Below are 144,179 nucleotides of genomic sequence, written 5' to 3'. Positions count from 1 at the left end.
CAATGCAAGAAGCATCAGGATCAAAGGTGATGAACTGAGAAGCTTGGATACATACATGGAATTATGATGTAGTGGCCAATATAGAGACTTGGCTGGCACCAGGGCAGGAATGGATTCTCAGTATTCCTGGATTTCAGTGCTTTAAAAGGGATAAAGAGGGGGGAAAGGGTAGGAGGGGTGGCATTACTGGTCAGGGATACTAGTACAGCTACAGAAAGGGTGGGTAATGTAGCAGGATCCTCTTTTGAGTCAGTATGGGTGGAAGTCAGGAACAGGAAGGGAGCAGTTACTCTATTGGGGATATTCTATAGGCCCCCTGGTAGCAGCAGAGATACCGAGGAGCAGATTGGGAGGCAGATTTTGGAAAGGTGCAAAAATAACAGGGTTGTTATCATGGGTGACTTTAACTTCCCTAATATTGATTGGCACCTGATTAGTTTCAAGGGTTTAGGTGGGGCAGAGTTTGTTAAGTGTGTCCAGGACGGATTCCTGTCACAGTATGTTGACAGGCCGACTAGGGGGAATGCTATACTAGATCTAGTACTAGGTAATGAACCGGGTCAGGTCACAGATCTCTCAGTGGGTGAGCATCTGGGGGACAGTGACCACCACTCCCTGGTCTTTAGCATTATCATGGAAAAGGATAGAATCAGAGAGATAGGAAAATTTTTAATTGGGGAAGGGCAAATTATGAGGCTATAAGGCTAGAACCTGTGGGTGTGAATTGGGATGATGTTTTTGAAGGGAAATGTACTATGGACATGGTCGATGTTTAGAAATCTCTTGCAGGATGTTAGGGATGAATTTGTCCCGGTGAGGAAGATAAAGAATGGTAGGGTGAAGGAACCATGGGTGACAAGTGAGATGGAAAATCTAGGCAGGTGGAAGAAGGCAGCATACATGAGGTTTAGGAAGCAAGGATCAGCTGGGTCTATTGAGGAATATAGGGAAGCAAGAAAGGAGCTTAAGAAGGGGCTGAGAAGAGCAAGAAGGGGGCATGAGAAGGCCTTGGCGAGTAGGGTAAAGGAAAACCCCAAGGCATTCTTCAATTATGTGAAGAACAAAAGGATGACAGGAGTGAAGGTAGGACCGATTAGTGATAAAGGTGGAAAGATGTGCCTGGAGGCTGTGGAAGTGAGCGAGGTCCTCAATGAATACTTCTCTTCGGTATTCACCAATGAGAGGGAACTTGATGATGGTGAGGACAATATGAGTGAGGTTGATGTTCTGGAGCATGTTGATATTAAGGGAGAGGAGGTGTTGGAGTTGTTAAAATACATTAGGACGGCTAAGTCCCTGGGGCCTGACAGAATATTCTCCAGGCTGCTCCATGAGGCGAGGGAAGAGATTTCTGAGCCTCTGGCTAGGATCTTTATGTCCTTGTCCATGGGAATGGTACCGGAGGATTGGAGGGAGGCGAATGTTGTCCCCTTGTTCAAAAAAGGTAGTAGGGATAGTCCGGGTAATTATAGACCAGTGAGCCTTACGTCTGTGGTGGGAAAGCTGTTGGAAAAGATTCTTAGAGATAGGATCTCTGGGCATTTAGAGAATCATGGTCTGATCAGGGACAGTCAGCATGGCTTTGTTAAGGGCAGATCGTGTCTAACAAGCCTGATAGAGTTCTTTGAGGAGCTGACCAGGCATATAGATGAGGGTAGTGCGGTGGATGTGATCTACATGGATTTTAGTAAGGCATTTGACAAGGTTCCACACGGTAGGCTTATTCAGGAAGTCAGAAGGCATGGGATCCAGGGAAATTTGGCCAGGTGAATTCAGAATTGGCTTGCCTGCAGAAGGCAGAGGGTCGTGGTGGAGGGAGTACATTCAGATTGGAGGGTTGTGACTAGTGGTGTCCAACAAGGATCTGTTCTGGGACCTCTACTTTTTGTGATTTTTATTAACAACTTGGATGTGGGGGTAGAAGGGAGGGTTGGCAAGTTTGCAGACAACACAAAGGTTGGTGGTGTTGCAGATAGTGTAGAGGATTGTCGAAGATTGCAGAGAGACATTGCTAGGATGCAGAAGTGGGCTGAGAAGTGGCAGATGGAGTTCAACCTGGAGAAGTGTGAGGTGGTACACTTTGGAAGGACAAACTCCAAGGCAGAGTACAAAGTAAACGGCAGGATACTTGGTAGTGTGGAGGAGCAGAGGGATCTGGGGGTACATGTCCACAGATCCTTGAAAGTTGCCTCACAGTTAAGAAAGCTTATGGGGTGTTAGCTTTCATAAGTCGAGGGACAGAGTTTAGGAGTCGCGATGTAATGATGCAGCTGTATAAAACTCTGTTTAGGCCACACTTGGAGTACTGTGTCCAGTTCTGGGTCGCCTCACTATAGGAAGGATGTGGAAGCATTGGAAAGGGTACAGAGGAGATTTACCAGGATGCTGCCTGGTTTAGAGAGTATGCATTATGATCAGAGATTAAGGGAGCTAGGGCTTTACTCTTTGGAGAGAAGGAGGATGAGAGGAGACATGACAGAGGTGTACAAGATAATAAGAGGAATAGATAGAGTGGATAGCCAGCGCCTCTTCCCCAGGGCACCACTGCTCAATACAAGAGGACATGGCTTTAAGGTAAGGGGTGGGAAGTTCAAGGGGGATATTAGAGGAAGGTTTTTTACTCAGAGAGTGGTTGGTGCGTGGAATACACTGCCTGAGTCAGTGGTGGAGGCAGATACACTAGTGAAGTTTAAGAGACTACTAGACAGGTATATGGAGGAATTTAAGGTGGGGGGTTATATAAGAGGCAGGGTTTGAGGGTCGGCACAACATTGTGGGCTGAAGGCCCTGTAATGTGCTGAACTATTTTATGTCCTATGTTCTTTCAAGCTTCCCTTAATTGAATTGTGTTTTCAGAGCGCAACTGGCACATCTTCTATGTATTACTATCAGATGGGTGGGAGCAAGAACAAGTAGGCACAGGCTCTCAGTTGTAAGGAAGCAAATGGAATTAGTCATGGAGTGACAAAGCACTTCACAAGTACAAGCTAACTGGAGAGAGCTACTATGACATTGTTCATGCACAAGTCATGCTTGACTAATCTAATTTGTTTAGATAATCACTAATAAGATAGATAACTGTTGTGTGTACATATTTCAGGTCAGAAAAGCATTTCTTCTGATGAGGGAGGGAAGCGAGCAATGAGGTATAATCTTGCATTCAGAAGCAAACAATTCGGGAGAGAGATTCGAGTAGCAGCAATCTGAACATTGAACATAGAGCAGTACAGCACAGCATCCAGCCCACAATGTTTTGCTGCCTTTTTATTCTACTTTAAGATCAATCTAACCTTTCCTTCTTACATAGCCCTACACTGGATGCTCTTCATTGACTACTGCTAAGCATTCAACACTATCATCCCCTGAAAGTAAAGAAAAAGCTCAAAAACCTCGGCTTCAATACCTCCTTGTGGAACTGGATCCGCGATTTGCTCACTTGCTGGTCAGTTCAGATTGACAACGCTGACACAATCTCTATCAGCGTAGGTGAACCATGGGGCTGTGTGCTTAGCCTGCTGCTCTACAGGTATTTGCTTCATACACATGATGACTGTGTGGCTAAGTACAGCTATACTTACGTTTGCTGACAACACCACTGTTGTTGGCCAAATGAGAGTTGTTGATGAATCTGCGTTCAGGAGGGAGATTGAAAATCTGGTTGAATGGTGCCACAACAACAACCTCTCACTCAACATCTGCAGAAGGTTATAAATCTAGTCGGCTCCATCTTGGGTACTTGCCTACAAAGTACGCAGGACATCTTCAAGGAGCGGTGTCTCAGAAAGGCAGTGTCCATTATTAAGGACCTCCAGCACCCAGGGTATGCCCTTTTCTCACTGTTACCATCAGGTAGGAGGGTCAGAAGCCTGAAGGCACACACTCAGTGATTCAGGAACAGCTTCCTCCCCTCTGCCACCCGATTCCTAAATGAACTTTGAACTCTTGGACACTACCTCATTTTTTTAATACGCAATATTTCTGGTTTTTGCACATTTTTTAATCTATTCAATATACATATACTGTAATTGATTACTTAATTATTACTATTTGTTATTTATTTTTTGCTCTTCTGTATTATGAATTGCATTGAACTGCCATACCACCACCCCAGCAGGACGTTCCATGTACCCACCACTCTGTAAAGAACTTGCCTCTGACATCCTCCCTATACGTTCTTCCAATCACATTAAAATTGTTATCTCAACCTATCTTCATAAGATATGCCCTGTAGACCAGGCAGCATCCTTGTAAATCTACTCTACACCCTCTTCAATGCTTCCACATTTTTCCAATAATGAGGCTATCAGATTGAAGCATCACACATCAAAGTTGCTGGTGAACGCAGCAGGCCAGGCAGCATCCCTAGGAAGAGGTACAGTCGACGTTTCGGGCCGAGATTCTTGGTGGCCTGCTGCGTTCACCAGCAACTTTGATGTGTGTTGCTTGAATTTCCAGCATCTGCAGATTTCCTCGTGTTTGCACTATCAGATTGAACATGCTTTTCCAAGTGTGGTATAACCATGGTTTTACAGAACTGCAACATTACCTCATATCTCTTGAATTCAGTCCCCCAGCTAATGAAGGTCAATACACCATATGCCTTCTTATCAACCCTATCAACCTACGCAGCAGCTTTGAAGGATCTACGGACATGTACCAGAAAATCCCTCTGTTCCTCCACACTGTCGAGATCCTGCCATTAATCCTGTATTCTGTCTTCAAATTTTACCTTCCAAAATTCCTTCTGCCACCTCTTAGCCCAGCTATGCATCCTGTTAATGTCTTGTTGTAATCTATCACAACCTTCTACACTATCCACAATAATACACACAAAATGCTGGAGGAACTCAGCAGGCCAGGCAGCATCTAGGGGAAAGAATAAACAGTCAACGTTCTGACCGAGATCCTTCATCAGGATTGATGAGTAGTCCTGATGAAGAGTCTCGCTCTGAAACATTGATGGATGCTGCTTTCCTGTGACAATGCTCCATGTAGATGTGTTCAATGGTAGGCAAGGATTTACCTGTGAGGTCCTGACAAATCTTATTGAGATACAACGTGGAATAAGTCCTTCTGGCCTTCGCTCCATCCCGCCCAGCAATCTCCCTGACTGAATCCTAGCCTAATCACCTACCAACTGTGGGAGGAAACCAGAGCACCCAGAGGAAACCCACGTAGTCACAGGGAGAACGTACAAGCTCCTTGCAGGCAGTGATGAGAATTGAACCCGGGTCACTGGTACTGTAAAGTGCTGTGCTACTATACTACCGTGCCACCCAATGTTCAGAAACTCCTAAGGAAATAGAGGTGCTACTGTGCTTTCTTCGAAGTTGCACTTACATGCCGGGCTCAGGCCAGGTACAGTACTCTGAAATGATAACATGGTGCAATTTAAAGTTGCTGACCCTCTGCATCTCAGAGTCCCTGATGCAGACAGGCTTATAGACCCTCAGTTTCCTCCAGCTGAACTCAATAACCAGTTCCTTGGTCTTGCTCATCTTGAGTAAGAGGTTGACGTTGTTGCACCACTCAGACAGACTTTCAATCTCCTGCCTACATGCTGATTCATCACCACCTTTGATTCAACCTGCGGCAGTGCTGTCATCAGCAAACCTAAATATGGCATTGGAGCTGTGCTTAGCCAGACGGTCATAAGAGTAAAGCAAGTAGAGCAGGGGACTAAGCACAGAGCTTGAGGTGTACCTGTGCACATGAAGATTGAGGAGATGTTGTTGTCAGTCCGAACTGACCGGGGTCTGCAAGTGAGGAAATCAAGAATTCAATTGCACAAGGAGGTATTGAGGCCAAGGTCTTGAAGCTTATTGATTAGTTTTGAGGGGATGATGGTGTTAAATGCCAAGCTTTAGTTGATAAAGAGCATCTGTCCAGATGTTCCAGGGTTGAGTGAAGAACCAATGAAATGGCATCTGCTGTGGACCTGTTATGCCAATAGGCAAATTGGAGTGGATCCAAATTGCTTTTCACACAGGAGTTGATATGTTTCATCATAAATCTCTCAAAAACCATCATCGACGTGGCCAAACCTGACTGATGAAGGATCTCGGCCCCAAACTTAGATTGTTTACCTTTTCCATGGATGCTTCCTGACCTGCTGAGTTCCTCCAGCATTTTGTGTGTGTTGCTTTGCATTTCCAGCATCTGCAGATTTTCTCGTGTTTGTCAGCAGAGGTGGTGGACCCAGGTTAAATTTCAACATTTAGGAGAAGTTTGGAAGGTACATGGATGGGAGCAGTGTGATCCAGGTGCAGGCTGATGGGACGAAGGAGAATAGTGTGGCATTGGCTGACTAGATGGGCTGAAGTGCCAGTTTCTGTGCTGTAGTACTTACTCTATGACTTTATAAATAGCCCAGAACTAGACTTACATGATCTGTGGCAGTGACATAATTGAATTAGTCAGACTCATATAATTATTTTGGCTGTTTTCTCTTAAGCTTATAACCTACCTTTTGTATCGATGTAGAATGCAAGGATGGAATGTCTTGTAGCATGCCTGCAGTTGTGGTGGCCATGAAGTAAGCCTGTCATCTGCTGTATGTGCAGTTACTCAAAGCTTGCTCTGCTGAGCTGAAGTACTTGTGCTGTGCAGGGAGAATATGCAGATTGAACATTCGACTTAACTGATTTGTGGTCTGCCTTACATTCTTCGTCACACATTATCCTGATAATTCTGATGCCAAGTATGTGTCATTATTGAGTGATGATGTGGTTAATCAGATACCATTTTTTGGTCTGTGTGTGTTTCCAAGTTGTTTTGTACTTGTCTTCTTTCTATGATTGATATGAACATACTGTGTTCTCTGCTATCACACAGGAGGAATGCTTTGATTTCAACCCCCTTTGATAAGGGGCTTGCTGTTCCTTGATTATGCGTGAAAGTGGTACTGAGATAAAGCATGTTCTGACTGAATGGTAGAGAAGGCCTAAGAGTTAGCTGGCCCACTCCTGCTTCTATGTCTTTTGTCACTGAGAGATGGTGGTGGTGTAACAGTTAAGGTGGGTAAAGGAAATGTTTCAAAGTTAACATTAAAATCAGCCTGAAGAAATTCAACATTACATCTTAAAACTGGGAAGAATTGCACTCAATAGATACTCCTGGAGGAAAGTTATTCAAGAGGGAGCTGTGCTACATGAGAGCAAACCCTGCTGTGCCCCAGAGAACAGGCAGCAGCTGCTAAAGAATAGACTGAACAAGCAAAAGACCCAATTATTAACCACAGCCACTACTTACTCGTGTCCACACTGCACCAGAATATGTGGATCCCTGATCGGCCTCTACAGCCACCAACAGACAACCCCGAAGGAGAACATCAGGCTCGACTCGAATGATGGCACTCGAGTAAATAATTCAAAGGCCTGGAACCTGAGTTCAAAATATAGCAACTGTGGAATTTAAATTCCGATATAGCATAGTGGTTAGTGCAATCGCTTTATAGTAATCACCGACTGGGGTCTGATTCCCAATGCTGTCTGTAAGGAGTGTACGGGGTCTTGCTTTTTTTTGTATGTTAACTTTAAGATGGCTTCTTTGTTATGTTAAACGCTGAGAAAGCTTTGCGCTAGCAGCTTGTTGTGGGTTAGGGGGTGATAAGAGGATGTTATGAACCAATTGGGATAGTTGTTATGACTTTGGTGTATCTGGAAGATACTGTATGCACGGGGTTTTGAGGCAGAAGGCGGGAGAGAGAGAGACAGAGGATGGACCAGCTGCTGTGATGTCCGCTAACGGGGTCGGACCCCGAGTGGGACGTTTGGAGAGGAGAGGAGACGGAGACGGACTCGTGTGGAGCGTCTGGTCGACCACCGTTGGTGGTCCCAGGTGGCCGGTCAAGGTGGTCCGAGGGGGTTGCAGGGTGAAGAAGAAGGTCCTTGAGCTCCAACTGTTGTGTGCACGAAGAGATTGAACTTTGATAAGTGTGGCGCCTTTTATTTTCCTTTTATATTTTGTTCTCTATTAATTATATAGTTCCAGTAATATCTATAAACTGTAAATCATTTAATCGTATCTGGTGTATTGTCTGTTATTTGGGCGGGGTGGGGTACATCACACAGCATCCACACAAACTATTACCCAGTTTGCCAGGGCTGAGGGTTGTTTCCCCAGATGACAGCGAGCCGAGCGACCCTGAGGGTGGCCGGGGGGGCTACAGGAGTTTCTTCATTCTCCCCATGACTGGGTACTCTGGTTTATTCTCACACTCTAATGGTTTAGGGTTAATAAGTTGTGGACATGGTACCATGGTGACACTTGCAGGCTGCCTCAAATCAATCCGTGCTGATTTGATTTGACTCAAACGACACAATTCATTGTATGTTTCAGTGTGCGTGTGACAAATATAGCTGAATTATTTTTAAATACAGACTTACTGAGTCAGTGAGGTCAGGGCTGCCAGCCACTATTCACACATCTGCTTGGTTAGCTGTTTCTGTAATCCTCTCACATACACTGCTTTTGTTTATTTCCTGCTTATAATGAGCTTGGATTATGAACAGCTCTCAAAAACAGAGCCCTGTCATAACCTGGGCCTACTTATAGTAATTTGGAATTTGAAAAAACCTAGTCATGATCACAAATGAACCACATTGATTCATAAATACCCTTTCTTAGAAGTTTGTGAAGATTCAGCATGTTCTCTAAAACTTTGACAAACTTCTGTAAATGTGTGGTGGATAGTATAGTGACAGGTTGTTTCACAGTCTGGTATGGAAACGCCAATGCCCTGAATGGGAAAACCTGCAAAAGTCAGCGGATACAGCCCAGTCTATCATGGGTAAAGCCCTCCACACCACTGAGCACATCAACGTGGAGTGCTATGGCAGGAAAGCAGCATCCACCATCAAGTACCTCCACCATCCAGGCCATGCTCTCTTCTCACTGCTGCCATCAGGAAGGAGGTACAGGAGCCTCAGGAACCCCACCACCAGGTTCGGGAACAGATATTACCCCTCAGCAATCAAGCTTTTGAACAGAGGGGATAACTTCACTCAACTCAACACTGAACTGTTCCCACAATCCATGCTCATTTTCAAGGACTCTTCATCTCATGTTCTCAATATTTATTGTTTTTTTTTGTTTATTTGTATTTACTGTGAATGGCCACAAGAAAATAAATCCCAGGGTTGTGTGTATATATATGTACTTTGATAATAAATTTTCTTTGAACTTTAACGGACAAAGTCTGGCCTCAATGTAGTTGACTTTTGGTCTCTGAAAAGGCCTAGTGATCTAGTCACTTGCCAAGGCCAAGGCAAGAAGCAATGAAGCAGGTACTGGAAACTGAGTAATAAATAGAAAATAAATGCGACACTAAGTTTCTCGGAATTAAGCACAGAGGGGGAGCCGTGAGAGAGTGTGTATTACTTTGATTTCCAGCATCAGCAGATTTTCTCTTGTTTGTGATTCAACTACTACACTGGGAAGTCTCTTCCAGGGATGCCTACCCTGAAGAAGTTCAAATTTTCCCTTCGACAGGAGTTCAGTGAAACCCTCTCTCACCGTTCCCCCTCTGTGCTAACTGTGACTTTTAATCTCTTTTTTTCAAGTCCTGATGAACAGTCTCAGCCTGAAGTGTCGACTGTTTACTCTATTCCATCAGTGCTATCTGGCCTGCTGAGTTCCTCCACATTTTGTGTGTATTAAAATACTCCTTGTGAGGCCTCACCAATGTCAGTATAAAAAAGTGGAAGGGATGGAAGGACAAATATAATTCCTCCACTTGCAGCTGTCCTTGGTGATGATCCAGATCTTTTCCCAGACCCCACCCCCCATAACTCCTTCTTCGTCTTTACATCCTCAGAAGGCGAAATAAATTCTGCATGTCCCTGGCAACACTTATCAATTTTTATTGATGCACAATAGAATGCATTCTGTCTGGATGTGTAAATGCTCTACACGTGACTGCAAGAAATTGCAGAGAGATATAGACACAGCTCAGCACATCACAGGAACCAGCCTCCCCTTTATAGACTTAGTCTACACTTCTTGCTGTCTTGGTAAAGTAGCTGACATAACCAAAGACCATGCCCGTCCCAGACATTCTCTCTTCTCTCCTCTCCATTATACAAAGCTTGAGAGCAAGGAGAGATTCTCCTGCTGTATTCGGACTCATTAACAGACCTCCTGTACTATAAGATGGACTTGGCCTTACAATCCACTGTACCTCATTATGAGCTTGCAGTGGAGAGCCCAGTAATGCAGGGAAATCCTTGCCAAACTGTATCTGATCTGACTGGAATGAAAAGTAGAAGAAACTGGGCTTTCTCAATTTTTTTCCATTCAGCGAGCTTACTATTGTCATGTTAAGCAGCAAACTACAGGATATGACATAGATCAGCCACACCTCAGGAAGGATCCTGGGGTTAGGAGGTTACTAATTGTCTTAGTCCAGGCTCAGGGACAAACCTACAGTTGCCTACTGAAGACATATCTTGGATTAGTACATTTGTAAAGTTTAGCTTGTGAGGATATTGCCTATTCAAGGGGTCAAGGTAGGAATAATTGTCCATGTGGGATTCAATGAGGGTTAATGGTGAAGCAACCAAATATCCAGATATTCAAGAGGACAGAACTAAAACAGTATAGATACCTCAGAAGATTACAGAATTGGAAGAGATTATAGAGAGAATAAGGATGAGGAGTTTAAAGTTCGAAGTACATTTATTTTCCATGTATACCATATATAACCTTGAAATTCATCTTCTCGCAGTCACAAAACAAAGAAACATAATAGAATTCACAAAAACCCCACACCACAAAGTCAGTCAAACATCCAATGTACAAAAAAAGAAAGAACAAATCGTGCAAAGAATAAAAAAGTAACCAAATAATATTGTAATCCTTTGTTTATCTTTGTGAAAATCTAGATGGTGTGGAAGTGACCAATCGGTGTTTGGCATAAAACACCCAAAGTTCATCGAGGAATATTAAAACATGAAAAAATTGACATCACTAGTTACAGATTTGTGGTTGTAAATGTATATTTATATGAGTCCTTACCTCTCCAACAAACGACGAGTTGATATTCCAGAGTAAAGCAAAACAGACTGGAAATTGTGTGGACAGTCAGAGGTCTTTTCCTAGGGCTGAAATGGCTAGCACGAGACGGCACAGTTTTAAGGTGCTTGGAAGTAGGTACAGAGGAGATGTCGGGGTAAGTTTTTTACACAGAGAGTGGTGAGTGCCTGGAATGAGCTGCTGGCGATGGTGGAGGAGGTGGATACGATAGGGTCTTTTAAGAGACTCCTGGATAGGTACATGGAACTTAGAAAAATAGAGGGCTATGGGTAACCTGAGGTAATTTCTAAAGTAAGGACATGTTTGGCACAGCTTTGTGGGCCGAAGGGCCTGTAGTGTGATGTATGTTTCTAAATGATCATTATCACATTTCCCTTTGGAAAAATGTCTCTATCCATAACATAATGCTGGAAAATGCATAGGATTCTGTGACCAATTTCTCAAACTGTATGTCTTGTTTGACAATGTTAAAAATTGATCACCCCAGCACAATGCATACCAAATCCTATTACCACACTATAACCATGCTTGACAATGTGTACCCCCAGGTAAGCATTAACTCAAGTATAAAATTCTCAGCAAGTGAAAATAAACTGCAGGTGCTGGAAACCTGAAATAAAACCAGAAAATGCTGAACACACTCAGTGGCTTAGGCAGCTTCTGTGAGAGAGAAACAGGGTTGATATTTCAGGTCAGGGATCCTTCATCAAAACCATTACATTTTTTATCCTTTTTCTCTCTATAATCTCAGAATCAAGTTAATTGTCACTGATAAATGTTGTGAAAAGTGTTGTTGTGTAGCAGCACTACAGTGCAACACATAAAATATACTATAAATCAGAAGAAGAAATATATATAGTTAAAAAAAAAACAAATCAGTAGTGCAAAAGGGAACAAAATACCAAGGAAGTGTTTGTGGGTTTATTAACTGTTCAGCAATCAGATCGTTGAGGGGAAGAAGATATTCCTAAAACATTGAATGTGTGTCCTCAGCATGATGATAGTAATGAGAAGAGGGCACATGCTGGGTGATAGGGTCCATATGATGGATGTTGCCTTGTTGAGGCAGAATCAGATTTAATATCATTGGCACTTGTCATGAAATTTGTTGTTTTGTGGCAGCAGTACAGAGCAATACATAATAAAAATGCTATAAATTACAATAAGCCATATATAATTAAATTAAATAAGTAACATGAAAAAAGAGCAAAAAATTATTGTATCGAGGTAGTGTACGTGGATTCATTGTCCATTCAGAAATCTGATGGTGGAGCGAAAGAAGCTGTTCCTGAAACATTGAGTGTGAGTGTGTCTTCAGGATCATGCACTTCCTCTCTGATGGTAGTATTAAGAAGAAGGTGATGAGGATCCTTAATGATGGATGCCAACTTTTTGAGGTATTGCCTTTTGAAGATGCCCTTGATTCTAGGCAGGCTGGTGTCTATGTTGGAGCTGGCTGAGTTTACATCTTCCTGCAGCTTTTCCTAGTCCTGTGCAGGACCCCTCCGTACCAGACAGTGATGCAAACAGTTAGAATTCTGTAACAATTCTAACAGAATATCTCCTCATATCTCTTCAAACTCCTAATGAGATAGAAGAAAGATAGATAGATATACCTTATTGATTCCGAGGGAAATTGGGTTTCGTTACAGCCGCACCAACCAAGAATAGAGCATAAATATAGCAACACAAAATATAGCTACTGGCTTGCCTTCTTTGTAATTGCATTATTTCCTTGGCCTTACTGACTTCAATATTGTTGTTGGGACACCACTCAACTAGCTAACCTATCTATTTATCTTACTCCTGTTACCACCTGAAATCCTGCCGACAATAGGTTGTGTCATTGGCAAATTTATAGATGGTGTTTGAGCTGTGCCTAGACACAAAATCATGGGTGAAGTGGACTGAGCACGCATCCTTGAGGTGTTGAGTGTCAGCAAAGAGGAGACATTTTCTCAAACCAAACTGATTGTGGTCTGCCAAGGATTCAGTTGCAGATTGAGCTACGGAGGCCCAGGTTTTGGAGCTTGTTGTTTAGTACTGAGGGTATAAAGGTGTTGTACGCTAAGATGTAATCAAAAAACAGCAGCCTGAAGTAGGTATTGCTGGTGTCCAGGTAGTCCAAGGCCGCGTGGAGAGCTGGTTAGATTGCCTCTGCTGTAGACCTATTGCATTGGTAGACAAATAGCAGTGAGTCCAGGCAGGAGTTGATTCTGGCCATGACCAACTTCTCAAAGCACTGCACTTCATCACAGTAGAGTCATAATTATTGAGGCAGCTGATCCTGCTCCTCCTGCGCACTGGTATGATTGTCGCCCTATCGAAGCAGATGGGATCCTCCAACTGCAGCAGTGAGGGATTGAAGATATCCTCGAACTCTCCTGCCAGTTCATTGCACAGGTTTTCACCGTCTTAGCGGGTATGTTATTGGGGCCTGATGCCTTGCGAAAGTTTGCCCTCTTGAAAGATGTTCTGACTTTGGCCTCTGAGATAGAGCTCACAGGGCTGCCAGATACTGCAGAGATTCACACAGGTGTCATTTCAAAGCGTACAAAAAAGGCCACCAGGCATTGCCTTTTAAGATTTTCCAATTCTGCAGCCTTCTGAGGTATCAGCATAGCCTCAGTTTAGGCCTCTTGAACATCAGCATATTCTGCTGCAACAGTCATATGTTCTGCAATTAACCACGTCTCTACCCATTTCTTCCTTTAAAACCTACTTTTCTGACAATGCTGTTGGTCTTGTCTTATGTAGCCAAGAGCAAATTTTGTACTTACTGATGGTGTTTTGAAGGACATTGAACTTATCATCATATTAAAAGGTGTTATGTAAATGAAAGGATTTGTTGATGAGTTGAGCTTGGTGGTGTTGGGATGAGCAGGAAAACAAAAATAAAAGGAAATCTGAGATACAAACACAAACTGCTGGAGCTACTTAGCAAGTCAGACAGCATCATTGGAGAAAGACCGAGTTATGGTTTCCATTTGGACATTATTCATCAACACCGGAAGGCTGAGAAAGCATATTGATTTTCAGTTACAGATACGGTAGGAAAGGGATAGCTGGGGAAAGAACATTATTAGGGTGTGGCCAGGTTGTCATGGCAGTATGGCATTTACTAAACTTATTGGTTGATAGATTATTGAACGCAGTTAGGGAAAGAGAGAAGAATGGATAGTGGAGAAGGAAGAGCAAACTGGAAACAATCCCTCTGGGATCCTCTGAGGGAAAAAGAGAATATGTATCTGGTGGTAGAATCTTGTTGAAATTGTGCACTATGCTCTATTGAATACAACAGTACAGCACATGAACAGACTCTTCTGGCGATGATACCTGCACCAAACTTGATGTGAAATTAAACTAAATCTCAAATTGAAAGTCTGGCTGAATGGTGCCACAACAACAATATCTTCTCGTTCAATGTCAGCAAAGCTCATATTCACTCTAGGAGGAGGACACTGTTAGCCCTCATCAGGAGATCAGAGGTGAAGAGCGTTAGCAACTTTAAATTCCTCAGTGTTATCATTTCAGAGAATTTGGCCCAGGTCCAGCATGTAAATGCCATTACAAAAAAAAAGCATGGCAGTGGCTCTATTTTCTTAGAAGTTTTTGAAGATTCAGCATGTCATCTGACTTTGACAAACTTCTATAGAACTATGAAGAGTATACTGACAGGTTGCATCAAGAGTTGGTATGGAAACAGCAATGCCCTTGAACAGAAAAGCATACAAAAAGTAATGGATATAGCGTAGTCCATCACGGGTAAAGCCTTTCCCAGAATTAAGAATAACAAGGAGCACTGTGGCAGGAAAGCAGCATCCATCACCAAGGACCACCACCACCCAGGCCATGCTCTCTTCTCACTGCTGCCATGAGGAAGCAGGGATGGGGGTTTCAAGTCCCACATCACCAGGAAGTCATTTACCCTCAACCATCAAGCTCTTGAACCAGAAGGGATAACTTTTATTCACCCCAATACTGAACTGGTTCTACAACCTAAAGACCCAGTTTCAAAGACTCTAAAATTAATGTTCTCGATATTTATTGTTTTTTTTTTCTCTTTTTGTATTTGCATTGTCACGTACCCCGTGATGGGAATAAAGAACCAGCAGAAATAGAAACCACTTTGGAGTCTAGTATTGCTATAAACTAATAATATTTATTAGTAACTACGCAATACAGTAAACTAAGTGAAGATAAATCAAACAGGTTAACAATGGTTATATATATATATATATAGCTACGTAAATCAGTAAGTGTGGAAATATATGTATGAAAACCAAGCTTCTTTAAGTCTAGGGGTAAAAAGATACAGTCTTACGATGTTGAGCAAAGTTCAGTTCAGTTCGTGGTATTTAGTTGAATAGTGATGGAGAGAGAGGGGGAGAGATTTGAGTCTTCAGGTGAGGTGATGCTGTCGATCTTCTCGTCGTCCTCCGAAATCCTATAAAAGTCACCGACTGTGACTTTAACAAGGGGGACCGGTTTTCTGTGGTGGAGCTATCACCCAGGCGAGGATGGACATATGGACAACTCCCCACCAGTCAACCCCTTCTCCTCCTTCCACTGCAAGAGCGATTGGATCGAACAACCTGATCGATCCTCCAAAACCCACTTTCTCTGCGGGCACAACAATGCTCATTCAGTGTCTAGATCATGTGTCTGAGGTCTGTATCATCTGACCTCCCATTTATCTCACCAGGCTGAGCATCACCTGTCATTCAAAGAGTCCCTCCCTCCTTCGTCTGTAAAGGAGTGCAAGCAGGCAACAAGTCCTTGAAAGTAACATCAATAATGTGCTGTTGGTCACCATAGCAACCTTCGAGCTACTCAGTGTTATCTCCAAAGTAAAAATCCAAAGTTACCTCCCGTGCCCTAATGTGACAGTCCAACCGTCAATCTTCGTCTCTCTCTCTCTTTTCAAAACAAACCATCAGTGATAAATAACTCTCTCTTTCTCTCTTCAAACAGTTAATAGGGGCCCTCCTGGATCCCCTCACAGCACAGTTTGTTGTCTTTTGTACGTTGGTTGATTGTCCATCGTGGTTGTGTGCAGTGTTTTATTGACTCTGTTGTGCTTCTTTGTAGTTAATGTGAATACCTGCAAGAAAATGAATCTCAAGGTAGCATATGGTGACATATATGTACTTTAATAATACATTGACTTTGAACATCTGCCTATACATGATGCCGCACATGAGGCTACTTAACAAGATAAGAGCCCATAGTATTACAGGAGAGATGTTAGCAAGGGTAGGAGGTTGGCTGACTGGCGGGATGCAAGTGGGAATAAAGGGGGCCGACTCTCGTTGGCAGTCAGTGACTAGTGGTGTTCCGTAGGTGTCATTATTGGAACCGCTTCTTTTCATGTTGTATGGCAATGATTTGGATGATGGAATTGATGGCTTTGTGGCCAAGTTTGCAGACGATACAGAGGTAGGTAGAGGAAGCATGGAGCCTGAAGAAGGGCTTAGACAGACTGGAAGAATGCACAAAGAAAAGGTGGATGGAATATAGTGTAGGGAAGTGTGTGGTCAAGCACTTCCATAGAAAAATAAAAGTGTAAACTATTTTCTCAACGGAGAGAAAATTCAAAAATCAGTTACAAAGGGACTTGGGAGTCCTTGTGCAGGATTCTCGAAAGGTAAGCTTGCAGGCTGCGTCAATGGTAGGGAAGGCGAATGCAATGTTAGCATTCATTTTGAGAGACCTAGGATATAAGAGCAAGGAAGTGATCCTCAGGCTTAATAAGACACTGGTCAGATTGCACTTGGGAGTATTGTGAGCAGTTTTGGACCCATTATCTAAGAACGGATGTGCAGGCATTGGAGAGAGTCCACAGGAGGTTCACAAGAACGATTCTAGGAATGAAAGGGTTAATATATAGGGAGTGTTTGATGGCTTTGGGCACGCTCTTACTGGAGATTAGAAGAATGCAGGAGAATCTCATTGAAACCTATTGAATATTGAAAGGCATAGATAGAGTGGATGTGGAGAGGATGTGAGTCTAGGGCCAGAGGCACAGTCTCAGAATAGAGGGACATCCATTCAGAACAGAGATGAGAAGCACTTTCTTTAGCCTGAGGGTGGTGAGTCTCTGGAATTCATTGCCTTGGACAGCTGTGAGGGCCATATCATTGAGTATATTTAAAGCATAGGTTATAGGTTCTTGATTAGTCAGGGCATCAAAGGCGAAGAAATTTTTTTAGTCAGAGGGTGGTGAATCTAAGGAATTTGTTGCCATGGGCGGCAGTGGAGGCCAAGTCATTGGGTGTATTTAAGGCAGAGATTGATAGGTATCTGAGTAGTCAGGGCATCAAAGGTTATGGTAAGAAGGTGGGGGAGTGGGACTAAATAGGAGAATCGATCAGCTCATGATAAATAGGCGGAGCAGACTCGATGGACCGAATGGCCGACTTCTGCTCCTTTGTCTTATGGTCGTATGGTTATAGGGAGAATGCAGGGGCTAAGTGGGATAATAAATCAGCCATGATTGAATGGTGGGCTGAATGGCCTATTTCTGTTCCTATTTCTTATGATCCATGTCCCTCCACTTCCTGCATATTCATGTGTCTTTTAAACATAATTACTGTAGCTTCTTTCACCACTACCCCTGGCAACCCATTCCAGGCACCTACCACTGTGTAAAAAATAATTACCTCCCCTCAGCTTAAATGCATGCCCTCTAGTATGTGGCATTTCCACTCAGGGGAGAAGATTCTGATTGTCTACCCTATCTACGGTTCTGGTAATTTTATAAACTCATACAGAGACCGGTAAAGTGGAAAGTGAGGATAGGGGGGAGGTCCGTTTAGGAGAATGTTCTCAAGTTCAAGTTCAAATATATTGTTATTGAACCATACATATGTATACAGGTAAATGAAACATCATTTCTCTGGGGCCAAGGTGAAAAACACAGTACATATAGTCACACACACCACATAATTACAATCCAACACATACAGTAAGGTCACAATAGTATCAGCACATGGCCTGGCAGGCTGACATGAAGTACCAGGTGCTTGTTTATATAAGACAGTATAATGTTACTGGCAGTGATGTAAATATGTAAAACAGCGATAAAAGATGAAAACTGACTTGTGCACGATGACAGTGTGTGAGTTGGTGAGTTGGGGAGTTGGGGAAATGGCAGCACGTTCAGACAGGGTGTACGCGCGTGCTGGGTGTTAAGAAGTCTAACAGGCTGCGGAAAGACGCTGTTACCAAGCCTGGCATTTCTGGTTCTTATGCTTTGGTACCTTCTGCCTGATGGCAGGAGGTCATAGAGATTGTGAGAAGGATGGCAGGGGTCTTTGACAATGCTGGATGCACTGTGTATACAGTATTTCTGATATACAGTGGTGCTAGAAAGTTTGTGAATCTTGTAGAATTTTCTCTATTTGTGCATAAGTATGACCTAAAATGTGATCAGATCTTCATGCAAGTCCTAAAACTAGATAGAGAGAACCCAATTAAGTAACTAACACAAAAAACATTATACTTGTTCATTTATTTGTTGAGAAAAATGATCTAGTATTACATGTATTTGTTAGAAAGAGTATGTGAACCTCTGGGGTAATGCCTTGTACAAAAGCTATTTGGAGTCAGGTGTTCCAATCAATGAGATGAGATTGGAGGCGTGAGTTGTAGAGGTGCCCTGCCCTATAAAAAAGACACATAAGTCAAGTTACTGACAGAGTCTGCTCTTCTCAAGAAAGATCCGTTTATGTGCACCATGCCTTGATCAAAACAACTTTCAGAGGACCTTAGAAGAATTGTAGAGATACATGAAGCTCGAAAATGTTATAAAAGCATTTCTAAGGGCCTGTGTGTTCATCAGTCCACAGTAAGAGAAATTGTCTACAAACGGAGGAAACTCAGTACTGTTGCTACTCTCACTAAGAGTGGGCGTCCTGCAAAGATCACACCAAGAGCACAATGTGCAATGAATGCTGAAGGAGGTGAAAAAGAACCCAAGGGTAACAGCAAAAGACTTGCAGAAATCTCTAGAACTTGCTAAAGTCTCTGTTCATGTGTCCACTATAAGAAAAAAAACAAGAACAAGAAAGGTGTTCTTGGAAGGACACCACAGAGGAAACCACTGCTCTCTGAAAAACGCATTGCTGCACATCTTAAGTTTGAAAAAGACCACCTGGAAGTTCAACAACACTTCTGGGACAATGTTCCGTGGACAGGTAAGACAAAAGTTGAACTTTTTGGCAGAAATGCACACTGCACATGAACAACCAAACTTATCCCACCTATGAAGCATGGTGGAAGGAGCATCATGGTTTGGGGCTGCTTCGCTGCCTCAGGGCCTGGACAGCTTGCAATCACTGAGAAAACAATTAATTCAAAATAGTATCAGGACATTTTACAGGAGAATGTCAGGGTAGCAGTCCGTCACCTGAAGCTTAATAGAAGCTGGATAATGCAACAAGACAATGATCGAAAGGCAAAAGTAAATCAACAACAGAATGGGTTAAAAAGAAGAAAATTTGTGTTTTGGAATTGCGAGTCAAAGTCCTGACCTTAATCCTATAGTAATATTGTGGAAGGACCTGAAGCAAGCAATTCACGCAAGGCAGCCCACCAACATCCCAGAGTTGAAGCAGTTTAGTAAGGAAAAATGCCCTGTAATTCCTCCAAGTCAATATACAGGGCTGATCAACAGTTACTGGAAACACCTGGTTGAAGTTATTGATGTACAAGGGGGGGGTCACACCAGTTACTGAAAGCAAAGGTTCACATGATTTTCCAACAAATACATGTAATATTGGATAATTTTTCTCAATAAATTAGTGAACATGTACAATGTTTTTTAATGCTATTTATTTAATTGGGTTATCTTTATCTAATTTTAGGACTTACATGAAGTTCTGATCACATTTTAGGTCAATATTTGTGCAGAAATTGAGAAAATTCTAGGGCACCGCTGTGTGTCCTGAATGGGGGTGGGGAAAGAGACCCTGATGATGTTTTCAGCAGTCTTCACTATCTGTTGCAGAATCTTGTGATCTGATACACTGCAATTCCCATACCAGCCAGTGATGCAACTGGTTTGGGTGGTGGTCTGGTAGAATGTAGTAAGAATGAGGTGGTTTGATGCCTCAGTCTCCTCAGGAAATGGAGGCACTGATATGCTCTCTTGACAAAAGAGGTGGTGTTGAGGGAGCAGGTGAGATTGTCAGTAATAAATACAAGAAATTCAGTGCTTCTAGCTCTCTCCAGAGTAGTAGTTGATGTACAGTTGGAAGTGGTCAGCCTGTATCTTCCTGAAGTCCACAATCTACTCTTTAGTCTTGTTCACGTTGACACTCAGATTTTGCTTACACCAGTCAACAAGCTACTCTAGCTCTTCCCTGTATGCTGTTTCATCATTGTTACCAATGAGGCCAACCACTGTTGTGTCATCAGCAATGACTGGCCACGGTGTGGTTAGAACTGGAACTGGCAATACAATCGTGCAGTAGCAGTGTGAACAGCAGAGGGCAAAGCACACAGCCCTGGGCAGGAAGTGGAGCTCAATGTGCTGAGCTAGAGATGTTGCTGTCAATATGGACTGTGTATCAGGAAGTCCAAGATCCAGTTAGAGAGGGAGGTGTTGTGACCCAACATGGACAGCTTTCCCACCAGCTTCTGGGGAATGATTGTATTGAAAGCAGAACTGATGTCACTGATCAGCACTCTAACTTAGGAGACACCGTTGTCCAGGTGGGACAGGACTGTGTAAAGGGTGGGGGCCATGGCATTGAGGGGTTTGTACACTTCCGTTGAAGAGAAGCCATGGTTAAGGAAAAATATTAAGGAAAGAGCTTTGACCAGCGGCCAATGCGGACATCGTAAGCTTTGAGAGGAGGGTACTTCAATCAGGTCCTCTGCCAGCAGAGTGGGTCGTTACGGTGAAAAAGAGCTTTGAGCAGCATCCAATTGCCGCTTGGCATTGATTAGCAAGAGCAACTTAAAGGAAGGCAGAGGCTGTTACCGGAGTGGACAGAGTCAGGGTGGTGATCTTGAGGCTTTAACTCTTCGAAGCTTCAGTCAGAGAAAGCAAAGCAAAGGAAAGGAAAGCTCATGGTCAAGGGCACCTGCCTTTACATTTGCTCAGCTAGGACAATAGAGATGCCGGGCGGGATAGCTGAATGCTGCTCTTGCAGAATGTGATAAGGCAGAGAGTCCTCCAGTAACCCTGACGACGACAACTGTCAGAAGTGCATCCAGCTGCAGCTTCTAACAATTCCCATTGAGGAGAGCGAGCTGGAACTGGATGAACCCGGATCATTTTGGAAGCTGAGAGGGTGAGATGTGGTTACAGCCAAGGTGCAGGACAGAGAAAACTGGGTGAACGTCAGGAAGGAGAAAGGGGTTAAGGAGCCAGTGTAGAGCACCCTTTGACCATCCCCTTCAATAACAGGTATATCACTTTGAATACTGTTGGGATGGTGTGGGAATGACCTAACAGAGGAAAATCACAATAGTCGGGTCTCTGGCACTGAGTCTTAGAAGGGAAAGGGGGGAGAAGAGGCACGCTATGGTGATAGGGAATTTGTTAGTTAGGGAATGGACAGGAGGTTCTGTGGGCAAGAATGGGATTCCTGGATGGTATGTTGCCTCCCAGGTGCGAGGGTCCAGGATATCTCAGATCGAGTCCTTGGCATCCTTAAGTAGGAGGGTGAACAGCCAGAGGATGTGGTCCATGCAGGTACCAATGGCATGAGTAGGATTAGAGACAAGGTTCTGCATAGGGAGTTTGGGGAGTTAGGTAAAGGGCAGGAGCTCCAGGGTTGTGATCTCAGAATTGCTACCTGTGCCACGCGCTAGTGAGACCTGAACTAGGAAGATCATACAGTTTAACATGTGGCTAAGCAGTTGGTGCAGGAGGGAGAGCATAAGATTTTTGGATCATTGGGCTCTCTTCAAGGGAAGGTGGGATCTATACAGAAGGGATGGTTTGCACATGAACTGGAGGGGGACTAATATCCTAGCAGGAAGGTTTGTTAATGCTGAACGGTGGGGTTTAAATTAAAGTTGCAGGGTGCTGGGAACTAGATTTCCACAAAAATTAGTACAGAGGTTGTGGAGACAGATGTCGGTAAGACGGCATACAAAGTTAGGAATCAAAAAGATTGCGCATGGTGCAACTAGTGTCCTGAGCTGCCTACATTTCAATGCAAGAAATATCGTTGGAAAGGCGGATGATAGTGCTGAAGATGAGGTAGCTGGTTTATAAACAGACAATGTGTAATGAGGGGAGGCTGCTGACAGGGCAAAATTGCAGTCAACAGGATAAGTTGCAATGTAAAAGGCAGACAAAATCGCAGAGGGTGAATACGAGACTGAACTTGTTGTATTTGAATGCACACAGTGTACGGAATAAGGTCGATGAACTTGAGGCACAGTTACAGATTGGCATGTATGATGTTGTAGGCATCACTGAATCATGGCTGAAAGAAAATTATAGCTGGGAGCTTAATGTCCAAGGATACACACTGTATCGAAAGGACAGGCAGGAAGGCAGAAGGGGCAACATTGCTCTGTCGGTAAAAAATGAAATCAAATCATTAGAAAGAGATGAGATATGGTCGGAAGGTGTTGAATCATTGTGGATAGAGCTAAGGAACTGCAAGAGTTAAAGGACCCTGATGGGAGTTGTATACAGACCCCCAAACAGTAGTAAGGATGTGGTCTACAAATTATAACGGGAGATAGAAAACGCACGCCAAGTGTGCAATATAGTTATGGAGAACTTCAATATGCAGGTAGATTGGGTGAATCAGATTAGTGCTGGATTCCAGGAGGGAAACATTTCTAGTGTGCCTATGAGATGGCCTTTTAGAACAGCTCATGGATGAGCCCTCTAGGGGATCAGCTATTCTGGAATGGGTGTTGTGCAATGAACTAGAAAGCTTAAGGTAAAAGAACTCTGAGGGGAAAGTGATTATAAAATGATCGAATTCACCCTGAAATTTGAGAAGAAGCGAAAGTCAGATGTATCAGTATTATAGTGGATTAAAAGGAATTACAGAAGCGAGAGAGAGGAGTTGGCCAGAATTGATTGGAAAAGAACACTGGCAGAGCAGCAATTTCTGGAAGCAATTCAGATGGCATAGAATATTTACATCCCAAAGAGGAAGAAGTATTCTAAAGGCAAGGTGACACAAGATGGCTAACAAGAAAAGTCAAAGCCGACATAAAAGCCAGAGAGAGGGCATATAATACAGCAAAGATTAGTGTGAAGTTAGACAACTGGGAAGCTTTTAAAAACCAATAGAAGGTAACTAAAAAAGTCATTAAGAAGGTAAAGATGGAATATGAAAGTAAGCTAGCCAGTGATATTAAAGAGGATAGCAAAAGTTTCTTCTGATACATAAAGTGTAAAAGAGAGGCAAGATTGGATATTGGAAAACTGGAAAATGATGCTGGAGAGGCAGTAATGGGGGGTGCACGGAAGAAGTATTTTGCATCAGTCATCACTGTGGAAGACACTATAGCAGTATGGTGGCAGTTCCAAGTGTCAGGAGTCATGAAGTATGCGAAGTTACTAATACTAGAGAGAAAGTTCTTGGAAAACTGAAAGGTCTGAAGGTAGATAAATCACCTGGACCAGATGATGTACACCCCAAGGTTCTGAAAGAGGTGGCTAAAGAGATTTTGGAGGCATTAATAATGATTTTTCAAGAATTGCTAGATTCTGGAATGGTTCTGGAAGACTGGAAAATTGCAAATGTCATTCCACTCTTCAAGAAGGGAGAGAGGCAGAAGAAAGGAAACTATAGGCCAGTTAGTCTGACCTCAGTGGTTGGGAAGATGTTGGAGTTGATTATTGAGGATGAGGTCTCAGGGTACTTGGAGGCAAAATAAACTGTAGTCAGCATGGTTTCCTCAAGGGAAAATCTTGCTGACAAATCTGTTGGAATTCTTTGAAGAAATAACAGGCAGGACAGACAAAGGAGAATCGGTTGATGTTGTGTACTTGGATTTTCAGAAGCCTCTGACAAGGTGCCACACATGAGGCTGCTTACAAGCTACAAGCCGATGATATTACAAGGATTCTAGCATGGATAAAGCAGTGGCTGATTGGCAGGAGGCAAAGACTGGGAATAAAGGGAGCCTTTTCTGGTTGGCTGCCAGTGACTAGAAGTGTTCCACAAGGGTCTGTGTTGGGACCGGTTCTTTTTAAGTTGTATGTCAATGATTTGAATGATGGAATTGATGGCTTTGTTGCAAAGTTTGGAGATGATTTGAAGCTAGGTGGAGGGGCAGGTAGTTCTGAGGAAGTAGAGAGGCTACAGAAGGACAGGCAGGTTAGGAGAATGGGCAAAGAAATGGCAGATGGAGTACGGTGTCGGGAAGTGATGGCCATGCACTTTGGTAGAAGAAATTAAAGGGTTGGCTATTTTCTAAATGGTGAGAAAATACAAAACACTGTACAAAGGGACTTGGGATACCTTGTGCAGGATTCCCTAGAGGTTAATTTACAGGTTGAGTCTGTAGTAAGGAAGGCAAATGCAATGTTAGCCTTCATTTCAAGGGGACTAGAATATACAGAGCCTATAGAATGTATTCACCCCCTTGGAAGTTTTCATGTTTTATTATTTTACAACATTGAATCACAGTGGATTTAATTTGGCATTTTTGACACTAATCAACAGAAAAAGACTCTTTCGTGTCAAAGTGAAAACAGATCTCTACAAAAGTGATATAAATTAATTACAATATAAATCACAATATAATTGATTGCATAAGTATTCACCTCCCCCCCCCCTTTAATATGACACGCCAAATCATCACTGGTGCAGTCATTTGTTTTGAGAAGCCACATAATTAGTTAAATGGAGATCACTGTGTGCAGTCAAGGTGTTTCAATTGATTATGGTGAAAGAAGCAGATCTGTATCTGGAAGGTCCAAGCTGGTGAGTCAATATCCTGGCAAAAACTACACCATGAAAACAAAACAATGCTCCCAGCACCTCCACAAAAAGATTATTGAAAAGCACAAGTCAGGAGATGGATACAAGATAATTTCCAAGTCATTGAATACCTCTTGGAGTACAGTTAAGTCAATCATCAAGAAATGGAAAGAATATGGCTCAGCTGTAAATCTGCCTGGAGCAGGCTGCCCTCAAAAACTGAGTGACCATGCAAGAAGGGGACTAGTGAGGGAGGCCACCAGGAGACTCATGATGACTCTGGAGGAGTTACAAGTTTCTGTGGCAGAGATAGGGGAGACTGCTCATACAATAACTGTTGCCCGGGTGCTTCAACAGTCGCAGCTTTATGGGAGAGTGTCAGAGAGAAAAACTCTGTTGAAAAAGACTCACATGAAAGCTAGAGTTTGCCAGAAGGCATGTGGAGGCTCTGAAGTCAGCTGGAAGAAGGTTCTATGGTCTGATGAAACCAGAACTGAGCTTTCTGGCCATCAGGCTAAATGCTATGTTTGGCGTAAGCCAAACACTGCACTTCATTAAAAACACACCATCCCTACTGTGAAGCTGTATCATGCTGTGGCGATGCTTCACTGCAGCAGGCCATGGAAGGGTGAGGGTAGAGGGTAAAATGAATCCAGCAAAATACAGGGAAATCCTGAAGGAAACCCTGATGCAATCTGTAAGAGAACTGCAACTTGGGAGAAGGTTTATTTTCCAACAAGACAATGACCCCAAGCATAAAGCCAAAGCTACACAGGAATGGCTTAAAAACAACAAAGTTAATATCTAGGAGTGGCCAAGTCAGAGTCCAGACCTCAATCCAATTGAGAATTTGCAGCTGGACTTGAAAAGGGCTGTTCACTCAGGATCCCCATGCAATCTGACAGAGCTCGAGCAGTTTTGTAAAGACGATTATGGAAAAATTGCAGTGCCCAGATGTGCAAAGCTGATTGAGACCTATCCCCACAGGCTCAAGGCTGTAATTGCTGCCAAAGGTGCATCTACTAAATATTGACTTGAAGAGGGTGAATACTTATGCAATCAATTCATTTGTGTTTTATATTTGAAATTAACTTAGATCACTTTGTGGAGATCTGTTTTCACTTTGACATGATAGAGTCTTTTTTTCTGTTGATCAATGTAAAAAAAAGCCAAATTAAATACACTGTGATTCACTGTCACAGTGAACATGAAAACTTCTGTGGTGGGGGGGGGGGTGCAGGATAAATACTTTTTACAGACACTGTAAAAGCAAGGATGTAATGTTGAGACTTCATAAAGCATTGCTGAGGCTTCACTTGGAGTATTGTGAGCAGTTTTGGACCCATCTTAGAAAGGATGAGCTGAAACTGGAGAGTTCAAAGAAGGTTCACAAGAATGATTCCAGATTGAATGGCTTGTCATATGAAGAGCATTTGATGGGTCTGGGCCTGTATTCACTGGAATTCAAAACAATGAGGGGTGACCTCATTGAAACCTATAGAATGTTGAAAGGCCTTGATAGAGTAGATGTGGAGAGAATGTTTCCTGTGTTGGGAGAATTTAAGACCAGAGGACACAGCCTCAGAATAGAGGAGAGTCCTTCTGGAGCAGAGAAGAGGAAGAATTTCTTTAGCCAGTGTGGTAAACCATGTATATATGTTGTAACTTGGTTGCCTGTCTGGACACACCCCTCTGCTGACTGCCCCTGTGGTTCCTCCCATTGAGTCCTGTATAAAGGTGTTCGCCTTGCCCCTCCCCCTCAGTCCGGGGGCAGACACTCACTGTGGAGGTCATATTGTACAGCGAATAAAAGCCTTTCAGTATTTTACCCAACCTCAGTCTTTTAGAGTAATTGAAGATGCTTCAATTTTATTCGCTGTACGTTTTAAAACATGGAACAGGCCCTGAGACCAGAAAAATTAGACCTCGATCCGCAAATGCCTGACGCTGGAAACGCTTTCGAACTCTGGCTGGCCTGCTTCGAGGAGTATCTAGAGGAGATTAAAGCGACCGACCCCGTAGCGAGGCGCAGAGTTCTACTCTCCAGGGTCAGTCCACGGGTTTATTCGCTGATCAGAGACCAGCCGAACTACGACGGCGCGATGAACGCACTCAAAAGACAATACCTGCGGCCGATAAACAACGTCTATGCTCGGCATCGCTTAGCGACACGGCAACAACGGTCCAGGGAATCGAGTGCTGAGTTTGTCCGGGCCCTACAGACACTCGTGCGAGCCTGCAATTGCCAGGAGCTGACAGCGGTGCAGCATGCAGAACTCCTAGTGAGAGACGCCTTCGTCACGGGGACCAGGTCAGCGTACGTCGCCAGTGGCTGCTGGAAAAAGCTGATCTTACCCTAAGTTCGGTGATCGAGCTGGCTGATACGTTGGAGGTCGCTCTGCATAACTCCGAGGCTCTCCAGGCATGTGATCCCCCGATGGCCTCGTGGGTGCCGCAGACCCCACAACCTGCCGGCGAATCGACCTCGGCTATAGCCAGTCGTGAGTCCGCAAAGTGCTACTTCTGCGGACTGGAGAAGCACCCCTGGAAACGCTGCGCGGCCCGACAAGCTACCTGTTCCAGCTGCGGAAAGAAGGGCCACTTCGCCAAGGTCTGTAAGTCAAAACCGCGAGCGGGATCGAGTAGCGCCGCGTGCGAGACATGGGAGTCGCCATCTTCCCTGCACACTGCCACCACGTGCGAGACATGGGGCGGCCATCTTCCCTGCACGCCGCCACCACGTGCGAGACATGGGGGCGGCCATCTTGGTCGGCGCCACCTCCCACCGTCTACGACCAACGGGTGCTCACGGGGCACCCCACCACGCCAGATCAAGACAGCGACCCCACCCTGGCTTCTGTGACCCTCGACCAAAGCGCTCCCCACCAGCTCGCAAGGTCAATGATGGACATCCTGGTGGAGGGGCACAGGACAAGCTGCCTGTTTGACACAGGCAGCACGGAGAGTTTTATCCACCCGGCCACGGTGCAGCATTGTGGACTCATCATACGGCCAGTAAGTCGGAGGGTCACCATGGCCTCCAGGTCGCATACAACAGACATCCGGGGGGGTTGTGTAGCGACACTAGTGGTGCAGGGCACAGAATATCGGGACTTTACGTTACTGGTCTTGCCTCAACTGTGTGCCCCTGTGCTGTTGGGGTTGGACTTCCAGAGCCACCTGAAAAGCGTGACAATGGAGTATGATGGGCCCCTCCTGCCAATTACTGTCATAAATCCCCTGTTTTGCAGAGATATGTCACGTACCCCGCTACTGACCACACACACACACACACCGACCCGCGCATCCCACCCAACATCATGCCAACTGCCACACTACCGACACCACTTGCAGCCTCTCCACCCTCAGGATCCCTCCCCCACCACTGTTCGCCAACCTGACCTCCGACTGTAAACCTGTGGCAACTAAAAGCAAGAGGTACAGCGCGGGGGACAGAGCTTTCATTAAGTCGGAGGTGCAGCGGCTGCTCAGGGAGGGGGTCATTGAGGCAAGCACAAGTCCTTGGAGGGTGCAGGTGGTGGTTGTTCGGAACGGGGAGAAGAATAGGATGGTGATGGACTACAGCCAGACCATCAATAGGTTCACGCAGCTCGATGCGTACCCTCTACCCCGCATCGTGGATATGGTCAATCAGATAGCACAGTACAAGGTGTACTCGACCATAGACCTAAAATCTGCTTACCATCAGCTCCCCATCCGCCGGGAGGACCGCCCTTACACTGCCTTCGAGGCGGACGGCAGGCATTATCAATTCCTGTGCGTCCCCTTTGGTGTCACGAATGGTGTATCTGTCTTCCAGAGGGAAATGGACCGGATGGTGGACCAGTGCTGACTGAAGGCCATGTTCCCATATCTGGATAACATCACCATCTGCGGTCACGACCAGCAGGATCATGACAACAACCTCTAAGAATTTCTTCAAGCGGCCAAATCTTTCAACCTCACCTATAACAAGGACAAGTGTGTATTTGGGACCACCCGACTTGCTATCCTTGGGTGTGTCATGGAGAATGGAGTCATTGGCCCTGACCCCGACCGTATGCGCCCCTTGTTGGAACTCCCTTTTCCCAATACCCTCAGAGCCCTCAAAAGGTGCCTGGGCTTCTTTTCATATTACGCCCAATGGGTCTCTAACTATGCAGACAAGGCCCGCCCCCTGGTCAAGTCCACCACATTCCCCCTCTCCGCCAAGGCCTACGCAGCCTTCAACCGCATAAAAGGGGACATTGCCAAAGCAGCAATGCATGCGGTGGATGAGGCCATTCCCTTCCAAGTAGAGAGTGACGCCTCCGACTTTGCGCTGGCTGCTACCCTCAACCAGGCAGGAAGACCAGTGGCGTTCTTCTCCCGTACCCTTCAAGGCCCTGAAATTCGGCACTCTGCGGTAGAGAAAGAGGCCCAGGCCATAGTGGAAGCTATAAGGCACTGGAGGCACTATCTTGCCAGCAAAAGGTTCACCCTGCTAACTGACCAGCGCTCAGTCGCGTTCATGTTTAATAATCAGCAGCGGAGCAAAATCAAAAATGATAAAATTCTGAGGTGGAGAATCGAACTCTCCACCTACAACTATGACATCATGTACAGGCCTGGGAAGCTCAACGAGCCCTCCGATGCCCTATCCCAGGGAACATGCGCCAGCGCGCAGATCGACCGGCTATACGCCCTACGTGTAGACCTTTGCCACCCGGCTTTTCCACTTCGTGAAAGCCCGGAACCTGCCTTACTCCCTTGAGGAGATCAGGATGATGACCAGGGACTGCCAAGTCTGCGCAGAGTGCAAACCGCACTTCTACCGACCCGAAAAGGCACCACTCATCAAGGCCACCCGCCCCTTTGAGCAACTGAGTGTTGACTTTAAGGGCCCCCTTCCCTCCACCGACCGCAATGTGTGCTTTCTTAACGTAATTGACGAGTACTCGCGCTTCCCCTTCGCCATCCCCTGCCCCAATACCACTACCGCGTCAGTTATAAAAGCCCTGCGCAAGCTCTTCACTCTGTTCGGATGCCCATGCTATATCCACAGTGACAGAGGGTCCTCGTTTATGAGTGACGAGCTGCGCCAATACCTGCTGGCTAGGGGAATTGCAACCAGTAGGACCACGAGCTATAATCCCCGGGGGAATGGACAGGTAGAGAAGGAGAATGGCACAGTGTGGAAAGCCACACTCTTAGCCCTCAGGTCAAAGGGACAGCCGGTCTCCCGCTGGCAGGAGGTCCTTCCCGAGGCACTCCACTCCATCCGCTCCCTGTTATGCACGGCCACCAATGCCACCCCTCATGAGCGGCTCTTTTCTTTTCCCAGAAAATCGACCACTGGAACCACCCTACCAACTTGGCCGACGTTCCCGGGGCCAGTGCTGCTCCAGAAACATGCGAGGAGCAATAAATACTCCCTGATAGTCGAGAGGGTTCACTTACTTCATGCGAACCCCCAGTATGCCTATGTGATTTTACCTGATGGGTGGGAGGACACGGTCTCCATCTGCGACCTGGCGCCCGCAGGAACTCCAGGCCCTACCCTGAACACTCCATGGTGACTATTGACCCCGTACCCACCAATGTATGTACCTACGAGACACTGTGCACCCCAAACCCTATCCAGACACTACACGACACTCCCATACCGGGCACGACGCACACACACGAGGGATTACCGATGCCTAACGTGCTGGCACCTGAAGTCAGGCCGGAGCCAGCACAACCACCGTCGCCGATGCAAACACCGCCGGTGCTACGTAGATCACAGCGACGGACTCGACCGCCTGATAGACTTGACCTGTAAATATACTTCTTGTAAATATTGTCAGTCACTTCACCCCGCGGGACTCTTTTTAAAAAAAGGAGGGGTGAATGTGGTAAACCATGTATATATGTTGTAACTGGGTTACCTGTCTGGACACGCCCCTCTGCTGACTGCCCCTGTGGCTCCTCCCACAGAGTCCTGTATAAAGGTGTTTGCCTTGCCCCTCCCCCTCAGTCCGGGGGCAGACACTCACTGTGGAGGTCGTATTGTACAGCAAATAAAAGCCTTTCAGTATTTTACCAAACCTCAGTCTTTTGGAGTAATTGAAGGTGCTTCAGCCAGAGAGTGGTGAATCTGTAGAGGCCAAGGCTTTATGCATATTTAAGACAGAGGCTGATAGATTTTTGATTGGTCAGGGCATCAAGGGATATGGGGAGAAGGCAGGAGATTGAGGCTGCCATGATGAAATGGTAGAGCAGACTGGGTGGGACGAATGGCCTAATTCTGCCCTATACTACGGTCTTATGAAAGAGGGACGTGCTGGTTGAACTGCCCAGTGTTTCCAGCATTTTCTATTTTTATTTCAATTTTCAGTATCTACAATATTTCTGATTGTCAATCCCTAAAGCATTAAGCAACACACATCAAAGTAGCTGGTGAACGCAGCAGGCCAGGCAGCATCTCTAGGAAGAGGTACAGTCGACGTTTCAGGCCGAGACCCTTCAGGTCAGGACGAAGGGTCTCAGCCTGAAACGTCGACTGCACCTCTTCCTAGAGATGCTGCCTGGCCTGCTGCGTTCACCAGCAACTTTGAAGTGTGTTGCTTGAATTTCCAGCATCTACAGAATTCCTGTTGTTTCCCTAAAGCATTAAGTTTGTTTGTCCACGTTACCTGACCAATCTGACAATCATTTTCCATTTGAGATTTCTAACATCTGCCCAACTCTTCGTGTACACCGTCAACACTTCGTTATTTTCATTGCAAAACCTCGACCCTCAGTACTTTTGCTTTCCATTTTGCGGAATGTACACTGAGTTTCATTTCCCAGCACATATTCCGAGATCAGAGGCCTGGGTGATTGAAGGACCTGTCCTGCCGAAGGGTTTCGGCCTGAAACATTGACTGTACTTTTGTCTATAGATGCTACTGGCCTGGCGAATTTCTCAAGCCTTCTGCCTGAGTTTCTGTACTTGTGATTGAGTGAGTCGAGGAGGCGGATGGCATCTCGGGTATTGTAGTTCCCGCGCCGTAAGGACTCCAGATCCCGGGAGCCCGCGCGCGCTCGGCGCATGCGGAAGTGGGGGAAGGGTGCGGAGAGAAGCGAGCGACTCTGCTTCCCTCGCAGTTCGGTGGGGAGAGAAAGGAAGGCCGGAGAGTGGGCAGACATCGACCAGAATGGCGGGCATGCTTCCCAGGCGAATCACCAAGGTACGGCGGCCGGGAAACCGGGCCTCCCATTAAACTAAATACCTGTTGTAGAGGGTCCGGGCTTTTTCTCTCGGCCGCTGGCGAAACCACTTCCGCTTTCAGCGAGTGAGGCGATAGGGAAGCCTCATGGCGTCGACATGGCGCCGGGCGGCCTGGTGTTCCGCGGGGCCGGCTTAGTGGGCACACCGAGATGACTGAGGGGAAGCGGGGGCGTAGCAGCTCGGCGAGTAGAGGGGTTCCGGGGATAGGTCGATGGGTGTGACGATGCGCTGGGGGGGTCAGGAGTGAAGAGTGTGAGGCTAGGTAGGCCGGGAGGGGATTTCAGGAGTGTGAGGGTGGGCTGGAGAGACAGGTCGAGGGCGGGAGTGAAAGTGGACGGGGGGGCAGGAGGGCGGGCCGTTCGGGTGGGGGGGTTCAGGAGTGTGAGGGTGGGCTGGGGGGGGAATGAGTGGACGGGGGGGCAGTGTCAGGGTGGGCCGGGGGGGGAATGAGTGGACGGGGGGGCAGTGTCAGGGTGGGCCGGTGGGGGAGGATGGGCTGGGGGGGGAATGAGTGGACGGGGGGGCAGTGTCAGGGTGGGCCGGTGGGGGAGGATGGGCTGGGGGGGGGAATGAGTGGACGGGGGGGCAGTGTCAGGGTGGGCCGGTGGGGGTGAGGGTGGGCCGGTGGGGGTGAGGGTGGGCTGGGGGGGGAATGAGTGGACGGGGGGGCGGTGTCAGGGTGGGCCGGTGGGGGAGGATGGGCTGGGGGGGGAATGAGTGGACGGGGGGGCAGTGTGAGGATGGGCCGGTGGGGGTGAGGATGGGCTGGGGGGGGGAATGAGTGGACGGGGGGGCAGTGTGAGGGTGGGCCGGTGGGGGTGAGGGTGGGCTGGGGGGGAATGAGTGGACGGGGGGGCAGTGTGAGAGTGGACTCGGGGAGGGGTGAGGATGGGCTGGGGGGGGGAATGAGTGGACGGGGGGGCAGTGTGAGGGTGGGCTGGGGGGGGAATGAGTGGACGGGGGGGCAGTGTGAGAGAGGACTCGGGGAGGGGTGAGGATGGGCTGGGGGGGGGAATGAGTGGACGGGGGGGCAGTGTGAGGATGGGCTGGGGGGGGAATGAGTGGACGGGGGGGCAGTGTGAGAGAGGACTCGGGGAGGGGTGAGGATGGGCTGGGGGGGGGAATGAGTGGACGGGGGGGGTGAGGATGGGCTGGGGGGGTATGAGTGGACGGGGGGGCAGTGTCAGGGTGGACTCGGAGAGGGGTGAGGATGGGCCGGGGGGGGAATGAGTGGACGGGGGGGCAGTGTGAGGGTGGGCCGGTGGGGGTGAGGGTGGGCTGGGGGGGAATGAGTGGACGGGGGGGCAGTGTGAGGATGGGCCGGGGGGGGAATGAGTGGACGGGGGGGCAGTGTGAGGATGGGCCGGGGGGGGGGAATGAGTGGACGGGGGGGCAGTGTCAGGGTGGGCCGGTGGGGGAGGATGGGCTGGGGGGGAATGAGTGGACGGGGGGGCAGTGTGAGGATGGGCCGGGGGGGGGGAATGAGTGGACGGGGGGGCAGTGTGAGGATGGGCTGGGGGGGAATGAGTGGACGGGGGGGCAGTGTGAGGATGGGCCGGTGGGGGTGAGGGTGGGCTGGGGGGGAATGAGTGGACGGGGGGGCAGTGTGAGGGTGGGCCGGTGGGGGTGAGGGTGGGCTGGGGGGGAATGAGTGGACGGGGGGGCAGTGTGAGGATGGGCCGGGGGGGGGGAATGAGTGGACGGGGGGGCAGTGTGAGGATGGGCCGGGGGGGGGAATGAGTGGACGGGGGGGCAGTGTGAGGATGGGCCGGTGGGGGGGAATGAGTGGACGGGGGGGCAGTGTCAGGGTGGGCCGGTGGGGGAGGATGGGCTGGAGGGGGGAATGAGTGGACGGGGGGGCAGTGTGAGGATGGGCTGGGGGGGGAATGAGTGGACGGGGGGGCAGTGTGAGGGTGGGCCGGTGGGGGTGAGGGTGGGCTGGGGGGGAATGAGTGGACGGGGGGGCAGTGTGAGGATGGGCCGGGGGGGGGAATGAGTGGACGGGGGGGCAGTGTGAGGATGGGCCGGGGGGGGAATGAGTGGACGGGGGGGCAGTGTGAGGATGGGCCGGGGGGGGGGGAATGAGTGGACGGGGGGGCAGTGTGAGGATGGGCCGGGGGGGGGAATGAGTGGACGGGGGGGCAGTGTGAGGATGGGCCGGGGGGGGGGAATGAGTGGACGGGGGGGCAGTGTCAGGGTGGGCCGGTGGGGGAGGATGGGCTGGGGGGGAATGAGTGGACGGGGGGGGCAGTGTGAGGGTGGGCCGGGGGGGGGAATGAGTGGACGGGGGGGCAGTGTGAGGATGGGCCGGGGGGGGGGAATGAGTGGACGGGGGGGCAGTGTCAGGGTGGGCCGGTGGGGGAGGATGGGCTGGGGGGGAATGAGTGGACGGGGGGGCAGTGTGAGGGTGGGCCGGGGGGGGGAATGAGTGGACGGGGGGGCAGTGTGAGGATGGGCCGGGGGGGGGGAATGAGTGGACGGGGGGGCAGTGTGAGGATGGGCCGGGGGGGGAATGAGTGGACGGGGGGGCAGTGTCAGGGTGGGCCGGTGGGGGAGGATGGGCTGGGGGGGAATGAGTGGACGGGGGGGCAGTGTGAGGGTGGGCCGGGGGGGGGAATGAGTGGACGGGGGGGCAGTGTGAGGATGGGCCGGGGGGGGTGAGGGTGGACTGGAGGGGGGAATGAGTGGACGGGGGGGCAGTGTGAGGATGGGCCGGGGGGGGTGAGGGTGGACTGGAGGGGGGAATGAGTGGACGGGGGGGCAGTGTGAGGATGGGCCGGGGGGGGAATGAGTGGACGGGGGGGCAGTGTCAGGGTGGGCCGGTGGGGGAGGATGGGCTGGGGGGGAATGAGTGGACGGGGGGGCAGTGTGAGGGTGGGCCGGGGGGGGGAATGAGTGGACGGGGGGGCAGTGTGAGGATGGGCCGGGGGGGGTGAGGGTGGACTGGAGGGGGGAATGAGTGGACGGGGGGGCAGTGTGAGGGTGGGCCGGGGGGGTGGTGGGTCAAGGGGGGGTAATGAGAGTGGACCCGGGGAGGGACATGTCGGGGGGAGGGGTGAGGATGGGCTGGGGGGGCAGGTCGCGGAGGGGCAGTGGACCGGGGGGGGGGGGGGGGAGTAAGGGTGGGCCGGGGCCGGGGCGCAGGCCAGCAGTGTGGGGACACGGTGAGGCCGAGGCTTCCCGGTGAAAAGTTGAGCGCAGTGTCCCGGCGACAGACGGGTTGGGGGGGGGAGACGTTGCCATAGAGACGGGGCGGACGTGCTGCCGGTCGACAGGCCCGAGCTGCTGACGTCACCGGCCGGGTGGGGAGGGTGGAGGCCGCAGCCTGGAGCTGGGAGTAGGTGCGGCGTCCGCCTGCCTGCGCGGGGCTGATCGTTGGCTTGTCGGGCGTGAATGGCTCCTACCACATGAAGTGACCACTGTGGCTGCGACTGAAGCTTCTGGAAATGTTCTGCCCGCCCGCCCTCTGGAGAAGGCAGTTCATTGGCTTCCTGCGTTGTCGGATGGGGTGTTAGTGGGTTAATGTCACTGTGATATTTTAAATCCCGTTTCACATGACCGTTTTGCTGAAAGCAATTGACGAAGCTGGATGATCTTGGCATATAAGGAGGGAATATTCTGTTGAAGTTCAAATAACTGCATCTGAGCAGTTGATTTTTGTATTTCATAATTTGAGTTTCTAAACATTCAAATGCACCTGAAGTGAAATTGATGTAGTGTGACTTGCAGAATTGACAGTTCAGATATTTGGGGAAAATCCAAGCTGACAGGCTAAGTTAACATGACAGTTCAGTGTACATATCTTTGAAGGTACTATCCCTTGTATTGGTTATTGCATGTTGGAAAGGCCCATCTGCAGTCAGCATAGAAGTGTCATGCACAATTGATTCACTTTGTCTCCCCGGAATCGAATGTATGCCTACCTGGAAGTGTACGTACAGCTTGGAGGGACGGGAATGTACAACATTTAATTCTTTGTTTACACATAGGAGCAGAATTAAGCCATTTGGCCCATCAAGTCTGCTCCACCATTCCATCATGGCTGATCTATTATCCCTCTCAACCGTGTTCTCCTGCCTTCTCCCTGTAACCTTTGGCGCCCTTGCTAATCAAGAACCCGTCAACCTCTGCAGTAAAGATACTCAATGACTTGGCCTCCATAGTGGTCCGTGGCAAAGAATTCAATAGAGCCGTGACCCTCTGGCTAAAGAAATTCCACCTCATCTCTGTTTTTAAGCGATGTCCTTAGATGAAAGAAGAAATATATTTATCCAGAGGGGAGTGAATCTGTGGAGTTCACTATACATGACAAGTCTGGGGTTTTGACTGTCTTGCATCTCCTACCTAATAGCAGCATGGAGAAGATTGCATGGTCTGGATGGTGGTGGTACACCTTCCAGGATATGCCTTCTCATTACTACCTTCAGGGAGGAGGTGCGGGAGTCTAGAGACGCACACTCCACGCTTTCAGAACAACTTCTTCCCCTCTTTCGCCAGATTTCTTGCACTATATTGCTGCCACAAATCAACAAATTTTATAATGGATTTCAATGATAATGAACCTGATTCCTATTCTGAATGCTGTCTTCCTGTGACATTGCTTCCTGTAAATGTCCTTGTGGGAAGAGCTGTACCCATGATGGAACAGGCTGATTGGTTGCTTGGGCATTTGAGTTTTATTGAGACTTTGGGGTAGGCATACATGGAGAAAATAACTTCTCTAAATTGCCCTCATCGGAGAACAGCTCAACCCAATCATTCACCACCTGAGTTGCACATTTTTTGAATTATTTCCATGGAAAAAGTAAATTTTGGAATAATTACTGCTGGGTGGGGTAGGTTTCGGTTTATATAGAAATATTAGCTTCTGACAGCCAACCAGAATAAATCCTCTTTATTCCCAGTCTTTGTCTCCTGCCAGTCAGCCAATCTTCTTTAGGCCATTTGGCTTGTCTAGTCTGTGCTAACCCATTTTACTGCTTTGTCCCATCTACCTGCACCCAGACCATAACTTCCATGCCCCTCTTACCTATTTGCTTTTCCAAACTTCTCTTAAACATTGCAATTGAGCCTGTATCCTATATTTAATTGCAAATAGTTAATGTCACAGGAAGCAAGGAATTAAGTATTGACCACTGGAGCTCCACTGGTAATGGTGGTCTAGTCACAAGGAAGCATATTAGTTATTAATTACCCTTTGTTTTCTGTCACTGAACAGATTTCAAATCCAATTTGTCACTCTCTCCCATTGCAATCCTCCTCACCGTTTCATCAGAATGCTTGTTAAAGTCCATGTAGATTGCACAATTGTACTGCCTTCATCAATTGCTGTAACCTGCTTAAGAAATGTAGGTTGAGCTTGTCAAAAGTGACCTTCTCACAACAAATCTATGTTGATTGTCCCTGATTCATCTTTGACTTTCCAGAAGAAGGTTAATATATAAATAGTAGACAGACCTGTCTCTCCATGCCTGCTCTGCCATTCATTTAACCTCACTCCGTGCCTTTTCCAGCATATTCTTCATACCCATCGATTCCCTTGATATCCAGCAATCTTTGGATCTGTTTTGGGAATGAGGCTACTAACTGAGGCTCCACAGTCTTCCAGGGTATAAAAATCTAAAGACTTGCTGCCCTTTTAAGTTGAGGGATTTCAAATTTTGATCCTAAATGGCCTCTCCCTTATTCTGAGTTTTGTACTCCTCGGCCAGTGGAAATACCCTTACTGCATCCAGTCTGTAAAGCCCTGGAGGAATTGTTGAAAGAGCTCTAAAACTATGGCAAACATGCTCTGAAACCAAACTACTGAATATTCACCGCAGTCCTTTGGCAAGAACAAATTTCTTTCCAGTATTCCAGGTGTGATTTTGCTAAGGTTCTTTACAATGCAGTATACAAATCCTCTCATAATAAAGGGTAATATGTATTCGCCTTCCAAATTGCTTTTGCATGGTCTTTCATTAACCTGTATACAAGCACATCTGGGCCCCTTTGAATGTAAGCTTTGCAAGTCTCTCTGAAAGTTCATGCACTGCAGTGGGTAACTTTGCACTTTATATTCTGTTTTCATGTTCTTACATATTCAGTTTGTCCATGCGCCTTTGAAGTCCTAACATCCTGTAATAAATCTCCCCTCAGTCTAATCATTTGAGATTGTGCATAGCTGGGGCCTTGTTAGGTCACAGCTGTCAACCAAGAAGGATCTCTTCTCTGATCCCCCCACCCCCCATCGAGGATTGGAGAAAAATAAATGAGTAGATTTAAAAGATGGAGAGGGATAATCCCTCTTTTGTGAATTAGCTACAATATTTCATTGAGAATCTTGTCAACATTTCATATTTTGCACCATTTTAAATGTTAAATATCGTCCATTTCTGGGGACAAGTTTTTCAATAACCTCTTTGCCAGTGATTGTCAAAATTTCAGCTTAGCTATACAGATTCAATGCATTAGCTTGCTTCTAGTGTTATTGCACACCCCTTAATGGGCTATGAGATACACAGTGATGAGAAGATCTGAAACTTGCCAAAGAAGATTGTAGTGGGAGTTTGTTCGTTGTATTTGGATATCCCAAGTGTCTGAATGCCTTGGTGGTTAATGTTGAATTCAACTTTAGGGATTGAGTACCAAATGATTAAAGATTCTGCTGCAGTTTTGATTGCACTGTTAGCATGTAGTGTCAACATGATTACAACATGGGAAGCCCTGTTGATACATAGTGCCTAGCCACAAGGGTTCAAACAGGCTTTAACTTCAAGTTTGTCCTTGTGAATCATAATTCAGACTTGCAGATAGTTCTTTTCCCCTTGAACTCAGCTGTTGTTCATAGCTGGCAGGGTAGGAACAAGTAGTTGACATGTGGTTAGTGTGAGATGGGCACTAGTGGTGGTGCTGTTATTGTGTTCCTTTCCTGTGGACTGGCATAATTGATGTGGATTAATCACTGCTGATGTATTGTCCCATCTGTTTGACAGGCAGGCTAATTGGACTTGGGTAGTGGCATGTCAGGTATACCATCTGCATCATGAGACCTGATTAAAGTGGACATGTAGTGAGCCAGCTTCCATTATTTTGCATAGGCAGGGGTGGACTGCATGTCACTGCATGAATGCTTAAGGTTCGGAGATTCCCGGACAGCTTTTCTTCCATTCATTTAGGGTTTGAGACGGCCTTTTGAGGAGCTGAGATCAAATTTGTTAAAGAATAAATTTATACTGTGTTAATTGCTTTTGTTAGCTGTAGTTAATTGAAATGTCAGATAAGAATTAAATCAGTGCAAAATAAAGCAATGATTTAATTAATTGCTAATAATTAATAATTTTAATAATTATCTCAATTTAACATCAAGACAAATGAACCTATTTAAGGAATGTGGATCTCAAGTAGTTCAGCTATTCAGTACACACAAAATGAGCTTGAATTCAGGCTCTTAAGCACGCCTTGGTTTTTTTTTGGTTAGACTTACCTCTGCCTTTGTGCCTGATTCCTGTACTAACGAAAAAGCCATCAGTCTTAAATACTGAGTCATAAGCATGTTTTGTGTAAAGAGGTTCGTCACCCTCAGAGGAAATTCTTTTTTGTCTCAGCCTTGGATATGCTTTGCTTTAGTCTGAGACTCTGATCCCTAGTTCTTGATTTTAAGCATCGCATCAACTACTGTGCAAAGCCCTCTAAGAATCTTGTATATTTTGGTAAGATTATGGACCATTTAAAAAAAAAAGTACAGTACAGGAACCAAAGTGGCTCAACCGAAGTTTTATATAGCTCTATCTTCCTTAATCTTCTTTTAAACTATTAGAAATATGTACAGTTCACCTCATTGTTCTACAGAAAACAGCCCCTTTATCTCTGGGGTCAAGGTGATGAACCTTTTCTGCTTTGAAGGCAATAGAGTAGACCGTACAGAGTAGGTGTTTCGTTTTAATTGACTTGCAGCACGTAGTACACTCTTCCGGCCCTTCAAGCTGTGCCACTTAAATACTGAGTCATAAGCATGTTTTGCGTAAAGAGGGTATTGTGTCAAACTTTTTTGTCTTAGTAACACACTTGGTGTCACACTTGAATATTTCTGTATTTCTGTGTGTTCTGGTGCTAGAGTTGCCCCAAGAGATATTGGGGAGCGATTTACGAGAATGAGATGTAGACCACCTGAGTACGGACAACATTTTAGAGGCATGTGGCATTGCATGCTGATATCATGACTAATGCCAGTGACCTTCTAACCCCACACGCTCTGCTGACTGTATAGTGAATCATATATGCTGACAAAATTGTCTACACAATAAAAGGGATTTATTAGCTGAAGTTTTAGATAGTGAAAAATGCTTTAAATGTAAGATTGACATATTTTAAATTAAAGGAATCATGAAGATCGTTGTTCTTGCAGTTTTGGGTGCTACCTTAAATTTGTGGTTTATATTGCTAGGCCAGCCATCTCTGACCAGTCATAATCCAGAAAATAGTGTTTCAGATTTTATTATGGAAGTTTGGGAGATCAGTAAAACAAGTAGTTCACCACCTTCATTCCTGAACTCGGAGGAGCCCGTGGGCAGTGATCATCTCTGAAAGATGGTATACTGTACCAGGAAGAAACAACTGCTTCCCACCAAGATTTGATAATTTTATGAAAATGAACTGTTCTGACTGCATTGTAATACTAGTTCTTGAAAGTTTCTGATTGTTACCTTGGAATAGCAGAGATATGACTGAATGTCAATTTCCAGTTGAACTGTATCATGCAATTTTATAACCAAGAGTAAATGCAGTCATTCCATTTGGGATTTTTCCAGAAGTGTGGTGAGATTTTTTTTCTTTCAGTTGTTGCTATGTACAACACAGGTGGGTTTATCTTTGCGAGCATCGAGTTTCCATGGTACAGCAACTTGCAAGATCTAAACTGACTTACCATTCTGGCAGAGCAGTTTGGGACATCCTGAGATTATGAAATGTATTTTTTTTTAAAAAGCAAGTTCCTTTAACAAGAACTGTCATCTTACAAATCAAACAATTTCCAGGGGAGAATGTAACAATTAAAACGAGTAGAGGGCAGTAAACATACTGATATGGAACTTCGTTTAGTTTTTAATAATTGAGTCAGTTTTCAACTTGGAAGGCAAACATATTTAAACGAACAATGGAACAGAAGATGAATCAGGAATCCCATCTCTATCTGAAAAGAATACAAGAGGTTACAGCAGTAATTACATGCTATGAGCCAACCTGAATTAAAAGTGGCTGCTGTCACTAGATACACAATCCACTGCTCAGAGGACAGGGGATTCGTGGCCCAGCTCAGTGTATAATATACATCACAAAATGGTGATGAGGACATTAAAGAAATGAGTAAATCAATCAGTAAGCTAACTACATCACTGTGAGCCTTAACAAGTTGGAATACAAAAGTCACATTGAGCTTTGCTGGAACCCTTTCCCATTCACCTGCTGGGTTTTAAAGTTGGCAAAGTGGCGAAAGAGACAAAAAGGTAGATGTATTGGGAATAGAATAATCTAGCTGAGGTGGCAGAACACAGAAAATAAGCGGTTTTCTTCGTTATACAAAAGCCGTAATAGTGTTTTTTGCCAGGTCTGAGGTCTTGATTTTCAAATACTCTTTTCATTAGCAGACCAAAAGTTGAGCGTGTACTTCACAAATGCTTTGCTATCCAAATTATTGTGGGCAAATGATTGAGAAGATCTGAGGGGGAGGGGTCATTACTATTAATTTACAGTTATTGGAGAGGCCCAAGTACTAATACTGTTTGGTTTAAGTACAGCTGCAGGTGAAGCCGTTATTTAATAGTTATCAGTGATTCCCGCAACCATCCTTGAAGAAAGATGCCAGTGTAAATCAGTGTCACTCTCACTGGTTTGCTTAGCAGCTGTCTGATTAGACTTTTTTTCGGCCAGTGCAATGTCTCCATGACAGAAAACCAGGAATGTGAATTGGTCTAAAATTTTCTGTCAGAAAGGGCACATCAGTATCTGGAGAACTGTATGCTGTAGATATCTGAAGAGAAAATTTTGTGCTTTGACATCCATGACTTGATTAAACTTACGAGTTGTGACAAAGGCTTTTGCAGGTACCGAGATTGAAAATATGGTAGAAAGCTGCAGTTTGTTGTATGACATTCAATGGATAATGTAATTATACAATGAGGCCCTCCGATGGTCAGGTCGACCATGGATGTTGTGTCCTAGCTGTCTTATGTTCAGTCGGTACACAAGCCAGAGCAGTACAATACTTGGAGCAAGCTGTTGCTCATGCAACAGGGTCCCCCAACCTCTTCTGTTTCCCACCTCCACCCCCAGCAGCTGATGAATTCCAAGGAAAAGTTTAGCACCAGCAGCATTGCAGGAGTTGCCAGTGGGCATTGAACTCAATGTAGTACTGCCAAGGTATATTTCCTCGGGGTTTACTCCTGAAGCCTTCCCCATGGATGGGCATAGCTGCAGGTCATTGGAGGTTTAAGGTCAGAGTTTTCCTTCTAGATGATCTGCCAGCCACAGCTAATAAGCCTCATATACCTGGAGTGACCGGTTTTAAAGTGCCAGTAACCTGCCTTTGCCCCTTCTGCCAGGGCTTAGTAGCTAAATCACACGTGAAGGCCAGGGACTGGATTGGTTGTTAGAAGCTATTTGAGACACATGCCATTGAGAGCATTTAATAGGTAGTGGGAGCTCCACCCCCACTGACCCACACCAGTTATGGCAACCTTAAGGAAACCCAATATGCAATAAAGCCCGGTAAATGGAATCGAACCTGGAGAAATGTCTAGGAGACATTTTTATTGGGAGGAGAATAGACCAGAACAGAGAATCAGTTTATGTGCCTGAAGTAAAAGTGGGCACGTGTGTGAAAAGTAAGAACATTCCAGATTGTGTGATGTTAGCTGAGCTGGAGGATTTTATTTTTGATTAGAGTTTAAATTGGGATGTGACTGTTTGAAACTTCTGAGAAGAAATGGTTGTGGCAGCCAGGCCAGTGTGATGAGGAAGGTGAACAGAGGATGGTAGAAAGGGGCATGGGCATCGATCAATAAAAGTAATAGAAAATTCTACCTAAATTCATCTGAACTACGTAAATTCGTTCTCTTGAAATGCCTCAACCCATTGCAACTGAAGTAGCATTAGCCTAAATGGCTCCTTTGGCTTGCTGACCCAGGTTTCAGTTGTAAATGCTCTATGTCGTAAATATCTCAAGCGATACACTGCAAAATTAATGTTTGCGTGGCATACTGTAAGTGAGAAAATTGTGTGAGTCTGAAAGTGAGGAGAGAAAATCTTAAAAGTTAATTAAAAAATATCTTTGAAGATGATCAAAGGCAATGATAAAAAATAATTCTACTAAAAGACAAAGATGAACAAAATGATTGTGGATAAATAAAACGACATTCAACTAGTATTTGACAAAGGACAAATTGAATATTTTTAAAGAAAAATTACAAAATTAAATCACTGAATATAGAAAGTAAATGTTTTGACCTGCAGATAACAAGACAAGCTAGAAAAATTCAGTGAGAAATAGAATTACTTGTGAGTGTAATTTTTTAAACTTGGTCGTGGTATCGTGCTGATACATAAGCAACCATTGGAGATGATAGAAACACTAGTTTTTAGATTGTTACATAGAACTCATCACAGAATCAGACCTTTTGGCCAATCGTGATGACAATGTGAACTAGTTTTTTAAAAAAAAGCTTGCCTCTGAAACCTTCTTCCTCTCACCTTAAAACTCTGCTCACTTGTATTTGATATTTCTGTCCTGGGTAGGGCTCAGATTATCACAATTTTGTACACTTCTGTTCGGTTTCCCCTCGGTCTCCAATTCCGAATTTGTCCATTCTCTCCTTGTAGATAATGAATGCACTTAAATCTAGTCAACATCCTGGTAAACCTTCGGTACCCTCTTCAGAGCCTCCACATCCTTCCTGTAGTGCAGTGGTTAGCTGCTAAACAGCTACAATTTTTCTGTTTAATTAAATAATGAGTAGGAATTGTAAACATCTGATTAATGGGGGAAAAATACTAAAACTTTTTTTAAAAAGTGAAGAATTAGAATCCAGATGGAAATATTTAAAAGTGAGGATGGCTCCTAAATAGCTTTGAGCCCTGACTAACTAAAATTGTTGACAGGTATAAATCAACATGCCATTTATTTGAGGTTTTTAAAGTCTATAGCAAAGTAAGCTTGAAAGTGGGGGTATTTTGAATTGCTGGGTAGATTGCTGTATGGTTATCAGATCACTTTTTTTAAAAGAATGAAAGAGAGCAAAGGATAGTCGCTTAGACTAGGTTGTGCTTCCCTGCAAGGATTGGTCCTGGGTTTTTACTCATGAAACTGAGCCTGGAGAAGTGAAGGTAAAGCAAGGAAATGTACACACAAATAGGGCGCAGAGAAGGATAGAAGAATTGCTGGAATTTCTAAATGGTGACATGGTGATAATAACAAATGCTTGGAAAGAATGTGCCATATTACGAGACAGTTAAACATTACTTGCCAAATTGGCAGGTTCTAGTGCTGCAAATTATTCCCATGGACACGGCACATTATTGCTGCAGCCTTGTAAAGTTGGTTGGATTTCAGGGTGTGCTGCAAAAATGAGCGAGTCCAGGATTGGGTCAGCAAATGGCAGATCACTAAGAGGGAGTGAGAGGGAAGCCAGATACTTTAGGAGCAGGTCAGATGATCAGGCCCTGTACTGGAAGATCCACAGTTTCCAAGTTTGATTGAGGCTCCTGTGGTAATTAATGTTATACATGCCTGTTAATGTTTTAAAATTAAGTTATCTGCAGCAAGAACACATGTATTGAGAGTCCTGAACTTGTATCCCTTATTATCTTAGTTGTTTTGAAACCTTACTTATCCGCCCTCTCATAATTCTCCATTTACCCATCATCCCTCTGGCTCTACCTGCCCACCACCTCTCTCGCAAATCTGGTTCCACCTTTCGCTTACGAGCTTCCGTCTCACTTCTCTCTACGTACTGGATGCCTTCTCTCCACTCTCTTGGCTCTGCTGCCACAGATACTGCTTCACATGCTGAGTTCTTCGAGCAGGTTATTAATTTGTCCCAGTTTTCCAGTATCTGCAGCTGTTTGTACCTCCATTTGAAGTAATCATCTTTGGCTTTGATGGGACTCCTGTAGAAAAAGGAGACTCAATAGAGTTGGGTACATCAATTTTTTTTTTCCGTAAAAAAATAATACAAATCTGTAGGGCCAAAGGAACAGCAAATCTTACACAGAAATCAGATGAGGCAAGTGGCTGCTTATTCATTTTATCTAGAGATGTGACAGGCCTTTCCAGTCTAAGTCCAATATACAACCACATAACCAATTAATCTACTAACCTGTAGGATTTTGGAAAGTGGAAGGAAACCAGAGCACCCAGAGGGGAGAGACAAAGTCGGAGAATGTACAAACTCCTTACAGACAGCAATGGAGTTGAACTCAGGTTGCTGCTGCTGTAATAGCATTCCCCTTGCCGTTATTGTACCGCGCTGCTCAACAAAATATATATTCCTTTTTACTTGCCTTTACCTAATGATACTGTAATGTCTTTGAAAAGGGTGGAAGCACCAGCTCGTGCTAGTTGCTAATGAAAATAGCTCCATTTTCATGCTAATAACCCAGTTTTCTACTGTACACAATTTTATCCCTGGTAATAGTTTAGTTTTTTTTGGTCTCATTATAGGCTGAACAATAATTTTTGCATTTGTTTTCAAGCCTTTTTTTTAGTAGATTTCTTGTCATTTGCTCTAAACACTCTGAAAAGCCTTGCTTGTGTGGGTTTGGAACAGGAGTGAGGGTCTCCAGTCCGACTGTTCTATATTTGAGCTGGAAAGGACTGTTTGTGGCTAACTGAACTGATTAGATGGAAGTGCCAGGCAACACAACAGATGGGTTATGATGTTTGTCATTCTCTAGTCATAGCAATGATGCTTTGGTGGATGTCATGGGGACTTTACATACTGGATTATAAAATATGTTTGTCCTTCCGTGATGGTTTGTCTTCATTACTATAAAAGTAGAAGGCATTAAATTATGATTTGCTTAGTTCCCATGACTGAATTTCTAGGATGAGATGTAACTTTTTTTTACATTTTATTGATTGCATGTAAATTGCTTGACATAATCACTCAATTTTACATTTAAACTTCTTTTCCTCTACTTACAGTATATTTAATCATAGTTTTTTCATGCAACCTGTCACTTTGAATTTTCACTAAATGGTACTCCGTTAACTCTTTTGGACCTGTCCTTTGTTGCCCTGTACTTTGAAGCACCGTTATCCTTTGTAATATGTCTCTATTTTTGGGGATTTAAAGTTCAGAATTCCTTTCTACCTACCCTCTGCTTGGAAAAATCTCTTCTGCTTACTTACGTAACTACAGCTTTGATCCTTTGACTTCTGTTAAGCAAAGAGAGATTGAAAGGACTCTTTATCTGGGCCTCTAAATTGTATACAGTGGTTAAATTTCTCCTGTTATGTGGTAACTAGAGCCACGTGGGATTTCAGATATTGTGTAAGTGGTGATTTATGGAGTTTTGCGCTAATTCCCTCCTGATGTTCTGTGTCTTGGCCAATAGAGGAAGTTCTGCACTTGGTGTCCCTGTTGTAGACTTTATTGGGCATAATTGATTTTGTAAAATATCAAATGGCAAGTATCAGATCCAGCAGTGAGATCCTGGTTCCGCTGAGCTGCAGGCTTGGTACCTTTATCCTTTTTGCCTTGAGTCTCCCATCACATATCTCATATCACTACTGTTCAAGTTCAGGTTTGCTGCCATGTATATACAACCAAATGAAACAACGTTCCTCTGGACCATGTTGGTCTCACAATACATATACTACGCAGCATATCAAACAAAATATTACCATGAATAAATTCATAATGTACAATTCAAAATGCATGTAGTATGCAGCACGGATAAATAGCTCACTGTCCTAGTGACAAGACCTCGGTGGTGGTAGGGTATTCATTACTCTCACAGCCTGAGGGAAGAAGCTGTTACCCAGCCTGGCAATCCTGTATCTCGTTCCAGATGGTAGTGGGTCAAAGGGATCGCGAGGTGGGTGGTAGGGATCCCCAACAGTGTCCACAGCGCTCCCGGTAAATGCCACAAATGGGGGAAGGGAGAACCCAGTGGTCCTCTCAGCAGATTTTGCTATCCTCTGAGGTTCTTGCAGTCCAATGCCTTAGCTGTGTCTTTTTCACTAGTGAGGTGGTGCGTGGGTCAGGTTAGATCACCCTGTTACGTGCACACCAAGAAACTTTGTGCTGTTCACTGGTTCCACAGCGGAGCCATTGATGTGCAGTGGAGTGTGGGTAATGTCACTTTCCCTAATTCTAAACCATACAACTGTCAATTTGACTCTGGTTCTTTGCCTTTATTACTTCCAGGCGATCATTTCAGTATATTCCAAAGCCACTTCCTATTCTCTCTATGTGTACCTGGGGTCTTTAACTCAGAGTGCTCAAGTTTTGGCTCAAAGGAATAGTTACATCTGTCGTGGCTGTCTTGTATATGTGTACTGTTTGACAATGCCAAGTTCTAGCTACATTTCTGTATGCTCAGTGTATTTGAGACTGAATTAAAATCCACTTCTATCTCAACTTCCAAACTGCCTGATTTCTCTGTAGTTCAATTTTATTCTGTTTCTTCAAACAACATCCACTAAATTGCTACTAAATTATTTTTTTTAAAAAAAACTATAGTTGCCTGTTTTTTTGGGGGGAAAAATATAATGAACAATTTCCCTGCACTTGGTGTTGACCTTGATCTTCATTTCTATTAATCCTATAGTACCAATTTGCACACTTAAATCGTCAATCCTTGTTGACCTAGTTGCTTGGAAGACCATGACAAGTCCTGGGCATTTTTAAAAAAGTTTAAGAAAATGCTTGACAGCTAGATAAAGTCATATCCTGACCCGTCCAACTGTCTATTTTAAATCAGACGAACTTCCCAAATCTAAGTGTTCAAGCTTATTAATTACTTTAACATTTTAAATACTTCTACAGATATCTAAATGAGTAGAGATGCTGTTTTAATGCCAGTGTAACCTGGCGCAGATTGTTTATGTAGATATAAATCTTAAGTGCTGGAGACTAGTTGAAGATTCAGTTTTGGTATTCTGTATTTGATTTGCTGAGCTAAAAACCTGTTTTATTTAGTATATAGCAAAAGTTCACATAATTTTTCATTAAATTTAATTGAAATAGAATGCACATATTTGGGAAATACTGTCTGTTTTGCTTTGGCTCAGGCAAATTAATTTTTGCTTTGAAGAGATGAGGTTGACCTAAAATGGCTTCCTGATTAGGCGATTACAGTCAGTGCAAATAGGAAATAACACCTCCTGGCTGAGAACACCAGTGCACCTAGGCCCCTTGTTTTACTCTCTGTACACCCATGACTGGCAAGGCACTGTTTAAACTCCATCTATAAATTTGCCAGTGATACAATACATTGGCAGAATTTCAGTGGTGTGGAGGAGGTGTACCGGAGTGAGATAGATCAGCTGTTTGAGTGGTGTTGCAACAATGACCTTGCACTCTACATCTGTACGGCCAAGGAATTGATTATGCTCATCAGGAAGGGAAAGTGAAGGGACACACCTCATCAAGGAATCGAGCGGTGAAAAGGGTGAGCAGTTTCAAGTTCCTGGGTGTCAACCGCTGTGAAAATCTGTCCTGGGACCAACATATTGATGCAATTACAAAGAAGGCATGACAGCAGCTGTATTTCATTAGGTGTTTGAGGACCATATAAGACATAGGAGCAGAAGTAGGCCATTCAGCCCATCGAGTCTGCTCCACCATTCAACCATGGGCTGATCCAATTCTTCCAGGCATCCCCACTACCCTGCCATCACCCCATACCCTTTGATTCCCTGGCTAATCAAGAACCTATCTATCGCTGCCTTAAATACACCCAAAGACTTGGCCTCCACAGCCACTCTTGGCAACAAATTCCACAGATTTACCACCCTCTGACTAAAGTAGTTTCTCCACATCTCAATTCTAAAAGGACATCCTTCAATCCTGAAGTCGTGCCCTCTTGACCTAGAATCCCCTACCAATGGAAATAACTTTGCCATATCTAATCTGTTTAGGCCTTTTAACATTTGGAATATTTCTATGAGATCCCTCCCCCCCCCCACATTCTCCTGAACTCCATGGAATACAGCCCAAGAGCTGCCAGACGTACCTTGTACAGTAACCCTTTCATTCCTGGAATCATTCTTGTGAATCTTCTCTGAACCCTCTCCAATGTCAGTATATCCTTTCTAAAATAAGGAGCCCAAAACTGCACACAATACTCCAAGTGTGGTCTCACGAGTGCCTTATAGAGCCTCAACATCATATCCCTGCTCTTATATTCTATACCTCTAGAATTAAATGCTAACAATGCATTCGCCTTCTTCACAACCAACTCAACCTGGAGGTTAACCTTTAGGGTATCTTGCATGAGGACTCCCAAGTCCCTTTGTGTCTCTGCATTTTGAATTCTCTCCCCATCTAAATCGTCTGCCTTTTTTTTTCTTCCACCAAAGTGCATGACTGTACACTTTCCAGCATTGTATTTCATTTGCCACTTTGCCTACTCCCCTAAACTATCTTAAGTCTCTCTGGGCTCTCTGTTTCCTCAACACTACCCTCTCCTCCACCTATCTTAGTATCATCAGTAAATTTAGCCACAAAGAAAGCAAATTTTTCTCCAGATGTGTTCTGGAGAGCATTTGAATTGGTTGCATCACTGTTTGGTATGGAGGGGTCCCTGCACGGGATCGGAAGAACCTGGCATCCATCATTAAGGACCCCAGTTGCAGAGGGTATGCCCGTTATTGCTATCATCCAGGAGGTGGTACAGGAACGTGATAACAAACACTCAGCATTTTAGCTTCTTCCTCTCTGCCATCAGATTTCTGAATGAACATTAGCCCATGTACTCTACCTCACTATTTCCCCTCACTCCTTTTGTACTAATTTAATTTTTTGTATACGTATATATTTCTTACTGTAATTTAGTGTTTTGTGTATTGCACAGTACTGCTGTCACAAAACAACACATTTTATGACATGTGGCAGTGATATTAAATCTGACTCTATCATTTAAACCAAGCACAATACAAGCTTTCTTCACAAAACATGACATTTCATATGCTAAAAGTGCCCATATTTCATACTGTATCTGTTGGGTGAAAATTACATTTGCTCTTGAAGGCATCATCTCTATTGATGTATTGGCTGAAGTTCAGATATGAATGTTGTGACCTTTGGGAGCTAATAATGTAAAATGTTCTGCTTTGACCTTAGATTGCTATGTTGGTTTGAGACACGTATAAATTTGTGTATATGTTGAAACTCAAACAGTTCCATAAGTATGATGTTCATAAATTCATTTTTCTTACTGTTTCCACAGTTTTAATTAACACAATGTTGTGGTTGGTTAACTTGCTGTCCAACCACAATGATGTTCAGCTTGGAATTTTTTTTCTAGCCAAACTTCACTTGATGCATTACTTGTCACCAGTGTTTTGCTTTTTTTTTTGGGGGGGGGGAGAGGTGGATTGATTTCCATGGAATTTTAATAAATCTGTCACCGGATGTTAGTGTGACTAATTGGAAAAAGAAATCCAGTGGTGTCTAAATATTCTGTAAATGAGGGGATGCCCAAGCCTAAAGTACCAGCTTCTGTACCCTCTGTATTGATGTTTCTGCTTTTCGTACTTTGTAAAACACTGTTTAAGAAGTATTTGTGAAATTCAATAAATTATGATCTGTTATTGAAACCCAGCATCTTATGAAGATGGGTATTAACATAAGTGTACTTGTTTTCGCTTTGAGTCCACAGTGAGCTGCATAAGTAATGAAGCCCTTTTGGACTGTGCTATGGAATTTTATTTTCACCGATGTAGGCAGAATTTTATTTAGACTTTAACTTAAGAAAAACAAAATCATTTTCAAGTACAAATAGGAAGCAAAGCTAATATAAAAATCTGGTTAGCTATCATTTGGGACACTAGTTAGTCCATGACATGGCACTGCACTGTACCTGGAGTGGGTGCGTTGCACATTCACCGGCAGCTGAAGCAATAGATCGTATAAACTGGCTAGCAATATGTACAAGGAAAATAATGACGTAAAAGTATTCTTGTTTCACTGTTCCTCCAAAATGTGCTAATACCAGAAATCCCCTAATTAGAAAATAATTTCTGTAAGTGGGGTTTTCTGAATATGACATCCCTATGGATGTTTTTAATATATGACCTACCAACACTTCTCTTGACTCTACTATTGAGTGTAGCTATTTGTTCTGACTACCAAATGATCTAAAACATCATTTTTGTGAATACTTATTTTGCATTAAACCTACTGACTGCAGATTGTAGTTTACTCTCAAAAAAGGAAGAACATTCTTTAGGGGTGTTAGTGTGTGGCATCAGAGTTCAACACCACCTCTGCCTGTAAGGACTCTGTACGTCCTCTGCGTGAATGTGCGGTTTTCCTCCGTGTGTTCCCGTTTCTCCCACAGTCTAAAGATGTTCTCGCTAGTAGGTTAAATGGTTATTGTAAATGGTCCTGTGATTAGGCTAGAGTGAAATAGGTGGGTTGCTGGGCTGTGAGGGCCTGTTCTGTGCCTTATTTTACATACTTTTTTAGAACAGTTGTAATGGCCTAAAACACCGACAGTTTTAAAATGTAGCTAATGTTGTTATAGAGAAGCTAGAACATGGAGCCATGCAGGTTCTTTTGCCCACGATGTTGTGCCAAACTTTAAATCTACTTGGAGATCAATCTACCACTTTCCTCCCTCATAGGCCTCCGTTTTTCTTTCATCCATGTGCCTATCTAAGTGTCCCTAAAATCTCCCTAGTGTATCTGCCTCTACCACCACCCTTGGCAGTGCGTTCCACACACTTATCACTCTGGTAAATTTTAAAAGAACTCTTGACATACCCCCTGCACACACACTTACTTTCCTTCAATCACCTTAAACGTATGCCTTCTCGTATTAGTTATTCCTGCCCTGCCATTGACTCTATAATATGCCTCATGATTCTATACACCTCTATCAAGTCACCTCTCATCTTCCTTCACGTCAAAGAGAAAAGCCCTAGCTCACTCAACATTTCCCCATAAGACAATCCAGGCAGCATCCTGATAAATCTGTTCTGCATCCAGTCTAAAGCTTCCAAACCCTACAGTGAGGTGACAAGAACTGAACCTTCATCTCCAACTGTGGTCTAACCAGAGTTTTATCGAGTTGCACCATCGCCTCGCAGCTCTTGAACTCAACCCCTGACTAATAAAGGCCAACACACAATAGGCTTTCTTAACCACCTATGTGGCCACTTGGAGGGATCAGTGGGCGTGGAGCCCAAGGTCCCGCTGTTCCTCCACACTACTAAGAATCCTACCATTATCTTTGTATTCTGCCTTCAAGTTCGACCTTCCAAAATGTATCACTTCACACTTTTCCAGATTGTACTCCATCTGTCTTTTCTCAGCCCAGCCCTGCAACCTATCAATGTCCCATGTTACCTTTGTGTCATCTGCAAGTTTACTAACCCGCTGTTCCACTTCCTCATCCAAGTAATTCATAAAATTCAAAGACAGCAGGAAGCTATTTGGCCTATCATACCCATTCATGTTCTCTAACAGAGCACTTCAGGAAGTCTACCTTGCAACCTTATTCCTACCATGTATCTACCCAGGTCACAGTAGAACCTGCCTCCACCTTATCTGCAGGAACGTGGAAGACTGCACAATCATAAAATCAGTGAAGGAAACATTCAGAGGAACTATTCTCCAAATAATGGCATTGGATTCTTCTGGGGCTGTTGAACTGGTATTTGTATCTCACAAGTAATGCCCTTTGCTGTAGAAATCACTTGAACTTGCACAGAGGCATCAGTCTGGGTGACATTCTGAAAGTAGTTCTGGTAATGCTCTTTATATTGGCTTAGTTGGAAAAGGTTCACATGTAGGGCTTCCTATTAGTAACTAATTCCATGAATACATTTGCTGTTGCATGTAATAAACGGATTGTGTTGTTCAGATTTGACCTTGATTTTGGAATTTCTCATGGATTGGGCATGTAGTACACTTGGGGAATTGTGTGATTTGGTGTTTACTAATAGTTGTCTTTTTCATCATTTTCAGGAAACTCAGCGTTTACATGCAGAGCCAGTGCCTGGTATAAAGGCAGAAGCAGATGAATTCAATGCACGTTACTTTCATGTTGTTATAGCTGGTCCGCAGGACTCCCCGTTTGAGGGTGGAACTTTTAAACTTGAACTATTTCTTCCAGAAGAATATCCAATGGCAGCGCCAAAAGTTCGTTTCATGACTAAAATATATCACCCAAATGTAGACAAACTGGGCAGAATTTGTTTAGATATTCTGAAAGGTAATAATTGCCTTCAAATTTTTGGTTTCATTTCATGTCCCATCAGAAGAACAACTTTTGTGCAGTTTTTAACAAAAGCACTAACCCCGTGTCTTGTAATGTTTTGATTCCATAGATAAATGGTCTCCAGCTTTGCAGATTCGTACAGTACTGCTTTCGATCCAGGCATTGTTAAGTGCACCAAATCCAGATGATCCATTAGCAAATGATGTAGCTGAACAGTGGAAAAGCAATGAAGCCCAAGCCATAGAGACAGGTAATTTTGTTATTTGATATTTTACTGGGTGGGGGAAAAATACCAGAAATTGGAAAGCTAGTTAGAGAACTTGATCTGTGTTCCGTCAGCCTTGAATGCATGTAGCATTTGCAGTCCTATAAATGAACTGATAGCACAGACAGCAACACAGGAGTATAATCTAGAATCAAGGAAGGTATCAGGGCAGAGTTAAGTGATTTAGGGGCAATGGATTGTAATGTAGAATCAGTTAAAATCATGTATAGTGGGGAAGATGAAATGGCTGCAAGTAGTCTATAGGCACCCAAAATACGACCGATGTATAGAGTCGCAGACTCGAGCACTATGGAAACAAGCGCTTTGGCCCAGGTGATCCAGGCTGACCAAGGTTCCCATTCAAGCTAGTATCATTTGCCTGTGTTTAGCCAATTATTCCCCCAAGTCTTCGCTAGCCATGTGCCTGACCAAGTGTATTTTTTAATGTTGTTAACCATTTCCTCCAGCAGCTGATTACCCCATGGATGGAAAAATTCCTCCTCAGCTTCCTATCAAATCTTTTCCCTTAAACCTTTGCACTGTCTGCTCCCTCTCTTGTGCGCCCCCCCCCCCCCCCCCCAGAGTTGGGGTATCAGGAACCAGTGTATTAACCTTATCTATGTCTCTGTTTTATACATCACCCCTCATTCTCCTGTGCTTCATGCTCAGCCTCTTCCCTGACTGCCTCTTGAGCCCCCGAAGTATACGGTAACAAAGAAAGCTAAATAGATGACTTGTGCATAAGCTATTTATTGGAGTAGTACCTAATCCAGCTTCTAACATTTTTCTGTGGTAAAGAATATCAAAGCTGGGAGAGGATACAAAGCAGGTAATGGGTTATTAATAATCAGTTATAGTGTTTGTCATTAGAGCAAAACAATACATTAATTTGAAATTGAGAGGACTTAAGAAATATAAGTCAAATTCCAACTGAAAAGTTGAACCTTGATCAATCCGTCAGTCCCCTAGGAATACTCAACTATCAGAGTGGATTGTTTAGTCCAAAAGCCTGCCAAGCAACCGCTGGTTCCTAAGCTAGGAGTATCACCACTGCAGAGACACCAAAGAGCACTTGCGTTGTATGAAAAGACTTCTGTAATAGTAGACATGAGATACTAGAAATCCAGAGTAACACACACAATTCTACTGGGGCACATGTCAGGCAGCATCCGTGGAAAGGATAAACGATCAATGTTTTGGGAAGGAGGAGGGGAATCAGAGGAAGCTCATGGGCAGTTGAGGAGAAGTGGGGTAAGAGTTGAGCCAGAATGGGGAAATGGAAGGGGGGGGGAGAAATCGATATTTATGCTGTGAAGTTGGAGGCAGTAATAGTGTAATTGTGTTTGTAATAGAATAGTTTTTAGAAAATGGTGTATACACAAAAGAAAATGTACAGAAACCAATAGGTATCTTATTCATGATGGGAAAAAGTAGTCAGGCTAAAAACAAAATTTGAATAGTAGGGTCATAAAAAAGGAAATATCTAGAGAATGTGTGAATTCCAACTGTCATGGAAGTTCTAATCTATTTGTTGGTTGGACAAACCAAACTGGCAAGAGTACTGTAGAAGAATAATTTGTGTAGTGCATTGGGGATGGCTACTTATGAAGCTAATCTCCTGGATAGGTACATGGAGCTTAGAAAAACAGAGGGCTATGGGTAACCCTAGGTAGTTTCTAAGGCAAGGACATGTTTGGCACAGCTTTGTGGGCCGAAGGGCCTGTATTGTGCTGTAGGTTTTCTGTGTTTCTAAACAGGAATATACTATTTCAGATTTGGTCGTGAGAAATGAGGAAGGATTAGAAATCTTGTGATGAACGTTCCCCAAGCAAGTATTGACAACAGTGCAGGAGAGTTCCAGGTGAAATTTGAAAGGGCAGGCTCAGGGCCAAAACCTCTATCTTCAACTTGAAATGGGGCGGTTTTAATGGTAGTCTTATTGATCTGCACCCAGACCATAGCCCTCCACACCCCTCTCATCAATGGACCAGATTTCTCTTAAATGTTGAAATTGACCCTGCACCACCACGTGTGCTGGCAACGCGTTCCACACTCTCTCCATCCTCAGAGTGAAGAAGTTCCCCCTTGTGTTGTAGTCTCACCCAACCTCAGTGGGAAGCCCCTGTTTGCACTTGGCCTTTCTGTGCACCCTGTAATTTTGTGTACAATTGTACACAATATTTATGAACCAGCTGTTTGAACAATGCTCAGCTGGAATTTATTCCAACTGAAAGAGGATTCTATAAGAACGCGGCAGTGTGTGGATAACAAAGGAGGTCAAGGATTTTGCTAAATTTGAAAGTAGGGCAAACCATGTACGAGGGCTGGTGGTAGGGCAGGCGACTAATGTTTTTAATGCATTTAGATTTCTAAATGGCATTTGGCAGGGTGCTACAGGAGGCCAGTGCATAAATTGAGTCCAAGGTATTCAAGGAGGTATGTTAGATTGGATTGAAAACTGTCTGTACAATGGAATTGGAATAAATTTCCTTCAGGCTGGAAGGATGTAATTTTTTTTTCAAAAGTAGAATGCCTTGTTTGTGGTGAGGACATGGTGATTCTGCACTGGGCTGATTGGGCATAAGCCTGGCAATGGAGTTTAATTTGGGGAAACGTGAGGTCATACACCTGGCTGAAAGGAATCAAAAGGCAGATTATTATCTAAGTCAGGGGTTCCCATCCTGGGATCCGTAGAGCACTCAGTTAGTGGCAGGGGTCCATGACTCAAAAAGGTTGGGGACCCCTGGTCTAAATGGAGATAGACTGCAAGTGAGAGAAATTCAGAGGGATCTGGGTTTTTCTAACGATGAATCAAAAGATTAACAGGCATGTCAGCAAATTGGTTTTTTGGCCTTTGTTGTGAATGTGTTGGAATTTAAGAACTGGGTTTCAGTAGTACAGGTTGTTGTTACATAGTTTCAATCTCCTTACCTGAAAAGACTGTAGTAACATTGAAAGCAGTCCAAAGAGATATACCAAGCTAATTCCTGAGATGAGATGGTTGTCCTGTTGAGAGAGGCTAGGTGGTTTGGGTCAATGTAGAATTCAAATGTATAAGATCCTAAGGTGACTGAACAAGGTAGATGCTGAGATGTTTTCAAAAGTAGGGGAGTCGTAGGTAGCTGCTCATTTAAAACAGAGCTGCAGAGAAATGTTTTCTCTCTGAGAGTAGTCAGTCTCTGGAATTCTCTGCCTCCTGGAGGACATTAGATGGACATATGTGGAGACAGATTAGAATTTGATGAATTGTGGTTATGGGGAAGTGAGCAGAAGAGTTGAGACCATGGATCACGTTGAATGGTAGGGCAGGTATGAGGGACCTGGTGGCCTACTCGTCTCCCATTTTCTTGTTTTTGTGAAGGATGATAACACCTGAAGAAATTAATTTGCTTCTGCTGAAATGGTCATTGGACAATTAACCATGGAGATAGAGTTAGTTCCAGAAAAGACCATTACAAATTGACACACAGCCAAGTTAGTGAGAAATATCTTGGTATGAAGGGTTTCAAACCCTTCCCATACTCTGACTCCACATTGTTTGAGTAAATACTGAAATCTGATTTTTTTTTTGTTGGGAGGAAGTTTGGGCGTTTGAGGAGAAGCAGTTGCAGTGAGGTTTTGTTCTTGCACTATTCTTCAGGTTATCCCAGGCCTGGGCTACAGAGAATTTTGGTATTGCCACCGAAGTTCAGTGAAAAACTTGCATACTGTCCATACAGACAAAATAATTAGAATAGTGCATTGAGGTGGCACACAGGAAAACACTTGAAGAATAATGTTATAGTAGAGACGGAACTGCAGGCAGACAGTAAGGTGAAAGGTCACAATGAGGTAAATTGAGGTTGAGTCCATCTTAAAGATCTAGGGAGACATTTGGTTGTCAGATGTCAGTGAAATAGAATCTGTCCTTGAGCCTGGTAGAATGTGCTTTCAGACTTCTGTATCTTTTGCCCAATGGGATGGGTGAAAAGAGGGTTTCCAGAATGGGTGGGATCTTTGCTTTACTGAGGCTGAGAGAAGTATAGACAGTCTGTGGAGAGGAGACAAGTGTCCGTGATGTTTCTACAGCTCTCTGCAGTTTCTTGTGGTCATGGGTTGAGCAGTTGCCATGCCAAGCTGTGATGCATCCAGATAGGATGCTTTCTAAGGTGCATTGATTTTAAAACTGATGAGGGTCAAAGCGACTTGCCAATTTTTTTTGATTCCCAAGGAAGTGGAGGCGTTGTGGCACTTGGCGATGGCATCTGCATGGTTTGACCAGGACGGGTTATTGGTGATATAAGCACCATTGGTGTAGATAGGACTGTGTGTATGCTGCTCCCTGAAGTCGATGATCAGCTCTTTTGCTGACACTGAGGGTATTGGTTGTCATGACACCATGTCACTAGGCTCTCTTATCTCCTTCCTGTACGCTGACTCCACATTGTTTGAATAAAGCTTACTACACTGTTGTCATCTGCAGAGTCTGGTCTCTCAATCTGGGTGTACCGGGGAATAGGGAAGAGGGCGCAACTTGTGGAACACCAGTGTTTAGAATAATTGGCAGAGGTGTTGCTGTCCTGACGCTCCAGTGAAGCATCTTTTGTTTTGGTTAGATTTAATATTTACTGAAACTGTTTGAAAAAGCAATGCTCATGTTTCAGAAAATGAGTTACAATTCAGTTGAAGTGTGCAATCATTTGTTCTTTGTAGTTTTGAATACCCCATTCCCTGTAACTTTCAATACAAGATGCTGCTGGTGCTTTTTTTTTTAAGATTTTGGTGTCGATGGGGTCAGTCCACACGTGTAGCAGTGAGCTCTGGGGTGGATATTTCAAAGGCATACTGACTGCTGAACTCAAATGTGAGGAAGAGTGTGCCTTTGAATATTATTTTGATGACTGTGCTTTGAAGGATTCCATTCCCCATCCTCCAGGCTGAGATCTAATTTTGTTATTATGTCTAACTATACAGAGATATTGAAATGTGTAAAAATTATTTCAACCGTGAGAATTTTTGCTTAGAAATAACATTTTTCTTTATTATCTTGTAGCCAGAACATGGACTAGGCTATATGCCAGTGGGAACAGCAATTCAAGATGAAACTGAATGCCACTCACAGTTCTTCTAACTCTGCCAAGATCTTTCATTGCATTCAAAGAACAATCTTAGACAACTGCAGAATAAACCCAGACAAATAAACGCCTCGGTGTTTAAATGCGTATTAGAGACTATTTGTCATGTTCAGATTCACCATTATGGCATGAGCAGAGTCTATAGCACTTTGCTTTTTCTATTTCTCCCCAGTTAATTTGAAAACAGTGGTGCACCTTGACAACAAGTTTTTTTTTCTTCGCACTGTGAATGAAAATAGGCTTAGTTAGCTGCTCTATTATAAGTTTTTATCTTTTGTGATGCTGAAAGCATTTTAAAAAGCAGCTAACTTCTACACAGTAGATCATGCCCTTTGCCAATACTTTTTTTTAGGTGCAGTAGATTAAGCATCGTAGCTGATTTAGTTCATCCAGTCAATAGAGAGAAAGAAAAATGCATCATTGTGACCCAAATGTAGATCCTGAAAAGGCTTGTGACTTTGTATAGCTTGTCTGGGTAGGGAATAGGGGAAGGATGTGGGTGGTGTGGGTGTGGGGAAGAAAAGATTTCTGTAAAACTTTGTTTCAGTAAACTTTTTTTTTGTTCCATTTGACTGCTGTTCTGTGTTAATCTTTCTGCTGAGAAAATACAATTTTAAGAAATTAAAATTTTAGCATTTCTCTTCATTAATGGAAATAACTTCCTTGAAATATAAATGTTGTGTTTTCATTACAAACCAGAGTATCACGTTCAGGTCATGCATGCAAACACAGTGAATAGACCACTTACGGCGTGCTCCAAGACAGCTATTTTATAACTTTGCAGCTGTGCCAGAAATGTGCTTCAAGCTGATTGGCCTTTATTAATGGGAGATCCATTGACTTCTTCCTATGAATTTGACCATTTCTTCATTTGGACCTGTGATCAGTCAGAGCATGTAAATGTTGTCTATTTTCTCTTCATGCATATTTTAAAAAAAACACGATGTAAGAAATAAAAATTGGGTTTCAGAAAGTTCACTGTGGTATATTCTTATTTAAAAGCAGGTTGTAATGTTTCCTTAGAAATGGTCAGATGTCCTTTAAATCTACATCGATAAATTGGACAATAGTATTTAAAGATAGTGGCTATGGAAGGGTCTCAATGCTAGACGTACCTTGAGCAACAATGGATTTATTCAGGTTTAATATATCGTTGCATTGATTGCAGCTGATATGGGTTAAGTGAAAAGGATGTGACCTTGGAATGCCCAAGTCTGCTGTTAATGTGGTTACTACATTTATAATTATTGGTTTCAAATCTTAAAATTTCTATCCATGTTGGGGTCTGCACCTATGTTGCTTTGAAAGAAAGGAGTATGTGATCCTCAGACACCGTTATAATGTTTTTGGTTCTTGGGTTGTTGTGCCATTACAGATTGGCCCTCTTGCATAAAATTATACATTAAGAGATCATATGGAGGGCGCCTAGCCACGATCAACATAACTATTTGCCCCTACCCTACACTAATGTCCCTTTTGGCCACTGTCCCTTGAGAGGATTGCTAAATGTGCCCATCCAGATTTCATGTGGATTCAGTAGAGAGCTCTCGACGCTTCTCTACAGTTCTTTCCTGAAGAATTATTGGCTTATGAATGAGGCATTGCATTACTTTCCGTGAACTTGTATTAATAATAAGCACTTACAGAAACTTGACTGCCTTTTGATAGAGTTCCAGGCTGACTACCTTCCAAATTGCCTTATCCAGATCATCACATTGTGGCTTTTTTTATATGAACTATCATCTTCGTTGATTCTCCGAGTGTCATGTTACAACCTCCAACCTTCTCTTACTATAACTAAAGGAAATATTAGGTGAGGTGCTGAAGCCGGGAACTCACAACTAAATACACTTGAATGGCCAAGATATACAAGGGTGTGGATCAAGTGCTGGTGCTGGTTGAAGAGCATGCTTCTGCCGATCCAGAAACCCTTGTAGATCTCCATCTATTTTGACGTTTGTCTATTCACCATATTCTATAGCTACTTCTGCCATCTTCAACGGGATCCCACCACCAAGCGCGTCTTTCCGCAGGGATGGCTCCCTACTCCACTCCCTTGTCCACTTGACCCTCCCTCCTGGTCATTATCCTTGCAAGCAGAACAAGTGAGCACATGTCCCTACCCCTATACCTCCTGCCTCACTACCACTCAGCCCCAAGCAGTCCTTCCAGTGAGGCGACACTTCTGTGAATCTGTTGGGGTCATTTACTGTATTTGATGCTCCTGTGAGACCCAGTGTAGACTCCCTGGCTGAGCACCTACATTCTGTCTGCCAGAAAAAGTGGGATCTCCTGGTAACCACCCATTTCAATTCCACTTCCCATTCTCATTCTGACATGTCAGCCCATGGTCTCATCTACTGCCACAATGAGGCCACACTCAGGTTGGAGGAGCAACACCTTACATTCCACCCGGGTAGCCTCCAACCTGAAGTCATTAATGTCGATTTCTTGAAATTCCAGTAATTACCCCCTCCCCTACCCCATTCCCCATTCCCCTCACTCTCCTACCTTCTTACCTGCCCATTATCTCCCTCTGGTGCTTCTCCCCTTTCTTCCATGATCCTCTACCCTCTCTGCCAGCCCTTTTTATCTCTTTCACCAATCAACTTCCCAGCTCTTCACTTCACCCCGTCCCCCGCTCCTGGTTTCACCTTTCACCTACCACCTTGCACTTCTTCCCCTCCCCTCACCTTATGCTGACTTCTCATCTTTTTTCCAGTCCTGAAGAAGGGTCTCGGCCCAAAACATCGAATATTTACTAAATTCTGAGTTCCTACAGCACTTTGTGTGTGTTATCTATAGCAACGCCACTGGATAACATTCTTCTATCCATCTTCATAGTTATCACCCTCCTAAAACAATCCATTCTGTGACTGAGGCACTCGGATGTCCCTGCTATAGAACATTTAAAGCACACTGCAGGTCCTTCAGCCCACAATGTTGTACTGACATTAAATAAGACCTGATATAGTATAGAATCCCCTCCTGCCTTTCTACACTCACCCCTCTCCTGATTCCTTTGGTACCATAAATCATCTGAAACTAGCCTACTGCCTTGCCACAATAACACTTGAAGAAAGTGTGCCGGGAGCTTATATTATCCATTTGCCAGATAATATGCCAGGCATGACACCACTCAATCGTGTGCAGAGGCTGGACTGATCTCCAGACCAGAGTGGAGTCGCACCTCTGAGAGGTTTTGATTTCCCGTGGCGAGTTGGTCAGTAACCAGACAGCCTACACGTAATATTAGCAGAAGAGCTGGTGAAGGTGTGAAGATTTTCTTCACAATCCAGTACTCACTAACTGGAAGTGCCGGGAATGCTCCTTTGCTAATACGGTTTGTGCTGGACCTCATTTCCACAAAGTGTGCTTTTGTTTATTAAAAGAGCTGTGTTAATCTTAAATTCCTGATTGTGACAGCGCTCTGCTACAATTGATCGCCCATCTTTTTAAAAATATGATATTGTTTTAACTTATTTATTTTAGTGAGTAGGCTGTTTGAGCCATGCTGCCCCACCCAGCAACCCCTGACGACCATGATTAGCCCTAACCTCATCACAGGACAATTTACAACCACCAATTAATCTACCCAGTAGGTCTTTGGACTGTGAGACGAAACCAAAGCACTCGGGGAAACCCCACTCATTCCACGGGATGAACGTGGAGACACCTTACAGGCAGTGCCGGAATTGAACTCCGAGCTCTGACACCCGAGGTGTAATGGTGTTGTGATAACTGCTACACTATTGTGGCTTCCACAATTTATAAATGTAAAAATATTCTTGGAGCATATTGTCTTATTTACTTCCATGTGTTTTGTAATATTCTGATTAGCTTTGAAATATAATCAGATCTTCATATTAAAATGTTGCATATAGATGAAACCACCTAAGTACATTGTGGAGACTAAATCTGACAAATTATTGTGCTGAGGAGATTTTGTAATATGACAACATTAAAGGTCAAGGAATGACAGAGACAGTGTCTGTGGATAAGGGTGATAGGATAGCTGCTTTTCTAAACCAAAGACATTTGGATCATTACACAAAGTGCTGGAGGAACTCAATGTGTCAGGCAACATCAATGGAGAGAAACAGAGAATTGACTGCCTACATACAGCAAGAGCAAGAGGATAACTAGGGAGAGGGTGGGACCACTCAAGCATAAAGAGGGAACATTTACTTGGAAGCAAATTATATGGATGAGGTTCTGAATGTGTACTTTACATCATTATTTACCAAGGTGAATAAGTCCCCGGGGCCTGATAGAATATACCTCAGGTTATTGAGAAAGGCAAGAAATTGGGTTGCTGGGGCCTTTACCATATCTTCGTGTCCTCCCCAGCCACAGACGGGGTTCCTGAGGACTGGCTAGTAGCTAATGTTCCATTGTTCAAGAAGAGAACCAGAGATGATCCTGGAAACTATAGACCAGTGCCTCATGTCAGTGGTAGGAAAGATACTGGAGAGAATTCTTTGGGATAGGATTTATAAGCATTTGGAACACCATGGCCTAATTAGGGAGAGCCAGCGTGGCTTTGTTCAGGGCAAGTCATGTCTTACTGACGTGGAGGAGTTTTTTGATGAGGTGACAAGGGTACTCCAGTTTTCATGAAGATAGAGCTGTGGATGTTGTCTACATGGATTTTGGTGAGGCATTTGACACAGTCCCTCATGGGAGGCTCATCCAGAAGATTAAGATGCATGGGATCCATGGTGAATTGGCCATTTGGATTCAGAACTGGCTTGCCTGTGGAAGACAGAGGGTCGTGGTTGATGGGAGCTATTCTGGCTGGAGGCCTGTGTGTTCTACAGGGATATATGCTGTGTGTGACCTGGATAAAAATGCAGATGGGTGGGTTAGTAAGTGTACAGATGATACAAGATTGGTGGTGGTGTGGATAGAGTAGAAGACTGGCAAAGAATACAGTGGGGTATAGATCAGTTACAGGTACTGGGGGGAGAAATGCAGATTGAGTTTAAGCTGCCCAATGGGATGTGCTGCACCTTGGTAGCTCAAGTATAAAAGAGTTAAGGACAAGACCCCTTAATGAGAAGAGAAGAGGGATCTTGGGGTCTGAGTTCACAGCTCCCCAAAAGTGGCTACACAATTTGAAAGGGTGGTACAGGAGCCATGTGGCGTGACTGGCTTTATTTGTCGAAGCATTGAATTTGAAAGACGGGAAGTTATGTTGGAGCTTTATAAAACCCTAGCTGGACAGCATCTGGAGTGTTACATACAGTTCTGGTCAGCCCATCATAGGAAGGATGTCAAAGTTTGGAGAGGGTACAGAAGAGGTTTAGAGGCCACGTGCTATAAAGAGAGGTTTGAAATAGTTCGGTTGTTTTCTCCGGAGCAGTGGAGACTGAGGAGATCTGATGGAGGTTTGTAAGATAATGAGCGGCATAGATAAAGTAGACAAACAAAATTTTCCCCAGGATTGAAATATCTAATCCCAGAGAGCATGCATTTAAGGTGAGAGGGGACAAATTCAAAGGAGATGTGAGGGGCAAGTTGTTTCTTACAGACAGAAAGATAGGTGCCTGGAATGTGTTGCCTGGGTAGTGGCAAATACGTTAGGGAATTTAAAGAGATGTTTAGATAGGCACGTAAATGTGAGAGAAATAGAAGAACATGAACTTTATGTAGGCAGAGTGGATTAGTTTAGTTGGCCATGTGATTGCTGACTTAATTGGTTTAGCACAACACTGTGGGGTGAAGGGTCTGTTCCTGTGCTGTACTGCTCTATGTTCTGTGTTTTGTCTCTTTCCCTCCATCGACCCTACCTGACCCACTGAGCTCCGCCAGTGCTTTGTGTGCTTCTCGAGATTGCAATATCTGCAGTCTCTCGTTTCTCCTAATATGGACCATTGCTTCATACATAAATACCTGTAAGAGCCCTCAGAAAGCCTATGTTTTGCAAACTATTCCTTGGTCAAGTGCATGCAAGGAGAAAAGAGTGAATCCTATTTTGAACCTGGTGGTTCGGTGGAAATCTTGCAGCTCAATGATGCCGATGGAATGCAAGGTGTCCTGAGAATTCTGTCCCTTCTTGAGGTTCGTTCTTTGGTTATCAACCCCAGGACTCGCCGATGACGACCAATGAGGACCCGAACCCCAGGCTCTAAAGTTCAGACTCACCGGTGATGAGGACCCTGAGCACTAGGACTCGTACTCCAGTCTCGCCGGCTCGCGTCCCTAGAGGCTCACTGGCCCTTGTGCCTGCAAAAGTGGTTTGTTAGCCGGTGCTGAAGGACATTCAGTGAGCTAAGAACCAGGGCTTGCAGTGAATGGTTGAACTTTGGACTAGAAGGAGATGAATACTGGTGTTCTCCAAAGAATGTTCCTCTGTACTTTACGTGGTATAAGGAGTCGGGGGCTGTTTGAGTGATTGGATATTATGACATCGTTACCAATAATGTTACTCCAGGATTGGAGTTGGAATATTTGCTGTTTGCAATATGCGTGAATGATTTGGATGTGGATATAAGAGGCAATGATCAGTAAGTAGCAAGTTCACAGACGATGTGGAGAGTACTCTTTAGCTACAGATTGATATTAGTGGGTTGGTGAAGCACGGTGACAGATGACAGATGGAATTCAATCGGCTGCAATGGTTAATTTATCTTATTTAGAGATAAAGCACAAAGCCATCCAGCCCTTTGAGCCATGCCACCAGCAACCTCACGCCTCCCCATTCAACCGTAACCTAATCACAGGACAACCTACAATGACCATTTAACCTACTAACCGGTACATCTTTGGACTGTGGAGGCTGGGAGCACCAGGAGGAAACTCACGCGTTCCACGATTTTCAAAGGTGCCAGGATCAAACTCTGAACTCCAACACCCCGAGCTGTAATAGAGTCTCACTAACCACTATGCTACCCTGGCGTGTGGTGACCCATCCCGACAACACTAGGGTACATACCGTAATTGAACTCAACAGAGGAACAAGCCCAGAAATCCTTTTGCAAGTAGAGATCATAATTAGGAAGGTACATGGGAACTGGCCCTTTTCATCCACCAGGTTGTTGAGTATTTTGGTGAGGAGTCTATGTCTTTCGCCGATGTGAAGAGGGGATATGATTGACGTGTGGAAAATACTGAGTACAGATAGTTTGGGTGGCGGGGTGGAGATGCGTCTCTGCCAAAGGAGGGGTAAGGCACTCCTCCCCTCCACTAGCCTGCAGCTCACCCTTGGGCAAGGTGTAGCACCTGCTTAGCAACACTCCCCACCCCGACCAGGGTCACCAAGCCATGGGAGCAGCCGGTGCAGATCGCAGATCCTGGTTATGTGGCAATCTCTGAAGAATATATGTGATGGCTGGGGCCACCCATCTTGCGAAGACACTGCCCAGAAGGCAACAGCAAACCACTTCTGTAGAAAAATTTGCCAAGAGCAGTCATGGTCGTGGAAAGACAATGATTGCCCACGTCAAACGACATGGCACATGACGACAATGGCTCTACTCCGCCTCACGAGGGAAACATAACCAGACGAGCAGGGTGGTTAACAAGACAGCCGCAGAACCTGCAAACAGGCCCTTCGGCCCATGAGTCTGCACCCGTCGTCAGAACCCAAAGCAGCAGAGGATGAACAAGCTAGCACATTCCTCTTTGGAGCGGAGGATGGCAGGTCATTTGATGGAGGTATACCAGGTGATAAAAAGCATAGACCAAGTAGATAGCCAGAGGCTTTCCCCAGGGCAGAAATGGTTAACAGTAGGTAATTGGAGGAAGGTATGGTTTGGTGGGGGGGGGGCACAGGTAGGCTTTTTTTTATGTACACAGGGTGGTGGGAGCAGGGAACGCTGTGCCAGGGGTGGGGTACAGGAAAGTGCACGAGGGGCTCACGCAGCCCTCCTTTTTATTGTCATCCATGAGCCTATGGGGAAGGGAGGGTTCAATTGATTGTACAGTAAAAGGTCAGCACAACACTGTGGGCCAAAGTGCCTGTATTATACTGTAGTGTTTTATGTTCTAACCCATTCATTCTCATTCCAGCTCCACATGTTCCCATCACCTCGTCCTTCACTCCTATGGTTCCATCACTCACCTATCCACTAGAGGGCTGACTAACAGCAGACAATTAACCTGCCAGCCAGCACGTCCTTGGGATTGGCGATGAAATGGGAAAAGGTCCAAACTTGATACAGGCAGCACAGGACCGCTGGACCTGAGGCAATAGCTCTAGCAACTTCTGCCCCAAAGATTATCTTAGTGGATGCCTAAACAGCGCGGGGACAGGGGTGATGTGTGGTTGAAATAAAGGCTAATAAATAACAGGAAGAAATTATGCCTGGTGGAATTATGAGGAAAAATGAAAGAAAAATCTATGAAATCTGCTGAGGGAACTGTAAAGGTCCAATCGCAAACAAGGGAAAATCTGCAGATGCTGGAAATCCAAGCAATGCACACAGAAAGCTGGAGGAACTCAGCAGCCCAGGCAGAATCTATGTGTACGGGGTCTTTTTTTTGTCTGTTAAATTTAAAATGGCTTCTTTGTTATGTTAAATGCTGAGGAAGTCTCTAACTAGACAGTTGCTTGGGTTAATACAGACAGTAGGGTGCTATCAGCCAATGGGTGTCCATGTATCGTTTTGTTTTCAGATACAATCCTGTCTCATATGACTGGGGACGGGGTTTTGGCGGGGAGTTGGAGGAGAGACGGGGAGTCGGAGGAGAGACGGAGAGGACGGTGGAGAGACGGGGAGGATGGTGGAGAGATGGGGAGTCGGAGGAGAGACGAGGAGGACGGAGGAGAGATGGGGAGGATGGCAGAGAGACGAGGACGGAGGAGAGACGGGGAGGACGGTGGAGAGACGGGGAGTTGGAGGGGAGATGGGGAGGAAGGTGGAGAGACGGGGAGTTGGAGGAGAGACGAGGAGGTCTGCGGACGTGCAGACAGGTTCCGGTCGATCACTCCGGGTGGTCCCGAGCTGGGAGTCGACAGGATCCAGGTGGTTGTCAGGAATTTACTGAGCTCCAATGGTTGTGCACAAAGAACTTGGGCTTTGATAAGGCTGGCGCCTTTTTTTTTCCATTAGTTCCTTTTCTGTATCAAATTTATATTAATTTCATAGACCTAGTAATATCTATAAAGTGTACTTGGTAAAACGTACTGGGTGGGCTGGCTGATGATTGATGTTTGGGATTGATTCGGGCGGCAACCGACTCCATGGGAAGCGTTGAGGCAGGTGCTGGGTGGGATTTCCCCTAGACATATAGGAGACAATATAACTGAGTGTTACACATGGAAAAGAGTATTGTTGATGTTTTGGGCCGAGACCCTTCATTGGGATTCAAGAAGGAAATGTATCGCACTGCAATTTCACCCTTGTGCCTGTGAAAGTGCTTCAGCGGCTTCGCTGGGGTGAGGTGTAAGCTCAGGTCAATCAGCTTCCTGCTACAAATGTCAACAAAACCAGGGCAGCTAGAGTATGAGGTTCAGTTCCTCACTTTTATTTGTTCACCCAAGGGTTGTGGATATCATCATCAACATCCATCCTAAAATGCTTCTTCAGTTCAGGGGCAATTAAGATTCAACCACATTGATGGGGTCTGAAGTCACAAATGGGCCACTGTACAGGCGAGGACAGTTTTCCCTCCCTAAAGGACACTTGCAAGCCTCTCCTCCAGACTTGTTCCATCACCTTATCATTTAATCATTCTTATGTATTCAAAGAGTTCTTCCTTTGTTTTTCTTTCACTCTCTCTGTACGTTCTCTCTATCATTCATCCCAGTTCTAAGAAGTTCCCTCTCTGAAACTGCAACCAGCCAGCAATATCCACAACTTTCTGTTCTCATTGAAAGATTAAGTTTGTTGTCGCAGCTTGGATGGGATGCTATGTTGAAGATGTATAAGATGTTGGTGAGTCTTAATTCAGAATATTGTGTGCAGTTCCAGTCATCTACCTACAGGAGTGCTGAGAAAATTTACGAGGATGTTGCTGGGACTAGAGGACCGGAGTATCTAACATAGGAGCACAATTAGGCCATTCAGCCTATCGATTCTGCTCCACCATTCCATCATGGCTGATCCTGAATCCCACTTAATCCCATTCAATTGCCCTCTTACCGTATTCTTTGATGCCCTGACCGATCAGGAAATGATCAATTTCTGCCTTAAATATACCCACAGACTTGGCCTCCACCGCAGTCTGTGGCAGAGCATTGCAGAGATTCTGGCTAAAAAAATTCCTCATTACCTCTGTCCTAAAAGGCCGCCCCTCAATTTTGAGGCTAGTTCTGGATCCCCCGCCCCCCCCCCCCCCCAGAGGAAACATCCTCTCCACATCCAGCCTATCTAGTCCTTTCAACATTCGGTTGGTTTCGATGAGATCCCCACACATTCCAGTGAGCACAGGCCCAAAACTGCCATACAGTCCTCTTGTGTTAACTCCTTCATTCCTGGAATCATACCCTCGAGCCTCCTCTGGACTCTCTCCAATGACAACACATCCTTTCTGAGATATGGGGCCCAAAACTGTTGACAATATTCCAAGTACAGCCTGACTTGTGTCTTATAAAGCCTCAGCATGATCTCCTTGCTTTAATATTCTATTCCCCTTGAAATAAATGGCAACGCAACATTGCATTTGACTTCTTTACCACAGACTCAACCTGTAAATTAACCTTCTGGGAGTCTTGCACAAGGACTCCTAACTTCCTCTGCACTTCTGATGTTTGAACCCTTTCCCCATTTAGGTAATAGTCCACACTATTGTTCCTTCTACCAAAATGAATGATCATACATTTCCCAACACTATATCCCATCTGCCACTTTTTTACCCATTCTTTCAATTTGTCTAAGTCCTGCTGCAATCGCATTGCTTTCTCAGCAGTACCTACACCTCCACACCACTGGTCACTGGCAGCCAAACAGAAAAGGCCCCCTTTATTCCCACGCACTGCCTCCTGCCTGTCAGCCATTCCATTATCCATGCCTGTATCTTTCCCGTAACACCATTGGATTTTCTTATTAAGCAGCTTCATGTGTGGCACCTTATCAAATGCCTTCTGAAAATCCAAGTAAATGACATCCACTGATTCTCCTTTGTCCACTCTGCTTGTTACTTCCTCAAAAATCTTGTCAAGCAAGATTTTCCTTTACTGAAACTATGTTGACTTTGACTTAATTTATCATTAGTCTCCAAGTAATAGATTCCAACACTTAGTAATGGTTTCGCAACAACTGAAGTCAGGCTAACTAGCCTATAATTTCCTTTCTTTGCCTTCCTGCCTTCTTAAAGAGTAGAGTGGGATTTGCAGTTTTCCAGTCCTCTGGGACCAGGACCAGAATCAAGTGATTCTTGAAAGAGCAGGACTAATGCATCTGTTACATCTTCAGCAACCTCTCTCAGGACTCTGGGATGTACTCTATCTGCTCCAGGTGACTTATCCACCTTAGGACCTTTGAATTTGCCTAGCACTTTTTCCTTTGTAATAGCAATGATAGTCACTCCAGCTCCGACACTCATAAACGTCTGGCATACTGCTGGTGTTTTCCACAGCGAAGACAGATGCAAAGTACCCATTAAGTTCATCTGCCATTTCTTTGTCCTCCATTACTACCTCACCAGCATTATTTTCCAGTGGTCCAATATCACCTCTTTTACTCTTTACATAATTGAAAAAAAAATTAATTTCCTATTTTATATCATTGGCCCTCATATTTAATCTTTTCCTTTCTTTGTAGCTTGTTAAGTTGCCTTTTGATGGGTTTTAAAAGCTTCCCAATCATTCATCTTCCCACTCACTTATAGGGAAAGGTTGAATAGGAGTTTATTCCCTGGAGCACAGGGGCCAATGATCACTCCAGCAATCTCTATGATGCCCTACCATCAGGCAGGAGGCACTGTAGCATTAGGACAAGAACTGTTGGGAAGAGAAGCAGCTTCTTTTCACCAGAACTGTGGGGTTACTGAACTCCCTGCCTCCACCACCCAAGTCTCACTGTGTATAAAGTACCAGTAGCATTATACTGTTTACTTTTTAAATTTGTCCCATAAATGCACCTTATTATTTAATTTATTTGTGATAATATTACTTTGTATTGTGTGTGTTACATGTGGTGTGTTGTGCACCTTGGTTCAGTTTAATGTTATTTCATGCATACAGATGAAATGACAAGCTTCAACTTGACCTTGAGAATGAGATTTGAAAGAGGCATACAAAATTATGATGGGTTTAAATAAGGTAAATGCAAGCAAGCTACTTCTACTGGGGTTGGGTAAGACTAGAACGAGAGGTCATAGGTTAAGGTGAAAGGTGAAATGTTTAAGGATAAGTTGAAAGGGAACTTCTTCACTCACAGGGTGGTGAGAGTGTGGAACAAGCTGCTAGCAAAATTGGTCAGTGTGGGTTTGATTGAACATTTAAGAGAAATTTAGGTAAGTACATGGCTGAGAGGGTATGTAGGTCCAGATACTCAGCATGAACTAGATGGGCCAAAGGGCCTGTGTTTGTGCTGGAGTGCTCTATGGCTACACTTTTGGCAGGGGCTGTGCACGACTCTTAACACATCTGCTTTGCAGTAATTAAATGCATCCTGCAAAAAGGTTCTGGAGTTGGAACACAAGTAGATACAAGAATTTCCATTTAAAAGTTGATCGAAGGTCTTCAAAGATTCCTGCTGCTCAATACAAAGTTAGTTAAGTCTCCAGGGTTAATCTGGTGTGGGTGAGTGATGGGCACAAGTTGCTGTGAAGGAAGGTTAGTCCACACACTAGGTACACCCATATACATTGCAGTATTCCCATCTTGTTAAGTAAACAAGATGCAAAACAAACTTGGCAGCTGAAAACTAGTCATCCGCAAGGTGTTGTGCACCACAAGCAGAATCATTCTCCACCATCTGTAAATTCTTGGTCTGACATAATCCTGTTATTCCAGGGGATCAACCTTGACTCAGTGCGTGTTAATGCAGTAATCAGCAGCTCAAAGCACATTGTAAATGTGGTGCCCATTCGGTAAAGCTGCAAACAGCCTGGCGATTTGGGACATGGCCTGATGCTAGTACCTGTACACTATAGAAATGAAGGTTGTTGTTTACAAGTTTATACATGGAGTACCCAATGGGTTCTCGACCAGGATGCTTAGCAGACACATGACCATCTTGGGCAGCTGCGAATAAAGTGTCATTGCTGCAATAACCATCATGTCAACAGTGAAATCAATGGTGGAAACGTTACAGTACTTTCAATCATACATTACCCGTCAAATCTTCAGTGTCAACTTTTCATACTTAAATGCATTTAGATTTTATTTTCAGGAAATCAAACCATGAACAGAAACAAATGATAAAACCACATTGTTCAAAATTCAGTTTTATTTAAGACTATTAGTCTCATTAAGAAAATGATTTTTTTAAAATCAAATACAGTAGACTCTCTCAAATGGTGTCTTTGGGACCGTACAGAAAGATTGTAAGGTGATGGGTTTCTATAGCAGAGGTAGAAATTAACCAGTAATGAGGCACTGCAATGAACTGAAGCAATATTGAAAACTCAAACTGTAGGCTGTATGTGGATAAGGCAGATTGATTCCCACATGTGTTACTGCTTTCAGTCACAATATCTAATTAACCACAAGGGGACAGGAGGAGGGAGAACGGAACATTTCCATTCATACAAATCAGGACGGTGCTACGTATCATCAACCTCTACAAATCAACATTCAAATGCAGAATGGCGGGCTGTACCCGGACTAGAGGACAATTTCGTACTACAACTCTTTACTTCATTGGAAGCTGCCGGAATCCAATTTCACATGGAACTACTGTAACCAGAACAGGCTGGTTGGGTTTGGATTATGATAATCCATGAAGACAATTGCAAATCCTCCATACAAAAGAAGTCCTCTTAGCAACACTGACAAAGCAAATAAATTACCTGCAAATCCTGCCAAGCCACCTCAGCCAATCCCAGTTCAATTGACAAATATGGAGTCCTCTGGAGTGCGACTTTATATAAAACAGACCACCGCCCTTTTCAATTAGCAAGGTACAAACATACCAAATCAAAGCTTGCAAGCATATAAAATTAAACAGACACACAAAAGGAATTTAGAATTGCAATGTTTTGGAGGAACTTCAATTTTTACACAGGCATTAATTATATTCTATACATCTTTTGAAGCATCCATTGCATAATAGACAGCAATTCTTTCATTCATGGAGTTCAGTATATTAATAAAGACAAGCTGTGCTTCAAGAGTTAAGCAGCAACTCTGGCCAAGCTTGGTGATTTTAGTTATGGGACATCTGGTTTGAGGAGAATGCGACAAAAAGAAAAATCAGGAATAAGCAGGAGGAACAATGAAACAAAACACATTGCAAGAGAATATGGTGTGAAAAGTGGAAAAGTTACAAATTTGGTACAAAAGCCAAACCGGTTGCTGGCTTAATTAGTAATAGGATTTGAGAGATTTACATAGCAATCACTGGGGATATTCACATTTCCAACTACAGTTCTGAAAATCTACTGTTGCATCAGATCCAGTTGAATTCAAGGATATGGAGCATCGCTTAAAGACAATTTTGCTGGTTGGGAGATCTTCAGTTATCCAAATAATTCAAAACAAGCAATTCATTTCTCAAGGCTTAAAGTATGAAACCGAGTGCTGAGCAATCACTTAGTGGGTATTTCAGGTGGCTGTTCTGAATGTTTCTCAGCTGCCACATTACCATTGTAAAGCACCAATGGAGAAAGTAATTTTCACATCTGTGGCTTGTATGCATTATTGAAACAGGATTAAAGATACTCTCCTGTGCAATGCAATCTTAAAACATTTAGTAGCCTGAAAGGCACATCTAACAAAATGATGCTAACATAAATCAATGTATGGCTTTGGTTTTCAACACTATTTTACATATAAAAGTATCAACACTGCAAGTATTCATGCAAAAGTATTTATACATATACAACCTAAACTAGAGCACGCTGCTTTCAAAAGCAGAATGCCTTTTATTAACTGACTGCATTAACAGCAAGGCCACGTCAATGTCCATTTCATCTGAGGTCAGACGGCACTCCTGAAGAAGTCACATACAAGGTGGCCGTGTCACCTGAAAGTGTGGAGACGACAGAGTTTCCATTCGTGCTCGAGCAAGCCAGCTTCAACTTCTCCAGGTACTCTGCGTGTACCGGTTTGTGACACTGCAAGACCTTGATGGCATCTTCAACCTTAAACCATTCCCTTTTCCTTCCTGTGGCAGGCGAGAGAGAAAGTATCAATGTAATTGTTATTGTTGGGTCTAGGCCCAAAACATCGACTCTATTCCCCTCCATGCCTGACCTGCTGAGTTCCTCCAGCATTTTGTGTGTTATTCTGCTATTGTTACTCATGTTACTGGTGACAACACAAACACTTCCAAAATGTTTAAACAAGGGACCACACAACCGCTTCTGGAACTTTGGCACAAGTCTTAAGGTTTAGAAGGATATTGGCCAAACATGGGAAAACGAGGCCAGCTGAAACGGGCATCTTGGTCAGCATCAAGCAGCTGTGCCAAAGGGACTTTTGCTGTGCAACTTGTAACTGTGAAGGCACCATTACACAAGTGGGTAGGGGCAAGAGATTTTCCTCATTAGAAGGGATTAGTCTTTGCATCATTGTTTTTAATTATACAGTAATATCTCATGCTTAGCCACAGGGGCATTTATAAGACCATAAGATACAGGAGCAGAAGTAGGCCATTCAGCCCAAATCTGCACCACCATTCAATCATGGGCTGATCCAATTCTTCCAGTCATCCTCACTCCCCTGCCTTCACCCCATACCCTTTGATGCCCTGGCTAATCAAGAAACCCATCTATCTCTGCCTTAAATGCACCCAATGACTCCGTCTCCACAGCTGCTTGTTGCAGCAACCCCAGTTTTACCACCCTCTAACTAAAGTAATTTCTCCACACCTCAGTTCTAAAGGATGTCCTTCAATCCTGAGGACGTGCCCTCTTGTCCTAGAATCCTCTACCATGGGAAATAACTTTGCCATATCTAATCTGTTCAGGCCTTTTAACATTGAGAAATGTTTCTGAGATCCCCCCACATTCTCCTGAACTCCAGGGAATACAGCCCAAGAGCTGCCAGACGCTCCTCATATGGTAACACTTTCATTCCTGGAATCATTCTTGTGAATCTTCTCTGAACCCTCTCCAATGTCAGTATATCCTTTCTAAAATGAGGAGCCCAAAACTGCACACAATACACAAGAGTGGTTTCACGAGTGCCTTATAGAGCCTCAACACCACATCGCTGCTCTTAAATTCTATATCTCTAGAAATGAATGCCAACATTGCATTCGCCTTCTTCACAATCGACGCAACCTGGAGGTTAACCTTTAGGTTATCTTGCACAAGGACTCCCAAGTCCCTTTGCATCTCTGCATTTTGAATTCTCTCCCCATCTAATTAACAGTCTGCCCATTTATTTCTTCCAACAAAGTGCATGACTGTACATTTTCCAACATTGTATTTCATTTGCCACTTCTTTGCCCATTCCCCTAAACTATCCAAGTCTCTATGCTTCCTCAACCCTACCCGCTCCTCCACCTATCTTTGTATCATCAGCAAATTTAGCCACAAATCCAATAATACCATAGTCCAAATCATTGACATACATTGTAAAAAGCAGCAGTCCCTACACAGACCCCTGTGGAACTCCACTGGTAACTGGCAGCCGGAATAGGATCCCCTTATTCCCACTCTGTTTTCTGCTGACCAGCCAATGCTCCACCCACGCTAGTAACTTCCCTGTAATTCCATGGGCTCTTACCTAGCTAAGCAGCCTCATGTGCAGCACCTTGTCAAAGACCTTCTGAAAATTCAAGTACGCCACATCTACCTCATCTCCTTTGTCTACCCTGCTTGTAATTTTCTCAAAGAATTACATTAGGTTTGTCAGGCAGGATTTTCCTTTCAGGAAACCATGCTGGCTTTGTCATGTGCCTCCAGGTACTCTGTAATCTCATCCCTAACAATGGATTCCAACAACTTCCCAACCACTGATGTAAGGCTGCTGCCTCCCACCCTTCTTAAATAGCGGAGTAACATTTGCAATTTTCTGGTACAATGCCAGAACCCATCAGTTCTTGAAAGATCATCGTTAATGCCTCCGCAATCTCTCCAGCAACTTCCTTCAGAACCCGAGGGTGCATTCCATCAGGTCCAGGAGACTTATCCACCCTCAGACCATTAAGCTTCCTGTGCACCTTCTCAGTTGTAATTTTCACTGCACAAACTTCACTTCCCTGACACTCTTGAATGTCCGGTATACTGCAAACATCTTCCACTGTGAAGATTGATGCAAAGTACGCATTCAGTTCCTCTGCCATCTCTGCATCTTTCATTACAATATCTCCAGCATCATTTTCTATTGTTCTTATATCTACACTCGACTCTCTTTACCCTTATATATACTTCTAGTATCTTGTTTGATACTAATATCAAACAAGATATCCTTTCATAATTCAAGCTTCCTTTCATAATTCATCTTTTTTCTTCCTAATGACCTTTTTAGCTTCCTTCTGCAAGTTGTGCAAATAGGACTTCTGGATGAAATGGAATGGTTTGATCTCCACAAGTGAACTGTAACTCAGGGATGTGCAAAGTCCAACCTTCAGTTTACAAAATACCTTTGAAATGACAAATCTGACGCATGAACTCAAACATTTCTTCCACTTAAGAGCAGGAGGCCTTTCATCCATATTTGTCTTTGTACTTCAAAGCAATAAACTAAGTAGGTCTCAGTATACAGTTATTAAAACAGATTGAAAGAATCACGTAACTCAGGCCTCAAGCTGTCCAGAACTAATTTCAGAGATAACTCCTTAGACTTGGTTGCTTTCTTTTTTTTTTAATATTTTTTTTTAAATTAAGGTTCGTAGGGTTGGTTTTGGGGAGAGGGAGAGTTAGGGGTCAGATTAGGGTTTAGTGACAGGTGACAAAGGATTAGCTCGGCACAAACTAAACGGAACAAAGGGTCTGTTTCTGTGCTGTGCTGCTCTATGACTCTGACTCTCTGACAGCAGTGGATGCTGGGCTGTCCCAGGTCGGCGGGTCCTGGGATCAGATATCCATGTGAGGAGGAGGCACAAAGGCCAGTTGGTGAGCCCAGAATTCTAGGTCCCATCACTGGCTAGTCCTGGGGATCAATACCGAAGGTTGAACATCAGCCTGAAAGTTGAACCCCATGGCCCGAGGTTTGCCCCGGAGCTGGGAGTACTTTATATATATGGGTGGGAGGAAAGGTGCTTATTTTCGCTGATGTTTTGTTGCTTGTTTTCAGAGTTGTTCTCTGTTGTATCAGTCAGCTGATAATGAGATGATTTGAAGTCCAAATACAACAATGCCAGGGTTGCCTTATCTCTCCCCCAGATGCCTAGGAATCCATCAGGTCCATTTGCAATAGTTGGTTGAGTCCCAATTGAAGTTCTCATCTCTATGAGGTCACCTCAAACATTACAGAATGACCCAGTACAGCAATGGAGTGACAGCTTGGCCATTCAACCTCATCTGACACAGGGCGTATGTCAGTAAATGGACCACAGACCTCTTAAAACCCACACAGAAACACTGCTGAACGCCTCAGCTGTCTTGCAGCCACAGGAAGTGGGGATGCTACATCCCCCGTGATATAAGAGTTCTTGTCTGACGAAACAGCCCAGGCCATACCCTTAGTCTCTCCATTAGTTCCTCTACCTACCCCAGCAAATACAAACATTAAGCATCTCCATCAGATCTCCTCAGCTACAGAGCAGGATGATCCAGGAACGTCACCATACAACATGATGCCAAGGTCCAATCTGGAGTACTAAAGGTTAAAAAACTCACAACCATGTCCAGCCAGAAGCGCAGGATGGTCCATCTCAGCATCTAAACATTCCCAGTGGCACAGAAATGAAGCTCCAGCCAATTCAATGTGATATGAAGATTTGCCTCACAGCACTGCATACAAAGGTCCTGGGACTGGACAATACCCAGTCTGCAGTACTGAAGACCCGCACCTCCAGCAAAGCTGCTTCAGTAGTTTAACATTGGCACATACCCCGTGTGGAAGATTGCCCAGGTATGTCCCATTCACAGAAAGCAGCACAAATTTAATCTGACTAATTATTACAAAAGCAATGTGCACTCAATGAGGGTGGCTGTCATCAATGATGCTATCAAATGCTTCTAATTTTGACCTCCAGCAACTCAAGTCAATCAGCACTGCTCTCCAGCAAGGGCAATCTGTCCTTCCAGGGCACCAAAGCCCAAAACAGAGTGCAGCGATGGGTTTGACACACAATGAGAACCACTGATAGGAATGCCGGGAGATAGTCCAGCTCCTGGTCTTCACGTGTGGCTTAGTTACTAAGCCCAGCAGAACTGTTTCTACTGACAGTAGGGGCAAAGGTGGGGTAATGGTGCCTTAAAACCAGTCACTATGGGCAGATGGGGCTCATCAGTCATGGTTGACAGCTCATCTAGAAGGAAAACTGATTTCAAATCTCCACTGCCTTGTGGTTATGCCCACTCACAGGGGAGGCTTCAGGAGTAAACCCTGAGGAAAACTCTGGAGCTCGAGTCCCTAAGGATGTCCTATGCTGAGTTCAACACTAACTGGCAACTCCTGCAAGGCTACTGGTGCCAAACTGCCGTTCCTTTGGATTCATCAGCTGTGTGGAGAGGGGGAGTCTGCTACACAGGAACAGCCTGCTCTCCGTATTGTACTGCCCTGGCTTGTGCATGTAGACAGCCAGGATGCAATATCCTGACCAATGGAGGGCCTTAAATTGCCACGGCTCATTTGCTCAGTCATGTGAGAAGCAATTAGCTAAATATTGTCCTTAATTCAAATCTAACATCTTACTCTAAGTGGTTACATCCCTAAATAGTCAGAGTTCTCATAACTCTTATAGCAACTAAAAGCAGGAAAGTCAACAAACAAAATTGGCACACAACAGGGAGGTGTCAAACTGATTAATTCAATTTGTCTCCATTCCCAAACCCACCAAATTCCACGGTTACCCTGACTACACCTTTTCCCACCCTGTCACTTGCAGTTCCTTCGTCCCTACTGCATCTACTACAAATTTCTGGCAAGAGAGCATCAATGACCAATGGTGACATCTTGCAGACAGCTTACAAAACTGCTGGATACCCTTTCTAAATTACTACTGATCTGGGATAGACTGTAGCCTATTATATCCCCCTAAATGTATTTTTGGGCCAACTGAATGATCTAGCATTTCTGTGATCTCCTGGGGGATTTGGGATGGAGTCAGCTATAGCTGTCGCTGTGGGGCGTACACTGCGCTGATTCCCAGTGGTGGAATAAGAACCTGTGGTTGGCTCCATTACTCCATACCAATTAAAGCAATAAGCAAGATTTTTCTTTTTAACTCAATGCGGACTAGAATGAGTGTCCAATGCCTTCTGCCTGCGTCTGACCAGTCTCCTCCTCACTGCTACCGGTGAAGGTGCAGCAGTCCTGTGTCCCATGCTGTGGTTGCCTCGGTGGCTCAAGGCTGTGGAGTCACTTTTGGCTGCAGTTTGATGTTCAACATCCTCAGCATGGAACATGTTTGACTATTTGCAGGATTCAATCGTGGTGTTGCAGCATGCAGCTGGATCTGTGACTGCGATTTGAACCCACCAACACAGTGCTGAACTGACTGACCCGGTGCTGGTGGCTGTGGCCATGGGCTTCTGTACTGGCTTTCCTCGCCCCAGTGACTCATGATTGTGGACTCGCATATGGGGACTCTATGGTTCGATGTTTAAAGATTTGTTTGTTTGCTTTTTGCTGTTTGTGTGATTTGTTCTTTTCTTTAAATGGGTGCTATTGTGTTTCTTTGTTTTGTGGCTGCCTGCAAGACAACCAATCTCAAGATTGTATGCTGTATACATATTTTGATAATAAATGTACTTCAAATGGCTCTCCATTCCAGGGCATCCAAGATATCCTTTATTCCAGTAAATAGGGTTGTCTGTTTCCCTTCCCCCTCAACCCCCCACCAATGCAGTTCTGAAATATTTCCCAAACTCTGCCTTCACCAAATTCCCTCCTGACACAATGGGATAGGAGTCCCCTGGTCCTCACTGGTTTCCGCATCCAACACGTTCTCTGCGACTTGTCATCTCCAATGGGATCCCACCACTGGACTCCTCTTCCTCTCTCATTCCCACTTTCTCCAGGGATCACTTTCACTGACTCCCTTGTCCACATGTTCTTCCCCACTGACCTACCTGGCATTTAGGGGTAACACCTGTGACAAGTGCTACACCTGCTCTTACACCTACTGCTGGTCTTCACTGTGCCAAGGGACTCCAGCAGCTCCAATGCCATAAAACCACAAGACACAGGAGCACAATTAGGACATTCGGCCCATCAAGTCTGCTCCATCCTTTCATCATGTCTGATCCATTCTCCTGTCTTCTCACCATATCCTAACCTGCAGCCTCTCTGCTTCAACACTACTGGCCCCGCCACCCATCTTCATATCATCTGCAAACTTGACTACAAAGCCATCAGCATAAAAAGAAAGTGGTCACAACACAGACCCAGTCACCCCTTTGCCTCCTGCCCATCAGCAACTGCTTTATCCATGCTACAATCTTTCCTACAGCTTCAAGTGCAGCACCTTGTCAAAAGCCTTCTGAAAATCCAAATGCACAACATGGGCCATCAATTCTCCTGCTTGCTAAAGAATTCTAACAGACTTGTCAGGCAAGATTTTCCCTGAGCAAACCATGCTGCCTATTTTATCGTGTACCTCTAAGTACACCAAAACCTCATTCTTAATAGTGGACCCCAACATCTTCCCAACCACTACAACTCCCTTACTTCTGCCTCCATCTCTTCTTGAAGAGTAGTGTGACATTTGCAATGTTCCAGTCCTCTGGAAAAATGCCAGAATCCATTGATCTTTGAAAGATCATTGCTAATGCTTCCACGATCACTTCAGCTACCTCTTTTAGAACCCTGGGGTGTGGTCCATCAGGTCCAGGTGACTAAGCTACCCTCAAACCTTTGTTTTCCAAGCACCATCTCCCTAGTAACAGCAACTACACTCACTTCTGCCCCTCGACACTCTCGAACTTCTGGCACACTACTAGCATCTTCCATAGTGAAAACTGATGACAAATATTTATTCAGCTCAATCACCATTACTATCTCTCCAGTGTCATTCTGCAGCTATCCAATATCTACTCTCACCTCATTCATCTATCTGAAAATAATTTTGGTGTCAGTTTTATTATTAGCTAGCTTACCTTCACATTTCATCTCTCCCCCCCCCCATGGCTTCCTTTTTTTTTTTTTATATAAAGTGGCCCTCTGTTGGTTTTTAAAAGCTTCCCAACGTTCCAATTTCCTACTAATTTTTGTGCTACTATATGCCCTCTTTTGCTTCGACTTCCTTTGTCAACCACGTAATACTGATACATCTGACTTTAGTTTCTCCCTCTCATACTGCAAGGTGAATTCTATCATATTACAACCACTGTTTCCCAATCGTCCCATTAACCTTAAGCTTCCTAATCACATCCAGTTCATTACATAACACCCAATTCAACTGATGATTCCCTAGTGGGCTCACTACAGGCTGCTTCAAAAAGCCATCTCAGAGGCTTGGGATCCAGCATCAACTTGATTTTGCCCAGTCTGCAGATTGAAAACCCCATGACTAATATAACATTACTTTTTTTGATCATCTCCTGCTATAATCTGTAGGCCACATCCTGCCTTCTGTTTGGAGGCCTGTAAGTAACTCCCATCAGGGTCTTCTTGCTCTCTACCCACAAGAATTCTACATCTTCTGATCCCATGTCACCACTTTCTAAAGGATTTGATTTCATTTTTTACTAGCAGAGCCACTCTTTCTCCTCTGCCTACCTTGTCTTTTGATAAAATGTGTATCCTTGGATGGTAAACTCGCAACTACAGTCACCTTTGAGCCACGACTCCATGAAACCCACAATGTTATACCTACCAATCGTCAACTGCACAAGATCATCTACCTTATTTCGTATACTGTGTGCATTCATATACAACATGTTCAGTCCTGTATTTGTGACCTTTCCCAATATTGTATTCCTTTTACATTGCAACCTATCCGACTGACTGGGACCCCATCACCTGCTTGTCCTTCTTGACTATACACTACCTCGGCTTGTAAACTATCATTCTGGTTCCAGTCCCCCTGAAATACATCAGATTTCTGTTTTGTTTTTTTTCCCCCCAGAAGTCACGTGAAATGTGACTCCAGGGAGCAGATGATCCAGACGAACAGCAAAGGTAAGGAAATTTAGTTTTGCAATGAGAATCACTCTTTCCCTGCTCCATAGCTATGTTAATTAGGAGAAAGCAAGTGGATTCAAAGGAAGGACAATTTGCTGTGTTGTGGAGGAGGGTTGGGGCTCTGAAGAACACACGCAGAGCCTGCAGATTTTTCCTCATGTGGGATGGAGGTGTAATGGGACTGAACATTATGATGAAAACTAGATCAGGGAATTTGAAATTGTCAGACTGGTAGAGGGAAGTGGGAAGGGACTAAAACATGGAAGATGGGATTGAGTGAAGTTAGGAAGAAATAAGATTGTTGGGCAAGAACTAGCTGAGACAGTCTTGTTTGTGGATCTTGTGTAGGAAGTAGAAGCGGTCAGTGCAGGGTTGGAGCACCAAGACTGAACCTGAAACTTCTGGCCTGATTAGGTTTGCTCTGAAACACTGAGTGGTCTCCTTGATTGACTGAATTCTTCCAAGATCTATGTTCTCATTTTGCTGGGAGTATGATTCAAGGATTAATTTCTGAAGATAAAAAAGTCACCAAAGTATAAAAGCTTGGAGCTGGGAGCAGCAAAGTCCAACTAATTTGCTCCCACACTGACAATTACATTTTATTTAATGGTCACAAGCAGGGATTGAACAATATTAATTGCCTTTAAGCACCAGAGGTTTCATTCTTTTGACTAGACAACATTAATGTCGCATAGGTGGTCTGCTGAGGTATCAAGCTACAAGTCTGAATTGTTTCTCGTTGTACATTGGTACAACCTACTATTAAAGTATTTGGAATGGAACCGTGCAGTTAATCAAGCCACTCGAATTCAGCCCTCGCAGTGGAGGGAAGGGGTCATTGATGATGCAGCTGGAGACTACTGGGTTAAGTGACTCTTCCAGTGGGGCTCTTATGCTACATGCAGCTGGCAAATTAAAAACTCAGAATAAAACTAACCCATGAAATCAATAATCTCCCATTAGTGTCTTTGGACATTATGCTCATTATCACTGCTAAATTCATATCATGTCAAATCCTGTTTTAATTAAATCCCTATAAGAAGGACTTCTGAGTGCTGTTGAATCACCTTAATTTCAAGATCCACTTGGGATTGCAGAATGCACTCCAACAACAGCCTCTCCGGGAATTCACTTTACAAGGCTGTGCAAGCAAAGAGAATTTCATCTCAAGTACATTTTTCCAACAGCAATTATATTAGTTTTTAACTCTTCCTCCTTTTAACTTCTAAATAAGCACGTCTAGTATGGGTAGAAAAATGCTAATGGGGTAGTCAGCAGCAATAATTCACAAGCAGGAAACCACGAAATATATGCTTTCCAACCCAAAAGAGGAATTCATTTCAATGTTAGGAGGGAGATGGTAGAAAGGGAAAAGCTGATGACTACATCAATACATTTGCTACCTGATAACTCAATCCAGTTATTACATAGGGTTCTATCATACCAGAGGCAGTACCTTCAAAACAGTGTCAGTGCACTGTTTTTTTTTTAAAAGAAGCTCAGATAAGAATTCGCAAGAGAATTCCAGGGTTCATCCAGTATTCATTGCTAGTTTGAGGAGATTTCATATGTCAAAGACACTTGCAACTTTCTACAAATATATGCTGGACAGCATTCTGACTAGTTGTATCACAGCCTGTTATGGGGTCTCCACATGGCCATAGACATGGGAGCAAAACAAAGCCATTCAGTCCATTGAGTTTGCTCTGCCTTTCCATTATTGCTGATTTACCATCTCTTTCAACCTCATTCTCCTGCTTTCTTCCCATAACCTTTGACATTCACTAAAGAACTACCTATCAATCTTCACTTTAAATATACCCAATCACTTGGCCTCCACAGCCATCTGTGGCAACAAATTTTAGATTCATCACCCTATTGCTATATATAAAAAATCCTCCTAATCTCTGTTCTAGAGGGACATCCTTTTCTGAGAATGTGCCCTCTGGTCCTAGACTTCCTCCACTATAGGAAACATTCTGTCCACATTCACTGTCTAGGCCCTTCAATATTCCAATCGGTTTCTCTCTCCCCACCCCCCCCCCCAAACTCTTCTGAGCTCTCAGCAGGTACAACCCCAAGCAATCAAATGACTGAGATTCCCCCCCCCCCCCCCCCCGCCAACCCCCAAACCTCTTCATTTCCAGAATCATTCTTGTAAACCTGCTCTGGACCCTTTCCAATGCCAGCACAGCCCTTCTTAGATAAAAGGATTCACAACTTGCATTTGCCGTCATTACTACTCACTCATCCTGCTAATTAACCTTTAAAGAATCCTGCACATGGTCTCCCAAGTTGATTTCCCCATATAGAAAATAGTCTACACCTTCATTCCTTCTACCTCCAATGTACACAATGGCAAGAGGTTGCAGACGATAAGCTCTGCCAGCTCCTTCATGGGGACATCGCTCCCAATCAAGGCATCTTTAAGAAACTATGCAATGGGAAGGTGGCATCCATTTTTAAGAAGCCTCACCATTGCAGACATACACCTTTCCTGTTAATACCATCAGGGAGGAGGTAAAGAGCCTGATGATCCATATTCACCAACTTAGGAACAGTTTCTTCCCCACTGCCATCGGGTTTCTGAACAACCCATGAACACTACACTATTTGGAACTTGAGATTCCATCTTTGCACTGTACTGTTGCTGCAACACCAGTTCACACCTTATGTCAGTGATAACAAATCAGATTTTACTATTTACAATAGGGCACGGAGTAGGTCCCGTCAACCCCGCAACCCCAAATAACTCTAATCTAATCACAGGACAATTTGCAATGACTAATTAACCTACCTGCTAGGTCTTTAGACTGTGGGAGGGAACCGGAACACCCATCCCATAGAAGGAAATAGAGATTCTTTATGGAATGGCACCAGAAGTGAACTTTGAACTCTAGAACACCCAGAGCTGTAGTAGCACCACACTAATCACTATGCCACCATGGCACATTCTATGATTCAATGGCCTTCTCTGACCAATTCCCCAACACCACTGACCCTCCAACAGAGACGACCATGGTGATTACTGAATTTGAATTCAAAAGCTTTCTGGTCCAAATTGCACATGCACTTCTACTGAAAGCTCAGGCGACAGCACCACCTGTCACAGGAATAATGACAATGCAATTCAAAAAACTCCAACAAGTTACTTAGAAGTGGTTTGCATAAGGCTTGGGAGGTATAATAACCAGTGGGAACTTAGATCATGGATCTGTATCATCAAGAGCAATAATGAATATATTTTAAACTTACCAATATTAACTGAATCCTCCCAATCCTCTAAAATTTCTGTCACTATGAGGATATATACGTAGGTTCTGTGCTTTCTGTCTCTATTCTATTGGGGGGAAAAAAAATAGTATTACGAAAGCAACAGTGCAGAATATACACAGTTCAAGTCAGAAGTTCACATACACCTTAGCCAAATACATTTAAACTCGGTTTTTCCACAATTCCCAACATTTAATCCTAGAAAATATTCCCTGCCTTAGGTCAGTTAGGATCACTATTTTAAGAATGTGAAATGTCAGAATAGAGAGAATGATTTATTTCAGCTTTTATCTCTGTCATCACTTTCCCTGTGGGTCAGAAGTTTACATACACTTTGTTAGTATTTGGTAGCACTGCCTTTAAATTGTTTAACTTAGGTCAAATGTTTTGGGTAGCCTTCCACAAGCTTCTCACAGTAAGTTGCTGGAATTTTGTTCCATTCCTCCAGACAGAACTGGTGTAACTGAGTCAGGCTTGTAGGCCTCCTTGATCACACATGATTTTTCAGTTCTGCCCACAAATTTTCTATCGGATTGAGGTCAGGGCTTTGTGATGGCCACTCCAATACCTTGACTTTGTTGTCCTTAAACAACTTTACTACAACTTTGGAGATATGCTTGTGGTCATTGTCCATTTGGAAGACCCATTTGCGACCGAGCTTTAACTTCCTGGCCGATGTCTTGAGATGTTGCTTCAATATACCCACATCATTTTCCTTCCTCATGATGCCATCTGTTTTGTGAAGTGCACCAGTCCCTCCTGCAGCAAAGCACCCCCACAACATGATGCTACCACCCCCATGCTTCACAGTTGGGATGGTGTTCTTCAGCTTGCAAGCCTCGCCCTTTTTCCTCCAAACATAACGATGGTCATTATGGCCAAACAGTTCAATTTTGTTTCATCAGTCCGGAGGACATTTCTCTGAAAAGTAAGATCTCTGTCCCCAAGTGTACTTGCAAACTGTAGTCTGGCTTTTTTATAGTGGTTTTGGAGCAGTGGCTTCTTCCTTGCTGAGCAGCCTTTCAGGTTATGTCGATATAGGACTCGTTTTACTGTGGATATAGATACTTGTCTACCTGTTTCCTCCAGCATCTTCACAAGGTCCTTTGCTGTTGTTCTGGGATTGATTTGCACTTTTCACACCAAAGTACGTTCATCTCTAGGAGACAGAATGCGTCTCCTTCCTGAGCAGTATGACGGCTGCGTGGTCTCATGGTGTTTATACTTGTGTACTACTGTTTGTACAGATGGACATGGTACCTTCAGGCGTTTGGAAATTGCTCCCAAGGATGAACCAGACCTGTGGAGGTCCACAATTTTTTTCCCCCCCGAGGTCTTGGCTGATTTCTTTTGATTTTGTTTGTAAACCTCTGACCCACTGGAATTGTGATATAGCCAATTAAAATCTGTCTGTAAACAATTGTTGGAAAAATTACTCGTGTCATGCACAAAGTAGATGTCCTCAACATCTTGCCAAAACTAAAGTTTGCTAATATGAAATCTGTGAGTGGTTAAACAATGAGTTTTAATGACTTCAATCTAAGTGTATGTAAACTTCTGACTTCAACTGTAGATCATTAAATAGCCAAACCCTGGCAGATGTTCTGTGCATTTGATTTCCAATCACTGAATATGCATCCTATGATCATATCACGACATCTTGCAGAACTGATCTCAATAAGGAGTAGGGACGAGGAAGGAGGTAGGAAAGGAGGGAAGGCAGATGGAGCAATAATCATCCATGCAATTTTCCACATATGCCATTTTAACCTCGACACGCCTCATTGTGAGATCTGCCCCACAGTTCACATCACCACAATCACGGCTAATAACAGCCAAATTATTTGTACAGTTGCCCAGACCTATGATGCAGAGTGCAGAAATGTCTACTATGAGAAGAATGAGAGGAAACATTTTAAGGTGACTGCAGGAGTATGGGCAGGGGGTGGTAGGGGAGAAAAGGGGGAAAGAGGGAAAGAGGGGGGTGGAATGTCAGAAGTATTTCTGTTTCATAAACAGCATGGTGAGTATGTGGAATGTCCTGCCAGGGTTGGTGGTAGAGTAGATACATTAGGAAGATTTAAGAAAGTCTTAACTAGGTACGTGGATGACAGAAAGACAGGGGGCTATAGAGGGAAGGGTTAAATTGATCTTGCAGCAGGTTAACAAGCTGGTATAATATTGAGGGCCAAAGATTCTATTACTGTGCTGTAGCATTATGTTGACTGTTTTTCTTGTATAAAATGGATACTAAATGTGGTTTCCACAATGTTGTTGTAAAATTCTATAAAGAACATGTACATCTCCTAAAGCTTTAAATTTTAAACAAAGAAATTCAAAGCGGACTAGAAACAGCAATGAAGTAAGAGCAGGAAGAAAGGGACAGTGACAGCAAAGGTTGCTGGATATGGCAGAATGATAGCTAGATGACAACGGACACCCTGACTTCTAAAACACAAGGTATCAGTAAACTTTAGTATTGATTCTAGGAGCGGGAAAAAGTGCCAGAGTTGTAGCAGGAAATTGAAAAAAAGATGCTGTGCTGGTCAGGGAAGTACATTTAGCTCAAATGTCAAAGCAAAGGAATGAATTATTTCACATTAGATGGAGTAACAAAAAATCAACAATGTACTAAAAGACAAAACGTCAAATGCCAGTAAAGCTACAAATAGGGTGATCAAAGAAAATAAAATACAGATGACTGACCAAAAGCAATGACTTTGTATTCAGCACACAATGCAAATACACTGCGGTTTCTGGTTGCTCATGTGCATTCAGAATGACGATAATGGAAATGACTGAAAGCTTCTCAAACTAAATGCAGGAGAGATTTGACAATACTGTGTAAAGTTTAATATTAAACTTTGTCAGGAAAGATTATTAAAAGTACAAGGTCACAAGACATATGTACAACTTATGAAAATAGTTGTCACAATTTGGGAATGCTTTACCACAGCAATGATGAATGTGTGGTTTAAAGGTTTCAGCAAATGATAAATTCAGGCACTGCAAAGTGACAAACTCACCTCAAATATCCCCAGTAATCTTCCTAACTTTCCCTTCACTCCAGCCTACACATTAAACAAAAAAAATGAATTATGCATAATACCACAAGCTCCCCATAAAATATACAAACCAGTTTGTATATAACACTCTGTATAGCATGACAGAGGACATATCTACAAAAAATATATACATTTTGCATTACCCGTTCAACCAGTTTGCTACATGCACTTGTTCAGGTGACTGAGTGGGATGCACATTAAACCAGCCTTAGTGTTTAAATTACTATGAGGAAATGAGATGGTATCAAAACTATTTGGAATTCCAGAAACGCAGACATGAGGGAATCTGCAGATGCTGGAAATCCAAGCAACACACATCAAAGTTGCTGGTGAACGCAGCAGGCCAGGCAGCATCTATAGGAAGAGGTACAGTCAACGGTTCGGGCCGAGACCCTTCGTCAAGACTAACTGAAAGAGAAGCATTTTAAAATTTACTACTGCAAAGCCTCTTCCAGTGATGCCTACACTACAGTTTAAATCTTCTCTTCGATGGGAGTTTAGTGAAACCCTCTCTCACTGCTCCCCATCTATAATTTCTTCAGCCCTTCAACTTTTCAACCACATTTTGCCAGCTCTTAGATCCATCCCTCCCCTCCTGTCTTCTCCTATCATTTAGGATCTCCCTCTCCCCCTTTCAAATCTCTTACTAGCTCTTCTTTCAGTTAGTCCTGACAAAGGGTCTCGGCCCAAAATGTCGACTGTACCTCTTCCTATAGATGCTGCCTGGCCTGCTGCGTTCACCAGCATTTTTTGTGTGTGGAATTTCAAAAGTCTCTGCAAGTGTGCACATTTTACAAGGTCAGAGTCTTGCTTCTGGATGTCCATAAGACCACGAGACATAGGAGCAGAATTAGGCCATTTGGCCCATCAAGTCTATTCTGCCATTCAATTATGGCTGATACCCCCCCCTTCTGACTCCCTGGCCTCCCCCTCCCCCCCCCAAGACCTTTGATGCTGTGGCCAATCAAGAACTTACCAATCTCTGTATTAAATATACCCAACAACCTGGCCTTCACAGCTGACTGTGATAACAAATTCACCACCCTCTAACTAAAGAAATTTCTCCACACTTTTTTTTTAAATGGACGCCCCTCTATCCCAAAGCTGTGTCCTCTTGTCCTAGAGTCCCCCACCATGCGAAACATCTTTTCCAAATCCACTCTATCTAGGCCTTTCAACATTCGAAAGATTTCAATAAGATCCTCCCTCATCCTTCTAAATTCCAGTGAGTACAGGCCTGGAGCTATCAAATGTTCCTCATGCGATAACCTTTTCATTTCCAGAATACTTCTTGTGAACTTCCTCTGAACCCTCTTCAACGCCAGCACACCTCATCTTTGATAAGGAGCCCAAAACTGTTCACAGTACTCAAGGTGAGGCCTCACCACTGCTTTATAAAGTCTCAGCATCACATTCCTGCTCTTGTATTCTAGACCTCTTGAAATGAATGCCAACATTGTACTTGCCTTCCTCACCACAGACTTGACCTGCAAGTTAACTTTTAGGGTGTTCTGCACAAGGATTCCCAAGTCTCTTTGCATCTCAGATTTTTAGATTTTCTCTGTTTAGAAAATAGTCTGCACATTTATTTCTACTATCAAAGTGCATGACCACACATTTTCCAACATTGTATTTCATTTGTCACTTTCTTGCCCATTCTCCTAATCTGTCCAAGTCCTTCTACATCCTACCTGCTTCCTCAACACTACCTGCCCCTCCAGTTTTTGTATCATCTGCAAACTTGGCAACGAAGCCAACTATTCTACCATCTAAATCATTGGCATACAGCAACAACACTGCAGAACACTAGTCACTGGCAGCCAACCAGAAAAGTATCCTTTTATTCCCACTTGCTGCTTCCTACCAATCAGCCAATGGTCTAACCCATGTTAGTAACTTTTTTGTAATACGTTGAGCTTTTAACTTGGTAAGCAGCCTTGTGTAGCATCTTGTCAAAGGCCTTCTGAAAATCCAAATATACAACACTCACTGCATCCCCTTTACCCTATTTGTAATCTCCCTAAAGAATTCCAACCGGCTCATCAGGCAAGATTTTCCCTTAAAGAAACCATGCTGACTTTGTCCCATCTTGTTCCTTGTCACCAATACTCTATAACCTCATCCTTAACAACAGACTCCAACAGCTTCTCAACCAGAGGTCAGGCTAACCGGTCTACAATTTCTTTTCCTCCGCCTTCCTCCTTTCTGAAAGATATTTGCAGTTTTCCAGTTCTCCGGAATCAGAGTCCAATGATTCTTGAAAGATCATTTCTAATACCCCCACAATCGCTACCGCTAGCTCTTTCAGAACCCTAATATGCAGTTTATCTGGTGCATACCCTCAAGTCTTTCAGTTTTTTGAGCACCTATCGTTAATCAACTACAACTCCTTGGCACAAAAATAGAGGACAGTTCCACACTATAGACTTGCTTAGTACTGCTGTGCTCTTTGGAAATTGGTGGAATAATATACCACCAAGTTCCAACCTACTCTTAAATTCACAGGGACTATTTCTGACACTTCTCACTACTTTTTTTTTAAAAAACTGTTCATCTCAGAAGACAAACTATTCATTGTCATTTGCTACGAGACCATAATTTATAGGAACAGAATTAGGCCATTCAGTTCAAACCAAATGATAGAGCTAGAATTAGAGTTCCCTTTGCCCTTTCAGATCCTGTGCTTCTTGTACTTCTGCTCACAGCCTGCCTTACACCCCAGACAGAACAGAGATAGAGATCCCCTTGTCCTTGCTTTGCACCCCTAGAGCCGCCACATCCAGCAGATCATTCTGTCATTTCTGCAGTGAGGTCCCACCACCAGGCATCCCTTTCTACCTTATGCAAGGATCACTCCGTCCAATACTTTCTGGTCCACTCATCCATCCAAACCCACCTCCTCCCTTACCCTAGACATCTTCTACTCGCGTAGGTGTAAAACTTGTCTTTACTGCTCCTCCCTCACCACCATCCAGGGACCTCACCAATCCTTGCAGTGAGGCAAAGGTTCACATGCATCTCCGACCTTGTCTACTGCACATGGTACTCTAATTGTGACTCCCTCAATGTCGGTGATACCAAGTACGTTACACATCATACTTAGTCTGTAATGGTCCTCCTGAGATCCAGGTTTCAGACCATTTCTATTGCCACATTGATCTGTCCATCCTTGACCTTCTCTACTACCAAGATGAAGCCCAATGCAAAATGGGAGGAGCAATACTTTATATTCCACCTGTGTAGCCTGCAACCATTAGCATAAATACTCAGTTTTTAAATTTTGGGTAACCCCCAATTTTTACCCCTTCGGAGCCTCCTGCAGTCCTCACATTTCTTGTTCCTATTCTGCTCCTACACCTATCTTCATTCCCTTCCTCTTCACCTGCCCCCCCCCCAACCAGTTCTACCCAACTAGTTTACACACAGGTCTTGCCCCACATCCCATCTTGTTCCATCGTCATCACCTTTTATTTATTAGGATCTAGCATGGTCAGCTCATTCGAATAATGAAGCAGTCCAGCAGCAATTGATCCTATTGGTTCAAACTAGGTATGTCCACCTTCAAGTATCATCGACAGAAGCCCCTACCATTAACATTCCGACAGAACACACTTAACTGGAAAGCCATGCAAAGTGCTTTCAGCTATAAAGTCAAGTTGAGAGGTTGATATTCTGTGACAAATGACTCACCTCAGCTTCCCAAAGGCTTTCAATCAATCATCGAGAAAAAACATAAATACAGTCCGAGACAAGATACTCTCACCCGTGCAGTTTCCATTACGCTCAAGAAACTCAACACCATCAGGACAAAAGTAACATGCCTGATGAATAGAGTCCCAGCTCTCGTCCACCAGTACAGTCGCTGCAAGTGAACCATATGCAACTCAGCAACTTTGACAGTACTCCCAAACCTGAAACACTAATCTAGGAAGACTTGAACATTCCCTGGGCCTGTTGCCCCAGTCATACAGCATCCTCACTTGCAAATGTATTGCCCTTCCTTCAACACAGGGTTTGGCAGAGTGGATGTGGAGACAGCGCTTCCATGAACGGGATATTCTAGGATCCAACGGCAATGCCTCAGAATACAGGATGTCCTTTTAAAACTGGTCAGGAAGAATTTCTTGGCCTCCACAGCCGTCTGAAGACAGACCATAAGACATAGGAACAGAATGAGGCCATTCAGCCCTTCAGGTTTCTCTTTCAATCATTGCTAATTTGTCATCCCTCTCAACCCTGTTCTCTTGCTGTCTCCCATAAGCTTTGATGTGCTTACTATTCTCAAACCTATCAAACTCTGCTTTAAACATATCCAATAACTGGGTTTCTCTAGCCAGAGGGTGGTGAATCTGTGGATTTTGCTGCTACAGGATGATGTGGAGATTAAGAGAGTCACAACTAAATGGCAGAGCAGGCTCAATGGCCTGAACAACCTAATTTGGCTCATTTTCTTACAGAATTTTGGAATACTACGTTAGAGGGGCAATAAATGGTGATACCTACATCCCAAGAATATATAGGAAAAAAACTAATTTCAAAGATCTGAATAAAATGATGTCACAAGCTTGAAGGTGGCAGAATGGTCACAATTGTTCTAAGTAAACCTCTAAAAGCTACTACAGATTCACTACAATAATTTTATTGATACTAATATGTGGCACAGGAAGTCTTTTGGGACTATCAAATTCTTGCCAGCACGTTGGAAAGTTCAGTTAGGTTCAGTACCTTGTAGCAACTTAAAAAAGCATATCCTTTGGGCTCACTGTGAGCATAAAAAGGCATACTGCTTATGTGGCTCAAATATTATGTAAACTGAAAAGCTGAAAATCAAAATACACAACATACTCTTCACAATGCACTCCTGAGTAAACATGTTTGTAATATATACACAGAGATTTATATTTTTGTTGTACTATATTTTAATACAAAACAGAGAATACCAAAGGATTTAGTCAGTACTCTTCCTTTTTCCACTACCATTCTCCTTTTCATTCTAATACAATTCCCTCAAAATTCAGGATTACATTTCCATTGTACAATACAAAACCAGCTTGCTATTCAATCGAGTGATCCTGGTGATTAAGGCAGAAAACATCCTGACAAGTGCAAAGTGTTGCATGCTGGAAGGTCAAAAAAAGAGTACGACTATTAATACATTAAGCAGTGTTAATACTATTAATACACTAAGTGTTGATGAACAGGTGATTGGGGTACAAATCCATAGATCCCTAAAAATGGCAGCATTGGTAGACAAGGTGAAAAGGCATATGGGATGTTTGCATTCATTAGCTGTGGCAAAAATGTGAAATCAGACACTATTTTACAATGTTGATAAGGTCACAGCTGTAATATTGTGTACAGTTCTGATCAACTGCATGGAGAGCATTGCTTACTGGAACAGAAGCTGGGAAGAAACCAGACACAAATGTACAAAATTAAGGGAGAGTAAGATATATAGTAAGAATCCTTCTCACATGGTGGGATTGCCTGAACAATAGAAATTAAAAGATGGGTACAAAGGGTGATTTTCTCCCCACTCTGAGTGATTGGAATTTAGAACATGTTGCCAAGGATGATGGTTTAACATTTTAATTACAAGCATTTGAAAGGCCAAGGTACACAGACCAAGTGAGGGTACAATGGGATTCATACAAGTATCATGGTCATGGCAGGCTGAAGGGCCCATTCTGCAGTGTACAACTCTCTGATATAGGCTTCTGAAGTGAATGAGTAGCTATGATCACACATAACGGTGAAGATGCCCGAAAGACCTATTCTTGCACCTAACTTCTATGTACTAATAAGTTGCAACTAGTGTTCCTTGAGTATCAATGTCAGGAGTCAAATATATTCACCAGATTAATGAATGATGGAATAGAAAGCATTTATCAAAATTTGCTGATCATACATGCCAGTGTTGACAGAAACAGAAATTACAAAGCAATGTTAATAGAAAGATGCAACAAAGAATTTGCCTACTGTGAAGTGAATCAAGAGTTGGATCTCGAAACATCCTGACGTCGTCTCAGAAAGAAGTGTGGTCAATGCTTGTCATGCCGAACTTAGAAGGAGTGAAACAGAAGAGCTAAGAGACAAGTTCAAGACAGCAAAGAAGAATCTCTTTGCCACCTACGACTGACTGAAGGAAGAGGAACTAGCTGAGAGGATTAGAGAGATAGAAGCTGTTAATGAAGACTGCAGCATGGAGAAGTATGGCGCCTAGTCAATGAGATCAGTAGATGGAAGAAGTCCCCATTAGGTCAAATAAGTGGTAAAACAGCAGAGGACCGTGTCCTGACATGGTTTACCTACTTCAAGAACCTGCTGGGAAGCCCTCCAACAATCACGGAAGAAGAGGACATACCCATGATACTAACACAAGTCGACATCGATGACGGCCCATTCACCATTGAGGAACTGAAGGCCAAATATGCAAACAGGGCAGGAGCACTGGACCAGATGGGATACCACCAGATGTCCTGAAGAACTGCAACCTGGACGACATCTTGCTGGACATATGTAATACGGTACTGATGAAAGGCGACAAACCAGAACAGTGGTCACTCTCAAACATTATCCCAGTCCCCAAGTCTGGATCCCTCAAAGACAGATAACTACCACGGTATCAGTTTGACCTGCATCTTAGCAAAATTAAACAATCGGATGATCTTAAAAAGGATTCGCACCGCCATTGATCCTAAGCCAAGATTCAATCAGAATGATTTTCAGCAGAAGTGCACAACAGTAATGCAAATACTTGCTCTCCGTAAGGTCATCGAGGAAGTCAAGAACAACCTACCGGCCGTGCTTACTTACATCGATTTTCGCAAAGCTTTTGACTCCGTTCACCGAGGTAAAATGCTGGAGATCCCGAAAGCTTACGGAGTGCCAGACCATCTACTAAGAGCAATGGAGTCCAGCTATACCAAAACCATGGCGCAAGTTGTATCACCAGACGGAGAAACAGCAGTGTTCGAGCTCCTAGCTGATGTGCTGCAAGGAGACACTCTGGCACCCTACATCTTCATAATCGTCCTTGATTACGCTCTGCGTCAAGCTATTGGTTTTACCATAAAACCAGGGCAAACCAAAAGGGTCAGACCAGTTACACTCACAGATCTCGATTTTGCAGATGACACAGTCCTGCTCTCTGACCAGATGGAGGAAGCACAGCAGCTACTGACAAAAGTGGAAATAGAGTGCAATAAAGTTGGACTTCACCTAAACCCTAAAAAGAGAGTACATGGTGTTTAGCTGCGACAAAGGTACTCTCAAGACCATAGAGAATTGATACAATTAAGAAAGTCTTTGACTACAAGATCCTCGGGTCAAGAATGATGAGTTCGGAGAAGGACAAAGATACGGAAGGCACTGGTGTGGAGGGCTATGAATGACATGAAGGAAATCTGCAAGTCGAACCTGACAAGAGGGCTTAAAAAGAGGATTTTCATAGCAGTCATAGAGTCCATTCTCACGTACGGATGCGAGACGTGGACACTCACCAAGACGATGCGAAAGTCTCTAGATGGTTGCTATACACGAATGCTCCGGATGGCTCTTGACGTGAGTTGGCAACAGCAATGACAAACATTGAGCTCTATAACAACCTACCGATGCTCTCCACTAAAATCCAGGTGAGAAGACTGCAATTAGCGGGGCACTGTCTACACCACCCCGAGCTACCTGCCAGCCTAGTCATCATATGGGAGCCCAAGCACAGGAGGATGAACCCCGGGCGCCCTCCCAAGACTATGGTCAACACACTCCTAGAAGACAGCGGCGTGGCTAATGTAGATGAACTGAACACACTGATGAGGGAGAGGGAGAAGTGGAGAGTCCATCATCGTGCCCGATGCCGGCCCCCTAGGCCTGAGTCGACATAGTAGTAGTAGTTAATAGAATGGTATGAATACTGGAAATGTAAGGGAGGATGATTATGAACATTCAGCATGTACAGAATTGATCGGCATACTTCCCAAATGTTGTCAATTAGGAGGAGCTGATGACAATAGAAACCTGGAGCCCATGGACACATATACAGGAGTGAACCAAGAAGGCTAAAGGAAAGCTGCCCTTCAACATCTCGAAGGTTTGATTTCCCATAGTTTAGCACAGCGTTAGGGCATGTGCATTGCCCAACTTGCAAAGGATTACTGGAATGAAGAACTAGAATCACGTCAAACTCAGTGCACAATAGTTAGTTATTAGTTCATGACCTAACTAAGAAAGCTGGACAATCTAGAGGCACGGATTTAAAAACCACAACATAGTGACCAGGGATTTTACATTTTTAATACATATTTATTAACAGGTTTTTAAAATGATCATGATGACCTTGTGTCATAAATCCCACAGATTCAGTGGGCTTGCTACCCTTAACCCTTCAAATCCAGAAGTGACTAAGTATCTTAGATTTTTACCGGTCCTACAAAATTACCACAGGACTACCTGATACTGACCTTGGTATCAAACAGATTCACTCAAGGCAGCTCAACCTTGCAGAATTAAGCTCACAAACACGTGAATACCAGAGTCTAAATTGGACCAGCAAACAGTCCGATATGATTGCAGGCATGGAATCTCAGCCAACGTGCCAGACAGCTGGCAATTCATGGGAATCTCTGACATCAGTCTTCGTTGACCAACTATCACTAGGTTGACATCCAGCCTGGTGATAGAAATGTAGCTTTCTTACTTACAATTCCAATCTAAAAACACAATAAGCAGTTTTCAAACCCCGGTATTACAGTTTGGCTGTTGCCATATTCCGGCATTAAATGTTTTGATAACACTTGTTCAGGGAAAGCATTATGTAAATACAAACTTGCTGGTCTTGTTCTTATGAAAATCTTGCATATCTACTTAAAACAACTGGGGAAGTAGAAACACAATGCCAAAAATCTTCCCAGTGAGGTTTATGAGAATAGACCATCCCAACTAAAAATTGAAAGTTGAATAGTGACCAAAAAGAAAAAGCTACATTTCTACCAATGCAAGTGAAAACTCAAATCTTCATTCTACTTTAGAAACTGAACATCTGAAAAGGTACACCTGGATCTGCTCAAAGGACTTGACGGATTTTGAATAAAACAGAATTGTAGCAATCTTAAATCCCTCCCTTCATCACAAACTTAGGGATCTTTTCTTCTCTCTCCCTCAATATTGATGGCATTATACAAATGCATCAAAAACATCCCTTCATTTTATGAAACGGAAGGATTTGAAAGCAGATGAATTTTAAATTATTAAGTGCACTCAAAACAGTGAAAAAATTCAGTAGGCAAATTGTAACCCATAGCTTAAAGCTGTTTATATCCAATTGTAGCACTGTCAACACTAAACACAATCTGTATCACCTTGCAGAGGTGAAAATATAAAGAGTGATCTCAATGTAACATACATAGATAAGATGACCAGATCTACAAATTTCAAGATTATATTCTTCGGTGGAACATATCTAGAGTTGGAGTGGCCCTATCGGCTCTTTAAGCATCCTCCACCATTTATTAAGATCACGTTTCCAATACTTCCTTCCACCTTTAAGAGATTATCATGGATATCTTCTAGATATTTAAAAAAAACACTTCACCTCAAGTTCCTGCAGTAGCAACCTGTACCTTTCTTCCCACCCACAACGTTCCATCATGATCGGATATCCTGTTTAATTTCTAATTAAAAGTTTATGACATCCTGTTCAATCTCTTCAATCTCAGTCAGATCTCATTCTTGATTTTTAAAACCAGAATTCATCTTATGGAGTAGTCCCAACTATACCAAATCCTTCACATTACAAGTTTCTTAAATCTAGAGTCAAATCATTCAGCCTCAAATTCTCAAATTCTGGTTAGCAAGGTTCCTTCCCTCTACAATCTTGCTCTCAAACCAAGAACTGGTGTCCACCATGATTAGTTTTGTAGATTGGAATACAAAAAATATCTATTTAAATATACCCAGAAGGTTGAATTTGTTAGCAGATGGAGTTGAAGTTATTAAGAGGCATCAGTTAAGGCAATGCTTGATAATCATGAGGAAGGGAATGTTGAGAAGTGAGAGGGGTGAGTTAGTCACAAAACAAAGTACGGATAGAGGTTTGTTATTATTAGAGCAATGGGGCTGAAGGGCCGGGCCAGCCTCTATGCTGTACAGCATATGGAACACCATGTGTTTTCAATGGCACCTCACCTTTCCTAGTTCTCAGCTACTATTTCTTCAAAATATTCATTCATTATTCCTCCCACTGTCAAAAATGTTATACCATTCCTTATTCCACTTCATTTTCTCTTAAGATGCAGATTCCTTGCCATCAGTTTTTCCCTTCTGAATATTTGTAGACTTGTGAATAAAAATTGGAAAAAAAAAATAGGTGTTTGATTTGGTTCCTCATAACTATGATGAGAACTTTATATTTTCATCTAGCAAATAAGTTTCAAGCCTGGCTCCTTAAAATGGGCTATTAAATTCCTAAATATCATTAAGCACACATTCCCAATATAATTTATGAAAACAGGAACTCTGCAGATGCTGGAAATTCAAGCAACGCACATCAAAGTTGCTGGTGAACGCAGCAGGCCAGGCAGCATCTGTAGGAAGAGGTGCAGTCAACATTTCAGGCCGAGACCCTTCGTCAGGACTAACTGAAGGAAGAGTGGGTATGAATTTATGATATTAAATGAAAAAATCTACTTTCTGGATGAGCATTTCAATAAAATCTTCATATGGAAACAATGTTCTTCAGAAATTAAAGCACATTAAATTATTTACATATTCCAAAAGCAATTCTTGTACTTAAATTGTTAGTTTCTTCTGGTCCAAACCAAACTCTACTGTAGCATGGCAGTTTATTGCATCTGGTGCAGAATTCTATTTTAAACCATCAGAAATAAATTGGCTTATTTTTAACACGATTGTAATCTTCAGCTTTGTTAAAAATTCTAATTTTGGGAGCTATTCTGGAGATAGCACAAAAAGATATGTCGACTAGCACACATGCTGGAACAGTATGCTTGAGAAATTAACAAATGAGATTACAATTTAATTGCTATAAACAGTCCTGTGAACCTCAATGGCACTTGGCAGATAGGATTTTAATGAGGCAAGATAAATAATTAATAGATTCACTAAACAGAATGAGACCCAGATTGAAGCATACCAGAAGCTAATTCTTAATTTCATCATTTAAGAAATTGGGAAGGAAAGCTTTTGCATTTAATGCAGCTTTGCTGACAGTTAAGCAAAGAACGGTCAATAACAGCACTCAACAAAACTGAGGTTAAAAAAAAGTTGCCTGTGCAGGGCTTGCAGGCCAGTAAACCCAACATTGCATAAATCCACATCAAGGCAATGGAACAAGCGATTCTATCTATTATCACTACATCCAATGTGGTTTCTTGTTAAAGCACATGACATACGCTTTTTAAAGTGAGCTATTCATATAAATTTTCAAATCCACTTAAACATATCTTTATACACCATTGCTTCCAAATAAAATCTAATTTAACAGCCTTCAAGGTCAACCAGACATACAAAGATCAGAAAACAACAGCAGTTTGGAAAAAGGAAACTTGAAAAGGGTACCAACCTCTTCATATACTTCTCTCACAGCTGCATTGCCTGGTTCCTCATCTGGTTCCATGCCTCCCCCTGGCACGATCCATTGGTCTGGATGACGACTACTACTGACTAAAAGTACCTATGGAACAAGTAAGAACTATAATGACTATTATGTTCAGCAACTGCAGTATTCCTCTTACATTTAACAGCACATAAAGACAGAAATGCTTTGAACAAATGCACACTTGGTAGTCAGTCTGAGAAAAATCAAGACTTTCCAAGCAACATGGTGTGCTGAGACAGAAGGTTCATAACCCTAAATTTACATGAATCTCCAAAATTAGCTTTTCCAAATTGTATTTAGTTTGGAAGCCATGGTATATGAAGTGCTTGTGTACATACGTCATTCAGCAATTCAAGGGTTAGAACCCAAACTCCTTCGGCTCCAAAATAATATTGTACAATTTCCAATTGTTTCAAACAGAACTCTACTGGCACAGAACTGGAAGGGTCACGAAGAATCTAAGGAAGCAAACTGGTTCATGGTACACCACTGGTGAGATGAGGGAGAATGCTGGGGGGTGTAGGAGATGAAGGGTGAAAATATATTCAGCGTGCACGGTCTGGAGAAGACAAGCATGGAAAATGTGTACAATTCTGAACGAGGTTCTGTAGTGTGATGATATGATAGAATCTGGCACCAATATCAGTATGCAAGGTTTTTTTTCGGGGGGGGAGGAGCTCGTTTTACAAAATTGTGTTTGTTTACAGGAAGTACTGAATAACTGACTGAGCTGAATACCCGAGAACATTGTGCTGCAAAGTTTGAAAGCTCTGAAGATCTCATGCAGGAAGGTAGAGTGGGTTCTGCATTTAATGTCACTCAAATATGATGGAAACAGAATGTGACAAGACTAACAATGGAGAGTTGTGGTGAATGAGGAGGCTGGAGAAGTCAAAAACACAGGGCGGGGTGGGGGGGTACCTGCTAGACCTCTCCAAACCAAATGAAGTGCAAAACTGAGCAAATTTAACGAGTCAGCACAAACTTTTGTCAGATGTGGGTTCTGATTAAATTAAAGACACGCAGCAAGCTTCTTATGAATATCAGTACATTTTCAGCCATCCAGCATCTACAGCAAATGAAACACACCCATTACATGAGAATTGCTCAAGAAAAACATTCCAGTACAATTTTAAAGGGTAATTATTTTTTAAATACTGCTTTGACAGTTCTACATTTTAATGCTAACATTAATGAACGATACAAAAATGAACTCTCATTGACATGTCCTGTGACTGTTCTTTCATGAGGTGCCAAATCTTCAAAGGATGTTGCTACTAATTAGCCTATAATTACACTGCTAGTTGATTTATGTTTATACACAAGTACATCCTTTTCCACTTGAGAAATAAATTAAACAATTGCTTAGCATTCTTCGTATTTGTGTTACATGAGAATTCTACAGAATTCCGGATACACAGGAGTACACTGGAGTTATAGAGTCTTTGCATGGAAAGAGGCTCTTTGGCCGACAGAAATCATACTGATCGTTGAGTATCCAACAGATTGAGTCAAAATCAGGCTTATTATCACTGACAAATGTTGTAAAATTTGTTGTTTTGCAGCAGCAGTACAGTGCAAAAACAAAGCAAAATAGTGTTCATCGTTTGTTCAATAATCTGATGGTGAAAGGGAAGGAGCAGTTCCAAACACATTGAGTGTTGTCTCTTCAGGCTCCTGTACCTCCTCCCTGAAGATAGTAATGAGAAGAGGGCATGTCCTGGGTGGTGGGGCTCCTTAATGATAGATGCTACCTTTTTGAGGCATTGTCTTTGGAATATTTCTTTACTGTTTGGAAGACCACTGCCCATGACGAAGCTGGCCAAGTTTACAGCCCTCGCAGCTTATCCTGATCCTGCACATTGGTCCCTTCCATCCCCGATGGTGACGCAACCAGCTAGAATGCTCTTCACTGTACATCTGTAGACATTTGCAAGTCTTTGGTCTTACTAATCCAATAGCATTTTCCACATTTCCATCCGCTTCTCCATACTCATCCACATACCTGGGTTAATTGGCCACTGAGAACTACCTTATGAGACGTGACAGAAACCAGAGCACACAGATGAAACCCATGCAATGACAGGGAGAATGCTGATGTCTGGAGTTTGCACAATGAATCTGGGATCTGAGAGGCAGCAATTTAACCAACTGCATCACTGTGACACCCACAAGTATCTTAACAGACAATTGACCATCAAAACAGATACTGATAAATGGTCAGTAGAGAAGCAGGCATTGTGAACTAATGCAATCATGGAAAACTATAGGATCTCATTCAATTTATTGCAGCCTCAGCAATATTGCTGAAAGATGAGCAAGTTCCCTTTCTTGTACTCTACTCAAGTCCTGTGGAATATTTTCCTTTCACCCAGTTCCATTTCAAGCATTAGCAACAAATCATTTTCTAGAAACCTTTAAAGGCTAATTATTTTGCACTATAACACACCTTGAACACAAATGTTGTTTCATGCCACATCTGATTCTTTTGCCAACTGCCATAAGCTTATATACCTTGGCTTATGAAACTGAAAATATTAATCTGTGTTTACAATACTGAACAACTCAAACCATAAATAATCACACCTCAACCTTCCTGAAAGGAGATGTATAATCCCAGTTTCTGTAGTTTTACTCTATTACAATAGTCCCTCAACTCAAGCTCTAGAAGAGCAAATCTCTTTTACACTCAACAGATGGCTTTAAATGTCCCCAAAAGAGCAGTGTCCAGAATCTACCCCCCATGCCAAGAGAATTTAGATTCTTAGTCCATTAAAGATGACCATATTTGTCACACATACATAGAAACAGCCACATGCCTTGTTTGTGTCAAATCAAGTCAGCAAGTATTGTGCTGAGCAACTCACAAGTGTCACCACGCTTCCTGCGCCATCATAACATGCCCGTAACTAGAATACATCTTTGGATATAGGAGGAAACTGAAGCACCTGGAGACAACCCACATGTCATGGGGAGAACAAACTCCTTACAGCCAGCAGCAGGAATTGAACCCCAATCTTACAGCTAGCACTGTAAAACTATGCACTAACCATTACACTACCATGCCACCCCATAAAGAAATTAATGAATTCAATACAACATTCCTGCCCTTTACGACATCTCAACTTGCTCTGCCTCCTTTGAAAAGATGTGCAGTTATCTCCCCATTCCTGCACCACCTTTTACATATCCCCACCCTCATCCTAGCCATATGCAAATCACATTTTGTCATTTTAAATTTGCTTCTGCCATGCATCTGCCCTTTCATTACCATCAAGGCAAGATGCTACAAGAATCACCATTACAAGAAATGGTACTCTTCCACCTCTCAACATCCTGATCACTGATCTTCAGCCTCAATTCCACTTCTCTGAGTCCTCAACTCTCGATTCACCTGTCAAGCAGAATGAAACTCAGCCTCAAGAGATCGGAGGTAGTAACAAAGAAAATAGGTGCAGGAGTAGGCCATTCAGCCCTTTGAGCCTGCACCGCCATTCAGTATGATCATGGCTGATCATCCATCTCAGAGCCCTGTACCAGCCTTCTCTCCATACCCCCGATCCCTTTAGCCACAAGGGCCATATCTAACTCCCTCTTAATTATAGCCAATGAACTGGCCTCAACTGTTTCCTGTGGCAGAGAATTTCACAGATTCACCACTCTCTGTGTGAAGAAGTTTTTCCTAATCTCGGTCCTAAAAGGCTTCCCCTTTATCCTCAAACTGTGACCCCTCGTTCTGGACTTCCCCAACATCCGGTATAATCTTCCTGCATCTAGCCTGTCCAATCCCTTTATGATTTTATATGTTTCAATCAGATCCCCCCCTCAATCTTCTAAACTCCAACGAGTATAAGCCTAGTTCATCCAGTCTTTCATCATATGAAAGCCCTGCCATCCCAGGAATCAATCTGGTGAACCTTTTTTGTACTCTCTCTGTGGCAAGGATGTCTTTCCTCAGATTAGGGGACCAAAACTGCACACAATACTCCAGGTGTGGTCTCACCAAGGCCTTGTACAACTGCAGTAGTACCTCCCTGCTCCTGTACTCGAATCCTCTCGCTATAAATGCCAGCATACCATTCGCCTTTTTCACCGCCTGCTGTACCTGCATGCCCACTTTCAATGACTGGTGTATAATGACACCCAGGTCTCGTTGCACCTCCCCTTTTCCTAATCGGCCACCATTCAGATAATAATCTGTTTTCCTGTTCTTGCCACCAAAGTGGATAACTTCACATTTATCCACATTAAATTGCATCTGCCATGAATTTGCCCACTCACCTAACCTATCCAAGTCACCCTGCATCCTCTTAGCATCCTTCTCACAGCTAACACTGCCGCCCAGCTTCGTGTCATCCGCAAACTTGGAGATGCTGCATTTAATTCCCTCATCCAAGTCATTAATATATATTGTAAACAACTGGGGTCCCAGCACTGAGCCTTGCGGTACCCCATTAGTCACTGCCTGCCATTCTGAAAAGGTCCCGTTTATTCCCACTCTTTGCTTCCTGCCTGCTAACCAATTCTCTATCCACATCAATACCTTACCCCCAATACCATGTGCTTTAAGTTTGCACACTAATCTCCTGTGTGGGACCTTGTCAAAAGCCTTCTGAAAATCCAAATATACCACATCCACTGGTTCTCCCCTATCCCACTCTACTAGTCACATCCTCAAAAAATTCTATGAGATTCGTCAGACATGATTTTCCTTTCACAAATCCACGCTGACTTTGTCCGATCATTTCACCGCTTTCCAAATGTGCTGTTACCACATCTTTGATAACTGAGTCTAGCAGTTTCCCCACCACCGATGTTAGGCTAACTGGTCTATAATTCATTCCCTGGTTTCTCTCTCCCTCCTTTTTTAAAAAGTGGGGTTACATTAGCCACCCTCCAATCCTCAGGAACTAGTCCAGAATCTAACGAGTTTTGAAAAATTATCACTAATGCATCCACTATTTCTTGGGCTACTTCCTTAAGCACTCTGGGATGCAGACCATCTGGCCCTGGGGATTTATCTGCCTTTAATCCCTTCAATTTACCTAACACCACTTCCCTACTAACATGTATTTCGCTCAGTTCCTCCATCTCACTGGACCCTCTGTCCCCTACTATTTCCGGAAGATTATTTATGTCCTCCTTAGTGAAGGCAGAACCAAAGTAATTATTCAATTGGTCTGCTATGTCCTTGCTCCCCATAATCACCTGTTTCTGTCTGTAGGGGACCTACATTTGTCTTAACCAATCTTTTTCTTTTCACATATCTATAAAAGCTTTTACAGTCAGTTTTTAAGTTCCCTGCCAGTTTTCTCTCAATCTTTTTCCCCTTCCTAATTAAGCCCTTTGTCCTCCTCTGCTGAACTCTGAATTTCTCCCAGTCCTCAGGTGAGCCACTTTTTCTGGCTAATTTGTATGCTTCTTATTTGGAATTGATACTATCCCTAATTTCACTTGTCAGCCACAGGTGCACTACCTTCCTTGATTTATTCTTTTGCCAAACTGGGATGAACAATTGTTGTAGTTCATCCATGCGATCTTTAAATGCTTGCCATTGCATATCCACCGTCAACCCTTTAAGTGTCATTTGCCAGTCTATCTTAGCTAATTCACGTCTCATACCTTCAAAGTTACCCCTCTAAGTTCAGAACCTTTGTTTCTGAATTAACTATGTCACTCTCCATCTTAATAAAGAATTCCACCATATTATGGTCGCTCTTACCCAAGGGGCCTCTCACGACAAGATTGCTAATTAACCCTTCCTCATTGCTCAATACCCAGTCTAGAATAGCCTGCTCTCTAGTTGGTTCCTCGACATGTTGGTTCAAAAAACCATCCCGCATACATTCCAAGAAATCCTCTTCCTCAGCACCTTTACCAATTTGGTTCACCCAATCTACATATAGATTGAAGTCACCCATTATAACTGCTGTTCCTTTATTGCACACATTTCTAATTTCCTGTTTAATACCATCACCAACCTCACTACTACTATTAGGTGGCCTGTACACAACTCCCACCAGTGTTTTCTGCCCTTTAGTGCTATGCAGCTCTACCCATATCGATTCCACATCCTCCCGGCTTATGTCCTTCCTTTCTATTGCGTTAATCTCCTCTCTAACCAGCAACGCCACCCCACTTCCTTTTCTTTCACGTCTATCCCTCCTGAATATTGAATATCCCTGAATGTTGAGCTCCCATCCTTGGTCACCCTGGAGCCATGTCTCTGTGATCCCAACTATACCATATTCATTAATAACAATCTGCACTTTTAATTCATCTACCTTGTTACGAATGCTCCTTGCATTGACACACAAAGCCTTCAGGCGCGCTTTTACAACTCTCTTAGCCCTTATACAATTATGTTGAAAAGTGGCCCTTTAGGTAAATTCTAAGTGGTCTCCACTCCAAGAAACTCCCTGTCATCTTACTCAAACTGTTAAGCTCTTATTCTGAGACTTGCCTCTGGTTCAGATGGAAAACATGCTGACTGCTGTCACGCCCCCTCAATAATATCACTTCTCAGCCTTGTAAACTCCAACTTTGCTCAAAAGGCAGTGAACAAATCTTCTACCCCAGAGAACATTCACTGCACCAAACAAGGAACATACATCATGTGGTCTCAAAGCCCCTTACACTTATTCTTGTACTCCATCCCTCTTGCAATAATAATTGCCACTTGCCTACTGTGTTTCTTGTACTAGAGCAGCCTGATCTCTTAACACTAATATCCAAGTCTGACAATTTAGAAGTGCGTGTAACTGTTTTTCTGACTCAAGTGGATTACCTCATATCACCCACATTATTCCTTGCTGCTGATTTCCCTTGTAAATGCGTCCCACTCACAACGCATTTACCTACAATCATTAGATATACTTACGCTCAACCCTTGATTAAAATAGATTGTAAGTAGCCAAAAATCGCAGAAATGATCCCTGCAGCACCTGACTACCTACAGCTTGCCAACTTGCAAATGACCTGGAAAATGTCTCAGCACATTTTTGCTACATAAATGGAAGTTGCTTATTCACCAAACATCCATCGTCAATGGGCATTAAGAACCAAAGCTTAGCTTGAGCATCTGAAATAGAAAGCAACCTATAGCAGGGCAGTATTAATTGCACCAACTGCGGCAGTGTATGCGTCAGAAGGTGCACTTAAAATAGTATTGCTGTTTATAGGATATGGGCAGCTCTTTAATCCACATGTGTGTGAGGCATGTAAAAGTTGTACAGAAACCAGTTACACATGCAGAGCTCGAATCATTGGCTAGTACTAAGAACCATATTAACGATTGGAAACAAACACCGCTGGCAGAAATGTTTAGAACGTACAAAAACCATGTACCCTGCCACCCTGCTTCCCATGGAGCTTTATCTTGTTGAAATTCCTCAAAAGCTTTGGCAACCAGGGGAAATTTGGGAGTCAAAAGACTGTAGTTGCTGGAATTTGGAGCAGAAAAATAACTGGAGGAATGAGCAGGTCGGCCAGCATTCATGGAGGGAAGACAGTAGTCACTATTTTAGGTCAAGACCCGGTATCAGGAAAGAGTGGAGGTGGCCAGCAGGGGATAGGTGGACTGAGGAGTGGTAAAGGACAATGGGCAGATAGTCAGCAGGGGGACAGAAAGGGGCTAAGGTAGGAGACTGGCAGATAAAGAAAAAGTGTTTTCCTGAAAGCAGTATTTCAATTATTCAAAACAGTCTTAAAATATTAAAATAAAAAATTTTACATTTCCAATTAGAATAACACTCAAAATGGTTCATACTAGAAATACTGAAAATAAAGCAGAATGCTAGTATTTGAGAGAAATGTTGGCATTTTAGTTTGATGATTATTCATCAGGTGCCAGTTTTTGTTTACACACAAGTTGTCTAACCTTTTGAGTGCTACCAGCCATCTCAATTGTTATTTCAGAACTCCAGCATCAGCATTTTGCTTCGCTTTTTAAAAAAATCTTTTCTTTGTAACCAGAGTAAACTAGACTTCTAAACAGGCATTGAAACTTTTCATTAAAACAAAAGTGACAATGTATTCTTGATGCACCATAGCCCCCTTCAAACAAAAATTACAAAGACAAAAATTCCATGTACACATCTCTTTTGAAAGAGGATGAGAGGCGACTTGATAGAAGTGTACAAGACAAGAGAGGATAGCCGGAGACTTTTCTCCCCATGGTGAAAGTGGCTTAACTTCCACGAGGGGGCATAATTTTAAGGTGATCGGAGGAAAATATGGGGAGGATGTCAGGTCTATTTTAAACAGTAGTAAGTGTGTGGAATGCTCTGTCAGGGTGGTAGTAGAGGCAGATACACTGGGGGGCTTAGATGGACACATGGATGATAGAAAAATGCAGGGAAGGGTTAGATTAGGTTAAAATATTGGTACAACATGGATTGAAGGACTTGTACTGTAAATTCTATGTTTTATCTGCAGGAATAATTCTTCAGCCCTTTCAAGGATGGATAGAGTTGTGTTTCGTAAAAGAGGGCACAGTTTGCCTCCCATATAAAAAGGTCATCTGAAATTGGGAAGAGGACAGATTTCTACTACTCATGTTACATTGTGATACACATACCAAAAAACCTCTGCTAAACATGTCCACACCCATAAGGTTTTACTAGTCTTCAAAAACTACAGCAGTATTACTACGCAGGTGAAGAGGGCACATCCTATGAATCACCAGAATACAACCAGCCATAAAGCATTATCAAAACATCCAGATAACAGTGTAACCAACCCCAAAGAATTAATGGTTCATTAAAACCTACGCATGTGCATCTGCCCCATAAACTTCCCTTTCCTATTCTGAACAGTGACTCATGCTGATTTAGGGATCACGAGTCATCCTTCAACCTCACGCAAGTGTCCACACTACAAAATTTGAAGCCATCGTCACATTATTTATCAAAACAGCCAAATCTGTTCCCATCTTGGCCCAAAGTCAGAAGCACCCATTTTCTGAGATAGCATAGAACGACAGACAAACAGAATCCAAGATATTTTTTAATCTCATCGAGGAAGCATAGGCTTGCTGCAATTACTGCACTAGCACCACATTGTTGGAGAGCAGAAAGTCATTAATTTATTGTACGTTAGATCCCTGCTGATACTCAACCATGCTATAACTTTCCAACATGTGCAGCTGAAAGAGATGAACATAAAGGGCAGGACCCCCAGGGTCTGATCTCAGGATTGCTCCCCATGCCACGCACTGTAACTAGTAAGATCATACAATTTAGTGTGGTTAAGGAGTTGGTGTAGGAGGGAGGGCCAAGATATTTGGATCATTGGGCTCTCTTCCAGGCAAAATGGGACCTGTACAGAAGGGACGGTTTGCACTGAACTGCAGGAGGACTAAGTTGTGTATATACACTGAGAGAAAGCACCCTTAAATTTCAAAATTTGATGTTCATACCATTGGGCATTATACAGTAAGAAAAGGGAATGCTTTTTTTCTAGTCTACATTTGTAGTGGTGAAATTGGCAGAGGATAGACAGGTCAGTGGGAATGGGAAGAATAAGTTGATGAGTACATCAGCAAGTCTCGGTAGTCCAATCCCAGCTATTCGCCTACACCATCATTCTGTACCCTGATCTGCATTGCTAAGCAAGCTTCCATGATGTCAGCAGAAAGGGTGGGGGAACATTGCTTAACTGGGGCAGGACTTGCTACCAATATGCCTGGTAAATACCATTTATTTTGAGCCTACACTCAGTGTGCATGCTTGTGACAACAACAAAAGAACCAGCCAGTCTGTACAGGGTTAAAAACCATTTTGAAATCAATGATATCTGGATGATGGCCATTATATCACATCCATGTTTATACCACACAGTACCAAATCCCAATAATAAAATACAAACTAGAAAAATTACTTTATTCCAATGTGCAATCCATCTTTGTGCCCCGACTACATTGTCTTGTTTTCTCTTTACCAGCACGTTTAGAAAACATGGCTCACACTGTTGTTACTAAGATTTAATTTCTCATGCAGTTAAACAAAGCACAAGAACGCACTAATACCTCATTATACAGTTTTACTTTTAATTTGCATGCAATTTCAATCCTGTAATTTGTCTGAACATTAATCACTTCACTATGACTCATTCAGAAAAAGCAGCTATCAAAACTTGGTAGCACGGTCGAAGTAAATACACAAACTTAACCAGCTGAAGCCAGAGTGCAATTCACTAAAACTGAGCCATGGGAAGCTGTGACACACATCCGAACTAGCAGAACCGCCTTGAATATTCAATACTGGTGTCTGTTCCACAAGCCACCCAAAATGTACCTCTTTTGTCACAGTGTTAAAGAATGGCTCCATGAACATGCACTTAACCAGAAGATTAAGGGATACAGATCTGTCCTGTCTGTGCATTAGGTGGCAGGGATACATCTCTAACAATGCGCTAGAACATTCATCTTTCTTGATGTAGTTTCAGTAGAACAGAATTAGAATGATTGGTTTCACTAGCCACAAAGTATTACTTGGAAGTTAAATGTGTACAGGTTTTATTTCCTGAAGACTGGCTCTCATTTTAGTTAACCTGTAATTATGCTATCCACAATTTCGTATTTCCAGGACAACCCAAACAAGAATTTAACAATTCAAAACAATGTCAGTTTCTCTCGCAAAGGTTGCCAGCATGTCATTTCAGCTCAACTTAGCTGAAACCCAAATGTTCAGATGTTGCAGATTTAGATTCTGCACTACAAATCACACATCATGTTTATGTCTACTTGGTTTAGAAGCAGCAAATTGGTTACAACTGGGAAAGTAGCAAGGACTGGCAGGTGGAACTTAACTTAGACAAGTGAAGAGAATCGCATTCGGGAAGTTAAACCAGGACACAGTAAAAGGCAAGGCTTGAAGAGTGTTGTAGAACAGAGACCTAGGGTGAGAGGGACATAGTTCCCTGAAAGTGATAACACAGGTGAAGGTGGCATTTGGCATAAGTGTCTTAATTGGTTAGAGCCGCAGGTACAGAATTGGGACTTGTATACAACTTCGTTGAAGGAATGCAGGCTTTGCAAGCTGAGCCAGCATTTAACTTCCCTTGAGAAAGGTGCTTTCTTGAACTGCTGCAGACCTTGAGGTATGGATCTGCACACAATGCTTTTAAGGAAGGAGTTCCAGGATTTTGAAGAAATAGCAGTATTACTTAGGGTAGAATGGTGGGCAACTTCCAGGTAATGGTATTGCCATGTTCTTGCTGGCCATGTCCTTCTAGCAAGTAGAGCTCATGGGTTTGGAAAATTGTACAAGATACTGGCGGGACACAAAGTACTGTGTGTATTTCTGGTCACCCAGCCATAGGATAAATGTCATTGAGCAAGAAGGGTGCCAAAAAAAAAGTTTCACTAGGATAGTACTGGTAACAGAGGGCATGAGTTACAAGGAAACTCGATAAGCAGGTTTTTTTTTGTGGAGCAAAGGTGGTTGAGGAGTGACTCAGACATTTATATTCCGTGGTGGCTTTTTCTCAGTGTAGGGCTGTCTCACACTACAGGGCACAAGATGGGAGGGGTGTGAAAAAACTCCCCCCCCCACCCCACCCCACATACAGAATGGTGGCTATATGGGACAAGCTGCCAGATGTAGTGGTAAAAAGACATAAGGATAGGTACATGGATAGAATTGGCTTACAGGGTTATGGAGCAAATGGGACAAGCAGATAGGCAACTTGATCAGTATGAACAGTTGGTGGAAAGGCCTGTTTCCATATTGTGCAACTTTATGACTCTAATTTGCTCCTTGTTTCAAAGGCCGAACATTAGAACATGAGGACACAATCTTGACTGACGGGTAAAGCTGATCAATACAGACACAGTACCTCTGACATAGAAAGCAAGGCCTTGTGCACTCTTTTGGAGATTTCCATTAGTGTAACAGTCATTACCTATCACTTTTCATAGTTTATGTGACCTTGCTATGCACAAGAGTGCTGTTTCCTGTACAGTAACATTTTGTGAACTATCGCCTAAAGACATGAACGTCACTAAACATTTCATATGATCACAAAGTTGCAAATTGCCATAAATCTGCAATTCTGTTAACATTATTTGAGGAATAATGTAATAGTGCTTCACAAGTAAAGGTGTAGGAGCAATAAACATGAAGTCAACATCCTGGATCAAATGGAGAACTTTAAACCCAATGTGTTGACATCAGCTGTGTATGTTGGAGAACACATCACATTGAATAGCAATACAACTTAATTCACAGCAGAAAACAAGATTATTCACAAACATGAGAAATTTGATAGGAGAGTACAGAAGACCAGAGAAGAAAGAGAAGGAGGAGCACCAGAGAGATGATGGACAGGGAAAGAGATAAGGTGGGAGAGGGAAATGGAGAATGTGAAGGAGAGAGAAGTGGGGGTAATTACTAGAAGTTCAAGAAATCGATGTTCACGCCTTCAGGTTGGAGGCTAACCAGATGGAATACAATGCGTTGTTCCTCCAATTTGAGTGTGGCCTCATCACACCAGTACAGGAAGCCACAGACTGACATGTTGGAATGGGAACGGGAAGTAGAACTGAAATGGTTGGCCACTGGGAGTCTTGCTTTTCCTGGTGGATGAAGCGAAGGTGTTCAGCAAAGCAAACTCGCAATCTACATTGGGTCTCACTGTATATTGGAGGCCACACTGGGTGCACCAGATCACCCCAACAGACTTGCAGGTGAAGTGTTGTCTCACCTGGAAGGACTATTTGGGGCTCAGAATGGTTATGAGGAAGGAGATGTAGTGGTCGGTGAAACACTTGTTGCGCTTGCAAGGATGAGTACCAGGAGGGAGGGTCCAGTGGATAGGAGTCGCACATGGAGTGATCCCTGCAGGAAGTGGAAAATGTGTGTATATGCAGGAAGATTGGTCCCGATGTTGGGGAAGTCCAGAACGAGGGGCCACAGTTTGAGGATAAAGGGGAAGTCTTTTAGGACCGAGATTAGGAAAAACTTCTTCACACAGAGAGTGGTGAATCTGTGGAATTCTCTGCCACAGGAAACAGTTGAGGCCAGTTCATTGGCTATATTTAAGAGGGAGTTAGATATGGCCCTTGTGGCTACGGGGGTCAGGGGGTATGGAGGGAAGGCTGGGGCGGGGTTCTGAGTTGGATGATCAGCCATGATCATAATAAATGGCGGTGCAGGCTCGAAGGGCCGAATGGCCTACTCCTGCACCTATTTTCTATGTTTCTATGTTGGGGGGGTGGGGGAGAGGAGAAGATGTGCTTGTTGGGAGGATCCTACTGAAGATGGCTGAAATTTCAGAGAATTATGTGCTCGATGCGGAAGCTGGTGGGGTGGTAGGTGAGGACCATATAAGAGGCACTATCCCTTTTGTGGTGGCAGGAGGATGGAGTGAGGGCAGATGGGTACAAAGTGGCAGAGATGGACGAGGGCAGCACTGATGAAGGAAAGGAAACACCTTTCTCTGAAAAAAAAAAAAGAGGACAGCTCAGTGGTTCTGGAATGAAAAGTCTCATCCTGACAGCAGATGTGGCAGAGAGAGAGAGAGGAACTGAGATAAGAGGATGGCATTTTTACAAGTGACAGGGTGGGAAGAGGTATACTTCAGGTAACTGTGAGAGTCTGTGGGTTTGAGACAGAGACACACCAAGTAAATTTGAGGGCAGCATGGAAGTTGTGGGTAAAGTTGTTGAAGTCGGTGAAACATAGAAAATAGGTGGAGTAGGCCATTCGGCCCTTCGAGCCTGCACCGCCATTTATTATGATCACAGCTGATCATCCAACTCAGAACCCTGCCCCAGCCTTCCCTCCATACCCCCTGACCCCCATAGCCACAAGGGCCATATCTAACTCCCTCTTAAATATAGCCAATGAACTGGCCTCAACTGTTTCCTGTGGCAGACAATTCCACAGATTCACCACTCTCTGTGTGAAGTAGTTTTTCCTAATCTCGGTCCTAAAAGGCTTCCCCTCTATCCTCAAACTGTGGCCCCTCATTCTGGATTTCCCCAACATCGGGAACAATCTTCCTGCATCTAGCCTGTCCAATCCCTTTAGGATCTTATACGTTTCAATCAGATCCCCCCTCAATCTTCTAAATTCCAATGAGTACAAGCCCAGTTCATCCAGTCTTTCATCATATGAAAGTCCTGCCATCCCAGGAATCAATCTGGTGAAACTTCTCTGTACTCCCTCTATGGCAAGGATGTCTTTCCTCAGATTAGGGGACCAAAACTGCACACAATACTCCAGGTGTGGTCTCACCAAGGCCTTGTACAACTGCAGTAGTACCTCCCTGCTCCTGTACTCGAATCCTCTCACTATAAATGCCAGCATACCATTCGCCTTTTTCACCGCCTGCTGTACCTGCATGCCCACTTTCAATGACTGGTGTATAATGACACCCAGGTCTCGTTGCACCTCCCCTTTTCCTAATCGGCCACCATTCAGATAATAATCTGTTTTCCTATTTTTACCACCAAAGTGGATAACTTCACATTTAGCCACATTAAATTGCATCTGCCATGAATTTGCCCACTCACCCAACCTATCCAAGTCACCCTGCATCCTCCTCACAGCTAACACTGCCACCCAGCTTCGTGTCATCCGCAAACTTGGAGATGCTGCATTTAATTCCCTCATCCAAGTCATTAATAAGCTCAGCATGGAAGCAGTAGACATTGAAGTAGCATAGGAAGAGTTTGGGAGTGATGTCAGTGCAGACTTAGAACACAGACTATGTAGCTGACAAACAGGCAGGCATAGTTGGGACCCATGCAAATGCCCGTGACTACACCTTTGGTTTGAAGGAAGTGTGATGAGCCGAAGGAGAAATTATTGAGGAGGACCAGCTGCACCAGATGGGTGAGAGTCGTGGTGGAGGGGTATGTTGTCCAGAAAGAAACAGGAACCCTGCATTTATCCAAATTAAACTCCAGTTGCCACTGAATGCTTTTTTTTTTAAAAAAAAACAAAAATTGCCTCAACTATGCATTTTGTCTGTACAAATCTAATGCATTTTTAAACATCACAATATACAATTGCAAAATACACCAGGGGTAAGTATCAGTAGTTTCCATTATACTAGGAAATTGATAGGAAGGACAAAAAAAAATCACAAGGGATTTCCTTTTGGGTCTTAATAAAAAGATGTAGTACTTGAAATAAATCTGGACAATGAAGTTATAAATTAATTATTTGAAAAGACCAATTGGTTCGTAGGTTAATTGGTCATTGTAAGCTGTCTTGTGATTAGGCTAAAATTATAGAGGCATGAGAGGGGAGTTGGCCAGAATTGATTGGAAAAGTACACTGACAGGGATGACAACAGAGCAGCAATGGCTGGAATTTCTGGAAACAACTTGGAAGGCACAAGATAGAATACATATCCCAAAGAGGAAGTACTATTCTAAAGGCAAAATGACACGACCATGCTAACAAGAGAAATCAAAACTAACATAAAAGCCAAAGAGAGGGCATATAATAGAGCAAAAATTAGTGGCAAGTTAAAAAAATTGGGAAGCTTTCAAATACCAACAGAAGGCAACTAAAAATGCCATTAAGGTAAAGATGGGATACAAAAGTAAGCTAGCCAACATTAAAGAGGACACCAAAAGTTTCTTCAGGTACATAGAGGTATAAAGGGAGAAGTAAATGGATTATCAGACTACTGGAAAATGATGCTGGAGAGATAATAATTGGGGGGGGGGGGGAAGAAATAAAATGGTGGATGAACTGAATAAATATTTGCATCAGTCTGCATTGTGAAAGATATTAGAAGTATGGTGGAAGTTCCAGATGGCAAGGATCATGAAGTGTGAGAAATTACCACAGTTACTAGAGAGAAGGTTCTAGGGAAACTGAAAAGACTGAAGGTAGACAAGTCACATAGATGAGACTGTAGAGAATCACTGGATTCTGGAATGGTTCTGGAAGACCAGAAAATTGTCACTCTACAGCTATATAGGACCCTGGTCAGACCCCGGTCAGACCCCATTTGGAGTACTGTGCTCAATTCTGGTCGCCTCACTACAGGAAGGATGTGGAAGGCATAGAAAGGGTGCAGAGGTGATTTACAAGGATGTTGCCTAGATTGAGGAGCATGCTTTATGAGAATAGGTTGAGTGAACTCAGCCTTTTCTCCTTGGAGCGACAGAGGATGAGAGGTGACCTGATAGAGGTGCATAAGATCAATGCCCCTCATCACCGTGTGGATAGTCAGAGGCTTTTTCCCAGGACTGAAATGGTTGCTACAAGAGGACACATGTTTAAGGTGCTGGGGAGTAGGTTCAGAGGAGATGTCAGGGGTAAGTTGTTAAACTCAGAGAGTGGTGAGTGCATGAAATGGGCTGCCGGCAACAGTGGTGGAGGCGGATACAAGTCTTTTAAGAGACTTTTGGATAGGTACATGGAGCTTAGTAAATTAGAGGGCTATAGGTAAGCCCAGTAATTTCTAAGGTAGGGACATGTTTGGTACAACTCTGTGGGCCGAAGGGCCTGTATTGTGCTGTGGAGGCCAAGTATTTGTGGATACCTAAGTTAGAGGTCAACAGATTCTTGATTGGTCAGGGCATGAATGGATACGGGGAGAAGGCAGGAGTTTGGGGCTAAGCAGAAAATTGAATCAGCCATGATGAAATAGTGGAGCAGAATCGATGAGCTAGGTGGCCCAATTCTGTTCCTTTATCTTATGTTAAAGAGATGGGTTGCTAGATGGTGCGGCTCATTAGAATGGAAGGGCCTGCTCTGCGCTAGATTTCTAGATAAAGAGTGTGAAGAAAGGCACCTGGCCCCCTCCCCAACCCACCCAGCTTCACCTATACCCACTAGCTTGTAGTCTTTCTCACCCCTACCATCTTATTCTGGCTTCTGTCCCCTTCCTTAATGTCCACTTAATTTCCATAGATGGCGCCTGACTGTTGAGTTCCTCCAGCATTCTGTGGGTTGATCAAAATACAAGAGTTGGCTTTGGATTGCTGTTACTAGTCAGCACAGAAACCAACTGCCTCCTTTTGTGCTGCAAGTGCAGATGGAAGACGACCTGACATAACACTACTAAATCTCACTCAACACATTTTTCTTCAATCAACCCTGGCAATTTCCAGTTCTGCAGACTTAGTAGACAAATCCAAAAATTAACAATGAGCTAGGATACAAAATTATGTTCTTTTACTTCTCTTCCCACCCCAAACCAATTGTGCACATTCAGTTGAAGTCGCAATTCAGTAGTACTATGCATCACTTCATCTCTCCACTTCAGTCTGACCCTTGTGTCCTTGACCTTCTATGCTGTTCCACAGCTCAGGGAACAACATCGCATCTAACATCCGGGCACACTGCAGCTCTATAATGAATTCATCTATTTCACGCAATTAGTTTGTCATAATTGCTCAGTTTTGATACAGGTTAATTTAGCCAAATTTTCTTCTGTGCACAGATGCTACATGAACTGCTGAATATTTCCTGCAGCTTGACTACACACAACGTGAACACATGTACTAATGTATTGCAAAAATCACTACCTCCAGCTGCCATTACAAAATCTAGTTAGAACAAGTTTGAGGTTTTAAATATAAAGCTCATGGGGAAAACAAACATCCAAGAGATAATAGGTTGGCTCTTCTGAGCATCATCTTCTCACGACTGTCTGCCAAAGTCACAGAACTTGCTTTAACTAAGAAAATTACACAGATTTACTTGCCAAAAGAAAGTTGAACTGGCCAATACCCAAAGTGGGGGAAAATTAGTTGTATATATAAAAAAAAGTCTTTCACTGCTCAGATGCTCCTTACTAGGTAAGAATCTAATCCCTGGCAGGAAATTATGTGGAGAGATCTGCTCCTCTCAAACTCACCAGAAGATTCAGACCATTAATACATCTAGGCACCATGGTAAATGGAAGATTTATCAGCAACCAGTTCTTAATTCTTTGAAGTATTTTGGAAATTTTCATTAATTGACATGAGAACATTAAACTAACCCAATAGGCTTAGTTTAAAAAATGTTTCCACAGCCAAATTCATTATATAAACACCCTGGCAAAAGACATGCATTAACACTGAGCTTTTAAAAACGCTTTTACTGCAAGTTTTCCCTCTTAAAGTGAAGATATAGCACAATCAAGCTTTACATTTGGCCTGTACTATGCTGGGTCCCCCTAAATAGCTGGGAACCAAGCAATCCCTGACAGCATTACTAAAGAGTGAACATGCTACAAAATAAACTCAAGCAATAAACGTCAGAATTTAAATTTTGGTTTAAAATCTTTTGTAGAAAATACCAGCCTGTTCCACCCAAAATGTGGGTACCAATATGATAGTCACACAGTTCAATGAATAAGGGCAGTGCTTTAAAGTATACAGCACACTTTCCCTTCAAGGACACTTTCACTTGTGACCAGCTTTCTACCTTTAAATGGAATCAATCCACTATTTCCATGTATAGGGTTGTTTTTAATAAAGCGTGTAGCACCAGACAGTCAACCATTCTTGTCTGGCGCGTGGCGTCAGGATTGGTCTCCTTTCAGATTAACCGGGTCATGATATGACTCCTGACTCTTACATTTTTTTTTTAAAAACAAGGCCGAGTGGCTCGCTCGACGCTCAACCCTGCACGGATAGAAAGTGTGCTGGGGGGGGGGGGGAATGACCCCGACTTGCATTCAAACTCGGGAGCCTTCGTTCTGGAGACTGGCGCTGATGCCATTGCACCACCAGCCGGCCACATGTATAGGTAATGTACTGTATAATAGTGGACATCTTGATGCACAATTCACCTGGAGGCAAGATAGTGAAGGCCTCTGCACTTGGCAAGTCAAAATGGAATCTAAAGTAAATAAGCAACACACATCAAAGTTGCTGGTGAACGCAGCAGGGCAGGCAACATCTGTAGGAAGAGGTACAGTCGACGTTTCAGGCCGAGATCCTTCGTCAGGACTAACTGAAGGAAGAGTGAGTAAGGGATTTGAAAGTTGGAGGGGGAGGGGGAGATCCAAAATGATAGGTGAAGACAGGAGGGGGAGGGATGGAGCCAAGAGCTGGACAGGTGATAGGCAAAAGGGGATACGAGAGGATCATGGGACAGGAGGTCCGGGAAGAAAGACGGGGGGGGGGGGGGGGGGACCCAGAGGATGGGCAAGAGGTATATTCAGAGGGACAGAGGGAGAAAAAGGAGAGTGAGAGAAAGAATGTGTGCATAAAAATAAGTAACAGATAGGGTACGAGGGGGAGGTGGGGCCTTAGCGGAAGTTAGAGAAGTCAATGTTCATGCCATCAGGTTGGAGGCTACCCAGACGGAATATAAGGTGGTGTTCCTCCAACCTGAGTGTGGCTTCATCTTTACAGTAGAGGAGGCCGTGGATGGACATGTCAGTATGGGAATGGGATGTGGAATTAAAATGTGTGGCCACTGGGAGATCCTGCTTTCTCTGGCGGACAGAGCGTAGATGTTCAGCAAAGCGGTCTCCCAGCCTGCGTCGGGTCTCGCCTATATATATATATATATATATATATATATATATATAAATAAAAGGCCACATCGGGAGCACCGGACGCAGTATATCACCCCAGTCGACTCACAGGTGAAGTGTTGTCTCACCTGGAAGGACTGTTTGGGGCCCTGAATGGTGGTAAGGGAGGAAGTGTAAGGGCATGTGTAGCACTTGTTCCGCTTACACGGATAAGTGCCAGGAGGGAGATCAGTGGGGAGGGATGGGGGGGACGAATGGACAAGGGAGTTGTGTAGGGAGCGATCCCTGCGGAATGCAGGGGGGGGGGGGGGAGGGAAAGATGTGCTTAGTGGTGGGATCCCGTTGGAGGTGGCGGAAGTTACGGAGAATAATATGTTGGACCCGGAGGCTGGTGGGGTGGTAGGTGAGGACCAGGGGAACCCTATTCCTAGTGGGGTGGCGAGAGGATGGAGTGAGAGCAGATGTACGTGAAATGGGGGAGATGCGTTTAGGAGCTGAGTTGATAGTGGAGGAAGGGAAGCCCCTTTCTTTAAAAAAGGAAGACATCTCCCTCGTCCTAGAATGAAAAGCCTCATCCTGAGAGCAGATGCGGCGGAGATGGAGGAATTGCGAGAAGGGGATGGCGTTTTTGCAAGAGACAGGGTGAGAAGAGGAATAGTCCAGATAGCTGTGAGAGTCAGTAGGCTTATAGTAGACATCAGTGGATAAGCTGTCTCCAGAGACAGATATAGAGACAGAAAGATCTAGAAAGGGGAGGGGGGTGTCGGAAATGGACCAGGTAAACTTGAGGGCAGGGTGAAAGTTGGAGGCATAAATCCCTTTAAAGTTACAGCTCACACATCCCCGTGAGAAGTGAACAAGGCATGCAAACTGAGATAAATGATTGCAAACTTAAAGTCAACTGACCAATTTGTAATGGTAATTGTACATTGAAAATACCAATATGAACTTGAGAGTTTGCAGTGACATGAAAATAGTAGAGCGACTGTACACAAGAAAACAACTTTATTAACTTGTCCTGGGTCCAACACATCGGTGCAATTACAAAGCAGGCACACCAGGATTCTTACTTCTTAGGAAGTTAGGCTTGCAACCAAATACTCAAATTAACTTCTCCAGATGTACTGTTAAAAGTATCCTGAGCAGTTGCAACATGGTCTGGTACAGCAATTCATGTGCAGGAATGAAAGAACCTGCAGAGTCTTGGATTTGGCCCAGTACATCACAGGTAAATTCTTTCTCACCATTGATAGTATCTACATTGGGTGCTGCATCAAAAAGTTAACACCTAATCCAAGATCACTATCATCTACACCCATACTACCAGGTTCCAGGACAGCTACTTCCTTTCAGCCATTGAGTTCCTGAACCAACCAACATAACTACCTTGGTTTAACAACACTACGACTACTTTGAACTACAATGGGCTTTTTGGTTCTGTGTTCCCACTTACACAATTTATTTTTGTTTTTCTTGTGAATATTGCTTACCTGGTGCAATGTGCCTGTGATACTGCTTTAAATAAGGTTTGCTTTGCATGTATGCATAAATGTACTGTGCATATGGCGATAAGCTTGACTGACTGTTTCAATTACAGTCTTCCCTCCCTATCCGCGGGTTCCGCATGCGTGGATTCAACCAACCACAGGTTGGGAAAACCCGGGAGTTTTCTCTCCAGCACTTATTGTTTGAGCATGTACAGACTATCTTTTCTTGTCATTATTCCTTAAACAATACAGTGTAACAACTATTTACACAGCCATTTACAAGTAATCTAGAGATGATTTAAAAGTACAGGCAGTCCCCGGGTTATGAACAAGTTCCGTTCCTGAGTCCGTCTTTAAGTTGGATTTGAAATCAGTACAGGTACATCCAGTATTAGTGTCAGTTAGTCAAACGTTTGTCTTAGTATACAGTATATATTTTACCTTTCTATGCATATAAAACACAAGAAATGTATGTATTTCAATAATTAAACCACTGTGTTGCTTAGTAATGATTATAGCTTTCATCGGGGCAGGGCCTTTCACATGCTCCATTAAAATTGTTCCGATCATTGAAAAAGCGTTAGACTACAATCGGTCAATGATCGATGGCGTTTCACCTCTTTCCGATTGCTTTATTACTTCCACTTTATTTTCAACCGTGATCATGATTATTTTCGTGAACAGAAATAGTGCGGATTCAGAGCTGCGCCGGGTCCTAAAGCCCACCGCACTGAGTCAGCTTAAATTAGGACCCAGCGGAACCCTGGACCTTAAGACCACTGCACTGAACACGTTAAATAAAGGACTTGAGCATTCGCGTTTTTTGGTATCCGTGGGAGGTCCCGGAACCAATACCCCGCAGTTGAGGACCGACTGTACTTTTAACCATATAACAATTACAGCACGAAACAGGCCATCTCGGCCCTTCTAGTCCGTGCCGAACTCTTATTCTCACCTAGTCCCACTGACCTGCATTCAGCTCATAACCCTCCATTCCTTTCCTGTCCATATAGCTATCCAATTTAACTTTAAATGACAACATTGAACCTGCCTCAACCACTTCTGCTGGAAGCTCGTTCCACACAGCTACCACTCTCTGAGTAAAGTTCCCCCTCATGTTATCCCTAAACTTTTGCCCTTTAACTCTCATGTCCTCTTGTTTGAATCTCCTCCACTCTCAATGGAAAATGCCTATCCACGTCCACATCTATCCCCCTCAATTTTAAATACCTCTATAAGTCCCCCCTCAACCTTCTACGCTCCAAAGAATAAGCCATAACCTGTTCAACCTTTCTCTGTAACTTAGGAGATGAAACCCCGGTAACATTCTAGTAAATCTTCTCTGTACTCTCTCAATTTTGCTGACATCTTTCCTATAATTAGGTGACCAGAACTGTAAACAATACTCCAAATTTGGCCTTGTACAATTTCAACATTGCATCCCAACTCCTATACGCAATGCTCTGATTTATAAAGGCCAGCATACCAAAAGCTTTCTTCACCACCCTATCCACATGAGATTCCACCTTCAGGGAACTGTGCACCATTATTCCTGGATCCCTCTGTTCTACTGCATTCTTCAATGCTCTACCATTTACCATGTATGTCCTATTTTGATTAGTCCTACCAAAATGTAGCACCTCACGTTTATCAGCATTAAACTCCATCTGCATCTTTCAGCCCACTCTTCTAACTGTCCTAGATCTCTCTGCAAGCTTTGAAAACCTACTTCATCACCCACAATGCCACCTACTCCTTGGGCCTCTTGCTCACACAGACATCGATCCGAGGAATCACCGGCCTGGGACACCCCATCTACATCACTGGCCTTTGAGCACAGAGTGGAAGCTTTGACTCTGGGTGTCTCTTGTCACCCATATACATCACTGGAGTTCAAGCGTGGAGTGGAGGCCTGACTCGAACTCCCCCACATCACTGTCCCTAAACCCTAATCAGGTCTCTAATTCCCCACATCACTGTCCCTAAACCCTAATCAGGTCTCTAATTCCCCACATCACTGTCCCTAAATCCTAACCTGGTCTCTAACTCCTCAAATCAGATCCTAAATCCTAATCTGATCTCTTAACTCCCCAAGTCACTGTCCTCCAAATCTTCCCTATGAACTTAAAGAACAATCAAGAATAAGCCATAATCTCGATGGAGACCGCAGCTCAGAGCAAGTTTCACCTTCAGTTAAAAGTTTTTACCTTTTTTGTGCTTTTCAAAGCTATCCCACAAAGTAATGCCAATCATATCTGTAAAAGATACAGTCTGATTTCAATGCACAAAGTAATGGCTGCTTATACTGGTCCAGAAAACAGTGATGAAGAACTAGAAATAACTGCTGAAAGACGGAAGTTGTATGTGGGTTCATCCTTCAGCATTTATTAATACTGTGAATTCAAACTGTGTCAAGTGGAATTGTAAACACCAGAAAGATGAGGTGATATGAGCTACATTTGCCAACGTGTTTTTCACAAGACACACAATGGGTAGTCTGTAACTGAATATTGAAAGAATGTCTTTCTGGAACGTAGGGTTGTTTGGAAATGTTGTTTAGCATATGACCGTGTAAATAATCTCAAAGTATCAAGAAGTGGTGGTTGCAAGTACATGGTTATTTTTCAGCCCACTCTTCTAACTGGCCTAAATCTCTCTGCAAGCTTTGAAAACCTACTTCATTATCCACAATGCCACCTATCTTAGTATCATCTGCATACTTACTAATCCAATTTACCACCCCATCATCCAGATCATTAACATATATGACAAACAACATTGGACCCAGTACAGATCCCCAAGGCACACCACTAGACACCGGCCTCCAAGCTGACCAACAGTTATCCACCACTACTCTCTGGCATCTCCCATCCAGCCACTGCTGAATCCATTTTACTACTTCAATATTAATACCTAATGACTGAACCTTCCTAACTAACCTTCCATGTGGAACCTTGTCAAAGGCCTTACTGAAGTCCATATAGACAACATCCACCGCTTTACCCTCGTCAACTTGCCTAGTAACCTCTTCAAAAAAATTCAATAAGATTTGTCAAACATGATTTTCCACACACAAATCCATGTTGACTGTTCCTAATCAGACCCTGTCTATCCAGGTACTTGTATCTGATACAACACAAACTGAGTGAACCTTTATTCAAAATCCTTAAAACAATTGCTTAAGAGCAGAGTAAGATGTTTAGCCTGAAAAGAAAAAGGTATCAAATTTCACTTGGCTGAAGCAACTCATCATGCAGTCAGTCCACATGGCTGTTTTGACATGTTTGTATTTTCATCTGAATGCATTGTGCCCCATTGCTTCTCAGCTAATGCAGAACAATTGAAGTAACACATTGAGAATACACCACTATTGCTTTAAAAATGTTTTACAAACTGAATTTATCAAAATGGGTACTGCATGCATAGGATTTGTATTTTGCAGATTCAAAGCAAGATTTAAAAAAAAAATTCAGACTTTTTGCTGTCTGAATTCCAAACTAGAAAATAAATTTCAGTCTGCTCTAACCATTCTAATCCTGGCATTTCCCCGATGTAAAGTAATTGAAGGACTTAGTATTTTTTTTAATTAAGTAGTTATAAGCTCTTCCAATAAAGCAGAAAGATTATTCATAAAGACACAAAATTTGGATTATTGTTTCAATTGTTTTGCCCATGATAGTTCAAAAAGTTTAAACAACACCAACGTTAAGAAACAAAGAGATTCTACTGCTCTGTTAATGCACAAAATATCAGACAGCCTGCAATCGTAACATGCTTTCACCCAGTAAGGCACTACATTTTTCCCTGAAGACGGTCTTAATAGGAATGTGATGTTGTTATCTACTGTACCCATTCTCAATAATGAATTAAAATGACTTTCACAGTCAAGAGACCTCACACAATAATCAACCTGGCAGAAATCAAAACTGAGATGGGAACATGCCACCACTGAACTCAGAGCCACCAATTATAAAGCACATACTGTCCTCCTGATAAAACAAATTGTGTGGAGCTTAGGGAGAAGAACCACAGGGCTTTCTCATTTAATAACATCCTAAACAATTTTAGCAGCTTTTCTGCCCGAACAGCAATTCGACAAAAAGAACCTACAACCTTTAAGTCATTTCAAAAGACTACATACAAAGAATTTGATTTTAATTTTCATGCAGCAAAATGCTGCTCAGATCAGGCAACATTTGTACAGTGAAATAGACAGTTGACATTTTAGGTCAAGACCCTTCATGTGGACTGCACTTTTCCTCCAAGATTCCAGCATCTGCTGTTGTGTTACCATTTTCATGTTTTTTTTTAAAAAAGTGAAGAGCAAGGAATGCATTTCAGTTTGTGCAACTGGCAAACTAGAAAAGCAAGCTTGTTCTCTGAACTACAATGCACTAAATAATTTAAACCAAATTCTAATCTTTGCAATTGACAGAAAATTAGAGGATTCTACATCATAAATTTGGATCTTGAACACAGGGATTTTTTATTGGCAATATAGATTTGCACAGAAAATATGGCTACTTAGTTTTGCTTAATATTGCAAATCAAATAGCTCAAATTACAAATGAAAAATTGATTGAAGCTTCTGAACTTGAAATAGAAATAGTTTTTGGAAGATACTACGATCTCCTGTACATGGGTGGTGGTAAAGCTCAGTGTGGCAAAGGTTGCCTCATATAGCATGATGAGATATGGGGCACCCTGTATCAAGGCACCTACTTACTTGTGGGAAGTGACTCATCCCCAACTCCTAATCAAGTTTCTTTTTTTTAAGACAATCCTCTGTAAACAGATTAAATTACTTCTGAACCAATAATTTGTGTGCAGCCTAACTTTCAATAGACAAAAACAAAATGCAATTAATTTTACAGGACTAGAATGAAATACATTTTAAAAAATTATCCTAATACTGTTGATTTACAGCTGGGATTGAGTCACACCACAATTCATGATTGAAGCAATGCAGTAGTTCTGCATCCAAGAGAATTGTAATCGATTAAGATGATTCAAAATGACAGGATAGTTAACTCCTTGGAATGGAAATGAGTCAGAGCCAACAGCACCTTTGCACCAAAACTCAGTATAATATCTAATGCAAGTAGCCTCTCCCCAGTGCTACCTAGCTCCAAAAGGATTCTCTGGAATATCCTTGTACTTTATTATATGGTGGATTCCAGTTAAGTGGGCCATCCCTTGAAACAGGGCAGTCACTTATTTGGGACAATGCAAAAAACAAAAACTAATTGAGAATTCCCTTTGCTTATTTGGGACACTATGCTGTTTAATGAGACAGGAGGCTATTGCAAAACTAGTGTCAATTGTATGCAACTTGTAGCTTTTAGAGACTACACTGTTTACAGTGAACAGTTTTTAAAATAGCACCACTTGTGTGTGTCGGTGTTCAAAAAGTAGTTATTTTTGTCACTGATAGATGGTGAGAAATAAGCAGCAAGACAATTTAAGTTGTTTTGCTCCCAGTGGTTTCAAGCATTCAGGCTTGGAGATGTCAGAAACGGCCAGGAGTGAAAAATGAAACAATTTCAGTACTTCAAGTTAGAAACTAGAGGAATTTGAAGGTATTGACAATCATCTTGAATGTTACAATGAAAACTAAGATTTGGAGGATGTAAATTATCGAAAACATTGTGTAAAGAAAGTCCATTATCTGCACTGGGTGTCTACATTGATTGTTCATTTAGTTAATTGAAAGAACACAGTAGCACACACAATGAATTCCTCTGTCAATTAACTATTAGGAACGATAGTACCGTAGTATAGGGAGTGTTCTAACTTAACTGAGAAACAAAGAGTAGCTTGTCTTTTTTAAAAATAGCTTTAATAATTTCCATTAAACCTTGGGGCAACAACTTAATTAGGCCAAAATGCACAGGTTCCGATGAGCCCCAATCAACTGGTATCAACTATACCTAGAATTAAATTTTAGGCATTTCTCTGGAGCAGAGGAGTTCCAGGATGTTTTCCAACAGCCCAGATATTTGAAGCTTCTTATCCCATTGAGTTTACCAGTCACTTGTTACTCTTGTTGATCCATAAGATATAGGAGCAGATTCCTTACAACTGTTTCATAAGTGATGCAAAAGTGTGTTATTCAGTGTCTGGTGTTTTTCATTGTTAACCTTTATCTACTCATTTTGGTAATAACATTTGTTTATAAAAGATGCAGCTCTAGACTATTGTGTACTGCTGTCTATATATTTACGTAGTGACAGTGAGAAACAGTGGAAAAATAATCGGCTTGTGATTTCAAAACTGCACAAGATTCAATTTTTTTCCTGAAAATATACTTCATTCAGAAACATTCCAAAATAAAATTTACAAAAACCATTCATCGACTCTCATTCCTCATTCAAAAAGTTATTTACAATAAATCATTCATTGACTTTCAATCCTGAGTCAAGAGTAAAAAATTATTTACAATAAACCAGTCGTTGACTCATTCCTTTACTGACTATATCTTTCCACACTTTCAGCCACTCATGAGGCACTATGTTGGTTCATCTTTCTACACCATGGTTGAGGGGTATACTCCCCACCACCCAACCCCTCCCACTCCCGCAGGAGAAGAACCCTAAACTGTAGTCCTTCCCCACTGGGCCTTTGCGGTGGCTACACCAAGATTCAATTGCAATACAAACCATATTACTAACCCTCAAAAGGTACGGAATTATACCAACATGAAGCAAAGTAGAACAAATCAAATGCAATCATTTGTTATCCATAAACTAAGTTGCTACTGGCAGCATTCCGCACCCTTTGTGACCAGGAACCAGTCGGTTACTAGCCAACGGAAATTTTTGGAATGAACAATTGCAGAGGATTCAATCTGAAAAACTGTCAGATTTTAGTTTTGTACTAACATGACCAAGATGGAGGTGGCACAAACAAAATTACACTGGAATTTTGGTCTGGTATAAAGTTCAGCATCAGAATTGCAGCACAGTATGGTCACCATTTTCAACACTTCAGCTACATTTACAGCACATACAGTAATTACCTGACTACTCTGCTTCAGAAAAATGTAATACATCTCTACCAACTGCTTTAACTCCACCATTCTGTAACTGGATAAACCAAACACCACTCACCATTTTGGAATGTAGTAATTTACTAAAAAAAAATCAGCACTATTTGCATTAAAATCACATTACAGCAAGGCCATAGGATGTCTCATACTATGAATCCAACTATTGCTTTCAGCCATATACTAGCTTAAGATAGTGAAGATTGCACAAGAACCTCTGTTTTTTTTTACAAGGGTATTCAAATAGAGGTCTTCAAAGCAACAACGAGGATGATAGCTATAGAGGAAGCAATGCACAGAAAATGCTGGAGGAACTCAGCAGGCCAGGGAGTATCTATGAAAAGAATAAACAGTCAACATTTCAGACCAAGACCCTCCAACATTGTGTGTTGCTTGGATTTCCAGCATTTGCAGATCTATATAGCTATCACAAACAAGAAAGTTACTTTCTCTAATCAGAGAATCAAGAATAAAGTGGGCACACTTGTATTACTTACTATTTTATCCTACAAGTCTCATTTGTCAAAAGGCATCAAGACATTGAAACAAAGTCAAATGCATCATTTGCGTCAAATCAAATTTGTAAGGATTATGATGTGGGCAGCCCACATGTGACCATTCAGGGGGAATCCATCCTTGCAGAAAAGTTCTTGCAAATCCAGAACTAGGCTGAGACAGAGGGACGTCAGTGTTTGAGCTCATATGCATTGCTATTGCTCTTCAGCTAAATTGTCCCAAACCAACCACTCAAACTATCATTGGTCAACCTCATTGCATTACATCCCAGGATCTTAATAATTACCCCAGTACTACAGCACTGAGATCTTAACCCTCATTACTGCAACTGTGCGCTGGGACACATATCTAGGCCTGCCTTCCACATTCAGCAATACATTAGATTCCAAATATCTGCATCCGACCAACCGCAGAAGAAATCTACAACCTTAGTCCAATGCTCCTCGCTGTCTCCTTGACCTGAGGGCCAAAACCACAAAATTCTTACCCAACTACAAACTATAATTATTGTCACATGCTTGATTGAGAGTTGCTTACTGATGATCAAACTATTACAGTTCCTACATGGTGTTAAGGGAATTGAATGAGTGAGCAAAGATCTGCATTATCAGCACATTTACACCTTCAGCTTCCATCAAATAGGAAATGACATTATGTAGCAGTCCAGTCATTAACTTACTGGTAGTATTCCAAAATACAGCCAAAGACCCCAACATAGCACTTGTGGAATTTAAATTGTTAATAATTGGGCATTTAAAACAAAAGTACTAATGAGTAATGTTAACCACAAAACAACTGAATTGCTGTAAAGCTCCAAGGGGAAGTCATCTGTGGTCTTTACACTACAGAATCAGTAACTTGGCTGACTCTGAAATGGTCTGCAAGGTGTCTGAGCAAGCCACTCAGTCCAAGGGCAGAGACAGACAGAAAACAAAAACACTGGCTCCTCCTGCAGGACCACGTCTTTGACAAATGTTAGTAAATAAAAAGAATCAATGAATGACAGAATTACAGCCAGTAGTGTTTTCTGGATAAATCTCTATTAGCTTTGCACAACATGGAGCAAGATTTTCCCATTCCTCCTTGCAAAATTCCTCAAGCTGTGAAAGGTCAGTTGAGGAACAGTGGTGGACTGCAATCTTGAAAGTCTCCCCAGAGATGTTTGATCGGGTTAAGATCAGGACTCTGACAGGACCACTCAAGGATATCAGTTGTCTAACTTTGAAGCCACTCCATGGTTGCTTTGGCAGCACAAACACGAGGAATTCTGCAGATGCTGACGAAGGGTCTCGGCCCGAAATGTCGACTGTACCTCTTCCTAGAGATGCTGCCTGGCCTGCTGCGTTCACCAGTTGCTTTGGCAATGTGCTTTTGGGTCATTGTCCTGCTTAAGTATGAACTTCTTCCCCAGGTTAAGCTTTCTGGCAGAGGCTAGCTGGTTTTCCAGGATCTCTCTGTATTTAGCAGCGTTCATCTTTCCATGAATCCCAACTGGATTTCCAGTCCCTGCTACTGAAAAGCATCCCCTGTAGCATAATGCTACCTCCACTATAGTTTACAATAGGGATGGTGTGCAGTATTAGATTTATGCCACATGTTACACTTTTTTAAAAAAACATATCCTTGCTCATAAAGACTTTGCAAAGTGTCACACAGAAGATACTAAAGATGTGGAAGGCTGTCTTGTGGTCCGATGAGACTACAGTGGAACTCTTTGGGCTCAACGTGTGGTGTAAATCTAATACTGCGCATCAGCCAGGTGACACCGTCCCTACTGTACAGTATGGTGGGCAGTGCGGCTCACTGAACTGGCAGGGCCTGTTCCACACCGCATTGCTAAATAAACCAAATCACAGTACAGGCTTAAAGGCACATAGTTTTTAAGTTCAAGCATATCTTGCTTATTTTAATTGAGTCATGTGGTTAAACCAACTTAAAGCTTCTTTATCCTAGCTTCTTTCCTTCCCCATATGCCACATGCCAGGGTGGAGACTGTATACACTTCAAGCATTCACATGTAGGCAAAGAGAAGAAAGCTTCATCATCGGCTGCCAAATAGACCTGAATACTCCTAGTTTTATGATTGTGACACTGGGCTTAACAACAGTACATAAACTAAAGTCAAATCCTTGGCTGCACTCGAGAGGTTTGAAAAATTCAATTGCATGCCTGGTTCCCACGTGATGGCAGCTCCTGCATACAACTTAATTTACCACAAACTGACAGTACAAAGACAATATCACTACAAAAAAAAAAAAAAAAAAATCTGAAGTTGATGGAAAAGGGAAAACAGACTAACACTGGAGGACCTCAGGAGGCCAGGCAGCATTGATGAAAAAGAGTAGTTGATGTTTCAGGCTGAGACCCTTCGGCATCTTTTCCATCAATGCTGCCTGGCCTCCTGATTTCCTCCAACAGTTTGTGCGTGTTGCTTGGATTTCCAGCATCTGCAGGTTTTCTCGTTTGTTGGTGGAAAAGGGATCATGGAATGGGTTTAAGATTGAGATAAATGGGAAATTCCAAAAATTGTGTCACTCCACTCACTCAAGTACAACAAAAAAAGTCAGTCAACTTCATAATGTAAAGTCTATCATAAGAACGACTGTATGGGACAGCATTACTTTCTGCTGTAAAAGTCAAAGTAGATTTATTATCAAAGTATATGTCACCATACTAGTTTGAGATTCATTTTCTTGCACACACTTACAGAAAAAAACAAATACAACAGAATTTATGAAAACTATACATAAATTAAAATCAAGTCAACTTTTCCAGTAGACATTTCTTCCTCTTTTAACGCAAGCTAGTCAAAATCTTATTAACCTTCTGTCAACACATACTGTACCTATGAAAACCAACATGGGGGTACCCTAATTAAGAACCCTTGGAAAGTTGTTTCCAACTTAAACCATACCAATGGTGGGAGAAAGAAAAGCTAGTCAAAAAGGAGGTTAAAGTGGTCTTGTTTCATTAAACCATTTTAGTAACACCCCTCCATCAGCTTTTGTAACACAGCTAGATTATTTGAAGTTACAATTACTGTGATAACTACATGTTTTACTTAATGAAATTGTCACAGTAGCATCATTCTTCAATAGCTCCTTGTTTAACATTTCAAAGTCACGGGTACAAATCAAAAGGCAATTTCTTCCTTCCCTAGACAAGCCAATAGTAAACAAAATGAGGTCAATAAACCTTTATCAAAGTTCAAGGAAAAAGTTTTGAAATCTTATCTAACAGTACTATACTGTTTTTAAAAAAAACTTGAGTGACTACAATCTTTCAAAATCAAATTAACCCGGGTGCTTAAGTCAACTGACAGGAAGAGAGTTTAAATAGCTATACCCTTTGTACTCCTGAAATACTGGCACGAATCATGTCCAGCAGTTCTACAGTTGAGCTCTATGGCCCAAGTCTACTGCACAATTAACACAAGTACACTTTGGTCCTCAAGACTTCAGACACTTATGGTTTAAGCATGTCTTTGAAGGTCAGGTTCTTGGATACATGCAATAGAACAACTATATTCAAGTGATGGATGGGGGTGGGGGGGGGGAAAGAATGTGCAGGTGCCGGTCTACGGAACTGGGTAGAATAATAGTTCAGCACAGACTAGATGGGCTAAAGGGCCCGTTTCTGGGTTGTGGAGCTCCAGGACTCAACTGAAGATGCAGCTTGATAAACAACTAAAGAAATTCTGTGCTACTGCTCCTGATGGGCATATACCGTAATTAAAAAGCATCTCGGAATAAAATGCCTATATCATGCTTCAGCCACTGCTCTGCAATGACATAGCACAGGAGCGAACCAGAATCTCCAAAGTGCACCAACAGCAGAATATTGGGTGTGGTGCCAAAGACATTAACACATCTTTCTTGGCCACAACTTCCATTCTACAATTGCTGGTTAAAATGCAATCTGATGCCAACTGGTCACCAACGACAAAAATGAAAGAAAATGGGAACAATGTGAGAAGAGTGTTGAGGTGCTGCACTCAACCGTCCAAATGACCTGCTGACAGGATGCATTCTATACAAGAATGGCTTTCGGAATATCTGAAATTTACCAAATAACATGGTAGCTCAAAGCCCCCCCCCCCCCAACCACCGTTTTGGAATGTGCAACAAATTTGTGGGCCACCCCCAGCACATCGTTAGGCTGTGTTGGTTGTTAGCCCAAACAATATGTACGTTTCAATGCACGTGATGAATAATTCTGAAACCATTATCCAGAATACCTATCTGGTACACTTTAACTGTCAAGTTTTTTGAATGCAATCATTGTTCCAATTTCATCTGCTGACAATGATTGGAAAAATAAAATGACAATTCTTTCTATTTATGAATTCCAACCAAATGTTTCATAATCAACTTAAAAGACTGGCCCCAACGTCAATACTAAATCCTCACTTAGTCAGTATCCAAAAGTAGGTCTAATTGCATTTCTGTGGAATCTCAATGACAAGCGGAACAAACTAACAGATGCCGTTTACAACATCCTCAATCCCTTTCGCCGTGGCGAAAACGTGTTATTACTTTTGCCTATTCCATCCCGGCGAGTTCAGCCGGTCTGTAACCTAATATAATTTGATCGCGACAGCTCCCCAACTGGCGCAGGGGTTCACCTTATTTCCAGCAAGTTCTGTATCTATCTCGATTAACAACCAAACAATGAAGCCTGACTTTCGATCATTTTCCCCCAAGCAATGTTGTAACCGCTACTATAGAAACGGGCACACCGGATAACAAGACTCAAAGTCTGAACGAGAGAGGATTAGAGACAGTAATCAAGCCCAAAGCTCTCGCTTCGTTTCCTGCCAACTGGAAATAACTTAGCAGCAGGTAATATCTCAAAGTCTGACCTGAAAATGGGTTACAACATCAGTTATACACTACACTCTCAAGAACATCGTTAACCACGTTATCGCAGTAAAGGAGCACCATTTGAAGCCAGTCCTCGTACAGCTGGAGAGGAGAGTGCCCACGAGGGGCGAGAGTGATAGAGATGGGAGAAGCTCGGCCATTGCGGCCGGCTGAAGGCGCGGACAGTCGGCAGCCAGAGACAGGCCGGATCCCATTCACTCGGAGGGCAGCGGGCGTCGACCCAAACAAAAGGGAACCGGGGGGTGGGGGAGTGGGAATGAATCGAATCGGCCACGCACTAACCCGCCTTCTCAACGACACGGGGCCGGGGGCCGGGGGCCGGGGAGGAGGGGACCGCGACTGAAGCTGGAATCAGCCGGCGCCAGGGGCAAGAAGGGGGACGCGGGGACGCGTGGACACCGGGTAGCCGGCCGGCCGCCCCTCACCTCCTCCTCGCAGTCGCTCTTGAAGCAGAGGCACGCCGCCCGCTTCTTGTAGCCGTCGCCGTCGTAAGTGCGGGTCTGGTTGTCCTTAATCTTCATCATCAGGCTCCGGGCGGGCAGCCGCCACCCACGTTCGCGGCAAAGGGGAAGTCGAGCACACCTCTAGCGGGGAAAGGCGACCGTGCGACTCGGACTCAGAAGCGACGAGCGCTCCCCATGCGCACAGCCTCCCTACTGCCGCCGCCCGCCGTCTCACCCTCCGCTCTGCCGGCTTCTCCTATTTAAAAGGAGCCGCACTCAGCCCGCACGCTTCCGCCATCTTGTACGCAGTACGCCCACCGCCGCGGCAAGGGCGCAAGCGCGGCGCATTGGGACATGGGAAATGTAGTCCTGGTGTCCTCTGCCCCTTGATCATGGCAGTGATGGGCTGGCTTCAAACGATGGACCTAACTTCATTCACACTCTCAATCCCGTCTTGGCCTAATCACACAGATTGAAGTTGATAATTAGTTTGATAGTACATCTAGTAAAATTCCCTAAATACTAATATTTAAAAATGAGTACACACATTTGATTGAGATGGAGCTTAAAAAAACGAAATATTTATGTGGAAGAAGCAACAGACATCAAAGTTGCTGGTGAACGCAGCAGGCCAGGCAGCATCTATAGGAAGAGGTACAGTCGACGTTTCGGGCCGAGACCCTCTGTCAGGACACCTGTGGACTACCAAGTTTCTGGAATGCTGGCACTACAGTGCCTTTACAGGTCCACAAACTATACTGCCTGTGCAACTGGTAAAGGAACTAAAATGTACTTTTACCAGAACAAAAAGAAAGCTAAACAAAATCATTGCTTGCATTGAACGAGCACTCCACTTCACATTTGAAAGTTGCTGGTGATTTAAATTGGTTCCATTGAAAGTTCAACCATTCACCATGTTGAGAGCATGTGCTCCATTTCTCACCCAGATGGGAGCTCGGGAAGACAATGATGTACGATACATCTAATAGATCCGTTAGAATGGGGAATGATTCGAAAGAGAACAGTCTTCTTCTATTCCTATGATCCTATTGTGATGTGTCTTTGCAATGTTTGCCTGAGCAAAATCTTTGAGAGCATTTTATCGCATATTCTTTATACTTTAGCTATCTGATTTCCTCCAAAAGTCCTTGAAACTCAGATGGAAATTTATTTCAAGAAATTCCATTTCACCCTTGGGCCACAGGCTTCTTGAAGCACTTTCCATCTCTCTTTAAATGGCCAAATCTCCCTGGATGCATTCCCACATGATGCCTCCTGTCAGTCCACTGCAACAACGTGCTCCCGCTAGCAGATCTGCTGCCTCACAGTGCCCACTGCTTGCGTTCGGTCCTGTCTATGTGCAGACTGTATGATTTCTTCATGACTGCATGGGCTTCCTCCCACATTTCAAGTGCTCCTGCCACGATTTGTCACCCTGCAACCTTATCCTTCAATCTCTCTTAATTATGGAGGACAGCATGTGTATAAATGTCTCTCTCCAGCAGACTTCATCATGACTCCAGTATCTCTACTATTTTTTAATGTTTCTTAATTGTACATATGATTTTTTTTGTGTTCTATCGCTGAGCAGCAGTGAACTATCTGATTGGCCTATCAGAGTTCTCCTTGGGAACTAGTTGACTTGATCAGCATTTCTGATCTGGCTATTGTTCACGATTGCACTTAATTAAAAAAAAAAATCCCAAAGACACGGTAGGTTAGTGGACTGCTGCAAATTGGTGTGAATCTGGAGTGATATAGTGAGAATTTTAAACTATGGGTATACTGTGGGATTACTGTGAACAAGTGGTTGATGGGAGCATGGACTTTGTTGATCAAAGAACCTGTTTCCCTGTCGTACCTTGAATTCCTGCTGATTAATAATGTATTAAACCGGTGAGTAACACATTGCTCTTTAAACTCTTAGGGTGTTGGTCTTTCTATCAAAAAGAAAATCATTATAATCATCCTGTCACGTATCCTGATCACAAAAATACTATTCAATAATTTGAAAATTGCCATGACCACACACATAAGCATCTTATTGTTCATGGTGTGGCAGCATCCAATATCTCGTGCAAGAAATGCCTGTCACTTCATCATAGAAGTAGGAGTCTTAACTGTGCAGAAATTATTGCCTAATTCCATTCAACTACACTGAAGGATTACTTATTCTTCAACTCGTACCATTGTATGCATTGTTAGAGTACCAGAAGCCTATGTATCAGAAGCATGCACATATTCATTGTCTTACTATATATCAGTTGATTTATTCTTGGGATCTGAATGGTTTTGGCAAAGATGATATTTACTGCCCATCCTTTGTTGCTCTGGCAACGTTAGTCCTGTGCAACCGTCCTTTAGACCTTTGTAGTCTATGTGGCAAAGTTACATCCACTGTTGTCACACAATAGAATCTTATACTCCTTGCCCATAAGACCTTAAGATATAGGAGCAGAATTAGGCCATTTGGCCCATCAAGTCTGCTCTGACATTTCATCATGGCAGCTCCATTTTCCTTCTCAAACCCATCCTCCTGCCTTCTCCCCTGATTAATCAAGAACCTATCAACCTCCACCTTAAATAAACCCGAAGAAGTGGCCTCCACAGCTGCTGGTGGCAACAAATTCCACAGATTTACCAATTTCTGACCAAAGAGATTCCTCCTCATCTCTGTTCTATTCTGAGGCTGTGCCCTCTAGCCCTAGACTTCACCACTATAGGAAACATCCTCTCCATATCCTCCGTTAGATTGGTTGCTTTGGGATTTTTACATCACAACATTAAAAATATCCTGAGAAAAAGTATGTGAACTAGAAGGGACTGTGGACACAATAGTGTGCCTAAATGAAATTCAAAATTACTACTGATGGGGGAGCTCTGAAATAAAAACAGAAAATGCTCAGCAGGTCAGGCAGCATCTGTGTAAAGAGAGAAAGAATTTGCATTTCAGGTCAGACATTTCATCAGAAATACATCTGTGTTCTTATCTCCTCTCCTCCTGTACAGAGAAAACGTAGGGTTCCTTTGGTCACTAACTTCCCCCACCCCACCCTCCACATGCAGAATGGAAGGGATAGTCATAGTCATAGTCATACTTTATTGATCCCGGGAGAAACTGGTTTTCGTCACAGTTGCACAATAAATAATAAATAGTAATAAAACCATAAATAGTTAAATAGTAATATGTAAATTATGCCAGGAAATAAGTCCAGGACCAGCCTATCGGCTCAGGGTGTCTGACCCTCTAAGGGAGGAGTTGTAAAGTTTGATGGCCACAGGCAGGAATGACTTCCTATGACGCTCTGTGATGCATCTCGGTGGAATGAGTCTCCGGTTGGATGGATAGGGCAAAGGGAATAGCTGCAACGGGCCAAGGCCAGGATTGTATAGGGATAAACTGCAGACATCCTTAAGTCACATGAGTTAATGGGGGTTGTTAGAGACCGGTAATAGACAAAGAAGTGTACTGAGTTACCAATAGCTGGCCTGTGGGACATCCCCAGCAGATTAGTCTGTACTAACAGAGAAACACTGAGTGAGCTGTGTCACACATTGATGACTTACAACAATCAGAGCCAGTTCTGACATACAGAGAGTGCATTTCCAGAACCTGGAGAAGGCAGCAACGTCCCCAGGTGAAAGGTCAGGTGCCATTCCTCATGATGAGTTGGGCTTCATTTTAACTGTACAGGTGAACAGGGGAAGGCTTGGGGGAAGGGGCAAGGTGTGCCACTCCTGCAGATGGGTGCAGGGGCTCCAAACAAAGGTCAACCCATATAAGTTTGGTCTCTCCAGAGGTGACCGCACTACGAACAGTGAAAGAACTGGAAATGGATCACTGCTTCCCTTGTAAAAATTGTTTGGGTCCCTGCCGGGTGGGAAAGGACAAGGTGAGCAAGTGTTGTATCTTCTGGGATTTTATGAGAAAATCGGGAGTAGGTTTATTGTCACTGATGTGTTGTGAAATGTTTTGCTTTGTCACTGCTGTAGAGTGCAATACATACAATGTATTATGAATTACATAGTCCAAGAAGGGAGCAAAAATGGTGAGGTAGAGTTCATAGGTTCAGAAATCTGATGCTGGAAGAGGAGAAGCTGTTGCTAAAATGTTGAATATGGGTCTTCATGATGTTAGCACCATGAGTTGGGAAGTGGTAAGGAAGGAGGGAAGAGAGGAATAGAAGGAGAAGGTAGGGGAAATATGTATCTCGTTGGAAGCCTGTTGGAGCAGTCAGAATTGACAGAGGATGATCCTTTGAACATGGGGGCTGGTGGGATGGAAATTAGCGGCCAAAGAAACTGCGTACTTCCTCTGCACAGAAGAAGGGTAGGTGAGAGCAGAGTTTTGGGAAATGGATGCGATGTGGTTAAAGGCTCTGTCCATTGTGGTAGAGAAGAAACCACAATTCAGGAAGAAGGATGACAATTTGCAGGCACCTGTGTTGAAAACCTCAATATGGGACCAAATATCATGAAGAAAGAGGAAACGGGAGAGCGGTCTGGAGTCCTTATGGAGGCAGAGTGGGGGGAAATATAGTCAAGGTAGCTGTGAGAATTTATTTATTACCAACAAAGTTACTATGCTGCAGAAATAAAAACAAAAACTACTGGAAACAGGTACCAGCCAGATGTGGAAACAGAAACAGAGTTAATATTTGGAATAGAAGATCCAGCTGATTTTTTCGGCATTTTTAGGTTTGACTTCTGATTTCTGGCATCAGCAGATTTTACTTTTGATTTTTATTGAGTATGCAATTGACTCTGTTTATCAGATGTGGGGATCATGAGTTAGGGAAGTGATGCCAAAGAAATGTAATGAATTGTTGCCATGCTTTCTGTAGATACTACAAAATGCACAGTGATAATATTCTGTTCAGTTTACTGTTGTACTAAGCCACTATTTAGTCAGATAAACATCATCTTAGCTGCTCTTTGATTGAGCTGACATCAGCTCAAGAGATCCCAGCAAAAAGTAGTGGATACAGCCCAGTCCATCGCAGATAAAGCCCTCCCCACCATTGAGTGCTTCCACTTGGAGCGCTGTCACAGGAAACCAGCATCCATCTGGGTCATGCTTTCTTCTCGTTGCTGCCATCAAGGAAGTACAGGACCCTCAGGACCTACACTACAACGTTCAGGAACAGTCATTACCCCTCAACCATCAGGTTCTTGAACCAGCAGGAATAACTTCACTCAACTTCACTTGCCCCCATCACTGAACTGTTCCCACTAACCTGGACTCACTTTCAAGGACTCTTCATCTCATGTTCTTGATATTTATTGTGTATTTATTAATTATTTTCTCATTCATCTTGTATTTGCACAGCTTTTATTTTTTTGCACACTGATTGTTGTCTGCCCTGTCGGGTGTGGTCCTTCATTGTTTCTTTTATTTGCTGTGAATGAAAATGAATCTCTGGTTGTATATGGTGACATTTGTATACTTTGATAATAAACTTACTCTGCACTTTGAAGACTATGACCATTATGCTCAGTTTTGGTTGCTCTTCCATAACAAGAATGCCAATGCAATTGATAAGAATGGAGATGGATTCACTAAAATTTATTTTACAGAGTCAAGTCTTCTGCATGGAGGAGTGGTGAGAGAAACTGGGGTCTATTTTGCTGGAATAGGGAGGGCTCGGAGGAGGGGAAATAGATATTTAGACTTCTGAAAGGTTAACAAGATAAATAAATATCGAGGTAAATGGCATTCCACTATTCCATAAAGCTCTTTGACCTCCTCCCGCTTTCAAATGCTGAAATGCATAATACACACTTTCTAATCTCTGTGTACATATTAAAATTGGCACCTATTCACTTGTGATCATGACAGATCATTATCTTAAAGATTAGCTTTATTTGTCATATATACATTAAACATCAACGCTCACAGTGTTTGCGTCCAGTCAAAATCAGAGAGGATTGTACTGAGCAAGTGTTGACACATTTCCTGGGCCAATGTAGCATGCCCACAGTTACTAACCCTAACCATACGTTTTTGGTCTGTGGGAGGAAACTGGGGCACTCGGAGGAAATCCACAGGGTCACGAGGAGAACATAAAGACTACTCTCAGACAGTGGTGTAGATCTTGATATGGAAGTAGCTGTAGTAGATTCCAGTTAATTGGGATGCAGCGGGACAATACATTTTGGCCAAATTAAGTGGCTGCCCCAGTTAGCCAAAGTTTCACGGAAATAGTTATAAGAAGTATAAAACAGTCAAACTGCTATTTAGCTCAGTAACAAATTATGTATTTAAATAAAATACAGAACAAATTAGAACACTACCACACTACTACAGTACTACAAAATTGTATATTAGTTCATAATAGTTATCCATGGAGGAATTCACCCAGTGTTTGTGACATGTTATTTTGATTTACTTAAATGAACAAAAACAGTGTAAATAATGCTCTCGGCAATTGCATCCTCAAAATCTTCACTTTCATCGTAACACCCAAGATAATTGTCAAAGCCTTCAAATTCTTCGTAGTTCCTAACTTGATGAAGTAGTGAAATTTTCATTCCCATCTCCAAGCCTGAATGCTTGAAACTGCAGTGAGTAAAACCATTCCAAACTGTCTTACTGCTTATTTCTCACCAACTATCAGTGATAAAAATCACTGCTTCTTGAAGACAAAAGCACGCAAGTGATGCTATTTAAAAACTGCTTTAAGCACGGTGTAGTGTCAAACAGCTACAATCGTTGGATAGAAGCTATTTAGCAATGGTTTCCTGCCCCAATAAAGCGGCATAGTTTCCCAAATAAACAAAGGGAATCCCAGCCATTTTCTTGATTAGTTTTTGTTCTTTAAGAGTTACATAGAAACATAGAAAATAGGTGCAGGAGTAGGCCATTCGGCCCTTCGAGCCTGCACCGCCATTTATTATGATCATGGCTGATCATCCAACTCAGAACACCGCCCCAGCCTTCCCTCCATACCCCCTGATCCCTGTAGCCACAAGGGCCATATCTAACTCCCTCTTAAATATAGCCAATGAACTGGCCTCAACTGTTTCCTGTGGCAGAGAATTCCACAGATTCACCGCTCTCTGTGTGAAGAAGTTTTTCCTAATCTCAGTCCTAAAAGGCTTCCCCTCTATCCTCAAACTGTGACCCCTCGTTCTGGACTTCCCCAACATCGGGAACAATCTTCCTGCATCTAGCCTGTCCAATCCCTTTAGGATCTTATACGTTTCAATCAGATCCCCCCTCAATCTTCTAAATTCCAACGAGTACAAGCCCAGTTCATCCATTCTTTCTTCATATGAAAGTCCTGCCATCCCAGGAATCAATCTGGTGAACCTTCTCTGTACTCCCTCTATGGCAAGGATGTCTTTCCTCAGATTAGGGGACCAAAACTGCACACAATACTCCAGGTGCGGTCTCACCAAGGCCTTGTACAACTGCAGTAGTACCTCCCTGCTCCTGTACTCAAATCCTCTTGCTATAAATGCCAGCATACCATTCGCCTTTTTCACTGCCTGCTGTACCTGCATGCCCACTTTCAATGACTGGTGTATAATGACACCCAGGTCACATTGCACCTCCCCTTTTCCTAATCGGCCACCATTCAGATAATAATCTGTTTTCCTATTTTTGCCACCAAAGTGGATAACTTCACATTTATCCACATTAAATTGCATCTGCCATGAATTTGCCCACTCACCCAACCTATCCAAGTCACCCTGCATCCTCTTAGCATCCTCCTCACAGCTAACACTGCCACCCAGCTTCGTGTCATCCGCAAACTTGGAGATGCTGCATTTAATTCCCTCATCCAAGTCATTAATATATATTGTAAACAACTGGGGTCGCAGCACTGAGCCTTGCGGTACCCCACTAGTCACCGCCTGCCATTCTGAAAAGGTCCCGTTTATTCCCACTCTTTGCTTCCTGTCTGCTAACCAACTCTCCACCCACACCAATACCTTACCCCCAATACCGTGTGCTTTAAGTTTGCACACTAATCTCCTGTGTGGGACCTTGTCAAAAGCCTTCTGAAAATCCAAATATACCACATCCACTGGTTCTCCCCTATCCACTCTACCAGTTACATCCTCAAAAAATTCTATGAGATTCGTCAGACATGATTTTCCTTTCACAAATCCATGCTGACTTTGTCCGATCATTTCACCACTTTCCAAATGTGCTGTTATCACATCCTTGATAACTTGTCCCAAATAAGTGGCTGCCACAATTAACCAATGGCCCAATTAACTGGAATCCACTGTACTGTATATCCACCTTCTTGGGTTTCTGGTCAAGATGAACTGTAGCCATTGTACGGATAGACTGAGGCCGAAGTGAGACACTCCGTACAGACTCAATGGGCCAGATAGCCTTGCTCTGCTATGTCTTATGGTGATAGAAAGGATCAAGAAGCAATGTTGCAGTATATACACAGCACCACAAGCCACCATATTTTAATTGGCTTACTAGTCAACACTTCATCTGGAATGAAATTCTGTGGACAAGGTACGGGAATATTTTTGCAACACACACAGAAAACACTGGCCAGGCAGCATCTCTAGGAAGAAGTACAGTCGACATTTCGGGCTGAGACCCTTCGTCAGGATTTACTGAAAGAAGGGATAGTAAGAGATTTGAAAATTGGGGAGGGGGGAGATCCGAAATGATAGGAGAAGACAGGAGGGGGAAGGATGAAGCCAAGAGCTGGACAGTTGACTGGCAAACTTCCTCGTGTCTACGGGAATATTTTTGCTGGGATGTTCTCCTCATTTGAATATCAATGAAAGGAATGCTGTGCAAGACCTTGATCCATTATCATGGCAAACAGGTGATATCTAGTCAAACACTGATTGAATAGTTTCAAATAAACCACAGAATTGCCCAATAATGCCTTGAGATTTGAAATGATATATCAGGCCACTGTGTTTGCGTGGAGAAGCCAAGCCCTTTAACACAAAGTGCCAAGAGCTGAATGTGAGGGGTTCCACAGGAGGTTGTGGGACCTAACACATTCATCGTGAGCCTGTCTCCAAGCAAATTGTACAGGATAGAAACAATTTGCACATGTATTCTGCCCAGCAGTTAGTTCAGATTGTTGTTTGCAGCCAATTAAACACTCTAGAAGAGTAGTCATTACTTTCATACAGCAACATGACAGGCAATTTGCACACAGCAAACTCCTGAATGACCAAATAATAAAGGATAATGAGCTTGAGAATTTTCTTCAAATCTACTAAATGTGCAATTAAATAGTGGCCTAACGTACACTTTAAACATACTTTGCTTTCAATGAAACAAGTTTTGGAAGTGGGGTATGCCCAGAGGAGGCAAGGACGTTTAACAGTATTCCAAGCAATACACACAAAATGCTGGAGGAATTCAGCAGGACAGGCAGCATCTATGGAAAGCAATAAATAGCACCTACAGAATCTCTTTACTTAACACCCTGAGCCCGGACTTTGAGGCCTTGTATTCAGTGATCAACGGATCCTGGGGTCAATGCTGAGGATCAACGCCCAAGGGTCATTCAGAGGTCTGGAAGTCGAGACCTGCCAGCACTTCTCCAAGAGTGCACTGGGGAAGTTTAAGGCCCAGTGTCTGTGAGTCTGAGTCTGCAGGAGGCTGGAGATGGTCTCTCCCAGGATTGCCTATGTACGTGGGTGGGTGCTTGGTTGCTACGTTGCTTGTTGTGTTCTGTATTATTCCACCAGCCATGGTGGGTTCATTATGTTGGTGCCGAAATGTGCAGCAACATTTGAGGGCTGAATCAGCACACCCTTATGTTGGTTGTCAATGAAAATGACGCATTTCACTGAATGTTTCGATGCACACATGATAAATAAATCTGGATATTGAATCTTGGAAATGCCGGGTGATATTATTTGAGTGCCAAGCATTCGATACAATACTGAAAATAACTGTCCCATTCTTTTTCAAAATGGAAACTTGGGAACTTTTACAGGATCAGGAGAGGAGACAGTGTTCTCATTGTAAAGGAGTTAGTTCCAGAAGAGCAGCGTTACCTCAGTATTGTGCTGGAGGGCCAGTGTTACCTCTCAGTATGGTGCTGGACTGCCAGTGTTACCTCGGCATTGCACTGGAGTGCCAGCGTTACCTCCGTACCTTTCCTGTTGTCCCTGTGAACTTGT

At 43.3% G+C, this 144,179-nt stretch overlaps 2 protein-coding genes across 2 annotated transcripts; one reads left to right on the top strand and one right to left on the bottom strand.

Annotated features, from left to right (window-relative positions):
* The first annotated feature begins 31,993 nt into the window (after positions 1–31,993).
* Positions 31,994–59,959, top strand: ube2na (ubiquitin-conjugating enzyme E2Na). The gene is made up of 4 exons (XM_072241048.1): positions 31,994–32,140; positions 53,355–53,601; positions 53,717–53,857; positions 58,905–59,959. Exons 1-4 carry the CDS (start codon positions 32,108–32,110, stop codon positions 58,952–58,954), a joined length of 471 nt encoding a protein of 156 aa, XP_072097149.1. The 5' UTR covers positions 31,994–32,107; the 3' UTR covers positions 58,955–59,959.
* Positions 59,960–72,316: 12,357 nt separating this feature from the next.
* On the bottom strand, positions 72,317–134,369 carry nudt4a (nudix (nucleoside diphosphate linked moiety X)-type motif 4a). Its single transcript, XM_072241374.1, has 5 exons — positions 134,034–134,369; positions 100,199–100,309; positions 88,582–88,626; positions 85,538–85,622; positions 72,317–74,204 (listed from the first exon to the last, which is right to left on the bottom strand). The coding sequence occupies exons 1-5, from the start codon at positions 134,130–134,132 to the stop codon at positions 74,008–74,010; spliced, it is 537 nt and encodes a 178-aa protein (XP_072097475.1). The 5' UTR covers positions 134,133–134,369; the 3' UTR covers positions 72,317–74,007.
* Positions 134,370–144,179: the final 9,810 nt, after the last annotated feature.

This window comes from Mobula birostris, chromosome 23 (genome assembly GCF_030028105.1).
Source record: "Mobula birostris isolate sMobBir1 chromosome 23, sMobBir1.hap1, whole genome shotgun sequence".
NCBI classification, from domain to species: Eukaryota; Metazoa; Chordata; class Chondrichthyes; order Myliobatiformes; family Myliobatidae; genus Mobula; species Mobula birostris.
This window is presented reverse-complemented; position numbering and strand designations above follow the sequence as displayed.

What these genes read in the sequence shown, in the direction of transcription:
- nudt4a (XM_072241374.1), bottom strand. Translation starts at nt 134,132, where the DNA reads ATGATGAAGATTAAGGACAACCAGACCCGCACTTACGACGGCGACGGC. An exon ending in AGAGCGACTGCGAGGAGGAG is followed by an intron (nt 100,310 to 134,033) that starts GTGAGGGGCGGC and finishes CTTGTTCCATAG; the next exon opens with GTACTTTTAGTCAGTAGTAG. An exon ending in GATTACTGGGGATATTTGAG is followed by an intron (nt 85,623 to 88,581) that starts GTGAGTTTGTCA and finishes TCCCCCCAATAG; the next exon opens with AATAGAGACAGAAAGCACAG.
- ube2na (XM_072241048.1), top strand. Translation starts at nt 32,108, where the DNA reads ATGGCGGGCATGCTTCCCAGGCGAATCACCAAG. An exon ending in TTCCCAGGCGAATCACCAAG is followed by an intron (nt 32,141 to 53,354) that starts GTACGGCGGCCG and finishes CATCATTTTCAG; the next exon opens with GAAACTCAGCGTTTACATGC. An exon ending in AGCCCAAGCCATAGAGACAG is followed by an intron (nt 53,858 to 58,904) that starts GTAATTTTGTTA and finishes ATTATCTTGTAG; the next exon opens with CCAGAACATGGACTAGGCTA.